Consider the following 128,167-nt stretch of genomic DNA (forward strand, 5'->3'; position numbering starts at 1 on the left):
GTCTGTAGCTGGTTTTGACTTTCTGCTGATTGAGAACATTTAACAATGGAGCAAAGAGGATTTTTCTTTCCAGCAGCAAAAACAGTTGTTTCATACTCCACAGGACACAGCGGAGTATTACGCAGGGAGGTGTTCATGTCTGTGTATGCCACGTATTATATATTTTCATCACCACCTCAACCAGCTGTTCCTAAAAAATCTGTTTAACCTTGTTGAATCTTTCACCCAAGCAGAAAAGTGGAAACAACTTTCTGCTTTCTGCTTTTTTGCATTGACCACACCCACTTTAAAATTCCAACCAATAACAAAATTGTTCTTGGATGCCACACAACAAAATAGTTTTGCACCAGGTGATGTGTCAAGTACAAGCAGCAAGACCTACCAAACCAAGCAAAACTGTCATTTTCTCCTTGCAGCCTTGCAAAGTATGTAACAGCCTGTTGAGGAGTACAAGTACTTGGGAACTATCTTCAACAACATGCTCATGTTTTCCTCCAACACAGAGGAGATTCTAAAGAAGTGCTATCAGAGACAGTGGCTGTGTCCGAATGTGCACCCTACTTCCTACATAGTGCCCCATATAGGGGTCACGCCACTTTGTCTGAGTGTCCGAATGTCCAGAGAGAAAAAAGTAGGGCACTCAAAATTACCCACAATGCATCTTGAAAAGTAGTGAGCATCGATGGTCACTAGACAGGTCAATACAGACCACAATGCATTGCGATCAGTAGCTCAACATGGTCCAAGGAGGTGAAAAAACTGAGCTGCGCGAAATTACCTATAAGCAAAGAAAGAATAAAATACAACATAATGAATAAAAATAAAAATATGTACACACAACTTTGGATTGGATTTGGAATGACATCTTGACGTGATTGTGGTTGCCGTGGTGACAACGGTAGTCACGTGGTTTGCGGCGAGGAAAAAATAGGCAGCTTCGTGTCCGAATCGCCAAGAGAATGAGTCACTATGTAGTGCAGCCCTATGTACACATTGGTGGACATTCGGACACAGCCAGAATTTACTCAGGAAGCTGAAATCCTTTGGAGTCAGCAAGAACATTTTCTGATCTTTTTATTATGATTTTATTGAAAATGTGATAACCTTCTCCTTTACATGCTGGTTGCATTCCATTCCACTGCAGTATAAAAACCGTCTGCTGAGCACGGCGAAAGTCTGCTCTAAAATCATCAGGCAGCCTCCTCGGTCACTCACTGCCCTGTGTGATCTACAAACAACAAAGACAGCATGCAGTATTTTACAGGGCTCTTCCCACATTCTGTATGCTGAGTTGGAGTGGCTCCCCTCAGGACGTAGACGCCATTGTCCCGGCTGCAGGATGCAGAGGAGGAGGACAACCTTTATCCCCAGGGCTGTCCAGCTCCTCAATTCAGGTTCTTAATTCTAAACACAGAAAGCTGAATGCACTTTAAAGTTTTGTGTGTGTTTTAATGACTTTATGTGTGTTTTCAATTACCTTTATGTGTGTTTAGAATGTGAAATTGTGTGGCTTGTCTTGTAGGTCCGTTAAGCTGTTGTCATACCCTTTTGAATTGCCCCGCAGGGACAAATAAAGTAAACTGAGTTTAATTGAAATTAATTGAATTAAATACACATTACATAACTTTAACCAGAAAAGTCAACGATCCTGACTTGTTTGATGGCACAACGACATTTATTATGCACATTTCTGGAGCCGTCACTGCCCAGCATGTGAAACCACACTTCACAGCTACCGTACACCAAAACTCAACTTCACATGCATCACATGCTAGCAAGCGAATATAAACACACCAGCTGTTTTGAACACACACCGTGGCTGATTCAGCAAAGAAACGCAATGAGACATTCTAAAACGTGAGAAAAAGACCGAGAGGAAGGGACAGAGCAAGAGATAAGAGTCAAGATAAGACTTTCTTTTCCTGGGTGGAGCTTACAGTACAGGTAAGACACAAGATGGATGCTGTAGTGCATCTTTAAGGCAGAGCTTGCTCCAGTATCCTCATCTTCTTCATGGAAGTCTGCTGCAAAAAAAAAAAAAACAAAACGAAAAAAAAAAAAAACTGTGGCATATGTTTCAGATAAAATTTAAATTCATATCAAAGTTTAACTTTTGCAATAGTTTTTTTACACACTCACACACATACACACACACACACACACACTATATGGACCATCAGTGACAGAAAGTTGCCTTATGGGCATTCTTAATGGCATTTTAAACTTTATTATATCCTGAAAAGTATTTTCTAAAATGTCTCATGCATTCAGCTGCATGTTTTAATGTTCCAATAACTGATATCTTTTGTAAAAAAAATGCTGAATTTGGCAAGGCTGATGCTGAACTTCAGGAAGGGCCTGAAGCGGTGGACTACTAAGCAAGTTTATAACAAGTGTTTTTTTTTTATTTTGTGTTGGGTAGCTCAGCAAAACAGATACATCTGTCTGAGACTGATCTCTGTAAATTAGGTTTCTTCTTCAGGCTCTGTATGTGTGTTATGTATCATTCAATTCTTTCTCCAAAAAACCCTCATTCATGAGAGGAAATTGTAAAAAATATAAAGGATATAAAATTCATTAAAACACAAAGCAACGATGCTTGGACAAGAGACAAGAGGACTGCAATTAGAAAACAGTTTGTGCAGAGTGGTAAATTATTTTCAGCTTGCTGCACATAAGGTTTGTAAACTTTCAACAACATAGCTACTCAAGAAGTGCATTTAGTTCTGACACTGTCCCACATCAGCATTGAAATAATGAAATTTTTCTATTAAATCAAAGTGAAATTAATGTTATTGATTAGCCGTACAGTAAGCCGTACAGAACCAAATGATCTACACAAATGGGACAAATGGCATTGACTCAACAGAGTTCTGGCCAGAAAGGTAGATTTTAATATGAAAGTTTCTACTATATAAAATATTAATTGCAGAATTTGTGTCAGTGTATTGTAATTGTAATGAATTTGGCGATTAAAGAAAAAAAATACCCAGATAAGCTTTACAGATGCACTACAAGACTTTTTCTCAGTGATGCCCCTATTGACAGCTAATTCAGCATCCATCTTGCTTCTTACCTGAGCTCTCTCCAGCCAGTTAAAGACAGTCTTATCTTGATTCTTGTATCATCTCTTTGCTCTGTTCCTTTCTCTCTCTTCTTTCCTCTCTTCTTCCAATAATATCTTCTTGCGTTTCTTTGCAGAATCAGCCACGGTGCATGTTCAAAATGGCCGGTGTTGATATCCACTTGCTAGCGTGTGACGTTGTACGTGAAGCAAAATTCAGCTTAAACATAAGGCAAAGTTGTATAGTGGTTTCTCAGCCTCGGGACACTGCTGGGCAACAGTGTCTCCAGAAATGCACATAACAGATGCCACTGTGCCATCAAACGAGTCCAGAATGCAAAGTTTTAAGGTTGAAAAGTTGCATAATGCTTCTTTAAGGAAGATGCCTAAATGATTTAAGTTACTGATAATCTGATGTTTCTTCAACAAGAATCAAATGCTTTCAGTTTAATATTTAAATCTTGTTTCAGTCTGATTTTGCTCTCTAGAGTGTCCTTAAAAAAATCTCAGAAATAATGGCATATTTAATGGTCAGTTTTAATCCAAAACCTTGGCGAAACTGCTCCAGAACAGGTTACGTTTTCTGGTGACCTAGTAGCTTAAAAGTCGTCTTCTTGACACTGAAAACTCTGAGTTTAGATTCAACGAACTTCACTCAGTCATGAATTTTCCTCTGTAGTAAACCCTTTTGATCAGGCCACTGCTCTAACTAATCAGAATATAGAGAGTGTGTCATTTTTCGGAGGCAACAGAGACAAATAGCATTCAGCTAGCTGTTTTATGGGAATTTTAAGGCTTAATTCCTCAACACAGATTGACCTAGGAGTCTTCATAATCTTCTCTTCCTTGTTGTTTAAACAAACTATAGAAATACAGCATGATTAGAAATTACTCATAATGGTTAAACTAAAACTGCCGTCTGTAAAATACCAAAACCCTGAAGCTCCTTTCATTCGATCGTACAAGAATAAGTTGAGTTGTTTTGCACTGACAGATGTCGATGCTCTTTTTTTTCTTTTTTTTTTATTGTAACAGTCAAGAACAGACATGGTACCAGAAGATTTTAACTTCTTTTCCCCAGAAATCAACCATTAATTAGCAATAAACAATTTCTCCACACTATCTAATTGGCATCACATTTGTCAAGATACAGTTAAAGAGACTGCTTAATTAATTAAACATGAAATAGCACCTTCCTGAGTGTTTGAGAATACAGATGTAACCAGGATTTTTTTTTCCCCCTTCCACACACGAACACCTCCACACCGCCCTCAAACAAAAATCCAGCACCAGATTTGATAAGATTTGTTCTCTTTATCACTTTAATTAGCACCTCCCTCCTGTCCCCTTTGCAAATGAGGGTTAGGTGAGGGGGTTCGGGATTTGATGACTTAAAATGCACACAGCTAACGAGTTATTCATACCCCGCACAGCTGTTGAGGCAATTTAAAGGCTTCTTCTCAGTTCTCTTGATGCCTCCTTGTCAAGGAGTGAAAGGTAAAAAGAGGCCATACAACTGCTCTATTGTCTTGGTAGAGATATTCTCGGATTCAAAAATGGTCACAGTTTCTATCGGTCACCTGTAGCAGGAAAGATTTACAGCTATATTTTAATCAAACTTGCATCTTTCCAGAACTTATGGCCATTTCTGTTTTAACTTTGTCCTGGTGGTAAAAAAAGCTGTGGTAAAAAAAGAAACACACACACACCTGACTGCTTTAAAGCTGTGTCTGTTCAGAAATATGAGCACATTTCCATGCACGCTGTATATGCGCTCCACCATTGCCCATCTGTCACTGCGGTTATGATCTGAGGAAAGAAACGTCAGAGTCAAATCTGCACCTCAGATTCCAGCTTTCCAACCAGGACATCTTGACTTCTCTTGGATCAGCATCCTCATGACAAGAAGGTCGACACGTATATCTGAACACACTTCTCAGGTAAATCCTCTAAATATATAGAAACCAAACGTTTTCTACCTAATTTGAGAGGAAGAGTTAGTGGAATATTTCTTTTTGTTTTGGAATTTTATCAGGCTAATCTGAAAATTATAATTACATCATCATGGATTGCAGCCCCAGACATCTTCTGTTCCAATCATTAATTAAAGTTTAGGAATATGAGTGATGCTATGAATATAGTTGCTCAAAAATGCCAGGTAGAAGGATTAGCAACCGCACTGGGCTGTAAATGTTTATTTCGATGAGATAAAGTAAGCTGTGGCTATAGCCACCCAATCCACAGCAGTTTGTTGTGTTCTAATGATGTGTCGTTCATAAACAAACCTGTAGTGAGCATCTTGGTAGTGAATGAGTAGCCCAACTTTGGTCAAGCAGAGCCAAATCTTTAAAAGAAGCAAGACTTTCTTTGGATTGGCACATCATGCACCCAAACACATGTGAGAAAAGATTAGGATCGTACCATCATGTGACAGAAGGAAGGGGGCAGACACTCAGAAAACAGGGAGTGAAGTGGTTCCGGTCAGGTACACAAATATATGGTGATCCAGTGGTTCCTAATCCATCTTCCTTGGGGACTCCCTTCAGGCAAACACTAAAAAGCCATGGACCCCCTGCCCCACACCTTGTTGAAACCGTGCTTGGTTTTATTCTTTCAAAAGTGAGATTCTCACCATAAACATGGTAATCTGGCTAAGGTCATCCATGAAGCCAAAGTTAAATTTAAAACATATACCCTTACGTTTTTTTTCTTAAAATAGGGACAATGTGTGGACATTAATCACAAAGTGAACTGAAAGTTCAAGGCCTTTGGGGCCCTTGTACTCTCCGGGGGCACCCCTTGGGGGGTCCCGGACCCCAGGTTGGGAACCAGTGGGGTGACAGATTAAAATTACAAATGTGTTTAGAAAAATGGAGAAATTAATAAATATAACATGTCCTAATATTTAAACTTGGACGTTATTTATTTATAAATTTAAGAATAGGGACCTGGCATATCAAATGTACATTTTCTCATAAAGATGCAGGATGATAGTCAATGGTTAATTTACGTCTTCGGTCCTTTTGTTTGATACATTTATTATTTTGTGGGTCTCAGATATTCATTTAAAGGTTTGATGAAAATATAAAATAGTAACTTTTTTATGAAAAATGAATAAAATAAGGCTTCCACGAAAATAAATAAATAAAAAAATAAATAAATAATTGTTTACCGTCATTCATAACATTCATAATAACTAAATTAGGTACAAATAGAAGCTGTCAGTGAAATTGGTCAAAAAGAGCCAGCTCTTTTAAGGGAGTCCAGCCAAAATAGCCTTTTAATAGAGCTGGACTTCCCATCACTACAGTGTTAACATCAACGCCTATTGGAACCAAAGTCAATAAATTCCTGTGTAAATACTGTACATTCCCAATGCACTCAAAATCAAGATCTTAGGAGGTGTCGGTGGGTTATTTTGACCAGTGTGAAAATGGGTTAGATTAGATAACAGAAATAGGTTGACACGAAATCACAAAGACAAATCATAGCAGGAGTTGAACTGTCAGAGGAAGAAGCATCATAAATGTAACTTTGTTTTAGTCTCAGCACATAAAATAAATCAGTCAGTGTCTTTAGGATGTAGCCCAGGGGTGTCCAAAGTCGTTTCCTTAAGAACAGGTTTTGGATGTTTCCTGCCACAGCATCTGAATCAGTCTGCGGGGCAAAACTTTACAACAAGCTGTTGAAGAGAGCCAATTAATTTGATTCAGGTGTGTTGGATCAGGGACACATCCAGCCTGCAGGGTTACGACTTCCAAGGCCTGCAGCTGGGCAGCCCTGATGTACCCTTATGGTGAGATCTAAAATAAGTAAGATTTCACTTGAATTTTGGTTGCTTTACATTTGTTGTTTTATCCTCTGGATTAGCGAGAGGAGCAGAGGAGGTGAAGAGTGCAAAAGGCAGATGGGACACCATAAGACCTTGACAGGTGAAGAACAGGATGCTACTATATAGAGTTTAAACAGTTTGTCACAGCTTAAAAGCTGCTCTTTTCACACAACACAAGCAGAAACTCAGGCATGAATTGGTAAAATAAAGAGAAATTAAGCATTAGCAACATATGTTATAGCAAATGAATGTCATCCATGTCAAGACAAATTCCTACTTAATGTTTAACTCATTTTGCTTTGATTTGATTTCATAAGAGCAGAACTATGTACATGACTGGATGCATTTTTCTCTCAAACAACTGTTGTATGAAAATCCTAAACTTTCTGGACTGGGCTAAGCCCCTGAGCTTTTAAGGTCCCATCAACAATCCTGCTCGAAGGACTGTTTATCTACTGCAATGCTGTCAGCTCTGTTTACTTTTAAAAACACAGCCTTAAACTGAATATATTACAGATAATTCAGACGAGTAAGTGGTGAGGCACTTTGACATGCCAACAGCCTGAAAAATCTGTGACGCAACTTTCACTGTTGAGTCTGTTTTGGTCAATGCATGAGTGGAACCATTGTGACAAGTGCTGTCTGGTGAGTGGTGTTGTTCATCGAGGAGATATTGTTTTAAAATGAAAATGGTAAGACAGGTTTAGAAAAGGAAAAATGGGTTCAATAAGTGCTTCAAATAACAAGAGCCACTTCAGCTGTATTCATAGAAAATGAACAACAGGCTGTAATAAATAAAGATGAGTTGATTTTTAGTGAAATTACACACAAAAAAGTAAATCTTTCGTTTCACATAGCAGAGATAATTTCATAGTATCAAACAAAAAGAAAACAAAACCAGCTTTTATTAATATTTTAGCATATTTTCTTCTTTTTTCCCCCCTTTTACTAAACTATATTTGAAAAAGCACTTATAAAACTGCAACACTCTCCTCAAGTATGCTCACAGTAATATGTTAAATATTAATATTGATAAAAATCCATAGCTGTGACTCAGCTGAGTGAATAGACCGGAAGCTTTGACAAGAACACTGAAGACACAGAAGTGCTAAGCACATCCATCTGTCCGTTTCACAACATTATGCTTGGGATGGTAAACAGAGGTGGAAGGTCTGAGCGCCGTGGAGCCACAGCTGAGCTGTTGTGTCTGCCTCGAAGCTTCAAACAAAGGCTGTTATGTCTAAAACAGTAAAGCAGAATATAAAGGGGGACCCTAGGTGTCGGCCTTTAGACATAAATAAAAACCCTGGAATGTTGTTCTTAGCAGCTTAAACTGCTTCATACCAGCCAAGGGGCGATATGTTCTAACCTTGTTGTACGATGAGGCCTGTTAGCATCCCTGAGTCTTGTAATAGATTTCCGAAAACCACATAATTCAATACTACACCGTGTTAATAAAATCAAACAAGATAAGGAATGGGCAGAAGCCTGTTTTTTCCATAAATCATAATAGATATTCATATGAGACCATTTCAGTCCCAGGCGCTAATCGTGTCTCCTCAAAACCAGAAGGCAAAAACCGCGAGATGAGCGTGGGAAGCAACTCTGATTAACGTTATTCATTTTCACACCTCTAAACTTCTGTTTCTGCTCCTCCACATTTAGAAGTCGGGGAAAAAGAGAAAAAAAGAGAGACTGAGAACGAAATAGTTCCAGATTCACATTGAGGCGATCCCGGGGTGATTGCTATCATTAAAATAACTTTATTAGGCTTTCTGCTGCATTTCCTGTTTGATTTACTGTGCAGTCCCAAGGGTTCATGGGTAGGCACAGAGGACTTCCCCGGCACGAGCCAGACCTGAAGTTGTGCTGCAGCAACCTGAGCGTAACGTCCCTATTAATCTGGAGCTAAACGCAGCAGAAATCCAGCAAAGATAATGTCCAATACATCAGCTGCAGACCTTATTAATGCAGCTTGTTCACATGTTGGTGTGGCAGTGTTTCTGTTGACTGACATAACGGCTAGATGTGGCTGTGGAGCTGCTGTGTTTAGTGCCTCTAATCTTGTATGTTTGATATACTATCAGGTGGTATGTGCTACATCAAAAGAAATTAAATCAATTAACCCATTGAGCCCTGTACTTATTTTTAGGCCTCTTCTTGAAAACGGTATACCTACAATGAAATGAGAATATCTCTGCAGCCACAAGGTCTGTTTGAACACTTTTGGAGTCATAATTAAGGGAGATTTGTCAAGATGTGTAAATATCAGTATGTCTTATTAGTGAAGAATGAAAAAAGATGTACACAATACAAATGAAAAAGTTTCAGGCATCCCTGAAAAAAAAAAGAAAAAAACACTAATGATGAATGTAAATATCTCTGGAATGATGCAGCTGCAGCTCCAAACTTCTACCAAATCATAGAACAATATGTGAACATTATATCACAAAGGCCAAATCTGATAAAGTGAAGCAGAACAAAATTCAAGATCTACTATAAAATGCATTCAATTACACATACTGTGTTACACCGTGTGCAACAGCAGTCAATAGTTAATTTTTTACACTTGGCCAATAATATATATATATATATATATATATATATATATATATATATATATATATATATATATATATATTAGTACTGGGCAACGATTAAAATTTTTAATCGCGATTAATCGCATGACATGCTGCGATTAATCGCATCGTTACGCGCAAAATTTCTCTTTCCTTTAAAAAATCAATACATCAGGGGTCTCCAACCTGCAACTCTGGAGCTGCAAGTGTCTCTCTGGACCTTCCACAATGCCTCTAAATACGTGGCTAAAATATTTTTTTTAAATCTATCTTTCTTGTCATTAGGTTGGAAACCATGGACTTTTTTTCCTTTCTTTTACATCATTTTCCACAAATATCTACATTCCTTAGCAGAAATTCTGTCTATCCTGTTTTTTTTTTTATAAAGGTTTTATGTTTTTCTTTATTTTAAAACCTTAAAAATGGAAATAAAAAGGTGGTTCTTCAAAAATAACAAACATCCTATGGTGGCTCTTCATTAAAAATATATATTAACTTGCCTTTTTGAAAAGTCTCGTAACATTTGCGTCTCTAAAGTAGTTTTATTTAGCTGGCTGAGGGAAAAATGGCTCTTTGGACAAACAGGTTTAGCAGCAATTTTCAGATAAAATATTTCTTCGTATATATTTATAAAATCAAATATTTATGAGAAAGAAGGATGAAATGTTTAGGATTTACTAACTAAAAGGCAGAAAGTCAGCAGGATGAATTTGAAGCTGCTTCCTTCTAAACACAGAAGGAACAATATGTGATGAATATCAGCATCAGGTGAACAGACAGAAAGCAGGATTAGAATTTCACAGCTTCTAGATGGTGAGGAGAGAGAAATATTCAATATATGCACAATAACTTCCATCCATGCACCTTCACTGCTTCATTATCCAGATTTCTGGCCTATAATGTCTGTAAACTTTCATTTTCAGCCTCCGCTACCGGGAGTTAAGGGGTTAACATCTCGTTCTGGGTGTAGCGTCAGGTCTGTAGATGTAACTATAAACATGTGTGGTATCCACAGAAAGTCCAGAATCTCAGCTACCAGCTCAGTAAAACCATTTATATCACCAACAAACACAGTTAAAACAACAAATAATTTAAAGAGCAGCTGCACAAAGTCCAAAAAATATGTAAACACAAATGATGTCTCCCCGTGTCCACCCCACGGCATGAACACGAACCAACAACTCCTCTACTGAAAGCTCACATCTCACAGATTCCACAGCTGGAAGTTTCATCTCGCTACGACCAAGATTCACCGAACCAAAGGTAGAAGAAGACCCGATTTATGCTGCACGTTTATAAAAGTCAGAAAGCATGTCTTACCTTTGCTGTCTTGCATAAATTAAAACCGCATTTATTAAAAAAAAATAATAATAATGAAAAAGTTTCCCATCCAAAAATTACGATGTTCTGTCCATCTGCATGTATTTTGACAAAGAGAAACGTTGGTTCTTTTTTTCTTCTTCCTGTTCCAGACAGAAAACATCTCTTCATTTTAATAAACCCGCTCTCTCCCGATCACGTCAGACGCACCGCTGCAGCAGGGAAGAGAGACATGGACGCCATGTTTCTGTCATCAAAGCCAGCGGCCAGGAAAAAAAAATAAAAAATTAAAGAGCGATTAAAAAAATTAACGCCGTTAATAAAAGAGTTGCATTAACGCGCGATTAAAGCGTTAACGCATTAACGTGCCCAGCACTAATATATACATATATATGTCTGCTGAAACTCGGCTGCTTTAAATCAAGATTTTTTAGATTATTTTTTATTTTATTTTTTTTTTTACTGCCTTTTATCAAAACAACTGTTCTTTTCTTAAACAGTAACTTTTGTTTCTTGCATTTGATCTTATTGCTTCAGCTTTTTGTTTTTTGCTAATTTCTTTTATTCTTTTAATGCTTCATCTGCGCCCTGCTGTAATGTCTTATCTTGAATTGTCTTGTACATGAATTGTACTGTACAAGTAAACTTACTCTGCCTTGTTTAGCAGCTTTTAGGAAGAATTGTTATATGTTTGCCTCGACCAGTGAGTTTATTAAGTAACACTGGTGCTGTAGCACATTAGAACCCACCCGAGCTGCTATAATTTTGCACAATCATCATCTGGCAATTTGTACTAGGCTGGAACACAGACATGGAATCAGGCAACATTTCAACCCCAAATCAGCTGTTTTTTTTTTTTTTTGGTTTTTTTTTGGTTACAACTCAGAGCCCACGTCACATTAACTTTATCATTAAAATTGAGCACAAACCTCAGACAATTAATTAAAGGTTTAACTCAAAGTATAAGAGTCACAGCGGAGTATTAATCCCTGGTTCAGAAACTCATACTCAGCTACTTCAAGCCACTGAAGTGCATGTGCCTAATAATGCTTGCTTGTCTTTGGAAGGCCGATGCCGCTGGGCGTTAACACCCTGCAATGGTTAGGGCTAAACCAAGGATCACCAACTCCAGTCCTGAAGAGCCGGTGTCTGCAGGACCGGAGTTGGTGATCTTTGTGCTAAACCTTTATGCCACAAAGTTTCAATATATGTCGAAGCACGCTAAATTACAAAAATATTCAGCAGCTGAAACCAGCTTGTGGTTTAAGCTAATCACATTTCCCTAAAAACGCTTCTTGTTCTAGGATTCTTCAGATGCTCCTCATCTCATTTTGGGGGGAAATGTTTCTCAAGAGAACAGGTTTAACCTCATGTTATATGGCAGATTAGCTAAATTCCTCCCTGCAGTCAGAAATAAGTTACACCACCTCATGATGCTGTGAATATTTGTGTAGTTACTGAATGTTGTGGCTGATGAGGTCTGCGAAGGACAGAGCAACAGTCCTGGTTTACACAGCGAGACACTTTCAGACCTTCATCTTCAAACTTGAAACACCATCATTTTCATGGCAGATACACTTAAAATCTGCATCCATGAAGTCAAATTCCCTTTAAATTCTATAATGTGGAGATGTTTACGTTTTGATTGACATCTTCATGAGTACTCTGGGGGATTGCGGTTAGTGGAGCGTGTACGTTGTGCGTTCTTTAAACATGTCCATATCACAGATGTGCATCCTGGCTATGTGAGATTCAAATTTTTGGATTAACTGATGTTCATCTGAGCTGCTTTGTCTTTAAAAACGCAGCACTTAAAACATTTTTAAGAAGGAAGCTGCTCAGTGAAACCAAACTCTGATCTGCAGGTGGGGGTGATGGCCTCACTCAGTGGAGCAACCTGGCTCCACCTGCTGAGACTTATTAAATAATAATATTAATAATTTTTATTAATGCTTATTGGGAAACTAAGCTATGCATGTTACCCATCTGTAGTAAATTTTACTAGAGTGCAGTGGGCTGATATTTGTCAGCATCCAGAGAGCATTTGGGGGCTTGAACACAGATCCTCCAGACCCAGGTCTACCTCTGTAACCACTAGGCCAGTAGTAGAAAGACTGGAAACTGAGTTACCTGCATAGAGCGCTTTTAATTCAAACTGGGAATTCTTGAGGCCAATACCACAACATGCACTTGCTTTTTATAATTTGCTTGTAAGTATATCTTTTGTCTTTTTACTTGTCTTTTGTGAGTTTTAACTGGGTAACTTATGTAACTGTTTTTTTTAATGCTGCCTTTTAAATAAAGGTTAAAATAAATAAAAAATAAAATAAATAGCACCTGGGATAACTTTGCTTCTGGACACCTGATGGTAAGAATACTAAATGTAAGGCTTGAAAAATATCAGGAACTTAATAAATAAGGAGGATAAAGTGTTTTTTTGGTAGGTTTGGGTCTAAGTTTTAAAACAAAACACCTATATGCACAAAATCAGCTTCTCTCGCTGATAAAATGCCAAATTTGGATTTTTAATATGGAATGAGTAACAACTTTGCTGTTTATGCATTAATGAATGCATTCATTTCACAGATTAATTTCTCTGCATTAATGCCTTCATTTTGACAGCCCTAATAAAAAACCCCAATTTATTTCTTTTACAATGATCTGACAACTCCCCGAAATTATCTTGGGACTCGTTTAGTTTGGGAAAAGCTGCACTAGGTTACCACACACCCAATATAAATGTCTTCATGTATTTATTTTTTATATATGTTTAACACACATATCTTACTGTTTTAATAAGATGGAAATGTAATGAATGTGTTGAGTGTTGTTTCTCATGTGTGGTATAAATGCTTTCATACAGTTTTGTATGGATATTTCCAGCAAAAAGAAGCTTTTTTTGGTCAGATTATCACCTGCAGGATTGCTTCAGCTCATGTGTAACATCCTCTGTGTCTGTCCTTGCAGCCGAGTACCTCCTGACGACCAAAACAAACATACCTTTGAATCTCAGTGCCTAAAAATGAAACTTTATTTTGACCTCAGTCTCTCCACGCCTGCCCTCACCACCCGTGTGCGTCAACTGAAACCTTCATGTGGGGAGCTGTTTATTTGCTTAGACACTGAGGATTTCTACAAATATCACAAGCAGATACTTTATCTTCGAGTTTCTTTTTTCTTGTTGGTGCGCTGCAGCATGATATACACTGCTTTGTACAGCTTGGTAATTTTATTTTAAAAAATGTAACAGCTCGGGGTATCAGTGATTCATCAGTCTCTTTTTAATCATTTCTATTTTCATGTGTGGGAAAATCTTTCAAAGTTGTGCTGAGAAAGCTGGTACGTCTCCTTATGAGGACTCACTTTCTGCTGTTGAACTGCAGTCGTAACCTTTAGAGCAGGGATCCCCAAGTCCGGTCCTCAAGGCCCACTGTCCTGCAGACATTCAAGGTTTCCCTGCTTCAACACACCTGACTAAAATTAATGGCTCATTAGCAGACTTGTGCAGAGCTTGCCGGAGAACCATTTAACTTGAATAATGTGTGTTGCAGCAGAGACATCTGAGATCTGCATGATAGTGGGCCTTGAGGACCAGGGTTGGGGATTGCTGGTTTAGAGGCCATGTCTGCTGAAAACGCTCTACAGCTGTTTGTAACAGGTTTTGTAATCCCGTTATCCCATTTTAGAATTTTTTTTCCTTCACCCTCTGTACTGGGAACTACTGTTCCAGAGAAGTATTAGCCATCTGGGTGGAAAAACCTTTGGTAAGGCTGAGGCAAACATGGCTGATCCTTCTGAAAACAGTGATAATGATAAAATGCTGGAGTTGCTATTGTTTGTTGGCACCTCTGATTGTCAGTAAGCCATTTGTAACGCCGAAGAAACAGAAAAAAAATCAAGAAATAATGAAGCTTAATGTTGCCTCTTTATTTCAAGACATGTGGTAATCAGTTTTTCACCTCCTAACGCACATCTTTTCCCCTCTGATCATCACCTCTGACAAACAGCATGAATCATCCCGAGCGTCTCACACGTCAACGATATTTGTGTTTTCCTCTGAACACACACACGTTACACTCTGGCTTTTTATTCGTGGAAAGAAAAGAAGAAAAGGAAAAAGTAGAATGTCAAGGGAATGCTGGCCCAGGCAGGTAGGCTGGCACGTTTCTCAGGGTGTTAACAGGTGAGGGTAATTTCCTAAAGGTGCAGACACCTGTCCTCACCTGGGGTTCACAGCGAGGTCAGGACACCTGCGCTGTTTCAGATCTTAACTCCTCGTAGTGGGCTTTGCCGTTCCAGGTGTTCACACCTCACATTTTTATTTATTTCAGATTTCACAGGTGTTTCAGATACACTCAGTAGTAGAAGTGAAGATGCAGTAGATGCGCCCAGGTACAGTCGGTCTGAGAGGAAGAGGCACAACAGAACGTTGAATTCAGTTTTGTACGGTGAGCTCTTACACAAACTTCAAATATATTTACAATAATAAACAATCAATGATTCATAAGATGTGATATTTACAGTTATTACAAACAACATGTGTTCAGTGACCTCAGCTAAAACGAGTCAGCTGGTTTTCTCTCAGCAGTAGCTTTTAAAAACAATTCACATTGTCTCATCCTTTGTTTCCAGAGGCGACAAAAACCCCTCTGAGGCCAAAAGAGTCTGGTCAAGTTAATGCCAAGAAATCTGTGGTACAATACAAACAGTTTAATTGTGTAATTTAAACAATCGATAACCACTTCTAGTTAGAACATTTCTGCAGAGACGAACCGAGAAACACTTATAAAACAGTCAGTCGTAACAAAATAACTGGTGTTCTTATTGAAATTAACTCATAAAAAAGAAACACTTTTGTACAGGAGATTTATACATAAGAAGCCTTTTGAATTGGATCATTAACCAAAGGAAGACGCATCGCAGACATCCACTTTTTCTTTTACACAGATTGCATATTTTTTCTTTCTAAGGTGTTCTATAGGTTAGTCATTTTACCTAAGCTTATTTGCATGATAGTAAAAATTGCATACAACATTAATCGTGAAGCTTGTAGCATGAGTTGCTCGACATACAGCACTTTATAGGCAACCTTTAAAGCACATTTCTCCATTTAAAACGTTTAAGACACTTTTTGTTTTTACTGCCCATTGAAATTACATTTATAAATAGAAAAAAAAGGAGTAAGGAAATAAGCGCCACGTGACAAAACGTTTAAAATAAAAAAAGTAATTACATCAAAAACACTGCATGAACTGCAAATAAATAACGGACAACATAAACATTGTGTCATTCACATTTCTAACTGTGTGGCAATTCAGAGTTACAGTGACAAAGGTTTTGCAAAATAATCTAACATCGGCAGTGCCGTATAGTACAAGGCATTTGTTGGCATAGTTTCTTTAAGACTATTTTTTTCTTTTTTGTCTTTTTTTACAGTTACAATATAATGTCTATATATATATATTTATATATTTATATTTCTTCCCTAACAAATAAGTAAAGACTGAGCTATTCTCAGAGATGCACCTGGGCTGGGTGATTGCGTTCCAAAGTTTGGAGTGATCCATAATTACATTATGCTCTTTTTAAAAGAATAACTTATCTGCCAGCAGGCTTCCAGACTTGATACCTCATAATTAAGGCCTTGACAACTGCTTGGTCCTTGATTTCATTTGCTATTTTTAAAAAAAATCCAGTTAAACATCACATACGTAAACACCTATCAAAGTCCTAGCAAACTCCAGGGGAACTTTTTTTTTTCTTTAGAATATAATCAGTAGTTCAAAAAAAGATAGTCAGTGTAAAACAACATACATAGAGTGCAGTCAGCAAATATCCACGGCAACATACTCAGAATATTTTTTTTTGTGCAGATTATTTAAATGATGCATAAGTCTTTACAGTAAATAATACAAGTTTTACAAAATCCAAAAAGTAGTCCTTGTTTTACTGAGTCTGAAATGGGCTTTCCAGTGTGTGTCTTACATAGCCTGTAAGTTTCATATGTTATAAACACTCCTCGTTCAGTCTGGGTGCCGTTCTGACTGAGAACACTACTTTTCCGTGTTTGCAGTGTGGTGTTTTTGTGTCTGCCGCAGCATTATATGCAGCACAGTCATCAGTCTGTGTGTGCATGAGAAAACTCGGAGTACATGACGAGACGATGGTGGAGGGTTAAGTCCTACTCTTTGACCTCATGCTCCAACGCCGACTGGGCCTCGGCGCCTCGAGCCAGCTGCTCTTCGATCTTTATGGAGAAGATGGTGCTGTTGGTCTGCGTGCTCTCATCCAGCTCCTTCAGCAGCTCTCCGCTCTCCCTGAAGTCTGTCAGCTCCTCCTCGAAGGCGGGGCTGCTGCCGCTGCTGCTGCTGCTGCTGGTGTTGGTGTTGGCTGCCATGCTGTTGTTGTTACTGGGCTCCTTAAGGGCCTTGACCGGATGATTGACGTAGAAGCGCTGGTTCTGGAAGAACTTGATGATAGTGAGTTTGGGCAAGTCCAGCTGAGCCGAGAGGGTGTGAATGGCCTCCTCGTCGGGGTAGAGGCCCACGTCCTGGATGAAGCTCTGCAGGATGCCCAGGGCCTCCAGCGAGATCTTCCCTCCGCTGGTGCGGGATTTGATGCTCCCTATGCGGCTGCCCTCGTCCTCTGTTTCGGCCGGAGAGGCGGTAGAGGGCTGACGTGGTGGCAATCGGGGTCCGGTGGTGGGTTGCTGTTGCTGTAAGGGCTGCTGGGATAAAAGGGGTTGGGAGGGGTGGAGGGACAAGGAGGGCTGGTGCTGCTGTGTCTGAGGCAGCTGAGCCTGTAGTGGGAAAACGAAGGGAAGAGAAAGGAGATGGGGATGTTATCAGCGAACACTTATCGCAACCTTAATAAGGCCTTTCATTAAAATCAATTGAGCTGTGAGGAAAAATGGGCCCTGCTGTGTGAAGAACAGGCACTCGGTTGAAGGAATTTTCCATGTAATATCTCACTGAATGTAATCAGTTCTGCAGATATGACTTTTTCCCTTTTTTGGTAGTGGGAGATTGTGTTTGTCTTTGTGGTGGCAGAGGGAACAGAAACACTCAAAGAGACGCTCATGAGCTCAACAGACACAAGCAGCTGCACACACAGTGGGAACTCGGAGGGAAACTGGTCGCTCCATTATATCCTGTCCTGCTTATCAGTCTCTATTGCCAGGCAGCAATAAACAAGCTCCCTGCATACAATTCACGTAGCGATGGTCTGGCTGATTTGCTGCAGTGTGAGAATGCTATCGATGCCTTTCACTTTGCCGTCAGAGTCCCGTTAGTATAAACACATGACACATTACTCGTAAAATGTCTCATTGTGTGGCTGGAGAGGGAGAAAGAGTGGGCAACTCGTGGTCCCTATTGACCCCACAAAATGGGTGCTCTTTTATTTTCATTTCTGAGTCAGACACTGTAGATAGGTGTTTCATAATCAAGTTTGGAAAACAGCACTTTACAGGGACTCTGCCTGCCAGCTGCATAAATGCACCCAAAGATGTGATTTTACTGTACCAATATACGGAGCTATGATAGTTCTCGTTGAGCAAATGCGAGATAATTTGGCTAATGTATCACGTTAGTGAAAGAGAGGCACAAAATATTTAAACACTGGTCTTTTATGGACAGTGCAGAACTGCAGCATTAAATCAGAAATAATCCTATTTTATCCATCTACAAGCATTTCTGTTTGCATGCAAAGTATGCACAAAACTCCCTCATTCCATATCTGCTGCTGAAACTGATTTGTAAGAGAAATCCTATTACCTTATTTATATCCAGTAAATGAGAGCCTTTGTGAAAGTGGCCATGTATCCAAGTAACCAAATAACTAATCAACCAGTCAGCTGTGGCACGGACTTTTAATAGAAGTATTATTGTACTTCATTAAGATGTTTCTACCGTTAGCTGAGGCTGTGTGTTATTTTCTATTCATACGCCAGATGTCTCGTATAAAGCAGCTCTGTTAAATAAGTTCAGCCTAATCATATCTTTGAAATGGCTTTCGCTGAAAAGTGGGAACTTTGAAGTGTTGCTGTGGTTCTAATTTACAAGTGTTCATTATAACTCCTAAGTGTTGTTTATCCATTTTCCAAGAATATTAGTTAAGAATACATGAAAGGAGGAAAATTATGTTTTTTACTTATTTGCTTTTTACAGACTTGTAGGATAGGGTAAGCCGAGGATTATCAAGACTGTTTTTGTGTCTCATGGATCCTGTATACATTCATTTAGGGTGTAATGAGTAATAATTTCCATTGTCAGTACCATGTCAGATTAATTATTTAGCCTTTTAATGTAAACTTTTATACAACAGTCCAATTCAAAGTGTGAATAATGAGTAGAAGCATTAAAATGCAGCCATATGCATGTACATATTCTATTTCTTTTGTCTTTTAGAAAACAAATCAGCATTTTTACACTATGAAAATGTTTTTGCCTGGTTTTGTGGCTCATAATGACCGTTTCCAGAGCAACGGACTGTTCCTACCATGCATGCAGGGCACCAAAATATAAAATATTGTCATTTTAGCTGAATTGATTTTGTAATACTCTGAACAAGACAGCTACATGTAACATGTCACCCATGAACAATGTTAACAGATATAAACATACAAACTGATATATTGATTAGAATAAATGATCAGAGCCTATGCCAACCCCACCCAGAATATCCCAGTGGTCTGTTCTGCTCAATTATGCCTCAAACTCAAGTATAACAGACAGCTGTGTTTAGACCAGACACTGCACAGATTTAGTTTATTTAATTATTTTTGTATGGTAGGTCTATTTTTTATTTACTGTATTTAATGTTTGGTTGAAATGTTAATGCAATGCATTTTTGTCCGTTTGGGAAAATTCTTCCTCTTGCCATTATTTTAGATGTGTGAAAATGCCATTATTTTTCTATAAGAAAGTTTTTCTCTTCACAAGTTATTACAATTCAACTCTAAATTTCACTAACAACATTTTATGCATAGACCTATAATGTTTAATATCAGTATAATTACATTTTTAATGAGGTTTAAATATGTCAGTAAAAATTACATTTTACTACTTATCTCAAAAATGAAACCTTATCACCACAAAATGCAAGATTATATTTTGTAATAGCTACATGGTTAGAAAGTGGGGGTTTAATGTCACTTTAAAGGATATTTTTGTCTTAAAAAATAACAATAGTGACAAAGTAATCAGTTGGCATTGAAAGGGTTAAAATTATTTAAAGGGGGTAGGGGGTGACCATCATGCTTACCTGAAGCTGGTCGCTGGAAACGTGTATCAGGTGTGGCGGCCGCTCGTTGTGGTGCTGCTGGCCGGCGCTGCTCTCCTGCTCGTAGATGGCGTCGCGTTCGGCCTGGGAGAGGCTCAGGAAGCGTCGGATCATGGAGAGGTTCTCCCACAGTGTCCGGTTTTCCGGAGATGGGTCCTCCTTCCAACGCAGCAGCTCACAGAGCCAGCCCTGGAAAAAACAAAGTTTGGAGAATGGGACAGAAAGAAAAAGAAGGAGAGAAATTCTTTATTTTACATCAGAGTATTTAAATAGTCAACTTCACTGCTTCTAAAGATGTTTAAATATTCTGCTTCTTCATGAAGAATAAAAGTACTTAAACAGGAATAAAAATCCAATGCAACACCGTTTGTGTTTAATTAATCAAAACAAATGAGGAATATGTTGTACATAGATAAAAGAGGAAAAAGAAAACTACACACTTAAAAAAAAAGACACCGCTGGGTGACAACAGTGCACCTGCAGTCAGTGTGTCTTTGTTCCACAGCTGAAGATGAAGATGTGAATTAGCCAAGGTCAAGCAGCACAGCAGGGTGGAACAATTTAATGTGACAAGAAGCACACACTGGCATACTGAGTGCATATTGAGCAGCACCCTTGGGAGGGAGCAAGTGACTCCCATGTTTGAAAATATCCAGCAGAGGGCCATGAAACACAGAGCTGAGACAAGATGGGACTTTCACAACTATATATAAAAAAAAGCTTTATTTGATAAATAAAACACACAAGTCTGACTGTTGTGATTAAAGGGTTCAGTGATGAGCTGATGTCACGTCTTAATTCACTTGTGTCATGTCAGTAAATGTCAGCCACAGTACAAATACTTCAACATGCGCAACATGACATACAACTAAATAAACAAATATTAGTTCAGAGAAACTGTGTGATAATAACAGGATTATATCGGGTGGAATTTTGTGGAGTTTTTGTTTATCCCTGATTAAATCTATCAAGATAAGATGTTTACATCAAAATCTCGTGTAGAAAACAATGAGTTTTGCATTAGATTTCCTTAAAGTAAAAATCTTGTGTAAAAACATGTATTCAGATAAATGAAGCTATAATGTGCTTTGATTAAAGTGCATAATCAGTCTTTCAAAGACAGTTCACATCATATACTCAGTCTCATTTTAATGAATTACTCATTTATTTAACTGATGTTTTATTTGGGTGGGATATCTTTTATTAGGGTTTGGATTATTTGTATGAAGGACTTGAGAGCAGTTAGTGTGCAGAGACTCTTTCTTCGAAGAATCAGGGGATGTTTGGACACTGAAGCCAAGCTGATTGCTTCTTAGAATAGGGACATGTTTTGGTCTAAAAAAATTTCATGTGGAGTCGGTTTGTACCTCTGTGAAGTAAAACTATAAAAACAAAGTTGGTTCAAAATTAAATAGATATAAGATTTTGGTTGTTTTACATGGAAAAATGAGCTTTTTCTCATGGCTTTGCTCTGAGTAGCTGTCACTTGTTTGTAACCACACACATAATCTGCTCTGATATCTAAAAATTTCCCTGAGGGCTCTCCGAAGGGATTAATAAAGTATTTCTATTCTATTCTACTCTAAAAGAAGCCAAAGCTTGGAGCAGCAACAGGAGCTTTTAGCTTAGCTTCATGCTCCAAGGTCCTCCCTACCTCTCCAAGCTGAGAGTGCTCTGATTGCTTACACAACCTTACAACAAAATAAACTAAATATCTGCTATCTATGCCAAAAGTACACTAGTTGAAATTAAATTACTAAAATATAGAATAAAAAATAAAGAATAACTAACTTTAAAAGCCGGCTTTAAAGCCAGTTTGAAAGGCAGATACAGTCATAAAAGTGTGTTTGTTCACTGAACTGAGTAACAAACTGGGGACTCTTTAGAAGCCGAGTGCCATGGACAGACAGGATGACCAAACCCTACACAGGCCAGTGTGTGAGTGTGTGAATTAAAGGAAATAACACACTGAGGAGTTGTGTGGGAGAGCAAAGGGGAGTTAGTGGTGAGGTGGGCATGAAACTCTGCTGAAGCTGCAAGAGAAGTGAAAAGAAACAAGAATGGATGAAAAAAGAAGGGATGGCCAAGGAGGAAAAGCGTCAAAGAGAAGCAGCGAAGTGTGTGAGTGTGTGTGCTGCTGTCTCAGTCGGGTAGTGTGTCCTGGCAGTGTGACAGAGCGACGCTGTAATCTCCCGGCCAGTGCGCGGCAGCACCTTTCATTTCCACAGGATTACACCGTGCTGCTGGTCTGCACACAGACACACAGCCACACACACACACACCTCAACACACACACAGAGGGCAGAGCCACGCCGCCACACTGCATGCAGGAGATAACTCAGCAGTTTGGTTGTCCCCTGTTCCAACTCCTCCCATAAGCCACATCAAACCCAGGAGGGCTTTTAGAGGAAGCCGAGTGGGGGAAGAGACATTAAGAGTAAACGAGAACGAAGGAGAGAGAAAGGGAGAGGTGGGGAGGAGGGAGGGTGAGTAGAGGGGGCCATAAAGCCTGCGTGCCCACCTTGTTCCTTTGCCACGTTTATTGTTGCGTTTTTAATTTGCATGCAGAGGGATTTGGACGGCGCTCCAGTTGGGCTGTCTGTGGTTTCAGCTGATTCGGTATTGAAGAACACACACACACACACACACTCACAAACCACCATACACCATCTTGTCAAAGCCAGAGAAACAGTACCCCAGCCCAACGATGGAGTAATCCAACTCAAACACTCCCCAAACCAGCAGGATTAAACCCAAAGTAGCAGAGCCAATCAAACAAAGGCGCGACGTGAACTCCATTTCAATGCCAGGAAGTCCATTTGATGAAATAAAGTACAGAGAGTTTATTAGTTCACAAGTGTGAATGTTTTTTTTTTTCTGCCTGTGTTTGACCGTTTCAAATGTTCTTGAGTCGGTGTTTAGCTTTTTATAAAGAGGGCTGAAGGAAAAATCACATGCCACAAAAAAGGCATTGGCTGAACTTTTTTTTTTTATGATGTGCGCCAAGCAGCAGTTAGCGCTGCTCCCAGCCAGCACTGTGGACAGTGGACAGTCAGCATTTTCCACTGCAGTTTCAAGAGCTTTGTTTGTGTTTGTCTAATTGCATTGCTTCCACAGGCCAGGCAAAGGCAGCGAGACAAGAGACAGGACAGAGAGGCTGAAAGAAGTTACACATCTCTTGTTTGTAGATAAACTTTCAAAGATGAAGTTAATTTATTAGGTGTATATCTAAAATATAAAGTAGTTATTTATTTACAGGATACTAACATATTAGCATCTTCTAGTATGATTAAATACATCAACAAGATTTTATGTTCAACATTCCCGCACTCGGCTGATATTACCATACTGTTGCAAATCTGCTTTCCCCTTTATTGTTTAATGTAATTTGTCGAGCCTCTCCACCGCAGCTGACAAGCACCAACTGCTCTTGATTGGATCATGGAACTTGCTGCCCCTGCCGCTAAAGTGTTCCAATACGTTCCAGAAAACAAAAATCTAGGGCTCTTCAATCCAGTGTACTCTGTGTTTTGTTGAAGATCATTAAGGGCTCTCTATAAATAAACAGAACGAGTAGTTCAGAGCAGGCCTAGTTGCAGACCATCAGAGAATACACCATACATAAAGTGGAGAGGTTTTCTCATGACAGTTTAGCCACCACGGCTGCAAAAATGCAGGAGAGACAGAAACCAAAAGTTGAGAGACCTTTTGAGACTGATGAGATTGATCATAATCACCAACATTTAACCTGTGTTTGTGGAACTGATTAATTAATTTAACTTTAAATCAACCTTAAATCAAAGCAAGACAGGCCAAGTTTGCACCCTGTTATTTCTCATGGTCACTTATTGACTTCCAGTCTTTCACAGTTTCAGCTTGCCTTTTTAAGAGACTTGATGGCAGTTTCTTTCCATTTTGAGACATTTTAATGACATAAAAATGTTTGTTTTAGGTCAGTTGTTGGTTACTGTTTGTAAACTTAACATTTAAACTTAGTCTCTGAGTGGTGCTCAGGTGAGCTGGAGATTGTAGGCTAATCTCAAAAAGAGGCATCTTTAACATTTGCAGTAGAAAAAATCTGATAATTTCATGTATTATAATCTGAAGCAGAAACTAGCACACATGCAGATCACACAGCTCTGCAGGAAGATGCTGCACTGCTGCATTCAATGTGACGTACTAGCTGTCAATCAATAATGCAAACATAAGAGCAGACAGAGGCTTTGTGTGATGATGTTTGTGATGGAAACACACTCGCTGCCCAAAGCTTGCAGACTGAATTCATCCCAAAAATGAAAAGAAAATAAATAAATAAATAACTAAAAAAATAACAATAAGAACATGAGAAAATACAGACAGGAGGGCAGCACGGATTAATACACTAGAGGATACTTGGGTCATAATTAATGTCTATACTTTATTTTAGGAAAAACTAAGAACTGGATCCAGATATTTGACTATTAAAAAAAAAACATCATGTATATTCTTTTTTCATTTGAATACTCTTTGCAGTGGACGTCATGCGTCACTTCCTATCACACTGGTCAACTTGATGACAGGGAAACATGCAGCCACTTGTTAAACTCCTTTAATAACTTTTCTTTTGCCTTTCTTTCTGAAGGTGTTAATCTTTTCGCTTCGGTTTTGTTCGATCAGTGGCAAAGAGGAGTAGGCAGTAGCACTGATAAATGAGCTGAGCTTCTGGTTTGTAATGGAAGACTGGATTCACTCTACACACCACTTTATATTCCCTCCAAATAGAGTGACCACCTTTCATTGCCATGCTGAATTCTGCTTTGCTAGCATAGCTTGATGTAGAAACCTGAGATCAGTTCAGCTTTTCCAAGAAGTAACTGACACATGACCCGATCAAATCCCAGACAAACTGTGTCTGACGTCCTGACTGACTGCTGCTACAAATCAAAGCAACAAGCACTGCATCCTTAAACACTGCACCAAATTACCAATTTATGTAAATATTTTCAGTCAGCTATGATATTACTGAAGATCTGAAGCCAAAAAACTGTTTTCAGAATGGCACTTAAAATCTGGTATGTCCTGTTTTTAAATTAAGTAGTGATAAATTACATTTACAACTATCACAATTAGTTTTTCAGTTTATCCATTAGCCTGTCCCACATTATCGTTAAAATCACGGACTGAGCAGTAACTGTAAAAAGCTCTTTCTTCAGATGTGAACTCACAGGTGCTGCAAACAGGTTCATGAAAAGAAAACATACTGACGTGTAGGATTATCTTGTTGTATTGACACACACCTGCAACAACACTGCACCATAATCCACTCCCTTTAATAACTTGCTCCCTGATCAAACAACTGGACTTGCAGTAAAGAAGCTTTTCTTGGTCTACAGCCAAAATAGATCTGACCAGAGCTTGTAGGGCTCTGGTGTGATGAGTTACCAAATTATGACAGCAGAGGTCAGATTAGACCAGAACCCCATGAGCCTCAGCAGACCATCGTATAGTTTTGTTATAAATAGCAACCGGGTGTTCAGATAAAAAAAGAAAAAGATTTCCTTGCTACACAATAGTTGAATTCATGCACAAGATTCATCCAGCTATGCAACGCAGTACATCGTGTATGTGAGTGCTGTAGTCACAAGCTGCCAATGAGAGCATAGGCCTGCCCTGTCAGAGCACAGCATGGTATTCACCGCCCAACACACCCACCCATTCACCCCTTCACCACCGAACCACTGCTGCAAACACCCCCAGCATGGACGCTTGGAGAAACATTTACAAAAAAAAAAACAAAAAAAAAAACAAAAAAAAAAAAAAAAACACACAAAAAACAAGCTTTGCTGTGAGACAGGGACAGCAGATAAAAAGACAGACAGAGTGGTCTGTCACACGGCCTGAACCAACACCTTCCCCCTAATCTCATTTGCTCGTTATCAGTCCCATCAAGTTGACCTCGGCCACCGCAAAAATAAATAAAATAAGCAAACAGATGTCCATCAATTTGCCATTTTAGCCCCCCCCCCCCTCAGATTACTGTGTGACCAGAAATAAAGCCTCAGTGAAAAGACTGAGTACACTAAGCAACATTTGGACAAAACCGGCCATGACACATCAAAAAACTAAAAAAAAAAAATAATTGAAAAAAAAAAAAACAAAGAAAAAGAAAAAAAAAATCCTAGATGGAGAAATGATTGTGGCTATTGTTGTGACTGGCTGGTTTAGGAGAGGACGGTTTCCGAGGCAGCCAGATAAACCTCTCCTCTTTCTGAAAAATGGAGAGCTAAAAGTAGGGGGAAGACAATGCATTACTGTCTTTCCTCCTCCTTGAACCTGGCAGAGGCCCAGCCCTGGCAGGCAACACTATGCAGATAAATGCTGCCGATAACATGGTATGTTCAAACCTGTTTCTCCTCCATGAGCGCGCCAAACCAGCGGCTGCACGTGCACGTTCGACCCACAAGGTAGGCTGCAATGCTTTGTAAATACATTACTCCATGGTGGACGCCCATCTGCTGACGACAGCAGAGTTTTCAGATGTTCTCGGTGCTCAGGCATATGTGAATCTCCTGCAACAATAAGCAGTAATTGACTGCACATTTCAGGAAAGTGGTAAGTCTTTATATGCAAACAGAAAAGCTCTGTGTGAACATAGAAACTGGCTTTGGTGTGAAGAAGAAAAAGGAAACGAAATGGGGTCGGTGGCCTGAACTGAACTCCACTGGAAATTGAAAGGATGGCGCCAAAAATACAGTAAGAACACTCCGTATCCCTCCAACATATAACCACAGAGTTCAATTTGTCTATAAATAAAGTTTTCATTCAATTGTGCATTTCATCTCAGCAGAGGCCCAAACTACCCATAAAAGCCTACACTTCCCTGCAGTGAAAAGCCAAGGGCTGACCCAAATATGTGATCTTCTGTTTTTTGTTCTCCTTCATTTACAATGACAGGGACCACATTTTGCACTAAAATGATATTTGTAGGAACATTTATCACAAAATTTGACTCAATATAGAAAAAGAGGTGGCAAAAGAAGTGTCTTTAAGCATAATGTAAAGCAACAATGCATTGTTTCCTTCAGGTAAAGAAAAGGTGTGCAGTGTTGTGTAAAGGGTTAACTGCTGTGCTCCACGGGAACCAAGGAAAAAGCTTGTTATTCATATGTGCTGAGAGTTGTGGCTGTCCAAATACGGAAGTGAAGAACAGTTAAACGGTCCGCTCTGTCTGGTTATTGCATTAATCACATAACATGCAGAACCAGTATATGTAACCTCATAAGACATGAGTCATTTTATTTATTATTTTGCTTTTTGCTCATCTCCATATGACTACCAACAGCTGTCAAGCAAATTTGAGCCATTCTTTTTAAACCTGACTAAATAAAAATAAATAAAGAAATAACTTCAAGTATTTTTCTATTAACTGCTTTTGAAGCAACCAAACTACTCTCCATTATGTCCTCAGAGGTAACGCGATCAAAACAGAAGTGTTCTTCAGAGACAAAGAAAACCAGTCACTTTGGCCATAAAAAATAGAAAATGGAGATATATTCAGGAATATTTTTCAAATAATCATTCTTTCATGTCAGTGAATATTGGCCATGTTAATTTTTCAAAAAATGCAAGCAGCTGATGGTTCATATGATTGAAGGCTTAATAAAAGTAAAACATGTTGAAAGGAGTCTAATGCCCAATTTCTTCATCTGAAAACAATCAAATATATGTTTTAAGCAAGTGTAAAAGGTGGCACACAGAGCTATGTTTGCTTGAAGGACCAAGTCAGGATTATGGAGCCTCTTCAAAAGGTCAGTGCATTCATATAAATCCACCTTTACTCAATCCTACCTAATCACATGATCACCTGTCTCACCACTATTCAAATACAAGATAAATATACAAGAACATAACAATGGCACTGAACTTAAATAAGCTACATGTCCATAGAAAAATAAGAGTTATTTACAGAAAGGAAATTAGATTTCTAGAAATACTATAAAATTCTACTTTCTTTATAATGTATTGAAGTTTTTTCACCATATTGTGATCAAAGAGTTTATTCTTAAAGCACATTTTTATTTAACTCTGCATAATTTCTCATAACCTCACCATCTGATTCCAGTTTGCATGCTGGTCCTGAGTCTTTTGTATGGAGACAGACGAGAAAAAAAATGAATCAAATGGACATGTTTCTTTGTGTGCAATGCTTGTTTATATTATTTTATTTAACTTATCTTATTATTATTTATTGCATTCTATTTATACTTTTCTTGCACCTTAATTTCCTCTATTTTACTTTGTACCTGTATATATTGTGTCTTGTGCTTATCCTGCTTTACTGTTGGTGTTGTATTGCTGCTGGTACCCAAATTTCCCTAAGGACTCTCCAAAGGGATTAATAAAGTATTTCTATTCTATTCTCTTCTATTCTATTCTATTCTAAGGTGACAGATAGACTCTCAGGAGTGGTTGGATTTCCGAGAACAGATGATGAAGATGATGATGGATGATGAAATTTTTGAGTGCAGATCAGAATATGTTTCTCCTCTCAAGGATTGCTTCTAAAGACTAAAAACTGAATCATCTAAACCATTTGAAACTTCTGCTTTCAAATATATTTCTTCTTATTAAATCAAGTCGGAGTGAGTCTGATGTGTCAGAGCGGGTGCCTTCCAGATTGTTGTTGCCAGATTGTGTCACTATCCTCTTTGTGAAGATGTCAGTGGCCGAGCTTTAGGAGAGAAATTTCCCAGTCTGAATCGTACATGCCAAACACCTCCTCTCCATTTGAGCCGCTACATGGAGAAGTCTTAGCCAAACAGTGTGCGTTTTCTGAAAAGGGGTCGCAGCCTCTGCAGATACAATAAACAAGTTGTCAATGTTGACAGACTGACAGCTAACACGACACATTGTGAGTGCAAGGCATGACTGTGCAGGAAATGGCCCTCTCTGTGTCAGCACTTGCACTCAGAGACAATACCAGCTACTTCTGTGCGGCAGCTTACATCATGGCTGCCGGACCAATAAAGTGCTGGGGGGAATTTTTAGAGCAAGCAAATAGAGGCAGATGGAGCATAGAGAATAACCAAAGGCAAATGACCAGTCCATCAAAAATGGAGCACATTAAACATCTGTGTGGTTAAATCTGTTTTTTTTTTTTTAAACCACACATTTTATTCTTTTTCAGCAAAGTTCATCACAGCTGCACAAAACAGTATAAAAAGTTCAACCTGGGACTTCCCCAAGCTGTGCTTTTGTTGCAGGACTAATGCGTTGCTCAACATCAGTCGTGAACACACGTAATTTCATATGCACAAATTAAACTGCATGACTGTTTTAAGCTCTCCTAAAAAAAAAAAAAAATAAATAAATGTAGTTGTTTACACTATCAACAAAACACATACTGGCAAATTACACCTTAAAAATCAATCAAAATCAACTTCTTTTGCCCAGTAAAGCACCAAAGATTGATCATGTGTACCAAATGGCTGAAAAATGAGTCACAGATGAAGCTTTTGTACATGTGCCTCTTTGAATCAAATATTAGTATTGCTGAATTACACCATAATCTAGTTTATCCTGCTGGTGGGCTGATATCTGGGTACTAGAACTGCACTGAGTGTTCAAACACTGTTCTCCCACCACAAATTTACCTCTTGTTTATAATCTTTTCTATTTAATACTGATGAGGCAGATGGAGGATGAACTACAGATAAACAAAAACTGCAGCTTCATTACAAACACACACAGAGCACCTACATGGAGCCTGATTCCATCAATTATAAGAGCTTGATTGAGATTTAATTCAAAGCTTGGGTTTAATTGCTAATATCAAAGGATAATTAAGCTGATAAATCATGACTGATCTTATTGAATTAGAGATTGAAATAGCGGAGAACCTGCAAATTGTCTATGTCAGTTAAATAAGTGATTTAATTGGACTACAAGTTTGCTTCAGATACTAATGAAACTAAATATTCAACCCAAAAAAGTGTTGACAGAACTTTAGATGTGCAGTTGTCTGTTTAGCAAAATACCCGAGTGTATTTCAGGAAATGCATCAACTTAGAATATTTAATCCAGTAATAATTGCAAAGCCTCAAACGCCTCTGAACATAGCAGAAAAAGCAATGTATTTTCCTTAAGTTCAAGCAAAGCAGAGTAGTTTAGGTGAATAGTCTTCCTCAGAGAAAAGGACAGAGAAAAGATCATGAAACTCAGAGGGAGAACAAATAAATGCGAACAAGATTAAGCGCACATAAGCAGGATGAGGACTTGGATAGGTGCTAATATCTCCCCATGCAACCCCCCCCCCTCTCACTCATACATCTCATGCACACACACTTGTACACACTCCCTCTCTCAGACTGCATCTGCTGGAGCTAGTGGCTGTAGTTAAATTGAAATATTTCCCGGCGTGTGTCAGAAGCATGCAGAATGGTAATTATGACAGATCTGATTAGGCGGGCCGAGTCGGGCGGCTCCGGGCTGCAGGTGCGACCTTGTGCATTCCTGCGTGTGTAAATAAAATTAATTACAAGCGTAGGGGGCGCGCAGCGCGTGACATCAGCGCGCACAGGGGGGACTCCCACGGGGGGCACCCTAATGGAATATTTTCCCCGAGTCTAATAATACAGTTGGTATTGACTTGAGGTAATTAGGGGGATCATTAAAGCGCTTTTCCCGGCGTATTTGCCTGCCTGATCAGATTAGTGAGAATGGGCCTCAGAACAAGCCCTGTGTGGTCTGTCAGGAGAAGTAGAGACAGTGGGAGTGGGTTAGCTTGCTAACCTTTTTGTAGGAAAGACAAAGCGAGGAAAAATATGAGAGGAACTTTGTCAGCACGATAGGCGATGGAAAGAACGAGGCAGCTTGTGGCTGGTGCAGTAAGTAGTACTACTTAAGCTGATTGAACAAGAGAGGACTAGTAAAATTAGTTCAGATATCAACCAAAGTGGCTAACAGCTGCTGCACAGTAGAAAACATTTATCATCTAATAATGCATTAAAAGTGATGACGAAGAGTCCCGACAGCCGAGGCAGATTCCTAGTTTAGACTGCCGGGTAGGAGGTAGGCGAAGAAGAGTAAGTGAGTTTTACAGTTGAAGACAGATGGGGTGAAGAGGTGGCATGTAAGGCGTAAGTGAGAGAGATGACGAGAGACTGAAAGTGCTCTGAGCATGCTCAGTAAGATGGTTAAACAAAACGGGCAGTGGGGAGAAAAACATGCTGGTGGGAATTCCACTGTCCATTTAACAATAAGAGAAAGGCTTATTTCGGGAGGGGGGGAGCTCACTGTTTGCGAGATAACTCATTCCCTAAATTAATTATTCAGACAGCTGGGTCTCCAGTACAAGAAATAGTGCCTTTAATAATAGAGGGGATCTGGCCTAGTCTGTTTCCCATGGCAACCTAATAACCAAGCAGGGACAGAAGATAAATAAATAAATCAATTAATAAACAGTCACGGCCCTTGTAGATCCTCAGGGGCTTTGATACGCTTGCTGATCTGCCTAATTTGAGAGACAGAGAGGTGTGGAGAAGCCCACCGACAGAAAAGAAGTCTTGATGCTGCCCTGCTGTAGCACATGAAGTCAAACTTTGTAACAGAATGCAACCTTTCTTCACCCTCCCACTATTCTAAGCATCTGTTAACATTTTCTATGTCAGTTTTCTGAGCTATTTAACTGAATTTGTACAGAAATCTTGATGCAAAGCTTGACTTTTAACACACTGACCCATAGAGGCTCCTCAGTAACAAACACACATCTGAGTTTTGACAATCTAGAAACAGACATGGAAAAGGTCAGCCATCTGCCCCTCTTGTTAAGCAGCCGCTGGATGCAGCAGAGTGACACAGACAGTGTGCACATGTACGTGTTTACTGGTTTGGTGTGGTTGGGTGTGTCATGTGCTAAATTAAGAAAAGCGCTGGAGTGCCAGAACAACGTGAAACAACAGAGCAGATTTTCGGTGTGACAGGAAATCAGTAAGTTCTGAAACGTGAAGAAAAACATTCGCTGTATTTCTGATGCCCTCCTTTCCTTCTTTTATTAGCGTCACCACCCGCCCCCACCCACCCCCACCCAACAGCCCACATCTCTAGACCAACGTGGCACTCACTCTCCACCATCCTCGACTCAAGGGACTGCCATGCCAGGCGGGTGCAGGGTGACAGATGGCATGCACCAACCTCCCCCCTCCACTACTCGCTCTCTCCTCTCCCCCCCTACTGCACCAGCCCCCCTGCACGGCTCCCCCTCTGGTGGCACAGCGGCGGACCAGATCAGTGCCATTCTGTCTCATTAGAGCCTGGCTAATTAGCGTAGCCTCTTCCAGGGGAGAATGAGCGAATGTGAGAGAGACAGAGAGAGAAAGATGGGGAGGGAGAGGTGGCGTTGACAGTGATCTCTACTCTACTGGTCATTGAGGAGTCGCAGGGTTTTGAGCCCCTGCAGTGCGCAGGGCTCCCAGGGTGCTTGTTTTACAACAGCAGGGGCTCTGATTCCACCCATTGCACATTTTCTCTCAGGAAGTGTCAGGGATGTTTAGACATAAAAGTCATGTCAAAGGAATACCCCCCCGCAACTAACCTCCCATCGCTCAGCTGAACATTAGCTGCCGTCTCTGCCAGGCTAGCCAGTCCCCTGTTAACATGAGCGAAAGCAAAGTATTGCAGCATGCTACGTAGTGCTATTGAGCCAGTTAATAATGTTGACATCAACTCCAGGCTACCCACATCATAGCTTGTACCTCTGCAGGCTGCGATGAAATGGACTGTTTGGATAAATATGCTACTTCTGGAAGTGTCATCGCTGGATTTAAACCAGCAGCACACATTTGCGTTCTCCAAGTCTGAAATCTCCTAAAGCTAAATGGAGATGGAGCATTCTTGGAGTATTTGATCAGTTTGAATCAGCACAGAATAGATCATGAATAATGATTCCGATTTTTATCAAAGAGTAAACACAATGTCTCTCATAATAAATCAGAATAGCTGCATGGATTACTGGGGCAAAAAACCTGAATCCTGAGGCTGGAAGTGAGTAGCAACCATTAATCTGATCAAGTAATATGACTTGGGTTGGATTCACTGCTCTATAGTTACTACTTTGAATATGTGGCAGTAAAAGAGTGATTGAAATGCAACATTGAATATGTGAGAGGGGGGGCAGTAAAGGTCTGGCAGAGGCCTGCTGTGGTTACGAGCCCTAAGAGAGGACAGAGTGGCTACGTTCCAGAAACCTCCAAACACACTTACACACCAGTAGACACACTGGAGTACACAAACACTGCTCCGCACATTAAATCTGCCTGCACATAAACCTGTATTTAATGCAAAAGAAGCACACATACATTTCTATAAACAGTATAAGCACACACCTAAGCATACACTCAGTGAAGCATGCACCAATCAGTAAACTCCTGTTTGCTGCTTTTCCACCCAGGGGACCAGCACTGCCGGTAGCTTCTTTCAGGTTCCTGTCTTCCTTTTACTCTCATGGATTTCCAGATCTCATCCCCTTTTCACAGCTGTAATGTCTGTCTCTGTGTGAATAAATGTGCTACTGTATGTACCGTAGCACACATGCAGCATGCAGGACTAACATATCCTGGTCACTTGATCCGGTGCTAGCAAAAGCATGCTGGGAAACCCTGGAGAGGCAGAGTCTGAACTGCACACTGAGCTGACAGGACAGTGCCAGCTTCAGTGATGAGGCCTCTTTGTCACCCTCCCCCAATGATTATTTCCCTGGACCCCATATGGGCATCCTGCCAGTCTTGCCCATCCTCCATCCTCATTGCCAACCACATCCGCGCTGCTCTCCCAGGCTCAGTACCAGCAGTCTGCTGGCAGGGTTCTCTACCTAGGGCTTGGATGGTTACTATTTTATTTTATTTATTTTTTCTGCTGCAAGGCTGCAAACGTCTCATGACCTAAGCTTAAGTGATGATGTTGTGCATTGTAAATAAATACAATTAACCTTTCCTGTCAGATTTACATGAGCATTTGTAAAAAAGATTAAAAAATAATAATAAATAATAAATGCACCAATAACCACCAAATAATCAGGCAAAAAAGCTTGTTCTAAACAAAAATCCTCCAATCACATGAAGTTATTTCTGCACTTTAAATGTACAAGCAGACATGGGGAGGTAACCGAAGTAGCTTGATTAAACAGACAGACCCTGAGCTAATAACTTGCTCGCTTTGCCTGCTCACATATGGATTCCAGAAGAAATCACGTTTCTGTGTATAAATAGAAGATGAATTCAGCCTTTTTAAATATACTTTTTCTGTCTCTTTCTGTAAAAAAATAACATTTTGTTTCAAGAACCTTAAAGTCAGCAGCACCTAAATTAAATGTATAGTAGTCAATCTGAACAGAGGAAATCATAGATGTCTCAGGGTATTATACCCTTAATTCATGAGATTATCATTATCATCAGTGTTTTCTTGGTTCATAAAATGTAAAAAAAAAAAAAAAAATGGCAAAAAAAAAAAAAAAACTTATAAAAACTTTCCGAGTCCAAAACTGGTTTAAATTAAATTTACAATTATATATTTAGTACTTTACATTGAGAAATCTGAAGCCATAAAATTTTATTTGTAGCAAATAACTGTCTGTTTGGCAACAACATTCAATCAGTTAATTAAAAATTTGAATCATTATTGTGTCTCAACTATTGTTTCGTATTTTTTTGTATATACAGGAAGAAAAAGGCGTTTCATCTCTTCATATTTATGGGAGTCATGAATTTGGGAATATTAAAACTGAACAAATCAGTCAAACAGAAATGTAGGAAAACTCGGGTGCTTGACTTTTGGGGCTCAGCGATGTTGTGTTGGAGCAGGTACTGGTCTGAAGGCACTGGTAGCTGTGGCGATGCTGGCTGGGGAGGAGGGAGGGCGGGGGGTAGGGGGGGACCAGCTGCCCGGGAAGCGCCCATTACGAGATAGAGCCAGAGATAAGTGCTCTCACAGGCCCCTTTTCAGAGGCATAATTAGCACACTTCTTATCTGCTGCTCAATTCACATTCACACCCGTCTGCCATGAATGGAACGTGAAAGAGTGGCAGAAATTGGGGGAACGGTAGAGGTAGAGGGGCAAGACGGAGCGACTGGGAGGGAGGTGGAGAAGGCACAGTGGAAACCAGTTTCCCAGACAAACCGTCATTTGAGAAGAGAGAAATGAGCGGGTTAATACTGCGACTGCCTTGCACTCCCCCTTTCCCTTTCTCCATCCTACCAAGGAGTCTTTGAACTCCTTAACAAAAACAGTGGTTTGTGCATCAAACTGCAATTTGGTAAAACAAAGCTATCTGGGGGTATAATCATCCTAATCAGCAAGAAAAAAATAAAGCCTTTGCAGATATTTCAAGATTATTCCGCCCTTGGTGATCTATTTCTCCCCCCATTTTCTTCATCAAGCACAATTGTGGAAATCTTTCCAACTCTGCTTGCGACAGACTCATAAAAACCTTTAATGGTAAGTCCTTGGTGGTGCATTTTTAATTGCTTTTAATAAAGAGTTAAAGTGCTGGTATGTATCCTCTTATTTTTCTGTTTCCAACACACAAGCTTATAATGTGTGAGTTGTGTACTCTCAGTGAGAAGATGACAGGGGCCCCTCATCATCTTAGCGTGTGCAGCTAATATAAACAGGTTTGTTTGGTGTTAAAACAGCGACCACTAAACTCCAAACCCACAATAAAGAAGACAGAAGCCATTATGTCGATAACTTGCTGCACTGATGCGTCAACGCAAGTTTTCTTACATTTTCAACAAAGTTCTTCAACATGTTTTACATATTTTTATATAACGCAGATGTAGGTTTTCATTATGTGTGTGTGTGACTGTGTGTTATGACCGTCCATAAGGAGTTAATCAAATGCTCCTTCGGCTAAGGATTAGCTTATTTGGACACAAACAAACCTGTTTGAAAACTTCTGCTCTAAATAAAAGGATTTCATGCTTGTATGCGTCTGTCTGTGTAAAATTTTGTACGCAGGTTTGGAGATATACTTCATAATGCAATATCTAATGAAATGATGAACGTGATGAGCATATTGTGCTACTAGAGGAAAAAAATAGTTTCTATGCCATAAACAAAGAAAAAATTATCTGTATGTGTTTTTTTTAAGTGTCTGAAGGAGAACAACTGCAGAGGAACTAACATAAAAGGCTTTTTTGCAACTTTTCTTGCCTCATTTTTTAGTTTAGTGAATATGTGATTTGGTACCTGACTCTTGGATGCAGCGACCTTTGCAAACAGGGCCTGGGACACTTTGGCCCTCTTCATTTCCTGCTGGATCTCATCATAAATGGTGGAGTTGATGTTAAGGATGCAGCTTTCCGTCTTGCCGTTCCACTCGCTTGGCAGAGGCGAGGGTTTTACCTGTTAAACAAGTGAAAAATTCACTGTTAAAGTTTAAACACAAACCTTTTTAATCTTTTTTATCAGATATGAAATCCCAAATGTATTAAATTTTAATTATGTTCATTAACACTGGGCCTCTACTTTACCATAAGATTTCTTTCTTAATCATATTATCTGTAAGTCCTGATGTACCATTACTGTCATTGCCAAAAGATGCATAAAAATTTAATAATGAGGTCAAATTTATAAATAGATTTCTTAAAAATATTCCATTAAAATGAAAATATTAACTCTACCACTGCAAAATAAACTTTCAACACAAAGGACTGCATGTCAAGAGCTTCTAGAGTGTGTATTGTCCATGAGTGCAATTATGTGTTTGGACTGGGAGTGCTGGAGCTTGAGAGGTGAGTGGGTGAAGTTGTTTGCTTACAGGTGAAATGCCCACGGGGATTCTGGGATTCCAGTCCTCGGGCCTTACGCTGTTACAGTCTTCCCTGCGGGGCTGCAGTATCAGGAACACAACATAGCCATGTTTGTTCAAGCTAACACGAACAGAAATAAAAGGCAAATCTGTCTACCCCAGCATGTACTCACACTCACACACACTACTGCCTCACACACACTGGAGTGTAGATTACATCCTCATGCAGAAAGAAGAGTGTTACTTTGCTCAAAAACACTTAGATGTGTTGTATGAAATGTTATTATTCTTACGTCAAGCTGGTGATTAAAAAGCAAATGCAAGTCAAGTGAAATCAAATCATTTTTAATCAGCGGCTTGTTGCATCTCAACAAAAATCCTTTGACAAGGTAACAAGCATCCTAATAAAAGCATTACCCAAGAACCATTAGCATATGAATCATTCCATACGAGGCTTTTTGAAAGAAGACATCCACAGGGTTGGGAGTGAGTGCAAGTGAATGGCATTCAAATAAACCATAATAAGACCAACAGCAACCAACTCCTACCAGATAAAAGGTTGTGATAAAAAAAAAATATATGAATTCAAGTATTTGTCTAGACACCTCATACAAACTTCATGTGTTAAAAACAATCATATAATCCTAAAATTTGAGGTGAAATTGGAATGTCTGGCAAATCTTGGGTCTTTTATCTCCCTTTATGACAGCCTGACATGGGCTTGTCAGTCTGAGCAGAACGACACTGTGTCAAGCAAATTGTTAAGGCCGGGACGTGCACTAACTGGCTTTGGAGGGAGCTGTGCCGACCCATCAGCACACATGAGAGAAACATACCTCTGCATCTGTTTTTATGAGGCCAATAAAAAGCCTCCTCTGTCTCTGGCTCAATTGCCACCCTAGCTGATTTATGTGCACAAATTCACACCGCATTGCTCCATAGGAGAGGCTGGCAGATGGCCAAGTGTATGGAGTGTGCAGACGTGTGTGTTTGTGGTGGTGTGTGAGAATTACCTTGTGTAGGAGCAGGTCGAGATGATAAATGCTAGTGAGTTTAAGTCATACGGGTGAAGTATATTAGGCCCCGAGCTATTGTACTGATGTGTCTACAGCATTGAGCGACGGGGAATAAAAATCACAAATCAGGGGCTTTGAACTTTGAATGCTGTTTTAGTTGCTTAGATTCTTAACTGTAAACAAATTTCCTGCATCCAAGGCCATCAACCTTAGCTTCAGCTGCAACAATGATAGCATTAACGGCAGGTTAATAAACCAATTGTTTCTTCTTTTCTTCCTCTTTTACTCTCTATAAAAGATGGTGCAAAGGTCCACTCTTTGGCTTAGTCTGTCTCCGATTATAAAGATGAGCCGTGATCTCCTCAAGTGGTGCTGCTAATGTTCAAGCATCGCTGCTTTAGAATACAACTCTCTTTTTAGCTTTGTATGGATGGTAACAGCCATCCCGCTGAGCGCTTTCAGGAGGGAGGCTTGCTTTTGAAGATGGGTGGGCCTGAACCTCTTTTACTTTTCTCCCTACCTGAATAAAAGCCAAACCTAAACTGAGGACAGGACAGAGGACGCCTTTGTCGGCCCCTCTCACCTCCCAGATGCAGCTGACTGCACTTCAAATGGGCTTAAGTGGTAGAAAGTTGCCACATACCTCTCAAATGAGGGACACTGATTTGCACAGAGGGTACAAAGTTGTGCTGTGGTATGCAGGGATTTTGAAAGAGGCACTGACTAAACAATGTTTGATCTTTCGCTGGGCTCGTCATCACTGAGTGAGCTTTATTTTTTAAATGGGAGGGCTGTTAGTTCTGCCTAATGTGTGGTAAAAGGTCAAAATTAGCACAAAAAATGATCCATCATTTGCGCCATTCTCACCTGTGTGGTGAGGCAGAGCTCATTTACATGCTGGAAGAATGTAGAGTATGTCCTCTAGTGTGCATGTTGGCAAAGTGAATCAGCTTTTAGTTACTCCATGTGTTTTTAGACCTGTTGCAGCCTGATACAACAGGGGGAATGGAAGGTGCCTAACAAAACAATGTGTTGGGGCGGCGCTTGCATGCATACTCGCTGTTGTCTTATGTAAAACAAGGCATTTTAATGAGCATGTGAGGTATCTGTTCAGTTTAAATATTCTGAATGGAAATACAACAGAGGAGCATTTTGTTGTTGTGTTTGTCATGTTTGTCATACATGTCTGGATTCAATAACTGTTTATCTTTTCCTGTTAGCTACATAAAATAAAAACTAACTAGTAAGTTTAATCTTTGAACAAAAAGTTTTAAGACGAGAGTGAAGTGGGCTATAGAGTAAATACTGGTTATGTCTTCATGTTTGAGATTTTCCTTCAGATTTCAAGTCCTTGTGCTTCTGAGGCACCGTCAAACAAAAGTTTTATTTCCTGATTTGTTGGTCTGAAAAATGACAAATTAGTGTCAGAATGTGTGGACGACCAGTCACTTGTTTAGAATCTGCACGCACACACACATAAATTCACTTCCCCTGTTAGATTAAATGGACCCATTAACTGCTGCTACTTTCCAAGAAATGGCAGCAACCATGTGACAGGGATACAGGAAATAACCCCTCAGAAGACCCTCTTGTTTCTGAACAGCTAACACTACAGAGAGAAGCAACTTTACTAAATAATAAAGCTAATAATAAGCAAAATGCTTCAATACTTGTTAATTAAAGTTCAAAAATAGCATCATGCACTACAGAATTTCTTTCTTGAGCTATGCGGTATCAACAGAGATCATGTTTGATTGGTAATCTAACCTGATGTTTACAAGATCTGGGCTTTTTTCCCCTCTCATTTTGAACAATTTTCTTCTAAAACAAAACTACAATTTATTTAATTTTTCTTTTAACAGATTGAGCATTTCCAGTTCCAGTTCTTCTTGCCATGCTGGTTGATTTCTTTTGGGAAGCATCCAAAAGAATTAACTTAAGGTGCATTACACGTGTTACAGCCATGTAGTGCTGCAGAGGTGCTACAACAGCTGAAATTCAGTTCATCTCTTGAGAAAAACTTGGCAGAGAAGCACCAAACTGGTTCAGCTCATTCAATTTTTAAGGTTTCTTCTTACAAAAATTATAAGTGGAGCAGCAGAATAGCAGCAGTGAAGAAGTTTTTGTTTATCTGTATTTTTAACCACCTGTGTATTTTATTGTGTCTTATTTTATATTTTTATTGGCTACTATGGCACTTGGTTCTCTTATTTATTTGACTCATTTTGTGTACAGAGCTTTGTGACTGTCTGTGAAAAGTGTTTAATAATAAACCTTTCCTGCAGCTGTATTGTAGGAACTACTCTGCCACAGAGAAAACAAGACCAGAGAAGAAGAGGGGTACCTGAACAGGCCGGCTGGGTGGTGTGCTGATGAGTGGGGCGGAGCCCATCGCGGAGGCCGCCGTGAGGCTGCGCTCCCTCTCCTCCTGGTAGATGCGGTCGCGCTCGACCTCAGGCAGCTGAAGGAAGTTCTGCATGGCGCGCAGGTTGACCAGCAGCGATTGGGACGCTGTCTTGGGGTCTTCCTCCTTACGTAGAATTTCAGACAGCAGGCCCTGCATGGTGAAGCAAAGGTATTAGAAAAGATGGTGAGAAGGCAACAAAGGAGCAGAGGAAGAACAATAACAAGAAATAAATGGAGAAAAATCACACTAGAGGATTCTTAAAATAAGATCAGAGAGTAGAAAGAGACAATTTGGGATGAAGATTTTACATGAAACCTCGTATTAATTCAGAATTTGATTTTAACATGCAGTGTTTCTGTAGCAGCAGGTGAAGTCCACCTGAAAGAAACAGCATCTTAGATTCTCCTCATTCAATGGCTTTCTATTAGCATTTACCCCATCAAAGAAAACAGATTGTTCTCCTTCTCTCCGTCCTTTTTCATCTTCAAGTGAAAGCACATTGCTCTGTCACTTCATTTATGGATGACAAAACTGCTCCACTGAAACTTCTGTTTCATCTCTAAACTTGTAATTTTGCACATCTGACATGTTTTTAGGCTGCCTTCGATAAGTGTACAGCTATTTGCATGAAATGTCTTTTTCAGTGGGCAATCAGTGGATCCTCTGTTTACTTTTCAATAGCGCTCAATTCCATCATTATGAGACAGCGATGACTCCATTATCAGAGATGTGTGATTGGGCCTTTTCATCAGCTCTTGGCCACACACTGTGCAAAGCGTCGCTCTGCTTCTCTCACCATCAATACGTGTGATTTGGTAATAAAACAAGGTGATGTGGAAAACATGCTTGTGCTTTTTTCTGTTTACTTTTTTCATGCATGTAAGTCCTCTTGGATTAATGATCAGTTTCTGTCAGCGAAAACATATGTAATGGCAAGTGTGAACTAAAAATCCCATGTTTAGAATGGAGGACCAGTTTTTCAGAGACATGAATAAGCTGTCAGTCTACATTCTTCAGCATGCAAGTGCTTATCATTCTCTAGCATCAATCCTGACTGTCTATCTCTTTGGTCAATTTCTTCGTAGAAAGAAAAAAAAGATGACCACGGCTCTTTGTTTGTGCCTCTTCTGATCTACCTCCTGCATCGACAGTAACTCCCTTCGTTTCACTATCTGACACACCTCCCCCTCCTTTTATTAACACAGGCTGCTGGAAAAAAAACAAATCTAATAAATAATCCTCTAAAGGCACACTCTCCAACTGCACATCGGGCTAATTCCTCATCAGCCACAGATAAGACTGTGTGGGAGACTCCCAATCTGCACAAAAACACCACTGTCTGACTTTACCATGTGATACACAAACATCTTTTTTGGTTTAGTAGCTTTTTTTTCATTCATACAAACTTAAATGCAAACAGACTGAAAATGAAGTTGGTGATTTGTTGATGCGGTAATACAATTAAACTAATTTACGTGGCACAATGTCACTTTTAGACTGAGATAGTTTGATTGTATGAGCCACTAAATCAGAGTTGGAGTATTACCTGTAGCAGAATGCTGCTGACACCAGAAGCAAAGGAGAACTTATGGAATGTACAAATGTCTACAAATGCCCCTAAAGGAGTCAAGATCCTTGTGAGTCTACATAATATCAGGAATACTTTTATTGAATTTAACAGGACATGGAAGATACTGGTCCATCTCTGCCTCAGTTTCATTAGCCATGTTTACATGGACACTAGTACCTGGATTAAAAGCCTGTTCGAATAAAAATGCTTCATGTAAACATACCAACTGGAAGATTCTGATCCAATCACACCTTCAGTTTCATTCCGATCTGAGATGGGTGGGTTATGGCGATTGTTGTTCTGGTCGATCCCAAAATTCAGGTAGAAATGATCCTAACTGTGCGTGTTTGTAACGCAATCCTGCACTTTGTTATGGTTTATATCCCACAGTTCATTTTACTCAATTTAGTTTATTTAAAAAAACAAAAATGTGGCGACCAAAACAGAACTGACTGGAATGCAATACAAAAGCATTGCTTGACATTTTACAAACCTAAAATTATTAAGAGAGAGAAGCTGAAATCGGTAAGACAGGTATAAATATATGCAGCGGTGTTTGTTTACACAGGAAATCACCGTTTCTTCTTCTGCTGTCTCCAGAAAGTCTGACAGTTCTGTGCATGTCAAAATGATTTATTCTGCTCAAACATCTGATGCATGTAAACTCACGTCCTGATCAGAATAACAGAACATGTCTGATCAGAATTATAACCCGATCGAAGAATTTTTTTGCATGTAAACATGGCTCTATTGTTTTAAAGGCTTTGTTTGGATCAAACAAAAAAATAAATAAATGAGTCCAAAGACATAATGGCTTCAGTTACTTAATGGAAAAAAGTCACGTAACATTTAAAATACTGTAAACATATTATGAATTAAATATATAAAAGAAATTCCCTCTGCCATCTCTGTGTGTGCATGTGTGTTAGGCTTCTGAGTATGAAGGGAATCTACACATTTTAGCAGAAAGAATAGATGCTAGGACCAAACCTGGGATCCTTTACATGGCAGACTGCCAGCTCTACTCATGTACAGTAGAGATGTTATCTGTGGTGAATGATAATTATGAATGAGATATAGGCTGCAGCTTCAAACAGTAAGCCTTTCTTACAATTCTTAGCAAACGAGCTGCCATGAAATTGTTAAGCTTTTCCCTTAAATTGATATATTTCTTTTTGAAGCAGGCTACTGGCGCTTCTTTCACAGCAAGGGGCAAATTTTCTTGAGGTTTGATGTCATAAGTGGGACTGTTATAGATTTTGAGATGATATTTATGTGTGAACCTCATGATGTCATGAACAAAGATGAACGGCTTTCCAGGAAGCAGCTGTTTGCAGAATTTTTTTTAAAAACTACCATTTATGCTTCTTTTACATTAAATGACATGAAACTGTGAATGACAGAGTAATGTTTTACTTGGAATAAAACCCTGAATACTTTCATTCATTCTCTGTACCGCTTGGTCCATTACGGGTCGCGGACTGGACAGGTCACCAGTCCATCGCAGGGCCAACACATAGGGGACAAACAACCATTCACACACACACACCTAGGGAAAATTTAGAGTAATCAGCTAACCTGCATTTCTTTGTACGATGGGAGGTAGCCGGAGTACCCGGAGAGAACTCACGCATACACGGGGAGAACATACAAAGTCTTGCTGTGAGGCTGAAGTGCTAACCACCACACCACCCTGCAGCCCCCTGAATACTTTAAATATACAAAACTAAATCATTTTGACTTATAAATGTGAATGATAATGGAGTCCACAACAAAGGTCAATTCAATTGATCCGCATTATTATCTAATTTGCTTCAGTCTGAGATGTCTCGATCTCAGTCTGCAGCCAAGAGGGAAATTTCCCAAGAGATAACAACTTTCTTTTCTTTTATTTATTGTTGCTTTAATCAAAGACCCAATCCCAATTTTCCCCTTTTGCCTTACTCCCTTATTTTGCTGGGTTAATGTACCCTATTTTTTTTTTTGTCATTTAGCCATTAAAACGGACACCAACACCCAACTGCAGGGGCTAGATGGCCACTACTTTTTATAGCCAAAAGAAAATGTATACCTTATCAATGCCAGGTACAGGGTTAGGGACATGGAGTAAAACTGGGGTAAAGTCTGGTTGTTTGTCCTCACCTGGGTTCTGTTGAAGGCCACTCTGGCAAAGACGGCCTGTGAGATGCCCGCCCGCTTCAGCTCGTCCCTCACCCACTGGTAAATTTCTGAGGAAACCTCTGTGTTGGATGCCACCTGCGACTCCAGTGGCTTGGTGTGGGAGCTGCGGTTGACAGGCGGGTGGTTGAGGTACTGCTGTGACAAGGACTGCTGCGCCAGCAGCCGGTTCACTGCATACTGCTGGTTGAGGATCTGTGCCATCACCAGCTGCTGGTTGACCAGCTGGGGGCTGATTGGCGTGGACACCAAGCCCGGGTGGTGCAAACCGGGAAGCTGGGGTTGCCGGCCACCGGTCTGGCCGCCGTGCGGTGGTGGAGCATGAGGAAGAGGTGGCACCGGCGAGGAAGGAGTCTGCTCTGCCGTGCTGCCGGGTATAGGCTGCTGCTGGGAGAAACCCAGATGGTTGTGGTTGTGGTTAGAGCCAGGAGGGGACAGATCAGACAGGCCGTCCATCTCTGCTGCAGAGAGAGGGAGGCGAATAAGTTAAATAAATCAGTTACTTTAAACACCACAAAGACAGAGAAATGCAGTAGTTTTTATGAAGAAAAATCAGCCGAGTGTTGGGAAAATTCAGATTTCATTCAATCGTGAACATCAGTTTTATAGGACCATAACCACAGTCTCTAATCAGAAGAAATGAAACAGACCTGGCCTGTTTTGGATCACATTTTTGCCTCGGGTGGATCTTTGCCTGTCAGTTAACATTCCTGTTTACTTTCTATAGGAAGGGAATACATTTTTGCAACCAGTAAGGCTTCCAAACCAAATCAAGGAAACCAAATTATTATCAAAAAGTTACTGGATTCTGGGGCCTTTCCCATAACCAGTGGCCTTCAAAGCCCTCTTCCTCCCTGACTGGATATGACAGGGCTAATAAACCAGCAAGTGGTCAAAAAAAAAAAAGAAAAAAAAGAAAAACGAAAAAGATGGAAACACAGATAACAGAGCTTCATTGTGTTTGACCTGTGTCTTCCACAACCCATGCCTTCAAAATTAAGTTCAGAATGTCTGTGGCCTCATGTGGGGAAAAAAAAAACACATCCTGCATAGGCGGTGGTGTGTGTGTTTGTGTGTGTGTAGGTGCAGGATTAATGTGTGTGTGTGTATCCACAAAGGCAGAAGCAATACTGCTAAATCTGATTCTCTCTTTGCATCCTTAATTCTAAAATAAGGAACACACGCTGGCCAATATGACATTTTTAAGGGAGGATGGTTTAACTATAAATGTGAAGAAGTGGAGTAGACAGAAGGAGTACACATCAGATGATATAAAAACTACCTTGTTTAAATCTGTTACTGATTTGGCTTGAACACCCTGAAAACTAAAAAGAAAAAAGAAACAAGAACAGAAAAGAAAAGAAAAAAAATCCATGTGCAATCATTTAATGACATTTTTTGGAGACGTTTGTGGTATCTTTTGCTTTGGGAACCCTTAAGTCCTATAATGGCTGCTGGGGAATATTTTAAGACAGGTTTAAATTATGAGCTTAGAGGATGAAAACAACTATTTAACATTCAAAGTACTACTCACAATGAAGTGAATAAGCAGTTGGAACAGCTAAATGTTCTCGGGTTGCTGCTTCTCTTAAAGGAAATCACTCATGCTGTGGTTTGTTTTTTGCATGTACTGTGCCGAATGAGTGAGGAGCAGAATTTAAGAATTCTTTTAAAATTTTAACATTAACACCTCAGAAGTGGGCTGAGGCCTCCACATCCTGCATGAGATTGGTGTTTATAGGAGAAAAAAATGCAGGGCCAGGGGGAGGAATGGGGTCTTCAACAAGATTAATTTTACAGTTAGATGAAAGATTAAGAGGATGGATGTTTTCCAAAAATATCCACAATAATTATGCATATGAGCTGTCTGTTTTGGGTTGTTTTTTTTTTTACTGTCAGCAAACAACATACCCGGCCAAGATGAGTGTATTGAGTGTTTGTCAAAAACAAATGATGTGGACTGGAGGGGTGGGGACGACAAAACAAAAAAGCAAAAAATAAATTTTGGTAATAATCACATCTCTGCTCATAATCCCTGGCATTCCTAGGCTCTGATGGTATGGCGTTTGTATTCACTCATATGTGAATGTGTGTGTGCATATGCTTGCTCACACAGACTGCTGGGGGGCATACGCACAACACACAAACACAGAGGCACATGGAGGCATTTCCATGCAAATTGAAAAGAGAAGGGGTGACAGAAGAGCATGGCAGGCCCTGGGAGAAAAAGGCTGCCACAGAAGCAGGAGTCCTCGTGTGGAATCCTGCCACAAAAGAGCCCCGGATTAAACACACAATGGGAATGGGATGTGGGCTGCAGGAGGGAGGGACCGAGTGTGTTTCTGAATGTGAGAGAGAGCGTGAATGACAAAGAGACACTGACCCAACTTTCGCTCCTATGTTCACCTCCCTGCACAAGTCAAAAGAAGCCTTACCACACCCGCTGGCTGCCGATAACACCACTTCAGCTGAGTAGGTTGGCAGTACCTGTGATCAGGTACTTACTCCTGTGACTTCAGGCTCCAACTGCTTGTTAAATTCAGTGTGGTGACGTAATCGTAGAGAATCATAAGATGCTATTGCCAAAGCACAAAGGGATGGCCATGCTACTTCTTCTTACAGCCTTCATTTTTGGCATATCTCCTGTGTTTTCCTTTCCACTTGTGGTCACGCAGAGCAGACAGCAATTCGCAAATACAGAGGTTGGGGGAGCTTCCCTGAGCCTGTGGTGGGCACCTGAGGCTTGTGTGCCAAGCTCTTGTATCTGAGATTTGGCCAACATGTCATGTGGGTACTAAAGTTTGTGGTTAGGTGCTTATCAGGACTTGACATACCAGAGACAATGATACAGAAACATTGAGGTGAAAAGTTAAGCATTTTGTGCAGCTTTAAAGTCAAGATCACACAGAATTTAGCTAATTATTTGACTTGAATAATGGCTTTATGTCCACATCAAAGCAGAGAAGTGAACTTCTTACTGAAGTCAACAAAACACTGTTTTTTCCCCCTCACTTGTCTACATCACCATGTAACACATAATGCCTCTCCTGTGGATAGTTTACCTCAAGACAAATAATAAGATGTCCACGAAAGCACAAGCTGATAAAAATAATTGTTGTTTTTTAGTTTTTTCAGCAGTGAAGTTATAGGCTTAGAGGAGGAAGCTAATTCCAAACAGACTGAGCTACGCTTTTAATTTCAGATGGCTTCAAAATGTATTTAAAGGGTTTTTATATCAAGATAAAGATTATAGCAGAGATTTAGTTTAAGTCAAAGGCTAACTATCAGGCATTCTGCTTATGTATGAAAGATTAAATGTGGCCTCTATTACGGTGAAGGTTACTTTAAGTCTGGAGAAAATCTATTAATAAAATCAACGCAAAGTCCTCTGTATATGTGTGTTTGTGTGCGCGCTCATGTTGTAACATACCTAGTGCATTGGCACGCGGGCTCTCGCGGAGGACACACGTCCCCAGGTAGCCCTCCAGCTGGGAGGATTGGCGCATGCCTGCACAGTCAGATGGCAGAGCATGCACATGCGCACACGCACAAACACATTCGCACACAGACACACAGCACACAGTGTAGAGTCGTGAGGAAAGAAACATAGGAGAAAAGGCTTTCTACAGATTGACTCTCCCACTCTAGCTACGCAGGAAAAAAAAAATCAGCATCACTGAAACGCCAGACTGGCAGCTGCAAGCATTTCCACTTTTGAAGAACATATAACCAGACAGAAAAAACAACTGTGACAGAAAATGTGTAGGAGTATGCAAGAGAATACACAAGTACAGCAGGTCTGAAGTAACTAATGTTGTCACTTTTACAGAAGAAAAAAAAAAGGATCAGATAAGATAGGATCACAACGCACTATTTGCATGGAGGCTGTGAAAACATTTTGATATAGTATCTCCTCTGTCATCACTGTGAGCGTTAGCACACTGGAACAGAAAAAAGATTAGGTTCAACAGATTGCTAAAACTAATATCTCAACACTGCGTAGCCTTGTGAGTCTCTAAACACGGAGCAATTCTGCTTAATCAAAAGACGGAAAAAAATATCGGAATACTATCTCCAGCCTCGGTGCTACTGGCATTATACAGAGTAACCCCATTTCCTGACAGGTCAAAATAGATATTTTTGAGATGATATAAAGCAATGCATCGGTGGAGGGTAGATAAGGAAATTTAATAGAATTTCAGACGAGGCAATGGCCAGTTAAAGTCACCACTACCTTTGGTTGAGGGAAAAACTGAAGAGTTAAACCCACACACATGCAAGCAAAAATAAAAAAAATAAAGTCAGAGGCCTCAGTTTGGCTCTGGCAGTACTGTTAGTTAAAGCAATAATGGAGGATTCAAAGATAACACTGGGTTCAACTGCACATAGTAATCTGGAATTATTAGATAACGAGATAAAAATGGATTTGTGCTGCATGCAACAGCAGGAAGACAAAGAGTCGGCTGGTTTGGGCACATATTGTAATGATGACTGGTGTGAATGTGTAAATGTGTGTGTGCAAAGAGACAAAAAGTGTGAGCGCCATACTTTGCGCCCCTCCGTTTTGCTTACCCATCATATCTTTTGTCTTCTTGAAATGTTTATACCAGCGCCCAAATTCCTGACACTTCGCCGCCGACACATTTGCATAGTAAGTGCTGTTCACAATGGAGGAAATCATACTCTGAAAGAGAGAGATTGATTGAGGAGAGAGAGGGAAAGACTTTAGATTCTCATTGAGGGACATGCAAACATAATATAAACGCTTGTGAAACATGCAGTTTGTCAAAACAAATAAAATATAGGGATATGGTAAAGCCCAGTATCCAAAAAAAAAAAAAAAAAAAGGCATGCAGAATTTTAGAATGACATCAAAGAAGATTTTATCTCTTCTTTTTATCAAATGCCATTGAGTTTGTGTGTTTAACCTTCAGAGTGGGTAATTTACAGTGTAACTTTTTTTTTTTATATAGATAATCTTTTTTTTATTTTCCAGCTTTTTATTCATACAATCTGTTAGAGACAACTTCAAACAGATCGGGGCCTCACAAGCATGTCGTTCCAAGGCACGTGTGCTCCCAAGTCTCCCTATACAGTCGGCTTTTTGCCCTCTCAACATTCACTTCAACTGTTTTCCTTCACCTGTGAAAAGAAAAGCATTGTTTTGCCCCCCCCCCCCCCTCCAGTTTCATTAAAATGAATGTTTTAACACCTTGCCAGCCTCCGGGTGAATACCAAGGCTGGTGCGGGAGAAAATTGTTTTTGATTGTTATAAATATTCAAAGAACCAAACCATCTGTTTTCAAATTATAGGTATGCCATCTTTATCATTTTCTATAATATATGCGTTTGGAGGATGGGGTGTGGGGGGGGGGGGCCTTCTGGCAAAGTAGCATGGTAGTGAGAGCACAAATAAAAGTGCTCTGGGATGATTCTGGTTCTCCGGCTCCAGCTTCTCTGCACAAAAGGAGGGTAAAGGGTGACAGCTGTGCCATCAGAAAGGTCGGTCAAACTCTGAACTCCTGACCTCTCTATTAAAGCTGTACGTGCATCCAGCAGGGCCCCTGCTGACAAGTCTGACAGAACAGGATAAAAAGTTTAAAAGATGCACCTATACAGGCAGAAAGAAGATAAACACAAATTCTCTTCATTAAAAGTTTTAAACTTACAGGCCACATCTTGCAGGGATAACAACAAGATGTGACCAAGATAAAAAAAAAACATTTATCACTAAGGAAGAACTCATCTAAACCCACCAGTCTCCCCATACCTGCTAACGCCATGTGGAGTCAGAAGAGCTTGTCTTTTGTCACACACATTCAGCTGCTTCTGTTTTTTTCTTGAAAGTAAAGAAAAAAATGGACAGCTGAGGAGAGTCACATTGGTGACTGCAGCTGGGTGTGAATCTGTGCCAACCAAGCTGCGGTGCATCATCCCATCATGATGTAGAAAACAGGGGGGGGGGGGGGGGGGGGTGAAGAGGTCTGCAGTTGGACTTGCACAGTATAACAAAGCAGCCTTTTATAGATATATTGAAAAGCCTTCATTCAATAAAAACCCTGATGGAGTTCAGGTTAGGGTTAGGAAGTCAGAATTAGCCTTTTAATGGGAGAATGCATGAAGCAGTTCCTTCTCTTGGATTTACGCAATATTGTTCTTATGGAGTATTAACTCCTAGTTCACCCTTGTAGGCTTTTAAAATGACCGTTCCTCTCTGTAACTTATGATTTGTAAAAGCCAGAGCAAAACCAGAATGACTGGAATTCTTCTTGATCCATTACTTTAGAAAAAGGGAATATTTGGGAGGAATAATATGTAGATTTGGCAAGCAAAATGCCACATTCCACTTTAACCTGGATCTAGTAGCCAATTCCCAATCCCAAAGATCCACCTGAAATCATATATTTAAAGTGAGAAGACTTCTCTTTTAAGTTTGCGGGTGGGTGGGATAATGAACTCCTATCCTCCCAGCCTGCCATGTTTTATTTACAGTATATCTGGGCTAAGGCGGCTCCAGGCAACAAACCAAGAGGCCTGCAGATCTCTCCCAACTCCCTCTTCCTCCGCCAATCTTTGACACAGATGTTCTAATAAACGCTCACTCATTAATCAGCCCTCCTCCCTCAATACATCACTCTACCTCTCACAGGGGGCCCTGCCTGTATGTGTGAGGGAAACAATACACACACACCTATTCTCCCCTCTCCCCACTGCTCTGTCACACACACGTGCATACGCACTAAGTGAAATCAAGCAGATAACCAGAGTCTCTGCTTCCACTGTGGTGCCAGCAGGAGGGCTGTGCTTGGGTTTGTCAACAGGTAGTAAGATGAGTGTGTGAGTGTGTGTGTGCGCCAGTCCCAGTTTGTGAGGGTGTGTGCATGGACCCTTTAAGTGATAGCCATCTGCAGCACAGAGAGCTTATCAGCAAGACCAGGAAGTGGCACTGAGCTACTATCGGTCCCCAACATCTACTCCACTCCCCAACATGGGAAGACAGGAAGAGAAGAGTGTGTGTGTTTCTGTGTGTGAGTGCAAGCAGTGCAGCGAATAGGTACTGTAGGCACCCAGCTGCCAGCATTAGACTGGTACACGCACACAAAGTCCAACCCCTGCAGACAAACATGCACACATTCCAACTTAGCCTGATGTCTTGAATCAGCTGGGGGAAAAGCGGATCCTATTTGTGAAACTGTGCTTTGTCTCTCGCCAACATCTAGCAGAGCTCAATTATGGCACATATCCACCTCAACTGGGATGACCCCCCCCCATCCCAAACTTATCCATCCTAACACACACTCGTGTACACACACAAATGCACTGGCAACCAGGTTGTGCCTGTGGCAGCCGAGGTGGTGAAGGTCTGCAAAGATGGCATTTTGATGACTATTTGCTGCTACACGATGCAGCAGCTGGTGCATCGGGGGGCCGCTGAGTGAGAGGGAGCAGGGGGTGGGTAAGAAGAGGTGGTGGCAATGGGTAAAGGTGAGGGGGGGTCTCGTTTGTTGCCATAGTTTCTGGGAACACTGGTGAGGAGGGCTGCAACGCTTGATAGCAACCTCTGTGGCACCAAAAAAATTTCTAAAAAAAAAGCCTGATTGGTGGATAGAGGCAGAGACAGGAGAAGTTTCATTTTACGGATGCTTTTGTGTGTTATTAACTGTGAATCCTTAAGAGTGTTTCTTTGTGTGTGTGCGGGTCAGATTTAGCTCCTCCTGCAGACTGACAATGGCCATGAGTGCATGCATTCTATCCTTGTGCTATTTGTAGGGCAAACACACAAAGCATGACTCCCTACTGCAAAAGAATGAAACTAAATGTTTGACATGGCACCGGACAAAAGACACATTTCACAAACTAGCCCCCCCCCACCGTATTCCTTTCTCTGTTCTCCTCCTTAGAGCCCTAATCAGATGTTGGCGAATTCTCTTTCACTTCTTCATTCGCTGCAAATCATCTGTTAACCTCGCTTTTCGGTCTGGGATTACACAGCAGAATATCAAGGAAACACTAATCCTAAAAAAAAAAAAGGTGCCAATCTTTTTCTCCCTCCTGCTACGCCCCTTTCCCCTCCCACTGTCTTCATTTTTGGAGGGGAAATCAGAGGGAGGGCCAAAGGCTGGGGTCAGTTTATCTTAGCAACGTGTTGACAACCAGGCTGAGCTGCGTTTATTTGGAGCAAACCGCTGTTCTGTGAGTGTAGCAAGCCACAGAGCAGCAGATGTCCAACAGCATCATGGCAGCCATCTTTCAATACGGCAGATACGGATATGTGTAGATCACCAGATTATGAAACACAAAAAGCTGCCATGTTATGTTTAAATAAAAAAACTGGAGTGATGCGTTTAAAATTTAAGTTTACACAGACCAACAATAGCTGATGAAGTTATTGTTAATATATGGACACGAAAGAGACACAAAGTCAGCTCAGGTTTTTTTCAGAACCAACTTTCATCCTCAGAGGAGAAAAAAAAAACATCAACAATCTCTCAATTAAATTTGAGACAAGTCTGTATGTCAGTATCGCAAATATGTGCCTGAGACAGGCTGAGTCTGCTTTGTGTGTTAAATCCTCTGAGCTAGTGTGTGCTCTCCGCTGAGCCGTCTTCACATATGGACCGTAAACAGGGTGATTACCAGACCGGGCTGGGCTCCGCCTGAACGCCACCCAGGGACTCTTTACATCATCAGTGCACTGCTCATGCCCAGCTAAACTCCCACACACACACACTTAGGGCAACCGCTTGCTTGTCCAAGTACACACACAGCACAAATGAGGGTCTCCAGGTGACCATACGGTGGCCTGGGAGGAGAGCTGGCTTCAAACTGAAGGCACTTATGGACATGCTTGGATGTATGCACACATAAAACACAACTAGCATTTACACACATACATTCTGTACATTGACATTTCACCAGCATACTCAAGCACACACGTATCTTGTTGAATTGTAACTCTCTCACTCACACTCACACACACACACACACACACACTATTGGGCACTGTGAGAGATATACTGCCTTTTCATTCCATTCACTCCAGAGCTGCCTCTATGATATACAGACTACACTGCCTGTTAATACAATATCTGTGCTAGTGCTTTCTATTGAGCCTCCCAGCCCACAAAACACAGAATATAACACCTAACATGTGAATGTGCAATTCTCTAGCCCGATGCAGTGAAATGTTGAGAATTTACCAAAAGAGAGAAAAAACAATTTGGATTGCTCTGGGTTCGGTCCAATGTTTATCTAACAATAACCATATGTTCAAGAACACCTCTGCTTTTTGGCTGTTATTGCACACACGTCTATGTGTGTATGTTGTGGGTGACGAAACAAAACAAAAAGAGAAAAAAGTCTTGCGGCAAACAAATGACAACGGCCATTGATTTGAATTTTCCATGTCAATTCTCTTTCCCACTTGATCAAACTCAGGGCATTTGATAAGTGAAGGATAAAAGACGGAGGTGATGGAGATAGGGGTGTTTGTATTGGTGTGTGGTTATGATAGCAGGGGGAAAGGGTTGAGTTTTGATCTGTTTTCTTAATTTTTTCCCCTCTTTTGAATAGACAGTTTGGGCTTCAGCACCTGTGATAAAGGACATTCTTTAGCCAGAGAGCTCTGATTCATGTCTTTGAGTAACTCCTTGAGGGCGTTTCTTACTGTAGAGTGGCTCCATTGCTCTGGCGGCAGGTCCTCCAGCTTAGGACAACTGTGAAGAGAGAGGAGACACACAGGGATGGAGAGGGAAAGATGGAAACAGGATAGGTCATGAAAAACAAAAAAATAATGATTTTTTAATGCACACTTTGCAGTAGAAAGTACAAAAGTAGAAATAACCTTTTATAATCGGAAGTTTCAGGCTCACTTGGAGAGGTGTCACTTTAGAAAGTGTGCATGTGCAAGACGAGAATGGTGGACATAATGTTTCTGAATAAGCTCTGATGCACACATCTGATGTGTGATTATGTTTGATTGGCTACTTCCATTTCTAAAGACCAAACAAATGAAAAATATAGGTACAACATGACCAAACAAAAAGAAGCATTCTGTATGTTTTCTTCCATTTTTCTATTGTAAATATCACAGCAGCTAGCTTCTTTGTCTCTATAACATCTACTGTGCTTGTTATGGTCAAGCGTAAGCTAGCACATTTCATCAACTTATAACTATACAGCCTGCCTCTTACACTGGCTGGAAACTAGCTGAGGGAAATAAACCCAAGTTTAATCTCACCACACCAGTTATAGTTGCAACAAATTAACCCCAACCAACGGTTTTGATCAAGCATTGAATGACAAAACACACAAGTCCCAAACTCACCAGAACAATGTTATAGATTAATCTTGAGTGGATGTTTTGCACTCTTTTCTTTCATTATGCAGCGTACAGACTAAGAACCAATCGGTGCAATCCCAGCAAACATCTGGGCCAAGAGTTCCTTGTTTTAATGTAGGTAAATTTCAAAATGTTGACAAAGCTAAATGATTTAAAGCTTTGCATGCCATTTAATTGCCTTCCTGTATGCAAATACTGCTCATTAAAAAAGGACTTTTCAATACTTCTGTAACTAAAATGTTGTCCCTTGCTAAGAGATTCTTTTTTAATAATATGTAGATCTGTTTATGTACAGTATCAGTTTACTTAAAGTTGGCCTAAACAGCCACAGAGTCATTCTATACATCTAACTGTAAAGTTGCATGCTACTGGCTAAATGTAACAGCCAATTCTTATGAGTAACTCAATTATACCACATAATAAACCAATGTTAAAACATAAGTCTTTTACCATTAATTAGTTTGTCAACTGATTTTTCATCTGCTTCTTATCAAAACACAACTCTCAAAACCCCAAAGATGCTTATAAAAAGTGAAGGAGAACCTAGATAAAATTCTCCATCATTAACATTTGATAATCAGCATTATTGTTGTTTAATTTTCTGTTGATGGGCTGATCGTTCCTCCACTAACTGAGCGTGGAACTACAAAACTGCTGATTTGGGAGCAAATTATCTTCCTAAAAAACAAAGATGCAAAACATGTTTGCAGTATTAGTGAAACCCTGTTTGAACTACATTTATTGATGAATTGAACTAACATGAGACAGGCAGAGCAGCACAGACAGCGGGGAGAAACCAGAGAAAGAGAGCTGCATGCACACAGGCCCTTGCTCGCTTTTTCCTGCTGCAAGCGTCCCTCCAAGACAGACAGATTTCATTTGGCGCATCAAGCAGATGCATCTGGAGATTACTCCGTCTCTCCCTTTCTCTGCCTCCCTCTCCTCTCTTTCATATTCTCCCTCTCTCCCTCTTTCTCTCTCTCCTGATTGTTCTGATTAGTTAATTACTTTATACAACACATCTGCTGGATTGATGCATGAATTATACATCAGCTGCATGTGGCGACTATTATTTCGTGTTACTTCTACCTTTCTGGCTCGTTGTGCTCGGCGAAACAATTTAAGGTCCTACTCGGTGGATTTCTGTAGCAATCGGGGTTGGAACGGTGGGGGCAAATTCAATACAGTACAATACTGACCATATGCAGCAAAGATCACTATATATTTCAAATATACTGGCTTTGCCTTTAGCTGGTGTAAGAACAATGTGCTGCAGGCATCCAGTTCCACCTGAAAACCACCGGCTTCTAGGTTTTGAAAATAAGAAACATATTTAGATGGTTGGTGAAAGTGGAGATAAGTGAACCTGGTTCCAGTGATTGCACTGATTCTGATTTAACACTCCACATGTGCAAGACACATGTTTGCCGTTTTATATGATGCTTATCACCAAATAATTTTTGGTTAAACCTGGCTTTACATTAGTCAAAGGAGAGGGGTGATGAGTGTGTGAGACGATGTTTAAGCCTCTGACCATAAACCCATCCTTTGATGTGTAGGAAATATTACGAGCAGGGAGAAAAGAGAGGAATGGAAGAGAAAGGGATGCGTGCAATGGTCCAGGCCAACATCTGCTAGTAAGAAAACACACAGACTCTTACATGCACACTTTTTATCATGCCAACAACGGATTTTCCAGAACACCTTAAACTGCTCCAGCAGCTAGAAAGCCTCTGAGGAGAAAGGAGAGTAAATGAGGGGAGTGAGAGACAGGCAGAGGAAGAGACAGAGAGAGAGAGAGGAGTAGTAGAGAAAGACAGCTATCCATGCATTCAGAGGCTGGCAAGCTGGAAATAAACACAACCTTCTGTGTTCTGGCTGGTGGACGTGTTCACATCAGTCGGTGCATGTGTGAGTGCTTGACTGGTGATGGTGGGAGGTGGTGGGGGGAGACAGAAGGAGAGGCAAAGTGAGGTAGAGGGAGTGTAGGAACAGCTCTCCAGAGGGTTGCAGAACCCTGGGTTAGCATGCAGCTGGCACAAGCCTCCACAGCAGTGCCAGTCGGCTGTTTGTTGTGTGTGTCTTTGTGTCCATGAGCATATATGAGCCTGTTTGTGTCCAGGTCTATAAATGTGTGTGTGTTCTTGTTACGCATATAACTACAACAAAGCCTCACATCTACAGAGAAGAATTTAGCATAGAATATGATGAGTGATGGCAGAGGACGGCTAGCAGCAGTAGTCAGGAGATGGATATCAGAATCAGGAAAAATAGATTAGACCTAAAACATCCAGGTGCAGCCAGGTTTGTTTGTGGAGTTATTTCAGGTGAACAGCCTTGTTGGAAGTCATTTTTAACAATGCAGTTGCCAACCCCCCCAGCCCTTTTTTTTTTTTTTTTTATTAAAACCGCTTGGTTCAATAACTACTGCTTTACTACCATTTTTCATTTTACCAATCTCCAATGCAAAATGTCAGTCTTATCTGCAAATAAGTTAATATCACTTAGCAGTTAAATTTGGAACAGAACAGGAGGTAAATCCACTCGACCATGACCGTGAAAACTAAATTGTTAGCAATGATTGAAAGATGTAAGGGTGGTTTCACTATCTGAGCTCCCATCTCTTAATGGGTAAATTGACAAATAAAACAGTTTCTGTGTTTCATTGGCATCGCCGGGTGAAGGAAGTTTTCATTATTCAAATGGGGTTTTCCCCCTTCCGTTTCCTGGGAGCGGTCAGTCTGTTGTGGGTGTGAGTGATAATGCTATTCTCAGTATCAAACACACAGATTGGCACCTTCCTCTGGGCAAACAATACGTGATGTGTGTGTTAGTACTCTAATCAGGGATTAATTCGACTCTTCAGTTTATGCATTAAAAGGAACTTGTGTGTTTTTGTTCAGAAAACACTGTAGCATGTTGTATACGCTGCCTGGTCAAAAAGAAAGTCACCACCAAATAAATAAATAAAAAAAAAAAAGTCACTAATACTTCGTTGGACCTTCTTTAGCTTTGACCGTGGAAGCATTCACTGTAGCTTGAATGAAGACCAGACCAACTCAGCAACCCCAGATCATAGACTGCCCCCACAGGCTTGAACAGTAGACACCAAATATGATGGCTGCATCACCTCATCCTCCTCTCGCCTTACCCTAATGCTCCCATCACTCTGAACAGGGTATATCTGGACTCGTCAGACCTTCTATTGCTCCAGGCTCCAATCTTTATTCCCCCTAGCAAATTGCAGCCTTTTTATCAGGTTAGCTTCACTGATTAGTGGTTTTCTTATGACTACACAGCTGTTCTGTCCAAATCCCACATTGTTCATGTTGAAACTTTCTTATTTTAACTATTAAACTGAATTCTACTGGTGTTGTTTGATGATCTGATTTCACCAAATGTTTAAGTATCACCAATCACCATCACTCAGGATTTTTCTGACTGAAAGATGGTTTCCCACTAACCTTCCAGTTTTTAATAATGTGTTGGACAGTTCTTAACCCAGTTTCTGCATCTCCTGAGATGTTTTCACAGCTTGATGCCAATGATTTGACCCTTTTTGAACAGAATATCCATGACCAGTGGAGATGTGTTTTTCCACATGGTTGTTTAAGAAATAAGAAGCTACTTCCATCAGTTGGGGTTAAATTACTTGTTACCAGCTGAAAGATAATCACCCATGCAGTAATCATCCAATAGGAGGCTCCTACCTATTTGCTTAGTTAAATCCAGGTGGCGACTTGGTTTTTGGCCAAGAAGTGTATCTACGTCTAAGCATTTCTAAATTAAATAATAAACGTTATGTGTCTTAACGTGTGTGTTTCCTACCTGTGCAGCTGGATCTTAAGCGTAACCACGTGGTAGACGTCCTGCAGCATGTCGGCCACCGTGGCGTCCGGTGCATCTGTCACATACGATAGGGGGACGGGATTCCACTTCCCCACCTGAATCATACCTGTATAAATAACAGGCACATATAGATTTAAATGTGGCCACACGTAGGATTAAGATGTGGATGCAAGAACAAGTACATCTAAACATCTGAGCTCACTGTCACTGCTTAATTTAAAACGGTAACACATGTGCGGTGTGAATAACACCATGTGTAGGCACCCGGGAAGCATCTTGGTGCCATAAACACTCTTCATTTCTCTTTATTTGTTGCTGAAATCACAACAACCGTGCGAGAATATCTCCTGACACTGTCTCAAAACCAGCGTCAGCCCACACAACAGGATGTGAGAAGGAGGACTGCTTATGGGAGAGGTAGACTTAGATATGCATGTGTGTGTGTGTGTGTGATGGACAGGCTATAATAAAAGAGCATGCAATGAGGGTACCTTGAAACAACCAGCTTTGGCCTTTGTGTGCTCAAGTGCAATTAGCAGACCCTTTCCTCCACCTGCCTCACACACCTACACTATGTATATGTATATAAATATATAAAGTATCCATGTGTGCAAAGTATATAAAAGTGCATGTAAACATTTTAGCGGGTAAACCTTCACATCTGCTGACATTGAGCATACATCTGTGTGGGAATGTGTAGTGTGAGTGTGGTGTAACTCTCAGGAGACTTGAGCATCTCTTGTCTGGGATCAGTGTCAGGATGTGTTACTCTGGCTTTAGATCTGCTGGTGGGAGGCTATTATGGCCTCAGAGTGTAAGAAAACGCTGCAGACGAGACATTAAGCAGCATGAAGAGAGAAAAAAAAAAAAAATCAAAGAAAAGTGGGATAATGTGAGTGAGAGTTACCTTTGGCCTGGGCTGCTGAGCTGTGGGAGTAGCCCAGTGACAGGAGGGCCATCTCAATGAGCTGGTTGAAGAGCATGTCCTTACGCACCAGGACAAATTCGGCGTGCTCCTCCTTGCTGTCGAAATCCATGGGGTTCTCGTAGTGCTCGACCACACAGAACACAGGCAGCATGTTGCCTGACAACACATAGACATAAGTAAAGACAGAGTGTTCACATTTCTCCACATGCAAACTCTGACCTTCAGTTTTCTGTTGGCAGAAAGATGAGATTAATATTTAGAGCTGATGATTAAGTTAAACTGAGTGTTGAGGGATTATAGGGGCATGACTCAACTGTTGCTGGATGGAGGAAAAGAGCTTCAATAGGAGTCAGGACCACAAAGGTATACTTCATTCTTTAAACCTTCACCTTTATGTCCCAATACCAAATTCTCACATTAATTTGAAGGATTTCACTTCACACAGGTGTCAACTTTAAGCTAACGTGTTGCTTGCAATGTTTAGTGTGACCTGTACACACACAACAGAATTATAGCACTCAGTTCAAAATGAAACAGCCAAAAAAAATCCTACTTGTTCCTCCTTCTTTTGGCACAATATCGGCTTTATTCAAAGTCAAGGTGCTGCAATCAGATTTGCCTTTTACAACGATTGCCAAGCCAAAATTACCTTCCCGTGATGAGAAACTTTTTCACTCTGAGGTTTCCTAGTCTGTGTCAACAGAGGCTCTGCTGTTGGGTGCAGTGAACAATCCTTGTCCAAAGACTAAATGTTCAACTGTGCAAACAACACCAATATAGCATTTTTGTTCAAACAATATCCTCTGCAATTTAAGAAAGTTTAAGGAAAAAGAGAAACATGGCCTTCTGAAGTTTCTCTTTGAATTAAAAAAGAAAAAGGAGAGAGTGAAATTCACATTTAATGTTAATGAGGTGGTTATGAGATGTCCTGCTGCTCTACGTCTCCACTCTGCCGTCACCCGGACAAATATCACTATGTTTATTGTCACTGCGGACGAAAATGATCCACATTCTAATATTTTCAGATCCCAGGCATTCCAGAAGATGCACACAGCTCTGGTAAAACAATCAATAAGCCGACAAATGCAATGGAATGTGCTGAAAGAGCTGCTTTTCTCCTCCCCTGATTTTAATAGATAAAGATCTAACAATAAAGACTGCTGTGTAGGTTCATTTGGGGGGATCAATACTGGCTTTGTTTCCAGGGAGCCCAGAGAGGGCTGCGGTAAATATTGTTTCGGACTCGGACACAATGCCCACTGTGGGGACTCTGCGAAGCCTCGGCGGCAGACCGCCCGCCTCCCTTGGCTGCTTCGCCCTTTACTAACCTAAAACAACTGATTGATGAGTGGGAGAGGCAGGGGAGGCATGAAGAACCGAAACATGGTAGGAGGCCAAGAGAAGCAGAGATGATGAAGGTGAGAAATTAGGCCCTCTCTCATCTGGAGCGCAACACGTAGGTAAAATGTGGCAAATAAGAGAAACGGCCCATCTGAGGACACTTACAGCCACATTCCAAGAGTTTCTGCATTCCTGTTGGCCAAAGAAAATCAAACAGTTGAGCCTTAGCAGCCAAGTGATATTACGACTCCAAATCTGCAAGTTTTGGGACCGACAAAACATAATCATAAAAAAGTTGGATAGCTTTGCCCACCATGTTTTTCATAAGACGACACCAGTTATATCAAAAAGCTATGTCAATATGAAAGTAAAGGCTCTCTTTAAACATAAACAGCTCTTAAAGGACCCAAAGTTTCCCTGTATAAACAAACGTCAGAGCAGGAGGGCTGCAGTTGGAGCGGTGACACAGCGCCGTGCTGCACGACACAGGAATAATTCTCACACTGCTTCTCTATTAGCTTTTGTCTGGGCAAATAAGAGGGAGTGTGTGCAGTGTGTGTGTGTGTGTGTGTGTGTGTGTGTGTGTGTGTGTGTGTGTGTGTGTGTGTGTGTGTGTGTGTGTGTGTGTGTGAGCTGAGATGACTAAAGAAGCATTGTGAAAAGGTTTAAGAGTTTTGGAGAGCGTGCAGGGTTGGTGGTGGGTGGAAGATGGTTTGGATGTGTGTGCATGAGGGGGAGCAATTTAAACTGCATTTAAATTGCCTTCCTCTGTTTACATGGATTACTTCTCTCTTGTGTGTGCACAAACACACATAAAACTTTGACTGCATTTGTTTCATTTACTTGATGCAAGTTAGTGCTGTAACTAATCATTTCTTTTCTTATGGTTCATTTATGAAACATGTAAGACATGAGAAATTACACTTTTAATGATTAATTAATCTGCAAAACATTTTTCATGAATCGTTTTGTTGAAAAAATTTGATAAAAAGTGACAAATAGCAACATAATTTAACATTTGTTTGTCCCATCAACTGTTTAAATCCCCAAATAGTTTATTTTTTCACACATAAGATAAAGAACTCAACTTTCTTGACAAGTTATTATTATTTTATCAACTGATTAGTTTAAGTGCCTTTGATTTACCTCTCAAAGCTGAGGCAAAAACGCACTAAATTTACGATGATATAAAAACCACTTTCACATTTGATTTGCTGGATATAATTCAGATTATTAGCATTAAATCAAAGTAAATGTTTAATAAAATCTATTTTATTTGAATGGACTAAAAGATTAATTTACTAATTGTTTCCCTCAAACACAGCCCTCCCGCCTACCTCTCCTGTGGCAGGTCTTCAGCAGGTGGCCGCTGGGTTTGTACGGGACCCCGGCTAGTTTGGCCCCGGTGCTGCCCAGCCTGGCCCGGCCCAGGGGGCTGCCGTTCTGCTCCAGCCGGGGCAGCTTGGCCGGCGGGGCCTTGGCCTCTGCCATGCTGCTGACCATCTCAGAGTTCTCCTTGCCCAAACACGTCTCGCTGAGATGTTCCATCATTCTCAGCACCTCAGCTCACTATCACCTGGAAAGGCACAAACAGAATGATTCAGCTGTCAACGTGTGTGGAATAAAAATAAATGTACAGCTGAAAAATTATAGGAGTAGAGATATGAACACTAAATCTTTTGTGTTTATATTACCGACATGTGAAGACGTGAAGGGATGTTATTAGGGCAAAAATGTGCTTCACGTACTGGAGACATCATGACGGTCACTGTCAATTCGCCTCAGTTATAACAAGTCAGGCCACAGCAGTGTTACTGTAATACTGTAATGTTCCCATTTTTCAACACATGTATTATGTATGGATGTCCCACTAGAGATTCCCATGTGAGAAGGGGCAAACAAGCCCTGGTTTTTAGTGCAAACACATTTATTTACTGGGAGATTCCACTTGAATGAATACAGTGCAGTTTAAGACAAGGTGCCTTCACAGCAGGGGAAACTAACGTAATTCGGTCTGTGAGTCACTTCGTGTGGCTTCACATTCATGACGCAGCTCGGAGGGAAAGGAGGCGACAGGCCGCATTGTTGTTTTGTTGTGACTGACACACACATCAGTTACATGACTTTACAGGTGTGAACTTTATTTTTAGCTTTTGCAAGTACTGCACAATTTTCATAGCAAGCAATAAGTTTACAACTTCAGGAAGGAGGGGAAAAGCAGCTTGAGGAAACTCCAAAACAGGCAGCTGCTGACTCATGAGGGTAGTCATCAAAAGTTAAAGTGGGAAAGAAGAAGAGACATGGGAGGAATAAGCAGAAAAGATGGAGGAGGGGTGCTTCATCACCTACAGGTGCTTCAGTGCAAAGATACATAAAAAAATCATACAAAATCACAGCAATAAATGTACGAATTTAATGTTTGATCAAATACAACATATGGTAAAAATCTAATGGTGGTTAATGGGTGCTGATGGACGTGAACTGGAATGCTGTTGTCAAAGATTGAAAAGGGCAAAATCATCCACCCCCACTAAAGATCATGAACTCCCCCATTCATAGCAAGCAATGAGGCAACTAATTCCCCACAAATAGGGGCCAAAAGAATCCAGACCCGGATAGTCTAGATCCAGGTCAGGATTTTTAAATTACCTTAAAATACAAAAACCAGAGCAATAGTTCAAATGGACAGACTGTCCCTAAAGAGGTGAGTCAAGAGAGGATAAGTTGAGTTTAAAAACAAGAAAGAAGCCTCCAAACCAACCTGAAACGCAGCACTTCAGCACTGGAGAGCATATAACACCGCCTGGGAAACGCGTCTTCTTCAAGTTTGGCCAGGGTAGAAAAGATTTAAAAAATAAAAAAAAGAAGAAAGAAAAAAGAAAAGAAACACTCGAAAACTCCCGGTTCCTCTCTCGGTGTCGCTCTACGCATGCATGGCAGCAATAATAGAAAAAAATGTTTAAAAAAAAAAAAAGGTTATCAAAATCAGTGTTGAACAAGATGCGTTCTCCTGCTCTTCTCGGCAGCGGACTGACAGGCGGTGCGAATAAACAACAACCTGGGTCTGAGCGAGGGACGACGAGGTCGAGACGGACCGTGGTACGCGAACATTGGTAAGCGGTTGTGTATATGTCTGTGTGCGCGTGCAGCCCTAACGTTAGCTAATTCCGTCCAATCAAAGAAAAAGAAACGGCACCGGAGAGCGTTAAAACCTGCGACATTTAGCATAAAGTCAGCGGTTAGCCGGGTCCATCGGTTACAAGTGAAAGGCGACTTCGGCTTTAGTTCGCACCACAACATCCAAATCAGCGAGCAAGGCAGCCGTACAAGAACAGTTAGCAGCCGCCTCGGACACAGTTGTAATGATAACAACCCCCGCCGCGACCCAATAAACCCTCGTTGTGTATGTTCACGGAAAGACTAACGAACACAAAAATAGCTGAACGTCGGCTTAGCTAAGATGTGACTGCCGGCAGACTGGGGCAGAAAAATAATAATAACCGACTGTGTGCTCCTGCCATGGAGGCGATGTGGAGACGATATGCGGACAGTCGAAACAGGTTCGCAAAATGAAACAAGGAGAAGGGGGTCAAAAAGTGCGGTTTACTTTCCGATGTCGAGGTGGAATAAGGCTTCCTGTGGGTGCATAAGAAAGCTGCCAGCGATAGTAATAGTAGGAGGCGTCCTGTTGGATGGGGATTGGCGTCCGGACGGAGCTCCTCTTTCTTTCTATCTCCCTCTCTGTCTCTCCCCCTCGCACTCCGTCTCTCCCTCTCTGTCCCCATTAAATTATTAGTTGTATTGACTCATCACTCCCCCTCTCCTCTCCTAGCTGCTGGTGCTGCCGCTGCCTGCCTGCGCTTCCCTGTCTCCTCCTCAGTTCAAATGGCGTGGTAGTGGGGGTAAAAAAAAAAAAAACGGGGGGGAGACTAATAGGAGACAGGAGGTGAGGAGGTGTACTTAAGTGTGCGACAAGGACGGAAATAACCCCTCTGTGTGAGAATAAAACTGATTCTTCCGCATCTCAGGGCGAAAAGTCCTGCCGGAGACCAATAAAGTAGAGAAAAAGTAATGGGGTAAAGAAACCGCACGCTCGCGCTCATACATAAACGCATACAGGCGCGCGCGCACAACGGTGGCGCGATTTCCGGCTGTGCGCGCAGGAATTTTTAATCAGCTTGATTAGAGTGAGGCGGTCCTGTATTTATTAGTGGGCAACACACAGATGCTCGAACACACACGCACAACGGAACTGTTAATTTACGATGTGTGTGGTTTATTTATTTATTTTTTCTGTGTTCTCATTTTGCCCCAGTCGTTTTTATTTAATATAACTTATTTTTCTTGCTTTAAAGTAGCAAAAAGTTAGATGAACTATCTGACCTTCACTCAGCAGGGTCCCAATAGCAGACAAACAAATAGAGAAGCTAAAGGTGAGCAAACAACCTGCATGCTAAAGTTGAATAACTACTTCTATGTCCCATTTAAAACTCAATAACTTTACATAGCTTAAATAATAATAAAAAAAAGAAAAAATACAGCAAAATATAAGCCTTTTCCTCTCTGAACTATGACATAATATATCCTAACAGAAATGAAAGAGGGCTATGAGCAAAACATAATTTAAAACATAATTTACACACTGTATTCTTAAAAGAATACATAATGACAATAGTATTTTATTTCTAACTGTATTGATAATGTGTGGAACATTACAGTATTCAGCTGTAATGCTTTATTGCTCATATTTATGTTACATCATAAGTAAGGTGTTAGAATAATCCTGTTTTTAAGTGTGTGTCTGGCCATATTTTTCTCCCCCCCCTTAACTTTCTTGTCCTTTTCTGTACTTACTGATTATACTAATCCTCATATTGAAAAAATATTAAGTTAAACCTCTATATCACAAATAGAAAACACATGTCTTGACTCAAAGATGACATTTCCCATCTTAACACTTTGCTCCTGCCCTTCTGTGACTGTGTTGTTCTCTCAAAAACTTTACCAAAGTAGATTATTTAAAAAATATTAGACAGGCTAATCTCTGTTGATGTTGTCAACAAAACCCTGAACTGTCAAGAGGTTAGAGGGGAGAGGAACAGAATGTTCAGAGAGCAGCTGGTTGATGTTAAGCTATTGTTATTATTTTGTAATTATTTCATGAGCTGCTCCCTGCTGGTATTCTGCAAGAAAAAAAAGCAAAAAAAAAGAACTCCCAGACAAGATAATCTGTTGAAATTATCAACAAAGAAGCCGAGATGCTGTTTGTGTGCAACTGTAAGGTAGGCTAATAATAACAGCAAAGGCCATCTTATTGGTGGATACAAATAAAGGTAACAGCTGCCTTCTTGCTGTTTCTGGCTCTTCATCTTTAGGTCCTGTGAGGAGCCAGAGGGGGGAGTGTTTGAGGCAAAGTTCAGCGTGAAGAGCACATGTGAGCTGATATGTTACACGTTTAATACTGTTACAAATACCTTGGAGAAAGAAAGCACTGAAAGGTAACGAAAGACAAGAAATATTAATATATCCCAACTGTTCAACAGATTATATACCAAGCTTTTTTTTTCTTTCTTTTTTTTTATTCTTTCTAAATGGCAGCATTTTAAAAAGAAACAAAGTGAGGCTCCATCATTGGCCCGATATGTACATAAAACCAAATTGAAAAAAACCTAAATATTTCTGTCCAGGTTGTGTAAGAACAAAAACAGGAAACCAACAGAAAACAGGAAGTGTGTACACCTATCGCAGCGACGGAGCCAGAGGTTGTGAGCAGAGTGCAGAGGTCAGGCATGTGTGAAATGCTACGTAACACCCCATGCTTGCTAATAAATCTTTGCAGGGCACATAAACCTCATCTCTGCAGACAAGACCGAAAATAAATCGACTCAAACAAAGCCATCCTTTCACAAACAATGCGGCTCCGCTCAGCTCGGCTCAACAGTAACCACTGACAACGCCGCACGCAGAGATGCTACAAAACAGTTGTGAAGAAGAAGGTGATCAGTTTAAGCAAGGTGATACTACAGGTCTGTGAAACGGGGCTTGAACTGCAGCAAATTAAATACCAAAAACACATGAAGTGATACAGTGTGCTGGAGAAACGGTGCAGCTACATCCCTCATTCGACCCCTAGTTGTGAAACCAAATCATTGTTCCACCCACCCATGTGAGGTCAAAAGTTTTCTTCCTCTCAAAATACATTTTAGTCCAAAAAGACTGCATTAGGAAGCCAAAGCTGAAGGCCAGCGACGAAGCTTTTAACGGAAAAATACAATGTGAAACTCACCTTTCACACCAGAAATGGAACAATGTCTTGCCAATTTGAGACCTTGTTAGTGTGAAGTTTTGAGGGGGTGGTTGTGTTCAGGGGGCTCCCTCATATGTGGGTTTTTTTAGTCAAGAAAAGGAAAAGATTTTGAAACTGATAATGCAAGACCCTAGTAAATATTTGAATTTATAAACCAAGGCTGCCGCACAGATTCTGTTATCAATTCTTATCTCAACCATTCTCTGGGTTTCAGTGATCTGCCAACACTGTATACTAAACACAGCTGCGGTGTGCAATGTGGTTAAATGGCTCTGCTATGTGTCTGAATAAAGGACCCAAACTGTGGAGTAATTACTGTATTTTTATAGAGAGTCATTTTAACATTAGAAATTCAGTATCTGAGAAATGCAACAGATTTCCAACATGAAGACATAAAAACAGATTTAAAAAATGAATCACTTTGAAGTCCATCCAGAACTGCTGGGTGCAAGATGCATGGTACCTTTAACAGGGATTTTCAAATAACTATACATTCAGCTTTAATCTTTTTTTTAAATATATAATTTATGTTTTTTAGGCTGCCTAATTTCTGCCATATGTGCTCACGTTCACCCTGATACGTAGCAATATGATGTACTGCAGCCTCCAAAACCCAAACCCTCCCTTCTGCAGATTGCTTTACATCACCTTGACTTGTACAGCAGTGCTGCACAACACAACACTGTGCATGCTGACATTTTTTCAACCTTTGACATGTTTTACATGATGTTTGCTGCAGCTCCTGTTTCTGTTTTTTAGGGTTGGGGGGGAGGTTGTTGTTTTTTTTTTCCCCCTGGCCACCGTTAGCAGCATTCTGAAAACAGGAGCGATGGTGAAAGCAAGCCATTGTCGGCAAATGCTCTTTTCTATCTGGCATGACGCAAGCAGCCGCAGTCATTTCCACTGTGATTGTCGGGCACCATCAGAGAGCATCGATAACCCCTGCCAGGCCTTGGCACCGCCAACAGGTGCCGGCACTGCCAGCAAGGTTGGCACCGACGAGGCTGTGAAAACCCTCTGACATCCAGAAGGGCACAGATTTGCTCTGAATGCACCACTGAATCAACACTGCTGATTATCAATTAACATATACCGTTTTGTATCGCACAGAAAAGAGGGAAAAATGGGTTTTGAAACCCAGAAAGCCTGTTTAAAAATACTAGCTGTGTGCTGCTATAATCGTGTGCTGAATGCAGATTTAGCTCTGTTCAAGGTGGGTTTTTACAAGCCTGTGTGCCTTTGTGTTGGGAAGATACAGTGTGCACTATGCATGTACACTAGTGTAATTGTTCAGGCAGGATTTGCTGCCTGATGGCTACATTTGTAAAGAAATCATGAAAAATGACATGACAGAGTGGATGCTGAATTGCAACAAGAGGCATCTCATATTTAAATGATACTTAAACACATTCCACCTGCAGTGTGTGTGTGCATCATTACAGGTACTGTGTGTTTTTTAACCAAATCAGAAGTAGCATATCTGACCTGCTGCTTTTTAACCACATGCTTATGTCTCAGTGGGATGAAGCATTATGTCTGCTTCTTTAATAATCAACTCACAAAAAGAGGGGAGAAAAAAGGCTGGGAATGAAAAGGAAGATGTATCATTGTTGGCTTAGCTTCGAAAAGCGTCTTTATTCAGTGTGTCAAGCAAAGCGGCGCCATCACTTACTATACGTAGGTGTTGTCATGTCTTCATGCTCTCCACTTGTGATGCTTCTAATAGGCATTAATACGATTATTTGGTTACTAATACAAATTAGTCTGCGCATCCAGTCTGAGCAAAAACACAAACAGCATGGGGTGTAAGCCCTGTCAGCGGTTCGACTTGGAGCTCTTTGCTGGAAGTGTCTGCCACAATGAAAACACTACACATAAACATAATGGTATTATTAGAGGCAGCAGAGGATTTAATAATCTGTCGAGGAACGTGTCAAAACATGCCTGCATTAGTGTGGGTGCACAGACGAACCTCAGCCACACAGAAAAATGTCATGTACAGTGAAAATAAAGAAGAAAAAACAAAAAGAAAACAAAGGTGTCATACTGTAGGTGCAGAGAGAAAAACTAACAAGCAGTTAAATAAGTAATAAAAGTGACAAAAATAAGATGAAGCTTTTGTCTAAGCAAAAGAAGTGTATTGATGCAGGTCATTAAGTATTTTATGTGGTTTCTTTTTTTATTCAGAATTAAATTTTTGCAGTAAGAAAGAAGGTTCGTTGTTTTTTGTTTTTGTTTTTTTTTTTTTAGCTTTTTTTCTCTTGAATTTCTGAGGGAATGCAGTCAGATTCAACATATGGGATACAGAATAGGTTAAGCTGTCTGCAGCTCAGAGATCACTACAAACACTGTGCGTCATCTTGTTTTTTCTAGATCTCCTCTCACTTCGCAGGATGTCTTCTCAGAAATGTTTTTTTAAACTGATTTCCCAGCACAACTGTTGCACATAAACACTACCTACTTACATTTTCTATTGAGTTGCCCATGTTTTTTCATACGAAGTGTGAAAACCTCCTTTAAGGGTTATGAGGAAAACACAGACGCAATAAATATTCCATGATGGAGAAATCCATCAAATGAAATGCGGTTGTACGAGAAGTTCTCCGTTAGCTTCTCGTACAACCACCACGACTTTCTATTACAAGAAGAAAAAGTTGATTTTTTTTTGTTGTTTTCAATTCTCATATGTCCACACTTTGCTGTGGGAGGAGGCAGAAAAAAAAGAGAGAGAACAAGGGGGGTGTAATGAACTGAGAGTCGGCTCCTAAGTACTTAATTGTTTTATAATCACATGAAGTCGACAGAAATAGAAGCAGAGCAAGTGGTCTCCACCTCAGGTCTGCTGACAGGAAGGCCTAACACCAGGTCGCCTCGGTGGGTCTCTGCAGAGTCGTGGAACTCAAACTGAGGACCCCTTTTTTTTTTTTGGTTACTTTCAACATTACGGTGCAGTCGTGACAATTTGCTCCATCTCGTTCACACACCGCAGCTCTCCACCCTCGACAGCACTGTACATGATGCAACTCCCACACAAACTGACACATGAACATCCGCTCAGTGACGGCGAGCAGCTTTCATGTTGCATCTGACAAGACCTCCGCCCTCAGGGGCCAAGGCTGTGCCCAAATCTCGACAAAACCGTCAGCTTCGGGGCCATCGGGGTTGAAATCAGCCCTAATTACCACCAGGCCATGCCCGGTCAGTTCAGGCCTGTGCCAGTTCTCCTCTCAGGAATCCGAATTAATGATTTAAAACATCATCCGCACCTCACTCACTGAGAGAACTCTTCACCACCTTGTTTATGACCCCTCCCTCCCCTTCCCATTCTCATTTTCTTCTCCTTTATTGAATTATAAAAGCAATTAGTCATTGAACAATCAGACATCAGCGCAGAGCCATTTTTAAAGAAATGACTTTTCTGTCACTGCACCCTGGACCCCGGTCATCACATGACTGAATAATTAAACTCTAATTTCTGCCTCGTGGATCCCAACAAATAAACAATTAATAGAGTCAGACAAACTGGAGTGTTTGTGTGCGAGTGTGTGAGCCACAGAACGACGTACTGAAGGTTGCTTTGTGAGCGAGGACAGGCCAACCAGGTGAGATCGACCGTCCTGTCCCGCTGGGTTGTCCTGAAGTGGCCGAGAGGCAGTGAAGGGCACAACACCCTGGCCTCCTAGGGAGCGTTAGGGAAACGAGGGCAGGTGATGGGACTGAGTTGCTCGCCTCAGCGTGCAAGAAGTGACGCTAAGGGAAGGGGAATATAAACGTGGGGAAACAGCTCTTAATATTGTGGCTTAAGCAGAAGTGTTGAATAAGTGGCGCAGACTTAAAGATGTGCTGCTTTATCTACATATTTTTCTTTGCATATTTAATCCCTTGTCAAAGGATGCATCATCCATCCACTGACAAACAAAACAGTTGATAAGGCAAGTGTGTTTCTGTGTGTGTGTGTGCATGTTAGAGAGAATACAGTATCTGTTGAAATTGTTTCATTGGGGTACGTGGGTGGGTATTAACAACCTGATCTTAGCGGGATGCGCTTTCCTCTAAATCGCTCTTTTTCTTTCTCTCCCTGAACAAAGGATTCAGAAAAACCTACACAGATCGGATAAAGACAAGCACTGGAATAAAAGACAATGAGTTTTTTTTTCCTCACAAGAAAAAAAATGTATGATGAGAGCTGTAATAATGTGATTTAAATCATGAAAACTTGAATCCTTAAATTGTATTTGTTACACTCTCACGAAGCATGTTAAATAAAATGAAAAAAAAAAAGATCCTAACAGAATGGATGTCTTTTTGGAAGAGCGTGACAAAAACCAACATGAAGGACGTTGGCTTTTTTTTAATATAGATATATATAAATTTCCTGGGGAGGACACAGCATCATTCAGCAGACGGGGCTGATTCTGAATCTGAGGACCCAAAAACACAATGTGACACTTTCATCACTAAGCCAAGGAATCTGGATCAACAGTATGCAAAGCATATGCCAGAACAAATGCAATCAAACATGTTGCAACAACATAACCCTACTCTGCTCGCTCTTTTTCTTTTTTTCAATAAAGAACTTTTCAGATAAAGACAAAATGAGCCGGCATGAGTAAGTCCAGAGTCACACACTAAGCATTCACCCAGGGTGGCATGTCTGTAACCAACAGTGGGGGTTGAGCGGGTGGGGGCTTCTTATATTTTGAGCCTTGGAATGCAGCAATCTTTATTAACTCACCAACCTTTTCTTTTCCAAACTAGCCACGACATGCCATCCCCAAAAGAAAAAAAAGACAAGAAAGGAAAAAAAAGTGGGGAATCATTGTTATCTTTCTCTTCTATTAGCAGTCATAACAGAGCTATTTCATACAGAGGCAGCAGTGGGGAGTGTGCAGGGAAGGAATCCCCAAAGAGCCACACATTAAAAAACGAGACAGGCCTCTTATTTACTGGCGACAGTCTAATAAATACATTTGCTGGCAGCTAAACAGGTATTTACTCCGCTCCCTACCACAGGTATAATTTCACTGTTTGCTGAGCTGTTATTTTGCTACAGCGATAATTATCGAGGTGGTAAAGAAAGACGATTAATGGTTTTAGCCGAGATATCAGTCTCAGCAAAGTGAGCCACAGCCCAGCTCGAAAATCCCTGCAAATGCTCAGCAGTCGGGAGTTTTAATGATGTGCATTTTTTGCAACTATAATAAAAAAAAAAGGCTCCAGAACAAAGATATGACAGTGAAGTTGTAGCAGACAGGTGCAGCAAGTTTTCCTGGACAAATTTTAATACAACTTTCTGCAAGCTGATGATTTATTGAATAATTTGATTTTCTTTCAAAAGCAATGAGGCCGTCTTAATATCATTTAAGTCAGAGCAAAAACAACAAGAATGACAACCTGTGCTTTCCAATGTGCAGACTAATTGGTCTCTCGGGGTCACAGGACAAAGTTTGCTGTCTCTTCTCGCTCTCATCTGACAACCTGCACTTCAGAGCTCTGCAACATGCAGCCGCTGAATTTATCTCAGCTATATGCCAGAGACATGGGAGGTTTAATCAGTGATTTACTCAACCTAAATTTCAAATCAAGTGGCAGTTGAGATGTGCCACAGAATTCCAGCTGAGATTTAAAGGACTGTGAGGAATTCTGCACTGCAAGTGAACAATACGAGGCGATTTCCTGCTATTACACTACTACAGTACAGTAAATGCAGCATACACTAGTTTCGATTAGTTGTAATGAAAACAAAACTAAACTGAGCAATGAAAAAAAAATGAGTATGACAACCTGTAAGTTAAAAAAAAAGGTAGAAAGGTGGGAGCATGTATTGTTTTCCCAGCTCACCTCTTAACTGTAAATCACAGCGGGGGTTATTGTAAGACCTGTGAACCCAACAGAACACAGTCATAGGATTTAATTACAAACTAATAAGCTGTGACAGATGTTTAAGGCTTTGCTGCTGGGTCTGTGTGAGGTGACAGCTATACCCAACAACGACACCGTCTTCATGCTCAGATTCTTATCATTCCTGCTGAGCAAGTTTTCGTGGAAAGATTTTTGCCAAACATATTAAAGACGTGGCCGTGGATGTTTTTTGTGCCACTTTCACGACCACAAACTGATAAAAAAGTGGTTGTAAAGGAAGGCTCAAAGCCGAGGAGTAATATCGAAAAGTTCTGCAAACTGACATTGAGGTTTTTCTTCTTGTCTGAGGATTTTTACAAGAAGTGACACATGGCAGACTGAGACAGGAAAAGGACTGTGTGCCGCTGCTCTCACAGACACTGACCAGACAACCCACAGAATCTTGAACTGCCACCGATCTGCAAAGATAAAAGGAGAAAAAAATCCTACGGTGCTCTGCCATAACCTGTTTTCTCACATGCAAAAATGCCATGCTTTATCTCGTGAGTTTGCAAAGCACACAGCCTGATAACAGAAAAAACAAACTGTCAGTGAGATTATTTCAGGATTTCTTTAAAGAGAAAAATGCTAAACTTGTTCATTTTCCTTACCCTGGCGCATGACTTTCTACATCTTCGTGTCATCAGACACACAACACACACTATACTGTGGTGCATGAGTCTATTTGTGCAGAAATCTATTTATGAATATTCACAATTATCAGAGTGAACACCGCTGGCCGAGCTGCTGTGTGAAATGTCAGCTATTTTCTAAAGGAGCAGAGAGTGAAACCTTCAAAAACCTGTAAACCACACAGCATCTGTGCCCACGCACTTTTTTTAACATGGCAATACATCTTCTCATAACTGCTTTCTACCTCTCTCACACACAAACACATGCACGTCTGGTTTTACCTGAAATTACTTTATCAGCACTGTGACAAAAGCCATAGGACAGACCAAACAGCACCTCTGCATCATCACATCTATCTGACTGCCTCACACCAAGTCAGGCAGAAAGGAGCTCATTAACTGTTTCCCTGCCTCACTGCTGTGTTTTCTGACCTACACAACCTCTATCAATAAACCTGTTTAATCAAGATGACACGTGATTAAATAAGAAAGGGTGGGAGAGAAGAAATGAAGCAGCTCTAATGTCCTAATAAAACGTAGTAAAAGTAGATGGGCAGTTGAGCTGCAATTGATTCAGCATTTCTAACAGGCATGTCAGCTGATCACACTCACTCTAACTTCAATTTCATGAATAAAAAGGACAGTAAAGGCCCGTAAGACTTGTTTTAAAGGTGTATATTTAAGGAAAAGTGCGTTAATCGGAAGCATCCCTGGGTTCCTGAAGTCATCAGGGCAGCAGCGGTGGTCGCATCACTTTCTCTGCTGCGTGCTGAGTAAGTTGTTAAATGAATTAGAGGAGATGGATGTACTTAACCCCGCGAATATCACGAGTGCTTTGCTTATTTGTGCAGAAATGACACGGGCCTATTTCAAACGAGATGGCAAGAAAAATATTCTATGTGCACATAAGTTATTTAGTTTAGTATTATTTGTAAATATTTAACCATATAGCAGGAACTTTCGCTCAGTGTGGATTTCAGAGGGAAAAAAGTCAATAAAATTGCGACGCAAAAAATCTTCTGATTTCATCTCCTTTTCTTTTTTATGTCATGTGAAATCAAACATCTGCAGATACGTTTAAAAGAATCATGTGACAAGAATGGCAGCAGATAATTGAGGAGAAACTAGGGGACCGTACCTTCAAAGTCAGCAGTCGCCCGACCTCTTGTTTTCCATCAAAAGTTGAACAAACCTCTTGTCAGCGCTCCACGACGAGAGATCCAAAAATAGGCAACTGTTCTGTGGGAGGAAAAACTGTTCTAAAAAGTCAAAAGTCCGACGGATGAGTAGGAGGAGGAGGAAGATGAAGAGAAGGAGGGGGGGGTGGTCTTGCAGAAACCGCACCACCGGAGGTTGAAGTTGAAGTTGAGGAAAGCACACGGAGATGGAGCGCAGAGACGCGAGCAACCGTGCGCTGCGGGCTGCGGGGGTGAAGTAGAGGAGAGGAGAAGTAGCGGCATGTGAGGAAGGAGGGCTGCTTTGAGGAGGGTGGCAGGTAAATGAACCGCCCCTCCCCGTTTCTGATGCTCAAATCGATGATTTGCCAGCTGTGGCGCAGCTTGTCTCATTGCCCCACTTTGGTTTTTACAGCCGCTCCTCTCCGACGCGCCGCTCTCCGGGGACACGCGGAGGGGGGAGAGAGAGAAGTCACTGCCAGGAGAGCTCTCATACTCATTCATTTTCATATTTACACGCCACATGTTTGCATGTCAAGAAGAGGAAGAAGGGGGAAAAAGTCTGGTAAATAGTCGATTGCGCGCAGCGGCGTGCGTTTTTGCAGCGAATTACAGTCAAAGCCCGTTGTTTTAACAGCGAAGGGCACCGTGCCAGCTTCCAGCTTCCCTGCAGCACACCTGAGCGGAATAAGGAACCATGTAGCCAACAGTCTGATGTTCTAAATAATAATAAAAAAGAAAATGTTCATTAAAGCAGCCAGAAAAAGTGTTAAAACTGTGGAAATAACCTTAAGAATAATGAAGTCTAAATGTGTATTGACAGACGCATTAATAGACCATGTTGTTATTTTGCTCTTATGCCGAAAGCTATTTATTTTTCCAATTAATTTCGCCAATTTGAACAAGGCTTTTAGTGGGTAAATATCCTAATTATTATTCTGGCTATTCTGTTATCAACATTTATAATGCATCACGTTCAAACCAGGCTCAATTTTATTTCTTTTCTTATTTTTTTCTAGTTTTATCAGCTGTTGCTTTTTTGTTTTATTATTTTATTTTTTTTCACATGCTACTTAGTTTAACTCCGGTCATCACAAATAAACGCACACATATACACAAAGAAATGGCCCACGCATCCTTTATATTTAAGAACACAACAGGCCTGCTCAAAAATAAAACTAAAATAGAAATTAAAGGAATGTAAAATTATAAAGTTACGGGGAGAGCACATTAATTTGCTGTTTCTTTTCTTGGATATTTTTTAAGAACACAGCCTGAAGCTGAATACGCCGATAGACAGAGGACAGAGACAGATAAAAAAAGGGACTACGCTTTTCATTTTATTATCATTTTATTATCATTTTATTTATTTATTTTGCCTTCGTAGTGTTTAAATGTCATTTTTAGCTGTAACTGTGCAGTATGTATGTGTAAAAGTCGCTTTTGTTGCTTTCAGAAATTCTCAAGTTTCAGTCACATAGAAATGTAATTGAATTGTCTTAATGAAGTAGAGATTAAACTGAGAGCAGGGAGAGAAGGAAGCGTTCGTGCGCTGATTCCTGCTTTCACCATTTTCTACAAGAATGTTTCTGACAAAAAAATAAAAAAATAAATAAATATCCTCGAGCGTGAATGAATTTATTTTACTCGTGGGGTTACACACTGTAGATATGAGCCAAAGGTTTGTTTACAGTGTGTGCGCGTGCCACATGTGGTTTGCGTTTTCACTTGTGACTTTTTGCATCTTTGCGCACTTAGAAGCGTGTTGTGTTCGTGCGTTCCCGCGAGATGATTGCAAGTTTGCATCTGCGCGCACTCTAACTGCTGTACACGAGCAGGTGTGCAGGAGCCCAGCTGTTTACTTCCAACGTGAACGTGCTTCTTTTGGCGCATTTAGGACACACACACACACACACACACTGGTCCATTTCGCTATTTACATTTAAATGACATTTCATGTTGAAATTACAATTATTGAATAAAGTAGCACAAAATAAAACGTAAAGATTGATGCAGGGAAGAAATCCTGAAGTCTGTTCCGCTTGCCCACAGTACACACACACACACACATACACACACACACACACACTGGAGTCCTTATTGTAACTGATATGTACAAATACTTCTCAGAAAAGTTTATTTGTTGTGGTTTTGGGACTCCACAAAAGTTTCACTATGAAGTAACTGAAATCTGAATTTAAAAAGAAAAAAGAGAAGGAGGAAAAAATATCACACAATCTGTGCATATGATTCACACCATCTCTCTCTCTCTCTCTCTCTCTCTCTCTCTCTCTCTCTCTCTCCTTTTCCTTCCCTCCCAGGAGACTAAATGGGAATTGAGAAGTTCCAGTAAAGAGATTCAAATTTGCTTTCTGCGTAATTATAAATTCATGCTAAGTTGGGGATGTTTTCATCATTACGGACAACAGCTGGTGACTTGAATGCAGCCTCCGTTTATAATGCAACAATTCATGATGCTGCCTCTCAGAGCTCACACGTGCTGCAGTACTCATGGTGACCACAAGGGGGACCAGTGAGCCTCATCTCAGCAGAAACAGGATAGCTAATGATGACCCCTTTCTGTTAGACCCGTCTCAGACTTCAGGCTTTACATGTTGTTTTTCCAGATTTATAGACCATAGGTTAATTTAAAAAAAGAGCAAACCCTGACCCTGAACACAGAGAGCAGCAGCGACATGTGAGAGCTGTGGATGTTTTCCAAATGTAAATAGTTAATGTGCATGTATGTTGCTGAGGCAAAACAGAGGGCACATATAAAGCACAAAGAAACAGTACTGAATACGTACAGTGTATGAGCTGAGATGTTTTAATCATCTAGACTTTTTTTTCCCCTCTGAAAACAATAAACAGCTCTTGGAAAATTACAAGGGTTATACACCCCAGAATTAATCTTTCCAACCCATAACTAAATAGAGACACTGTTGCCTCTTCATCAAGCGGGTATATTTTAATTACAGGCTATTGACTACTGAAAGTAATTTGTCTCAGAAAGATGCCCAAGAGCTAAAAGACAGACGTCTCGTCTAAATCTGGAATGCTCCAACACCATTTTTTTTTTTTTTTTTTTTTGCTCTGGTTTTGTGGTTAGCCTTTGCAACTTTCCCCAGCAGTTCTTTTATAACTGCCAACCCCTTAAAGATTAACAAGGATTCTCGAAAAGACTAACACTTATCTGCTGGCTTTACTGGATTTCCACTTCTTTTTCTCCCCTTTTCTGATCACCCGAAGCTCACACAGAAATCAAAGTTTCTTCGCCCTTTCTTTCTCGCTCCTTCTTTCATTTCATGTTTGAATTTTGAAACAGAAGAGCTTCACAGACGATAACCTCTCCATTGAAATGCCATTAATCCACATCTGTGTGGAGCACGGCAGAGATGAGAGCCGATCAGAGCAGAAAAAGATGACCCACAGTGCACACTCCTCCAGCTGTTAATGGGATGTCAGTCAGCTGGGCAAAGGAAAACAGCCCAGAAGTGTAATTAGTGTTTGATATGAACTCTCCCATCAGCTGGAGCAGCTTTGTGCTACCTTGTACATGTGCAGAGAATCAGCTGAATGCAGGTGGCAGCTGCCCAGATGTTAGATGAATCTTTGTGAGTTATCAGAAAGTTTCTTCTGGTGGCTTTCTGGGACAAACTCAGGATCCCTGTACTGGGATTTCCTTACTTCTCCAGGATTATCTTTAGATTCTCAAACCACAAAGTAATCCCATCTCTCTGGACCAATGAGGATGATATTTTTCATATTTAATACATGAATTCCTGGTAAATTCATGTCATAAAGTGTTTTAAAAAGTCCACATATCCAAAAGTAGGCAGGGTCAGGAGGGTCCGTCTGATCAGGTTTGATTCATTTTTACCTATGTTGCTATAATATGTTATAAAATAACATATTTACATGATATATCTATTCTATTAAAACACAGCTGTATCATTTTCTTTTTCAGTGTATTACTGAGGCAAACCTTGTAATTACTATATATATGTGTGTGTTTGTGTGTGTGTGTGTGTGTGTGTAGTATAATATGGGGTTTTACACTAACGTATGTATAATGTATAATGTATGTATAATGTATCTATTCATTCTTCACTGAATGGCAGTGTGTTGGATGACTCACTAATGTCCACTGAAGTGGTGCATTTGCAAATATACCATCTACACTCATGCATATACTAATAAACACCCTTTAAATAGGTCCAGACTGAAGTGGACACTATGTATGAAAGTGGTAAAAATCCCTCAGCCTTGCAAAAAATACATAAATGGTAATCCTTGGAAGAGTTGACATACTGGGTACATCAGAAAGCGGCACTACTGAACTTTTCTCAGTCCCCCATCAATGGCTAATTCAGCATCCATCTTGCATCCTACCTGTACTCTGAGCTCTCTCCAGCAAGTAAAAGTCAGTCTGATGTTGACTCTTGTCTTATCTCTTGCTCTGTCTTTTTCCTTTGTTTCCTCTCTTTCTTTGACAAAGATAATAATGATTGATAATGTCTTCTTGTGCTTCTTTGCTGAATCAGCCCCTGTGCTTGGTAAAAAAAATAGCCTGTGTGTTGACATCGCTTGCTAGTGTTGTAGCAGTGTGTAAAGCGAAACTCAGCAGAAACGTCATGCGGCATCCTGGAAGCAAAAGTTGTGAAGTGCAGTTTCTCAGGAAGCTGCTGGTAAATGACGGCTGCAGAAATGTGTCAGGAATGTGAAGTTTTAAGGTCAGAAAATTACAAAGTGCAACTTTATTACAACTAATTCAGATTCAGAAAATAACTGATTAAGTACAGAAAAAACCTGGGTGGTTTACATACACCATACACATTTAAATACAGGCATATGATTAGATTTTTTTCACTAAAGTGAGGGAAGCTGTTGTTCTCCTTGGGAATGTTCAGTTAAGTTGTCCAGTGTTATCCGAGATAATGTTCATCTGCAACAAAGAGCAAGATAAAGCAGATACAGAGGATGGATTAATTTCACTTGAGATGATTTTGTGCAACAAAAGTCAGCTGATTAAAGTGAACTGGTAATTATTCAATATTTTTACAATCAACATACTGTTATTAATGGCAAAAAATAAATAAAAAAGTAAAAGTAGGTGCGTCTTTACCAGTATAGCAGAACAATTTCATGTGAAGTATTTTATCAAGATAATTTGTTAATGCATCTAACTGCTTTTTGCACATACCATCATAAGATCATTGTCATTTTTTGTTACATTTTTTTCTAATCTAAGTTTTCTTTTAGATAAGAAGTTGAGCTTTGAACAAAACAGTTTTTTGCAGGGCTTTTTAAACGAATAATAGACAACTGTGATGTGACCCCTGCAACTTTTTATGAGACGTCATACGTTAAAATGTTGAAATCAATGGTTTAATTTTTAACAATTAGCAGTAGCTGTCAAACAAATATAGCACAACAGAAAATATAATTAATTTTGTGTCTAAACTTTAATTTCGTAGAGTCTTGAGGTTTACAATTTATTTTACAAAGTTGTCACAGAAAAAACAGGCAGCAGCTCAGAGAAGTAAATTAAAAACAATACACATGCAATGTACACTGTACAGCAAAATACACAAAACCTACATGTCACGTCACATGATGTCAACGAAAGCCATAAAAAAAAAAAAAAACTATATCTCATATCAAATCAGTGCAACAGCCATCATACAATTTCTTTTAAAAGTACAGGAAAGTATGTTAAACTTAAGCTTAGTACTTTAGTAAGCGTTCTTAGTTACTTTCCATTACTATTCTACTGAATGGTTTTTAAAGTGGTCCTGGAGCTTTACTTAAACAAATTAATATTCTTTTGGTGCTTTTGAGCTGCTGACATATTTTCTTTGGTGTGACGTCCAAGAATATACTTTCTTTTAAACCTCTTGTTTACGTAGGGAGTCGTCGCCATTCTGAGCCTAACATACAAGCTTGTTTGCGACATTTGTTACCAGAAGATTCCACTAGGGGGCGCATTTGAGAACTCAGATTGAAAGGACTTAAATTTGGAGGGTGCAAATAAAACAGTAAACATGGTGACAATAGAGGAGATTAGTGTTAGTTTTTTTTTTTTTATGATCACAGCAGAGAAAACTACAGCAGCGTAGATGGTAGATGGTATAGTAAGACCCCTAAACCAAGCACATATGTCTTTAAAGTTTTCCATCCTTTTAATTGCTGTCCAGTGAAATTACACAGCCCCTACCGGTTACTCGCATATTACAGCTTGTAAACACATATTTTTAATTTCTGAGGACATGCACAAAGGATGCTTCAGTTGTAAGAAAACAGGGAATTATCAGCTAATACTTCAGGTTATTTACCTTAAAGATGATACCAATTGCACTTAACTGTCAGGTATCCTGTCATGGTTTCAGGAGGAAAAACATCTGAATAACCAAAAGGGAAAAACTGCTACAAGAGAAAGTTAAAGCGTTCCACTGGCATCCATCCATCCAGCCATCCATCCTGCATTTAACCCGTGGCTTGTTTGTGTCAGGCTTGCAAACACGGCTGGATGTCGTGCACGTCATGCAGCACAGAGCCGTGGGAGCTGCAGACTCTGTGTTTGACATGCATCTCAATGCAGCGCTGCCGTCACAGTGAGACACCCCATCTCCTGGAGAGTCTATTAGCTGTGCTTAATTAAACAAATGTGATTAGACTGATCCAAACTCACACAACTGAATCCTCAGTAAGGAGTAAACCATGAGAGGAGGCTGCAGAGAGAAAGTCGAGTCACGCATGGCTTGGCTTTATTAATAGCGCCTATTACACTAACACATGCCACTGCAAGCTGCAGAGTTAACGCCTGAGTAGTGTGCACGTGCGGCGATGTTTCAAGTCCGCTTCTGAAGTTTGTCAATCACAGTTTAGTCCTAAATGTCAAGAGAAAATGAAACTGGGAGAGTCTGGATAAGCTGATAACTAATAAGAGATTGATTACTGGTAATTGAGTGTGAAAACGTGGGTGGGATTTAGCCACGGCTGTCTGCTGCAACCAGGTGGAAGGCAACAGGGAAATTTTCACATACTTGTAAAAGATGAATCACTGACAGAGAGATGAGACAGAAACTAAAGTGCTAATATTTCAGGGGGATTTTAACTCTGAGTCATTTCAGTTCAAATCAAGCATAAGCTGTTTCTGTCAAAAAATATTATTTGCTACTCAGCAGTACACTTGTTGAGAAAGGAAAAAGTAGCAGAAGGAAGCAGACTTCCAGAAACTGAGTTAAAGTTTGAACTCTCTCTGCCCTCAGCATCTCCTGAATTTGATTGTGCACTCATTACTCAATCACAGACAACCTAGACATCCAGGGCAGTGCTGTTTAAAACAACAGTCTGTCTATGTCTGAGTGAGCTGATGGGTCCTGATGAGCGACTGCAGGTAAAATGGCTCTGATATATTACTGGGTCAAGGCCAATTCGGACTAACGAGGTCTTCAACTGTACCTTAAAAAGTTCAGGAAGTTCAGTTTAGTTTAAATGCCCATCAGAAGAGGAACATAGACTCTTATTGTCTACTCTATTAACAGAGTTTTTGTAGATCTATGGGTGTTCAATGGTTTGTTGATAATGACTTTAAAACCTGGTAGATGCAGTTTATCTTATTGCTGTATGAATTTAAGTTTTTCTTGTGGTTTATTGTACAATACTGTTCACAAAGTACTTTCAAGTGCCATATTGCTCAACTTCTTCCCCAAAATGCCCAATAGTATTTGCATTGGGTTGGATTTTTGCCATGGTTCTCAGCATTTTACTCATTGTAGAATCAGCCAACATAATGCATATCTTTTCAGTTGGAAACGGAGGTTAACACAATGCTGAGCCATCAGTGCCTGATTTATCAAAATTTGTAACTAAAGAAACACTTTCAAATTTCAATATGACTGGAGACATTGGAGTTCTCAAAGCTGCAACACAATTATTATTAATGCAAAGTCAACCAGTCCCTTTGAATTCTGTACGTTCTTGCGATTTTGTCCAATCACGGCAACTTAAATGCAATTTTGACTAATTTCAGCACTCCATTGTCTGAAATAAGCCAGATGATTACCACCAAGGACCAGGCATGACCATTTTCTAGAGTTATGCATGAAAATGGAGGTAAACTGTTTTACACCACGTCTAACATTGTGTTGGAAGACAAACTAAAGTTGTCAAAGCTGACACTTCAAGACACCACCAAGAATGTCTGAAATGTGTGAACAAACAAGACAAATCACCACGGTGGAGTCTACAACATCTAGATCTGTTTAAATTGCTGAAAGAATCAGAAGAGATATTTTTTTTACTTTTTTTTGCGCTTGCTGTTGGAATAATTATTTTTTTGTTGCAACTTTTCACAAAAGCTGCCACGAAATCAGGTGCAGTAGTTCACAACAATCATTAAAAAATGCTTTCAAATCCTGCAGAAACTGAACAGAAAATACAGCTTGGTCTGTATTACTTCTCCTTCAAAATATACTGAATTTTCCAGTAAATTAGATGTAAATGAGCACAGTTTGATCCATTGCTTACTGTAGTGTTTTAGGACTTGTTGGCATCTGACATTTAGAGTAAGGTTTATAAGTAGTCTATATACATCAACTTTTTGAACATGTATTTTAAACAATAAAAACATTTCCATAAACCTAAGCAAACTGTGAGGTTAAACTGTTGCATTGATTCATGATTCCTATAACTGTACCACATCTTTCCACCTCCTCTTTCACCTTCAGTCATGGAGCATGTGCTGCTGTCAAATATTGTCACACTGATGCATTAAAGGACACCTTGTGAATATTTCAAGGACATTTGCAGTAATTTAACCATGTGTATTTATGTGGCTTTTACATGATTTGCATGATTCTTGTTTAAAAACAGAGCATATACCTCATTTTTTATGTTCAAACTTGAAATCAGCCTCAACAGTTGAACTTGAATTCATGTTAAGCATTAAAGCAACACTACACAAGTTCCTGACCTTACAACTCTGGTTTTGATGGCATACTGACATTCATTATGTACATTCCTAAAGCCATTGTAACCCTGCAGCAGCCCGGGGTGGAGAAACTGCACTTCACAACATTTTTTCCGTCTTGGTGACACATAACAACTGTGTTTTTGTTGCATGTTTCGATTTAAACACGCATCATTGCTGATTCAACAAAGAAAATGCAAGAAGGCATTATAGGAGGAAGTGAGGTAAAGACAGAAAGGATGTGGCAGAGCATGAGATGAGACAAAAGTCAACATGGTACTGACTTTAACTGGCTGGAGAGAGCTCAGAGAAGAGAGAGGATGCAAGACAAATTAGCCTTCATTAGGGGGCACCACAATATAAAAAATCTACCAGGGGTAGATTAGGGTGCTGCACATTGGTCAGAGAACAAGTCTAATCTGTAATTCAGTGCAGAGAAGCCATGGTTAAAAGCAAGTGTGGTCAATCAATGTGTCACCCTAAATGGGTACTAAAGTATCTGTATTTCTATTTCTACTTTAAATTGTAACTTTATTATTTATCCTGATCAAAAAGACAAATTTCCAATCCCTGTGAAAGTTTCTGCTACCTAAATGGAACCTCGGACACAGACAAGTTGTTAATAAAAGATAGGATGTCGTGTTTTTGATTGAACTGAGACCCTGAAATGCCAACCCAGAAAGAACAATATAACAAAACCTGGAAGGGCATCAATAAAAGATTATTATTATTATTATTATTATTATTATTAAATATGTTGCTAAGACCAATGGGAACAATAAGTCATCAGGGGAATCCAAATGAAAGCTAAAGCAGGCAGAAGTCCTGGTGAGTCAAAGCTCCAAGTCAACATGAAAAGTTGACAACCATCTGGTGTTGAATGATTGCGACACTGGTCCTTTACTACTTATGGGATGATGATGATGATGATGATGATGATAGAGTTCAAATCCCTCAAGGACGCTGCTCTGCCTCGAGGAAGGGCAGAATGAAAAAAAAACATTACATCAGCACTACACGACAGCACCTGGATCCAACTGGACTCACAGCAGTCTGACTACCACTTTTTTATGACATCCATCCTGTTTGAATTCTTGCTTGTGTTGTTCTTACTCTCAGATATCGCTGTGGAGGAAAGCATCTGCCAAATGACTGTAGAATAGAATAGAATATATATATATAGAATATAATGAGAGCGTATGAACTTGCTGAATGACTGCTAAGACTGTAAATGAGTATTTCCGTTAGGTATTCAAGCAATTGACAAATCATTTATTGGTGTGTTGTGTTTTTAAAAAGGGGCAGGTATTATAAGTTTTCTTGCTCCTTTTCAAGCATGGTTTTAAGATGTACTTTTGATTTGTTTTGTGTAGTTATGTGTTGCTTGTGCATAGACATGTGAGAAATAAACTGTTACACTACAAATACATGAACTAAACTAAAAAAAAAAAACAAAACCTGGCACAGGACACAAATAAAGCAGATAGCAGGCACCCTTAACCACAACAATAGCTCTGCAGATAAGATGGTTTGAATCATCTTGTCTGCTTGGAAATAACAGACACCAGATCCAAACTAAACAGAATTTTTTTTTGAGATTTCTGAGATAACTATGCTACTATCATAGATATTGTGTGTTCATGTACTCTAAGTTGTACTTTCCATGTGTTTCAAATGAAATTTGATCAATTAGCAAACACCTTCAAGCTGACACATTGTTAGTTTCACTCTTTCAAGCTAACATGTTAATGTTAGTTAGCTAACATGTCATCTTTATAGTGATAAAATGGAGAATGACAGTATTTAGGCTGTTCTTAAGATTAAATTAGCTTAGTCATTTTAAAACGCTATTTTTAAAAGGTTGTTATAAAAGTTATTTCTTTAGAATAGCTGGCGAAACTGAATATAGAAGACACATAGAAACACTTTTGGGAATAGTTACAGAAATTAATAATTTTACCCATGCAAATAATATTCTTGGAAATGTTAGTGGAAAACTCCATATTATAAGACAATGTGGCTGTTAAGAGGTGCATGGTGGTGTGGTGGTTAGGACCCCACCGCAAAACAGCTTGGCTGGAGCTTTATAGAGTTTTGCATATTCCCTCTAGATACTCCAGCTTCCTTCCACAGTCCATAATAATGCATTTTCTATTTAGCCTTGCTGCGCCCCCTGTCATAACTCTGGGACCCCCAGTTAGACGTTTTAATGTCGAGTGGATCAGGATGACATTTGATGTCTTTAACAATAAATATGCAAGAGGGACAGATGGAAAATGCAGTACTATGATTTATTGAAAAACCACATCATGCTATTCTACATTATTATACAGGGCAGGTAAGCATGACGTTACTATGGCAACAAATGTTATGTGTAAGGAGATGTGTGTTAACAAGAGTGTGCGACCTAATCTAGTTTACAAACACAGTTAAAGTTTGAGCTTTACAGGCGACATCTGAAGACTGTAATATTAAAAGTCTATTAACTTTCTGTCTGAGTGAGGCAGAGCTGTGTTAGTGTATCATGTAAGGGTCTTTTTTTGTTGCAGTATATGTTATGGAAATGTCTGAACTATGTAAACAAATTTATTCTAATGTGTATTGACTATTTTTGAATGCATGACTGAAACCATTTAGTGTTTGTGTTAAAACACATTTGTACTTATAGTAAATTACCATCAATGCATCTATTCAATGTATTTTGCTACCATTTGAAGACTTGAACAAACCCATGTAAGAATAGTAAACACACAATAACCACTGAGATTATCCATATTAAAACTTTTTTCCCAGCAGTTTAGATTAGAAACAGAGAGGCTCTCTGGGTTTGACTTTTAAGGAGGCTGTATCTGTACTCAACCATTTATCCAGGCCTGCAGTGTCATTTTGCACTACATCCATCACATCACCATTAAGCATTGAAATGCCTTTAAGCTTCTTATGCACATTTCATTTTAGCCACCATTGCTTTTTTTATACCACTGCAACCAAGGGAATCTCCAGTTCTGCATAATTTCTACTAAAGCTTGGGTAACCTAATTGTGCTTTTTATGCCTGTGGCTATTTGTGTTTCAGTTGTTTCCTTGTGGTTAAACATTTAGGATAACTTATTGTTTGGTGATTAAGTTATAATGGCACCTGTGCAAAAATTGAATTTTTTTTGGCACAAACTTTTGCAACTGTTTATGGGCGTATGTGCATTATATTCAGTTTTGTGCTACAAGTGAAATTATATCTCCTAGGATGATGATAGAATGATCCATCCTTTATTACCTCTGACTGGTTAATAGACAATACCTTCCCTCTATGGGCTCGTTATGTTTAGGATCTGGAATGACAACTGGAGAAATCCAAGGTCCATAAACTTACATGCCTCAGTTTCCAAATGTGAACAGCATAAGGAATGCTTCATTAAAAATGCACAATTGTGCGTTTATTTATTTATTTTTTATTTATTTATTTATTTTCATCTTATGGGTGCAAAGTTTACAGAAAAATCTTCTCAGTGCAATCAAGCTGCAGAAGCTGAGAGACGTGGCCCAATTTTGGGTGACCTAAATATGGTGGAGTTGTCTTACATGCAAATGTTTATTACACAGGGCATTTATCATTTGCAGAACAGACTGCAAAAAAAAGAAAAAAAAGAAAAAAAAAAAAGCATCTTATGTCTACTGCATCTCCATTGTCTGAATGGTGTTACGTACGCAACACCATTCTATTGTGGGGTGTAAATCAATGTAAATGTCTAAACCTCAAAAATCGTGAGTGTTAAATTTAGGGGTCAATCCATCTATATTTTAAAATAAAAAACTGACAACAGAGCGCCATAAGCATTTATATCTGCGCTTCAAGTTTTGGATTTTCTTCCTAAACAGTTGGCAAAATCTATATTATATATGGTTGACATTTATTTAGATTATATATGGTTGTATCTTTAAGGGTTTCGTGTGTCATAAAACACTTTTTAAGTTATATATATATATATATATATATATATATATAGCTGTCATAAAGCCATGGACATGGAAGTGCAAGCAGAAACGCCAGGAGGCAGACTGGTGCAGGTGAAAGGGTTTAACAAAGAAAAACTCAACTTACAGAAAAAAAAAGACTGGTGGCAAAACTCTGGCATGACATAAACCCAATGCTAGAGAAACTGACATCGCAAACAGAAAGCAGAGTGAAATTACCTGGCAAGGGACAACCTGAAACCAATGGCTTAAATACACTGAAGGGTTAACGAGAGACAGGTGAGGTGAATGAACAAATCAGACCAGGTGAACTAATGAACAGGAAACAGACAGCGACACAAAAGGGCTGCAAAAACAAAACAATTACAATAATGTGGTTTACTACTGGGTAAAACAACACCAAAACAAGTCCTGAGAGTCCCAGCTGATTTTTCTGTCGTTCACAAAAGGTGGTCAGAAGTAAGTGTTTACTGAATCTAAAGTTAGGATTGTAGCCTAAAATGGTATACATCATTATAATCTCAGGAATCTTAGCTTTCTAATGTGTATAACACATATATGTACTTAGTATTTATTTGTCATGTCCTGCCCACGGGATATCTGGTATAAACAGGTTAAACGAAAAAGGCTTTTTGTTGTTTTTGTTTCTGATTTTTATCATTTAAATAATTCTTTTCTTCTAAACAAAAGTCCAAAGAAAATGCAACATGGCCTGGTTTAACCACCACAGCCGACCTGAGTATTGTTGCTGACCATGTCCATCCCTTAATGACCACAGTGTAACATCTTCTAATGGTCGCATTCAGCAGGATAATGCTCCATGTCACAAAGCTCAAATCATCTCCAACTGCTTTCTTGAACATGATGAGTTCACTGTACTCCATTGACCTCCACAGTCACCAAGTTTCAGTCCAATGGAGCAAGGTGGAGCTGGTAAGGTGGACAATTTGAACCCAACTCCACAATCCCCTGATCCTGTTTAGCATAATGTAACTGCACACTAACATTCATTAATTCTTTTATTTTTACCTTTTTTGTGATTAAAAAAAGTGAATAACTCTGACAAAGCCATCATCAGAGTTATTTTGAACATATTTTGTGCTTCTTGAAATTTAGACAAAAATAATTTAAAGATATTTTTCATAAACCTGCTACGACGGGGGTGATTTTTTTTCACTGCACATGGAAGCACTGCTCCATTTTTAAGTGAATGTGGAAGCGTCACCAGATCATTCATCACGCCAGAGACATCTCCATACGCTGCGATGCATCACTTCCCTTCTAACAATCACTCATACAGTAAACCTCTAATCCAGCTCGCACTCTCCAGTTGCCTTTGACAGCAGCTTAGCCACCCTGCCATCCAACGTAACGCAGCGGGTGCGGAGAAGCCCTCAGGGGTGAGATATCCTTCGCCACCCCCTCCACCTCCTCCATGGTTGCCCCCGGTGACAGTGACAGAAGTCTGTAATTGCCACCTCGTCAGACGGCTTCATTAAGATGAGCATTGTCTGCGGAGCTGAATGGTGGCGGATGGGGAAGAGAGGAGCGTGAGCTGAGAGGAGACGGCCCACAATGCAATTACAGCAAGGCTGTGACAGGTGGGGCCTCCAATCTTCTGCGTCCATGGGGCCCTGATGCATGTAAGGGAGCTGCAGTGGCGGACTTGCATCATTTTTCAACCCCCCCTGTCATTAGTTGGTAATGATTGGATTATTTTGCAGATGAATCGCTGTATATGTCTTGCTCACAAACATTTCCTGGCCATATTAATCAAAACCATCAAGGCAGTGTAGTCAGAGTGAATTAAAAAAAACGTGTCTAGATTAAAAATGGCTGCAATCCTTCATCAATCTGCTTTTACCCCTTTGATTAGAGGTGTGCGGTGGGGTGTGCCATCTTTAATGAATTTCTCTGACATTGTGACATGTTTTAAAATTTGTAAAACTCAAATTACTGATAATGCAAAAGGTTCACAATGCACTGGGAGTAGAAGAATTAATACAATTCTTCTGTTGTGTGTTGCATCTCCATGACGTTCATAAGCAATTAAACATTTGACCATGCATATTTACATTGTGTTCCAGTTCCACTGATGCACAATTAGCTCTATGTGACCTACTGGCTGCGCAAGCTAGCACAGCCACTGGCAGACTAATGATGTCATTGTCACCTCCTTAGTTATGCATAAGACAAAGTTTAAATAAGTTAATTTTATTCATTTTTAGGAGCAGATGTCGCGTGCTCCACAATAATAATAACACATAAACATACAATGGGTATATCACAGGGCTGCCAACTCTCACGTACTGGCCACGAGACTCATGCATTTGAGTGGGTTCTCATGCTCTCGTGCTAAACATTTGATTTCTCATTCTGAAATACACATCAAGAGCAATGCTGGAGTGGCTAATCGGGAGGTTCGGAGGATTCCCGGTGGCCCACATTACTCATGGGCCGGTGTCCCGGTGAAACAAGAAAATAAATAAGTGTGTAAGTAAAAACAGGTCTAAGTTTTGATATAAGTATCTGAGACTGAAATATCCATTCTTCATATACGAATGTATATATAACCCAACTAAACTTTTAGGATAGGTAGGAACTACGTCTTCGTCTGCCTGTCATAGGCATATGTGAAAAAGACGCAGTGTCATATCACAACACTGTACGGTTCATTCACTGTTTGGTTCCAGCAAATCTCACTCTAAGGATTATTGATAAGTTGCCAGCCCTGATATCATATAAACAAGATGAAGAACCAAACATGCCAAAAAGATTTAAATCAAAGTTAAAAATAGAAGTGGTGGTCAACATAGCTCCAATGCTTCTTGATTGCTAGAAAATTGTTTACATTTGTATTGTTTTTGGTTACTCCACCCAGTTACTTCAGAGTTTCTCAGGAGGCCATCAAAAGAGAGAGTGAGTCAAGGATTTTATGAAAAGACACAAAGAAAAGTGTCTAGTGAACCTTTCAGTGGTATAAATATTAGCTGAATCAGAGCTTGTAGTGATCAGCTAGCTTCATTCAAAGTTTCTAGATGACTACTTAAATTGGTAAGTGCTCTCTGTTAGCTTCTGCTAAGTTGTGTGTAAATTAAAGCTCATAGGGTGGTAAAAGCTGTAGCTGCTTTCTTGTTTTGTTCACAAAGATTGCAGCTGATCAGCAAAAAACCCAAAGTACATGTGAGTTCAGCTAATTTGAACTTGAGCTGATGTCTTTTGCTTTATTCACCAGGATGTTCAACCAGTCTTTATGATGAAGACGACACAAACTGGCCAAAAAATTCCAGGCCATGGTACAGTGAAGCAGCCAGTCACAGTTTCTCACACACACACACACACACACACAAAAACAAATAATGTGCACTTACATGAGCAAAACAATGCTGGATTTGTCATGAAAGGTCTTAATCCCAGCTGCTTTAACCCATCCACACAGTCGTGACAAACATTATGGATTTTCCATGCTTTCATCTGCTTTGCAGCATAAAGTTTGTCTGAAACACCAGAACTAATTTCTCTCATTTAAAGCATAAATCTTTCTTGGATAAAAGATCAGGATCTATGTCGTCACATAGCAACATATTCTAAAGGGTATCTATTGTATTAACTTACACCTAAACTGTACCTTTACCTTCCTTGCACATCATCCATTTGTGGTGAGAGACCTCAGGTGACAACAATCAGGGTAGTTCCCGTTAATTGGGCCATGAGCTGCACCATATAAGGACAGTGACGACACTGGGTGACAGAAGACTGAGCACATGCAGCTGGGTGTAGAGACGTTGCGTCTTTCCTTTCATAAGATTGCTGCAGCAGGGATCATTGTCGGCCTGGTGCTGTTTGAGTGGATCAGTTTTGGTATGTGTTTAAACATTCCATGGTCATCTGTTGCATTTTGTGATGCTAAGTGGGCATTTCATATTAGGTGCACGCCGTTGAAGGGAAAGCGTCAAGCTCCCTTTGTGTAGGCGACCGATTGTCTGTCGATCGGTAAGTAGTTGTTGATTCTGCAGTAGATGTTAATGGATAAATTACTGACATCGTGCTCCATGCATCACAGGGATTAACTGAAGGCTCATAGGAGCCCCAAACTTGATTGATCGTGCTGCAGTGGATTAAAGGTGGGCCACGGAGCGTCGCCGCCACTGCTGCTTTGCCCGGAGAGGAAGTTCTTGGGTGTCCGCTGCTACGCTGTCAAGGGGGCGTGACTTCCCAACTGAGACGGACATACTGGTTGCAGGCGGACTTTTCCGCCATTACCCTGCACTCTTGTTTTGGAGGATTATTTGTTTTTTTATTTACAATTTAATTTCGTTTTAGCTTCTGTCTTGTTCCACTGGGGGAGGTGCTTAGCAACCATTGATCCCAGTGTGATTGTTTTATCCTTTTCTGTTTTATTTCTTTCTCTGTTTAATTTGTGTTTTTTTTGCTTTGCAGGCCAGAGCTCACGGTGGAGGTGGTGTGGATTTGGTGGTGTCTCGTTGTGGTTTGCCGTGCTGTGTCTGGCACCATCGGGTTGAGGTAGCACGTGTGTATGGATGTGTCTGTGTGGAGGGTGACTTCGCATGTGAGTGGGGCAAATTTGACGCCCCATCTTACCTGCCGCTTCTCACTGTGAGTCTGGCTGCTGCATTGTTAATTAACTGGATTTTATTCTTTTCTTTTCTTTCATTTTAGTCATTTATTGATTTTATAATAAAAACATTTTGACAAACTTGGAACAAGCTCCCCTTTTTCTGGTCACGCACCTAGGTGCCTTGTTTGACTAAATTATTCTATTCCCGGGGTGAAATTCCCCGGGTGGCGTTGTCGAAACTTTAAACTTGTATACGTGTGCTGCCACATTTTGGCGTTGTCGGCAGGATAGACTTTTAATAGGGGCTTGTTCCGGGTCTTTTCTTTTTTTTTTTTTCTCTTTTCCTCCATCTTGATTGATTCTTGTCTTTTTTTTTTTAGGGCAAAGCAGCAGCTTTGGTGTTAGCTCTGTGGTAAGTGCCAGCCATTAGTATGGAAGAGGAACTGCAGCAGTTGAGAGCTGGTTGCTCAACTGCAAGCTGATAATCGAAAATTAAGACAGGAGCATGTGTCTACCTCTCCAGCTCCTGTTGCTGGGGCGTCTGCTTCCCCTAGCACTTCCCATCTCCCTGTCACAGAGAGATTTGTAGTTGTTCCTCGTGATAGGAAGTGTCCCATGTTTAGGGGAAAGTCTGGCATAAGTTTAACAGACTGGTATGAAGAGGTACAAGCATGTATGAGAGCACGACACTTGTCAGTAGCCGATCAGGCATTTTTCATGTTTGATCATCTAGAGGGGGAAGCACGGGGAGAAATAAAATACCGCTCTGCTGAAGAGAGGGCAGACCCTGATAAAATATTTGCTGTGCTACAGGAGCTGTATGGGTGCACGGAGTCATACGTGGCCCTTCAAGAGGCTTTTTTTCTCCAGGAAACAGCAGGAGGGGGAAACTTTATTAGAATTTTCCCTTGCGTTATTGATGCTTATGGAGAATGTAAAACGGCGTGCTCCTGATAATATGCCAAATGCTAGTACTCTGCTCAGAGACCAATTTGTAGAGCAGGTGCTGGATGGGGCTCTTCGCCGTGAACTTAAACAGTTTGTGCGTGGACGACCTACCTCAACCCTGCTTGATGTCAGGGGAGAGGCTATTAGGTGGGAGCGTGAAGGTTTGTCGGGTGGCATCAGGGGGGCTGGGTCTTTGCCTTTAGTTATGGGCGCTCAATATGGTATGCAGGGTGCCTCGCAAGGTGTTCCATCCGTAATGGATGAAATGAGAGAATTATTGAGGCGCCAGCAGGAGCAGCTCAACCAGCTCACAGAGAGTCTCTCTTCCTTGCAGAGCTCTCACCAGCGTAGCCCACCCCAGCGCGTCCCCCCCCCGTAACACTACACGGCGTGGCCCTGTTATTTGTATGCGCTGTCAGAAGCCTGGCCATTTTGCAAGGGAATGTGATGGAGAGCGTGCCCTTCCTTCTCCCCGTACTTCATCCCATGCTTTACAGCGGCCCAGTATGCAGTCGGAAAACTAGTGCCCACTGAGTTGAGGAGCCAAAATTCAGGTGGGGCAGTGGCTGGCTCAGCAGTTGAGAGTTCCTTACAGGATGCTTCGAAGCTGATTTCATCTTGTCCACAGGCAGAGGTAGACATGGGGGGTATTATAGTCCCATGTTTGGTGGACACCGGTTCCATGGTGTCCACAGTTACTGAGAGTTTTTTTAATGAACATTTTAAGTCATGGGGCCAGGAGCACCTCCAGTCTTGTCACTGGCTACAGCTGAGAGCAGCCAATGGGCTAGTAATTCCCTATGTGGGATATTTGGAGCTCAGCATTAAACTGTGTGGTAAGGTAATGCCCCACTGTGGGGTAGTGGTGGTCAAAGATCCACCTGATGTGCCTATGAAGGTACCAGGTGTATTGGGAATGAATGTTATTCGTAGGTGTTACACCGAGCTTTTTGGTCAACATGGTGGTGCCCTGTTTGATGCTCCCCTTTTAGCAGAAGCCCCAAAATCTATAGTTCAGGCTTTACAGGACTGTCACCGTGCTGAAGTGAAAGCCCCCCAAGAGCTGTCGGGGAAGGCCAAGGTCAGAGGAAAGAAGGCCTGTCATATCCCCGCTGGTGTCATGAAAGTGGTGGTGGCTACATGCTCTGAATATTTTTCAGAAGGTACTGTGTTGTTTGAGCCTTTGGACTCTGTTTTGCCAGCTGGATTGTTGGCTTCCCCTGCTGTGGTTAAGGTGGTTAGGGGTACAGCCTATATACCAGTGGTGAACGTGGGCTCCAGTGCAGTGTGGCTTCATCCCCATACCATTGTAGGGACGTTAAATAAAGTCAATGTGGTTAGCCTTCCACCTGGGGTAACGGAGGTGTCGTCTTCGGGGATTGCTACCTCAGCATCCCAGACCTTTTCACCTACAATAGCTGGGCAGATTAGTATGATGGACCTGTCTCAGTTGCCTGTTGAGGAGCAGGGTCAGGTGAGATCTCTTCTGTCAAAATACACTTCTGTCTTTTCCACCCATGATGGTGATTTAGGTTGTACCAACCTTATTTCACATGACATCCCTTTGGAAGATGACACCCCAGTGAGGCAACGCTATAGGCGTATACCACCCTCCGATTATGACTTGGTTAAGGAGCACATCAATCAGCTCTTGCAGACACAAGTTATTAGGGAGAGCTGTAGCCCATACGCTTCACCCATAGTGCTTGTGAGGAAAAAGGATGGTACTCTGCGCATGTGCGTTGACTACCGGCAGCTTAACAGCAAAACCCGGAAGGATGCATTTCCCTTGCCCCGAATTGAGGAGTCTTTGGATGCGCTTACTGGTGCCCGTTGGTTTTCCACCATGGATTTGGCCAATGGGTACAATCAGGTCCCAGTTAGCGAGGGGGACCGTCCTAAAACGGCATTTTGTACACCTTTTGGTCTGTTCGAGTGGAACCGGATGCCTTTTGGGCTTTGCAATGCCCCCAGCACATTTCAGAGGTTAATGCAGAGGATATTTGGTGATCAGCAGGGTCAAACCCTGCTCCTCTACCTGGATGACATTGTGATTTTCTCTTCCACCATAGAGCAACATCTAAACAGGTTGGATGTGGTGCTGGGGCGGCTCAAGCAAGAGGGTCTGAAAGCCAAACTCGCAAAATGCTCCTTTTTCCAGCCAGAGGTACACTACTTGGGTCATGTGATCTCAGCTGAAGGAGTTTCTACAGACCCAGGTAAGGTAGAGGCAGTGGCTAACTGGAAACCCCCCACCAATGCATCTGAGCTGCGCTCCTTTCTGGGCTTCGCGAGCTATTACCGCCGTTTTGTCGACGGCTTTGCCAAACTGGCGGCCCCTCTGCATCGGCTGGTTGCTGAGTTGGGAGGTAAGAAGCCAAATGGGGTGGTAGCTCGGGCTTGGTCGGAGGCCTGGTCGGAGGAGTGTCGGCGGAGCTTTGAGGCACTGAAAATAAAGCTTACTACAGCCCCAGTACTGGCATATGCTGACTTCTCCTTGCCCTTCATTTTGGAGGTGGATGCCAGTTTTGGTGGTTTGGGTGCAGTGCTCTCACAGGAGCAAGAGGGTAAGGTGAGACCTATAGCGTATGCTAGCCGAGGTTTACGACCTCCTGAACGGAACATGCAAAATTACAGCTCAATGAAACTGGAGTTCTTGGCCCTTAAGTGGGCAATGACCGAGAAGTTCCGGGAGTATTTGTTGGGCCATAAGTGTGTTGTGTTTACAGATAATAACCCACTGAGTCACCTTTCCTCTGCTAAGCTTGGTGCTACAGAGCAACGTTGGGCCGCACAACTGGCTGATTTTGATTTTGAAATCAAATATCGGTCTGGGCGAAGCAATAAAAATGCGGACGCCCTATCACGTTTGCATCTACCACACCAGCAGATCGTGGGGGATTTGGGTCCTGGTACCACCCTCCCTAAAACACTTCAGCAGGCTCTGAATGTGGGCCAGCCCGATGCAACTCAGGCTGTTGTGACTGTACTTCCTCAGCACACTTTGACTGATATCTCTGCTCTCCAGCAGGCTGACCCTGTGATTGGAGACGTGTGCAGTTTCTGGAGGCGGAAACAGCGACCCAGTTTTGAGGAGCGGAAACGGTTTTCTCAGTCGGCCGTGGTGCTGCTCCGTCAATGGGACCGTCTAGTTGAGAAGGACGGTGTGCTGTATCGCCAGGTCTTTCGCCCAGATGGCGCTGAACCAGTGTTGCAAGTGTTGCTACCTGCTGTTTTGGTCAGAGAGGTGCTGACAGGGATGCATCAGGAGCATGGCCATCAGGGTGTGGAAAGGACACTAGCATTGTTGCGTTCAAGGTGTTATTGGCCAGGAATGTCCTCTGATGTAGCGAAGTGGTGCCAAGCCTGTGAGCGGTGTCAGTTTGCCAAAGACAGCCAGACGGCCACTCATAGCTTCATGGGTCATTTGATGGCTTCGCGGCCAAATGAGATTTTGGCCATCGATTTTACGGTGTTGGAACCAACCAGTAGTGGACTGGAGAGTGTCCTTGTAATGACAGACGTTTTTAGTAAATATACAGTGGCCGTCCCCACCCATGACCAACGAGCTTCCACTGTAGCCCAGGTTTTGGTTGCAGAGTGGTTTTACAAGTTTGGTGTCCCTGCTCGTATACATTCTGACCAGGGTCGAAATTTTGAGAGCTCATTGATCCAGCAGCTTTGTGGCTTATATGGTGTGGAGAAGTCACGTACAACTCCATATCATCCGGCTGGTAATGGGCAGTGTGAGCGTTTTAATAGGACACTGCACAACCTACTGCGTACTTTGCCTGTCACTCGCAAACGTAACTGGGATTCCTGTTTGCCTCAGGTATTGTATTGTTATAATACCACCCCTCACCGCTCAACTGGTGAGTCTCCATTCTTCCTCCTGTTTGGACAGGAGCCACGGCTACCGGTTGATTTTTTATTGGGCAGAGTTCAGGATCCTGTCGGTGGAAGTGTCCACGACTGGATACATGAGCATCAAGTACGTCTGCAACTGGCATTCGAAGGTGCTCGGGAGCAGCTACAAGTGGCTGCCGACCGCAGGAAGAGATTTCATGATCAGCATGTCCGGGATGAACCGTTAGTGGAAGGACAGTTGGTCCTTGTCCGTGATTTTACAACTAGAGGGCGTAATAAGATGCAAGATAAGTGGAGCTCCGTGGTGCAGAGAGTCCTCAAGGCTCCTCAGCAAACTGGTACTGTGTATACAGTTGCACCGGTTGGTGATCCGGAAAGAGCTAAACAGGTCCATCGCTCATTGCTGAAGCCCGCTATTGATATGAGCCCACCTAACCTGGTTCCTGACAGCCCTTTACATGATGGCGTTTGTTCAGACTCTGAGCTGTCTGATGGGGATGACTTATTTTTGAGACAGGAGGTGCCTCAGGGGACTGTTCCTGCATCACCTCTGCTAATGACAGGGACCCAAACATCTCCCCGACAGCCTCAATCTGACGTTTCTGGTGAGTCGATCCCTGCTGGGCCAAGCCAGTCCTTAACTCCTCCTTTGGCAAGCCATCCTGAGTCCTTGGGGGCTGTATCGGCTGGTGGTCAGGGCGCATCTGGCGGGGCAGTGCGCAGAACCTCCCGCCATACTGCGGGGCAGCATCCAAATATCCACCATCTCCCAAGGCCGGTGGAAAGGGTGGCGCAGCGGGCTGCAGTCCCCCCTGATTTTATATAGGTTAGTCTTTGCATTTTTTTTAGGCTTAGTTCATCGTCGGGTCTACGATGCAAAAAGGGGGGGTAGATTGTGGTGAGAGACCTCAGGTGACAACAATCAGGGTAGTTCCCGTTAATTGGGCCATGAGCTGCACCATATAAGGACAGTGACGACACTGGGTGACAGAAGACTGAGCACATGCAGCTGGGTGTAGAGACGTTGCGTCTTTCCTTTCATAAGATTGCTGCAGCAGGGATCATTGTCGGCCTGGTGCTGTTTGAGTGGATCAGTTTTGGTATGTGTTTAAACATTCCATGGTCATCTGTTGCATTTTGTGATGCTAAGTGGGCATTTCATATTAGGTGCACGCCGTTGAAGGAAAAGCGTCAAGCTCCCTTTGTGTAGGCGACCGATTGTCTGTCGATCGGTAAGTAGTTGTTGATTCTGCAGTAGATGTTAATGGATAAATTACTGACATCGTGCTCCATGCATCACAGGGATTAACTGAAGGCTCATAGGAGCCCCAAACTTGATTGATCGTGCTGCAGTGGATTAAAGGTGGGCCACGGAGCGTCGCCGCCACTGCTGCTTTGCCCGGAGAGGAAGTTCTTGGGTGTCCGCTGCTACGCTGTCAAGGGGGCGTGACTTCCCAACTGAGACGGACATACTGGTTGCAGGCGGACTTTTCCGCCATTACCCTGCACTCTTGTTTTGGAGGATTATTTGTTTTTTTTATTTACAATTTAATTTCGTTTTAGCTTCTGTCTTGTTCCACTGGGGGAGGTGCTTAGCAACCATTGATCCCAGTGTGATTGTTTTATCCTTTTCTGTTTTATTTCTTTCTCTGTTTAATTTGTGTTTTTTTTGCTTTGCAGGCCAGAGCTCACGGTGGAGGTGGTGTGGATTTGGTGGTGTCTCGTTGTGGTTTGCCGTGCTGTGTCTGGCACCATCGGGTTGAGGTAGCACGTGTGTATGGATGTGTCTGTGTGGAGGGTGACTTCGCATGTGAGTGGGGCAAATTTGACGCCCCATCTTACCTGCCGCTTCTCACTGTGAGTCTGGCTGCTGCATTGTTAATTAACTGGATTTTATTCTTTTCTTTTCTTTCATTTTAGTCATTTATTGATTTTATAATAAAAACATTTTGACAAACTTGGAACAAGCTCCCCTTTTTCTGGTCACGCACCTAGGTGCCTTGTTTGACTAAATTATTCTATTCCCGGGGTGAAATTCCCCGGGTGGCGTTGTCGAAACTTTAAACTTGTATACGTGTGCTGCCACACATTGTTGCTTGTTTGATCACCACTTTGTTTGCAAGTATATGTCTACAAAATCTTACATGGTTTTTATAATAAACTCATTTAGTCAAGACTGATGTGCTGTGACCTCTTACATCTGATCATTTAAGTTATCCAAGCACAAAAACTGAGAAGTAACTGTTCAAAATCTAAATTAAATATGCTAATGAAGGTTTTAAGCTCACTATTTAGCGGTGAGCTCTGTTAGTCTTTATTCCTCCAACAGGGCCAAGGCCTGGACAGACTAAAGTTTTTGTTGGCATTTATTATTTCACTTGTTAGCAAGATAGTCCAAAAACTGCCACACCAAACTTAATTAAACTCATTGAAAGGCAGAAAAAATGAAGGGTCTGTTAAATCTAGTGCAGAATTAAATATATTCATCTTCAAATGATGAAAAAGGTCAGTACCATTAGCAGTGGATGTGCTCTTTTCACTTTCTTTACTTGAAAGATTTTCTAGCAATTACATCCAAACAGTGATTCATGAGCTAGGATAGATTTATCCTAAATAGAGGACATATAGACGCACACTTTTGGAGGAAGGAGGGAGAGCAGCAGTGTCAAAAAAATGTAAAATGTGCACCCTGAAGGTTATAGTTTTACCTCTTCGGCTGAAATATTTCTACCTTTACATCGTGCTTGCTTTTTTTCAAATTGCTAGTTAGCTTTGAGCTTTAAAAACATTGCATGATGAAATTTAATCATAAATACTTGATAAGGGCTTGGAAATAACTGTAGTTTGCGTGGCCTGACGTTACCTGCAAAACGACTAGAACTCCAGTTCTGCTTCTTGAATGAATGAATATCCAAATTATTTACTCAAGAGATGGCATCACCCCTGCCCGGGATGGCGCTTGTCACCCTGGTAACAAAGTGTGGCTGGTCTGATAGACATGAGAGGGGCTTCTCTGCATCCTTCATTCAGTGAAGGCTGATTTTCATGGTCATGCAAAGGAGGCGTGTAATTTTTATCACATTACATGCTTCAACTGCATGATGCATTGTCCAAAATTTGTGCTCATGTCATACATTTCTGATACACCAAGCTGAATGCAGGAACAAAAACAGTTTTTTTTTTTTTTTTTTTGTTTTTTTTGTTTTGTTTATGGAGGAGAAAGTTTAACTAATTTTTCGGGAGCAGGAGAGTTATGGGCTTCCATTTACCTTTGTTAAATTCAAGCCTCCAAGGTAAACAAGAAGCCCAGTTAATGAGTTACTAACATAATGAAAATACAAAATAAGTATTTTATTTAAGTTGTATGAGAGTTGTTAACAGTGTGTTTTTAGTCGACTCACAGTTACAAAGACAATGTATGTGGAAACACAAAGATTATATTCATAAAACTTATATCAAAAATCACAAAGAAGCTAAAACTAACTTCACATTTAAAGAGCACAAAGGCAGAAAAGAGAGGTGGATGACCCTTGAATGTTTGAAATATCAGGAATATTTCTTTTATTTGTTTTTGTATTTTTTCTTCTTAGACTTGCTGTGTTTCAGATTAAGGTTACCTTTTTATTTCTGCTTTGAGATGTGGGAGAAGCATTCTGCCTCGTTCCCCTTCAGTCCACCTCCAGCGAAACGCATTCCTAACATCCATCGAAATTTCACATGATTGAAATTGCCCTTGGTGGAAACATATCATAGCCATCCACAGCTCTTGGATGGCTCCCACTGGGCGGTTCCACCCATGCCAAGTGCCTGGGTTGGCCGAGAGCCTCCAGGGAGGCCGGGGCTTATGCCTCCATGGGCCAGTAAGCCTAGAGGCCCCGTAGCCCTGGGAAATGTAGCAAATCATGGGTGCTTGCTGGCAATGGTGTCCCCCCCTCCCCTTAGCCTTAGGACTCTCACAGCAAAAAGAAGGCTAATGGTGGCCAACTGTGCAGCGAGTGGGTCTGGGGTGTTGGGGAAGCGTGTCTGTAGGTTCATCTGGATTGGCGTCGATAAGAATGTTCGCTCTTCGTCCTCTGCCTATCACTACCCTGCACAGGATGGGAGCAGAGTGTGACGCATTTATGTGTGTGTGTGTGTGTGTGTGTGTGTGTGTGTAACAGTGGCACAATGATGAGGGACTGGCAGACCATCTCCAGAATGCCAGCAGTGACTGATGCCACACCAGACATTCCTTTCAGATGAAGCGGCGGTGTGGTCAGCACCATGCCAACTTTCATGGGCCCTCAGGACACCAAACCCTCCCCTCCATCATTTTAGCAAAGACCATGGCAGTGATGGCACGAGCTTCCAATGAACGAAAAACAAACAGAGAAGAAGATGTGCCTCTTCACAACTTTTCTGTTTCTTTTCTGTCTGATATTGTGGTTCACAGCTGAACTTTTCAACTAACTTTGATCAGATAAATTACGCGCAGACCAAAATAAATTCAATTCTACATCAAAAGAATATGCTGATGGCTCTCAAAATGACGTGGTTGTAGAAACAGCATATATTCAACTTCATAAATATATATATATATATATATATATATATATCACCATCGGACTTTGGTTTAGGTAACAGTTAAAATATTAACATATTAACTGGACATTAAATGGAAAACATCTTAAATCTGGAACAAGCTTCTCCTCTCCTTTTTTTTTTTTTTTTTTTACCAGGATGAAAGTTAAATAAAACCACCTTCAAGTTTAGGGTAATTAACATAAATTCCAACAAAAAAGCTCTATTAATACTGGAAAATTCTTCTAAACCATTCTAAACAGTCAGCCAGTTATGCTATTTTTTGCTAAGATTATTAGCATTATTAGATATTTATCCATATACTGGAAATGGACTCATGAATCTGTCATGATTAATGATATATGCGGGTAATTTGTGAGGTATTATTTACTTTATTTGCTGGTCCTGGTCCATGTGAGATACCTGCTTGCCTTTGAATTCAGTGCAGACTTACACACTTATTTTCAGACAACAAAAGTTGTGATTACAGAGGCAGATCTTCCTCAAGCTGGATGAAAATCACACATCATCCTTCCAAATATTCAATAGAAGCTAATTAAACCCAGTTTTGGCTTATTGTTTTAATGGATGCAATTTAATCAAGGCATGTTTTCTTCTTATTACATATCTGCATTGGACTTGATAATTATGGTGCTGTGGTGTAAGTGCAGTATCCTAGCAGGTTAATGCGATGTATTGAACTGCTTTTAAGATTTTCATTCATATTGTTTTTCTCTTCCTTTAGGTGTGTAGGATTCATGGTATCACTATAAATCCTGTTTTGGTGCATTAATGCAGCACTATGTAAATTTCCAACCTTAAAAATGTGTATTTGTGAGTTGTTTTGATGGTAGAGTGATATTTATTATGTACATCCCTATGCCCTGCAGGGACTTGAGGCTGTGACATCACAACTTTTGTTTTTCCTGGGACGCAGCATCTATTTTCTGCAGCATTTTGCTTTATGGCACCATGTCACATGTCAGCAACCATTTTGAGCGTGCATCATAACTGATTTAGCAAAGAAATGCAAGAGGATATTATTGGAGGAAGTGAGGAAAAGAAAGAGAGAAAGGGACAGAGCAAGAGATGAGACAAAAGTGACATCAGACTGACTTTTACTGGCTGGCGAGAGCTGAGAGAAGAGACAGGATGCAAGACAGCTGCTGAATCGCCACTTCCTCCCTTCTCTCTGAACACTCACCCCTCCATCCCTATAGAAGGCTTCAGCAAGCGAGCAATGGCAGCTCATATATTCAAAGTGAAATGGCGGAGAGCGGAACGAAACATTCACCTGCTGTGACAACATCTAAATAAAACTATGGTCACTGGCGAAGACGTTGTTGGATAAATAAAGGGGTAATTTGGATGAATATTGATTACTGATTAATTAATACTGTATTTCCAAAATGGAGAGCACTGCGAAAGCTACAGAGGCTACAATTTGACTCGGAGCTAGCTCTTCTCCTGGACAATAAGTAAGAACGTAATGTTCGAAGTTACTTTCCACAAAATGGTGGTATTGTTTGCTCAGCGAGTTTGCAGTTTGCACATTTGTTTGCAGATGAGGTAAGTTGGGGGTGGGGGAAGAGGTAGAGGGAGATGTGGTGCATGACACACATTGTTTTGTTCTACAGGCAGTGCACAACAGCAAACCTTGCGGTGAAACAATTTCACTTTTTACCCCTTCAAATTAAATTAATACCATTTGTGACCATACAATTTGAAAATTATTGACTGAAGTGTGCATGGCATAAAAAAAAAACAAGACAAAGCGAAGATGGCTTTATTTATTCTGCATTTCCACCGATTTCTGATAAATATTTGCTTTACTGAAATGGATGCATGTGAGAAGGTGGACAATCGTATGTCCTCAGTGCTGCAGCAGTTCATCCTCTGTAGGTAAAAAGATGTGCATGGTTACATCCACTGTAATGTTTTTATGTTTATAAGAGCTCACGGGGATCAGATGATGAATAGTTTAAATTATCATTATCCTGCTCAGGTCTGGTTCTCAATGCTTACAGATGTATTTCCTTTGAAATATGAGATAAAATGCAATTAAACATCATGATGGGACCACGTGAGACTGAGTCCATGAAGGTCTTTGTCACATCACTGTCAGGAGATAAAATTCAGTGAACTGTGTGGTGTTTGTGATTAATTTTCCCTCTGGTTCAATTTACTTTAAATCAATTTTAAACTAAATAGTGTAGCACAAAGTATAAGAGAAGATAATATTTTTCTGAGTTTTCCACTGTAGAAACTTTGTTGTTAAAAATGTTCTCAGTTGTTTTGTTTTAAAATATTTTTGAGGAAATTTATTGTTTTTTGTGGAGTTTAAATAATTTCAAGCTCTGTTTTTATAACTCCTTTAAGGGAAAATCTGTCATATATAAAAATCTATTCTAGAAAATTAAAACCAGTGAAGCTAAACTAAAATGTACAGAGTGTGAGCCACCCTGCTCTCTTTCTGTCAGATGAGCCTCTCCATCCCATCTCACAGATTATTGCAGAGGTTAGAAAGGCATTCAATCGCCAGAGCCCCTCATGCTCCTCCAGGGCTTAAGTGATGACACAGAATGATTATAGCACAGTTAAATACCTGGTCTAATGAGCCAATTAGCCCTATTGACATCCATAGCTGTCTCGGAGGTGGAGCGAGTACCAGGTACATGCTCCTTAATCAGAACCGATAACACCATTTAGCCTTTAAATGCTAATCCTGACTCGCAGGCTCTCTCTGGAATCCACTGTGATTTGTCTGTACTCACGCTGAGAAACTTCACGCCTGATTCATTTCCAATTCCACTCCTCCTGCACAGTTGTAAGTTCGCTGTGGTTTTACAACTATTATGACTGATGAGTTATGAGATGATTTCATTTGTGTAAAGGATGTTTCCTTGCTGAATATCTTTAGAAACTATTTCTGCAGAGCTCTAATTGCACCTTTCACGCTAGTGCTGTTTATCAGATAAGTCAATCATAAAAATAATATATTAAAGATGTTTTGAAGATGTACAAGCAGGCAGTGGAAAACCTTGTGTGTGGATTTCCGTTTGATGGTCTACAAAAAACGAAACTGAAAAAGTGACACAAAGCACTTCAGGTAAATTTGGTGCGTTTCATTAAAACACGTGCCACAACAAAGACACTAAGAGTCAAAGTTTTAGCCACGGACACTGTTGACTCATAAAAGAGTAATTGTTTTGGTATTATTCAAGTTACTGTAAAAATTATGCAGTTACAGCCACACAGAACCGTGAGAATATCTCAACAAGTGGATATGAAACTGTTTTCTGAGTACATGGTTGCTCAAAAAAAGTGTGATAAGAAAATCTGTTTGGCCAGAGAAAAAAAAAAGAATAAAAAAATCCTGCCGTGCTTTCTAGGTGGTGTACCTATTCAGATTTAAATGTCATATTCGGGGAAACTGGTTTTATATTGAGCAAAGACAGGATGCAAAGCCTGAGTAGACTCAGTTTGATATGGAATAAACAGAACTGCTTCTTCTATGTTTTTGTAGTTGAACTGCAGCAAGAAAAGAAAAAGAACAAGAGCTAAAAACTGCTGTCTGCTCATCTAAATTTCTAAGTAACAAACATCAAGGTCAGTTACTCAAATGCACTTAATGCCCCATCACACACAAAAAATATATAACCCACATCTACTGCATTTGGTGCACACTTGCAGGCAGGAAAAAACCAAGTCCACAACCTAACCACAACACTGTCACATCTACATGCTACACATAAACGCCGTGCCCACAACACAAACAACCTTTAAATCATCCCACACTTTCCTCTGTATCGCTGTCTCAACTGTCTCTCTCTTTACACATACACATACAAACACACAGCAGTACCTCTTAATATTCTTTGCTCTATAAAATGTCTCACACTCCTCATTTTCTGAAAAATAACTAATGGTTCACACTCATCCCTCAAAAAGAGCTTCACGACTCAAACAACGTCTCCAGGCATCAAAAAGTCTTAAAGTTTAATTTTCAATGTCTTCAGGACCTAAAAGTTGTCCACCAGACCTTCTAAAAACACTTCGTGACATGGTGCTTTATCTTGCTGGAAGTGGCCAATAGATGTTACACTGTGGTCATAAAGGGATGGACATGGTCAGCAACAATACTCAGGTAGGCTGTGGTGGTTAAATCATGCCATATTGGTACTAAAGGGCCCAAAGTGGACCAAGAAAATATCCCCCATACCATAACACCACCAGCAGCCTGAGGCAGGGTGGAATAGTGCTTTCATGATGTTGCCACCAAATTCTGACCCTACCATCTGATTGTGGCGCTGAAATCAGACCAGGCAACATTGAATTGATGATACTATACCTTATGTGAGTTCCTGTTGCTTTTCTATTGACTCCAACCAGTCTGCCCATTCTCCTCTGACCTCTGACATCAACAACAACATTTTGGTCCAGACAACTGCTGCTCGCTGGGTATTTTCTCTTCTTCAGACCATTCTCTGGAAACCCTAGAGATGGTTGTGTGTGAAAATCCCAGCAGATCAGCAGTTTCTGAAATACTCAGGCCATGCCACATTCAAAGTCACTTAAATCTCCTTTCTTCCTCATTCTGATACTCAGTTTGAACTTCAGTAAGTTGTCTTGACCATGTCTAATCTTCAAAAACTGGTATACGTCCTTGCAGAATCAACTGACAACATCATCATTTAAGTAACTTTAAGACAACTATGCAATGAATTAAGCTTTACCTACATGTTCCTACATGATCTCCCACAGAGGAATTAAGACGTGACAGAATGTCTGGCATATTTTCTGTCATGGTTCAGAGCATTGTAGAGTTGTACATACACACAGTGTACATACATGTACACTAAAAAAAGATTCAATTATCAATATGAACCTTAATTGTAGCTCATTCATCCATGTATATAACCTTCTGGGGGATGTTAGATGAAAAAGACTTTGTTTTGGGGCCTTGCTTGTGGGTAAGAGCTGAGCTTTGGGAGCTTGTTTTCGGACGCAGTCATGTTCCCATGCTGAATTCAGGTCAGTGCAGTCAAATCCAGCAGGACCTGCTGCAATTCCCACCATCATCTTACTGTCTCTTTTTAGAGGGCGTATGAAGACAAATCCTCCCGTGTTGTTTCCAGGGGTCAGCGCAGGTTTAATTGATTCTCCTTCTCCCTCCGTCTACTATTAGGGCAGCAGTGCCTCTCCATGGGAACTGCTAATTGGCTCTCCCCTGTGGCCACTTGGGGAGGCAGGCAGATGTGGCAGAGTAGACACTCCTGTTGGTCCATAGGGACAATGGCAGATAAGAGATTCCTACTGAGTGGCTCTGTGGATCTCTCCTTTAGGGACATCAGTCTGATGTCTCTCTGCTTCACCATCTGGACACCAGAGAGACTCATGAAACATGATTTTAAGAAAATAACATCTCTGTTTTATTTGGGAAAAACTTGAGTATGAAATGCATTTGCATGTCAGAGACCTTTAAAAAACAATTACATTTTATTTAAAAATGTAGGAGGATAAGTGGGCATGCTTTTTGACAATTTACCTAATAACACTAAATTTATCATGTTTGCTCCATTAGTTTCTGCCTCCTGTGAAACTATGGCCTTGATTTAGCTCCATATGCAATGCTCACTATACAATTAAATGCATTTTTCCAGACATTAATGTTTGTGTCTATTATTCAATTGAATTGTCCACTAAAATTAATTTAAATGATAAAAAAATCTTTTTGGGGCTACTGTTGTTATGCGATTAAAATGTGATTAATAGAGATCACATAATTACAAAGACTAATTGAATCTCTTTTTTTATACATACATATACATATATACACACACACACATATATATATATATATATATATAGAGAGAGAGAGAGAGAGAGAGAGAGAGAGAGAGAGAGAGAGAGAGAGAGAAAAACACATGATGTAATGATGAATTAAGTCCTCATAATCCGGAAAATTTGTTTTCTCTCCCACAGCTATGAGAAAAGAATTATGTAATTTTTTTCTCGCAGCCCTGGTTTGGGAATTCTCACAGTTTGTTCTCTAGTGATGTGCCACTCACGAACGAGCCCATGTCCTGACAAATTTGGCAAGCTCATCGAAATGGCATACTCTTGGTTAATGTGCATGCATAGCACTGAAAACTGCAAATGACCCATCATTTCAGCACCTCACTGACTGCTCAGAAACTGCGTTGGCCCTTACAGTTAATTTTGTGTATTGTATTGCATATAAATAAGATAAGATGTACTTTATTAATCCCGAAGGAAATTTTGAACAGCAGTTGCTCATGCCCCCATACAAAAGCTTACATATATTATAAATAAATAAAGTTAAGAATTCCATTACTAAAAATCAATCAATAAAAACCAAGCAAAATAAAATAAGATCAATCATAATAAAATCACAAGTCCACGCTAATGTATTACAGCCAGGGAAGCTCCATCTCTACTATTCCTTACTTCTCCTCTGCCCCCTCCCTCACCTCGCCCCTTCAGAGAGAAATTGCACATCGCTCAAGTGCATCTCTTATATGACTACAGATTGAGGGAAAATTCACTTAAAAACCCAGATGAAATTTATGAAACTGTACTTATAATGCAGTTTTTTCTGATAATCTTTTTGCAAGTGAGGTTGTAATGTTGTTTGAACATGTATTGTAGCATTGGCTTATTAGCATCCAGCACCTTCTCCCAAAATGATTGAACATGTAATGTTTAACTTTTAATTTACTATAGCTAAATCAAAAATCAAATATCATTGTAACCTATCAATAACCTATAACCTAACCTATAACCTATCTGTAACCTAACTCTTCATAAACTGTATTCTTTCCATGTATTCCACCTATCAAAGCAGCTATGCCACTTTGATAAAGTAGTCTATACTGACAGAGAAGTTATGGTGTGCTATTCTGACAACGTATGTCACACAGACAGAACACCAGCTCTAAGACCTGATTCTTTGTCATGAACAAGAATCGACTTCTGTCTGGAAGTCAAATTTTTGGAAGCGATAGGACTTTAATTTACATCATGTGGCCAATATACAAGTGAAAAAAAAATCTAGGATCATACCATTATGTGAACGAAGGAGGGGTAGACTTTTAGAAGACTGGAGTGTAGTATTGCAGGACAGATACAGTGGCAGAAAAAGATAGAGAGCTGGATTTTAAATACAATAGGGTCAGGAAAAAGTAAATAAATTGGTGAGCCAAAAATTATGTTTAAAAAGTAATCCTACTGCAACGTTATTGCTAATTAAAACTGCTACGTAGAGTATTTTTTGTTTTAACATTTAAATTAACATTTATTTGATTTAAATAAGATAAAGTAAGGCTTTTATGACATGCAGACTGGTTGGAGAAGATAGAAAGGCAACAGTAATTCACATAACCACTATTTACAACCAAACTATGGAGAATACAATATTTGAAGACATAACAGTTAAGTAACATTGCAAGTTTGTTTTTCAATTTAGAACTACTTCTTCTATAGAAGAACCACATCATTAACCTCATGGTTGTGCATTTAAAAAGTAGATTAGCAGCTTCAGAAATATCCAGACCAGCCTGTCCAGCACCTGCAACCATGCCATGTTCAAAGTAATTTCAATCCCTGTTCTTCTCCATTCTGATGCTCAGTTTGAACTGTACCAAGCCATCTTAACCATGTCTACATCCCAAAATGTATTGAGTTGCTGCCATGTGATTGGTTGATTATCTGTTAGGTAATTGAACAGGTGGACTTAATAAAGTAGCTGGTTAGTTCTATAGCTTCTTTTTGTGTAACTTATGTGCATTTTAGATTTATTTTTTTTTAATGTTAATGTTTTCCCCCTAACACTTGTTGCAACATGTAAATTTTGCAGGTAGGATACAGTTAAATATCATCTTGCACCTGTGCAGGATAAAAATATCCAACTGATATTTTTTGACTGACAGCTTAGCTTTTATATCGCCCTAGTCATGTCAATCCAGACTGGTGTTGTGTCCAGTCTGTGTAAAGTGACATCGCTTTATTAGGTGATGAAACGTTCGAGTGTGAGTTGTAAAGTGATTGCCATACATGGCCACGCGTCTCACTTGTGCACCAGGTCATGCTGCCCCTGCCCAAAGGGAGCTTAACTGCAACCACTTGCAAGGTAGCCTATGTTGCCACCTTTTTCTTAATTATTTTGCAAAGCTTAGTGCTCAGATTCAGATGTCCTATTCGTCCCAGATGGACACAGACAGACATTTTAGGACCTGTCCACACTAAAGCCTATTATATATGTTACGTTATATGTGTTATATGTGTTGTATGGCCCTGGTTTGGCAGTTCTTTTGGGTTATTCTCGACACATCGGTGGATTAGAACGTGTTTTTCTTGTGTGCCGTCTGAGAACAATTGTATAATTGGTCGGGAATTTTAAGTGGTCGTGGTTAACATGGAAACATATGAAGCAGGAAGTTGTCACCTCTACTTTTCCATTGATGCGAATAATATATGTTAGTTAATTTCCATTTGACTTGTTTCACCATGAAACATGTTCTTTTTGGTGTCTGTGTGTGGGTGTGTGTGTGTGTTACAAAAGTTTTGGGTTGAAAATAGAGGTTAAATGGTTAATGAGGCCAAAAAACAGAAATAAAGGGAAAAAAAAGTCCCATTTGTTTTGGTTTTGATGTCTACACCAAACAAGAATCCCTGTCTGCTTAGAAAGTTCTGCTATTGTCAATATCTACTGGTCTGTGTTGCCATCTGGATGAAGATGTCTTGACAAAAAAAGCTCATTTGGACCTAAAAGACATGTAATCAAGAACAAAGACTGACATCACTGTTTGTTTAATAACTCCTGTTTTATCAGATGGTGAAATAAATAGTCATAAATACATTATGTCCAATCATATCCCCGGCAACAGTTATTAGAACCAGATGGGACACAAGCTGATCCCTTCATTTGTTCTATAATAAAAATCATTGGACAGGGTGAAGCTGACATAAGAGAAAGTTAGCAGATATGCAGTGCATTGTGGGTATCCTCCCCTCGCTTTTGTTTTGGGAATCGTGAAACAAAGATGTGAAGCAGTGGAGGGACCTCAGGAGGAAGGAGAGGATAATGAAAAGTTTGATTATCTGAGCTGCACTCTGTTTTCAACAGTAATTCATACCAGAAATTTAATTCTGCATACAGTCCTCTTAATTTGACTCTAATTAAACAATACGCTATAAATGGTACTTTCAATGACCAAACGTTCCCACGTAGCCAAGCGAAGCTCCCTAGCCATTGAGACTGATATAAAGATGGTCTCAGGGGAGCTGGACTAGACTCTGATTTGCATGAATGACAGCTGATGTCTTCAAAAAGTTAATTAACTTTTCAATTAGGACTGAATCTGACTTTGCAGTTGTGTCTGCTTTGGAGTGAGTAGACTGCTGTTTCGGGAGGAACAGACTGATGCATCTTTGAACACTTAAATAGGTTTAACGTGAACTCGAAGCAGATGTGTTTATTATTACTTTTAAAACATTGTTTTTATTTTGATTCCAGTGGTTAATGTTGCAATTTATAAATAAACAGATATAACATATATATTTAAAATGTATCATTTTAAATGGTCTACTACTAACATATAATGAAAATTATGTGATTGCGTGCATCTTTTGATCACAAGAGGAATAAATGCAAGCATGAATTAGCATAGCACGTAGTCGTAGTTATGATAGGTGTCAAAGGTTTTAGCTGTTTATCTTGTGTTTTTCCTTTTATTTTTCTACAAAATTTAAAACCATCTGAGAATTTGGATCTTCTAAAACCAAAAGTGATGTGTGTTACATCAAAGTTACTCCTACAAGTAACAGCTTAAAGAGAGTTTTAAGGCAAAACAGACCACTTCCAGATAGACTGCTGAATGGTAAAGCAAAGATCATCATTCTGGAGGATGACGAAGATTTTAACCTGATAAGTACCTTGCCTATCTTCCCAGATCATAATCATGCCTACACATGTTAGTGTTAATAATATTTTTTAAATATGTGTAAATAGGTCAAACTGAAGAATTTGTGAAATTTAGATTTTGAAGTTCCCCATCGGTTACATTTTTCAGGTGTAAAACCTGCATTTTTATTAATATAACCAACATGATTTATCTTTAGAATTAGGATTTAGGATTTAGGATTTAGGATTTAGGATTTAGGATTAGGATTAATCTTTGACTATATTATTGTTCCACCAAAGGGAAGAGCCAACATAGCGTGTCCTCGCCTCAGGCAGCTAATGTCTGTTAACTTTGTTAAGTCTTCTAAAATACAATAAAAACTTAACACTTACTTTGTGACTTTGAAGCTTTATTTTCCAGAAACAAGTTAGGTGAATTCATCATTTTGAGAATATATAAACAAATCTCAAATGATGTTGATGTTCCTTTTAAACCCCGTTTCTACTAAAGTCTGGCTCATGACAGGGTGGTTTAGCATGCTATCCCTGATCTGTGTTGCATTTCCACAGCCATCCGTACCCATACCTGAAAGGTGGGGCAGATAGCAACAAATGAGTCTACTACATAATAGTATGGCCACAATGCCTTCCTTGAATTATAATGAAGAAGAACGCAACACAAAAAAAGGTTACGAATGTTGGACATCCAGCAGTTTGTGTCAGTCTTTCTTCTTGACATGTGGCTTTAAACAACAAGTGATTAATAACATATTCAAACATGGAGCTGTTCCCACCTTGTTCTTTTTACTAAGTTGCACAGGCAGGGAACGATTCTTTTAACTGGTGATGCTCTCCCATATCATCACAGTTACTGACTTTTTCCGCTCAATTTGATAACCTGGGTGGTCTTTCTCCTTTTTTTTCCATTTAATAGCAAATGTAATTTTTTTTCCAAAAGCATCTGAAACATAGACTCATCTGACCACAGAACTGTTTTTGTCTATCTTAAGAGAACTTGGTGCTGTTTCTACATAGAAATGATATATAGCTTTGTCCTTGAGCTATCCAGTTTCAAGATACATTTCAGGATGCAGCAGTTGAATGAAAATGGTTTCCCAAGGTCCTTCTCATGTGGCTCTGTTGATCATGATGGTATGATGATTTTTTCCTACAGTGCTACCTTATGGCTCAAAGGTCACAACCATCAAAAACATGGTTTCCATTCTTAGCCACTAAGCACAGAGATTTCCTCAAGTTCCCTGAATCTTTTTACAATATTGTACACTACTAATGATAAATGAGCAAAGTTCTTTGTAATCCTATGATGAGAAATTCATTTTGAGGCACTTATTAAAAGAGTTTAGCTCCAAGTGTTGAAACACAAACCCCTGCATGGAAAGACTAACACTTCAGTGGCTGTTCCTTTTATACCTAATCCTGGCACCCTTGCCAGGTAATGCCTCCAGTTAATATCAGTTCATCTCCTCAGATCCACTGTTCATTTGTGCATCCTTCATGAGATCACATCAAACATCTCCATTTGCTTACAGTATTTTCAGTTTCTACGTGATCCCTCCATTTTTTACTGGTAATAACAGCGTGTGACAGGACCTAACCGAAGTGGCTGTGTGCACTGAAGTGGGGACAATGTGCTGTCGTGGAGCCACTCATTAGTCAGACAGCGCCTTACACCTGGGGTTCATTCAGAGCACAGGTCAAAGGGCTCTGCGATTTGTACGATAATTATTGACAAGCAGATGTTATAAAATCATTTATGGTAATGCAATCATAATAAATGGGCTTTGTGCAGCCAGGCAGATGAGTGGAGGAGGAGGAGGAAGTTTGCATCAGACGGAGAGAAAGAGGGGAAAAAATTTACATCAAGCTGCTGTTAGAGCAAGAAAAACATGTATGGAGTAAAGAGCACCTGCCTGCTGCACACACAAACACAGACACATACACATGTATCCAAGTCATTTTCCTTGAGTCCCACTCTATGAGAATTTTTAGGTATTTTCCTGCATGTCTTGCCGCTTTTAATCACAATGCTGCCATTTAATTATAAAAATAGCCTCCATTCCCTATGCAAGGAGGCTTCCTCACAAATAAAATATTAGGAACTAAAAAGGGGGGGAACTAGGTGTCTTTACATATATTGTCATTTGCTATAAGACACCCTATCTGTCTCTCGAAATGTGTCAGGAATTACCACCAATTCCAAAAACATGCATTAGCCCCCTCCTTAGGTGCAATAGTTCTTTTTACAGCGGGCAAATATCGCAGAGAAACACGGCTGTGCGAGGCAGCTAACCTGGCAGCTGGCGGAGAATAACCCTGCACAGGAAGAAAGCAACCATGTTATCATGCACACACATGTGGCCTGGGTAAAGATTAAGCCGTATTCATCCCTGGCTGCTTCGCTCTCTCCTGCCTCAGTCCATCACAAGATATGGCAGCCGTTCAGCCAGGAAGCCAGGAGAGGTGCCATAGATTTCACGGCGTTCCCAAATCAGGCCGTCTGGAGACTCGGGCGAGGTGCTCTGCAGCTTGCTTGGCTTTCCCACAGATCATAAGCTCTGTACTGATGCCGGGGGTTTGGAATTTTGCTGGGAGTGCTGGTGCAAACAGAGGCTCCCCTTCATCCAGTCTAACACACACACACATGCACACAGAACCACAATACAATCCCCTGTTGTGTGCGTGGAATTGGGAATCATCTGCTGATTCATCCTTTCTGAGGACTATTGTTTGACAGCGGGTTAATATTTTCTGGGAGTATTTTTTTTTTTTTTTTTTTTTAGGGGAGTGGATTTACTTGAATGAAAGAAAGCGCGTGAGAATGAAAATGATCATTTAGCATGGAGAAGTGAGGGATCATTGCATGTCCCTGCTGAAATGTACATTATCACTGAACGGGCCGGGGGGATCAGAGTGCTGTTGGCCTTTACTTCGGAGGGAGGCTTACACCCTGAGAGCTACTTAGGGGCCTCTCGGTGCTAAGCTGCTAATAATTCCTGCAGTTCCCTTTAAAAAGAGAGACAAAACACAAAGGAGAAACAAAGTGATGAATGCAGGCTACATGGTAATATCTCAGGCCATGCTTGCAATAAACTGAAGACTCTGACAGGGTAAAGACTGCCATGTCCTGCAGCAGGTTGTGGAGCTCTATGTAACAAAGGAAAATGAATGAATATTAATCCCTAAAAATCATGGCTGGAAAATCATAATAATTTCTGAAAATCCACAGAGTATTATGATGTCAAACGATCAAATCATTGCTGCTCAAAAAAGTGTTAAAAAATGTCCATAATTTCTGAGAGCTGAAGATCTTGCAGTATCGTAGCGTAACAAAAAAAAAGACCTGTAGGTAATTAAATTAAACAAAGGCAAAAAAAATCAAAGATTAAATGTTGTAAAAGACATTAAATAATTGAGCACCCATTACACACAATGTGGCTGTGGTGTAAAAGTTGCTGAAATTCTGCTTGTTTGCACCAGCTGTTAGGTGGGAAAATCAAATTTCTCTTTTTGCCATTCAAAGCACACTCCTCACTGAAGGTGTTTCTCACCAAAATTGCAGACTGGTGTGCACTCTGACAGTAAACATAGGTTGTTACAGCAGAAAAAAAAAAACATTAGTATAAATTTGAGTTGTGTGCTGCAGTGATAAAGTCTCATTGTGTGGTTAGAAACTTTTTAATAGAAGGAGATGAAGACAAAAGGCTCTCTGCGTCGCCTTGAGAGAGCTCAGAAGTGAGGCCAGGTAATAACAATGGTGTATCCAGGCATAAACCATTAGCTTACCCATCTGAATATTCAAGGTGATGCCCGAGCCATTTGTGCTGGGCTTCCTACATCCTCGCTTCAACACACACACACACACACACACACACACACACACACACACACATACCGATGCGCTGCTACAGTGAATCCAATGAGGTTTTCCTGTGTCAGTAATTTTTTTATTTTCCAAAAAGCCACTGGGGCAGTGTATTAGTCATAATTTATGTTTATCATTCCTTGTACCCTGACTGACTTCAACAAACCATTTAACACTCTGAGTATATGTGCATATGGCTGCTTTAATAGTTATTCTGCATGGAGGAGCACTTTAAAGACTCTAAATCACTTCTTTGTACAAACACTAATGAATTATGTCACTACAAGTGCAATTCAAAAGAGCAGGCGAACCAGTGGTAATCATTGGGAGTCTTGGAGATTTTAATTATCAGAAGTGGGCTCCTTCAAAGTGTAACTAACAGGATTCAGATAGATGGGATGGATCAGTCTGAAGCTTCACTGACGGAGAGAAAGACGACAGACCCGAGAAATGCTTTACATATGGATACAAACTTTGAAAGGAAAATATTCCTCACATTTGAGCTACACATAAACAATCACACAGTTTTTAGCTAAAGTCGCCCAACTAAAATAAAGATATAACTTCTAAGAAAAAAAATTAGTTCTGAGGCTTAAGGTCATATGTTAGTTAAATACTTTGTTTTTGCATGTATTGAAGCATGAATCCTTTTGTACGCTTTTTTAAATAAAATACTTACTTGTCCTCCAGTCTGAAGCTCATTTTTATTAAACATACACATCATTTTGGGCCTAAATACCACAGCATACATGTTATTTTGTTACCTTATCACATGTGGACATATTAATGCTGTTTCAAAATACCTGTCTAGAAAAGACAACCTGTGTGTCAGAAACAGCACCTGATTTATGCCTAACGTTCCCAATCCTGCAATATTTTCATCCCTAAATTTGATGTCAGATTTGCTCACATACTGTGGAGTTTGTTTATGAAGCCAGAGGCAGCTCAGATGGCTCTCCTCATCACACAGTGAGTATTTATGTCTGAATATGCAAACAGAACCATTGTGAGTGTCCTGAAATCAGATTTATCCCTAAAAAAAGAAATAAACCTCAATCCAAATCATTAAAAAAATGGCAACAAGCTACCCCCCCCCCCCCCCAGCTGAAAAAAAAAACTTAAATATGGCATATGAGAAATGTGCAAGGTGGCCGTCTTACAGAAGGTGTAGAGGTAGGATAAATTTAATTACAGCTTCAAATATTCATTTGGCAAATATATCAAGGTTGGAAACACAGGCCCAGAAATGGCAAGCCAGTCTGGCAGGCGCTCACTATAGTGGATGGCAAATGACAGTAATCCATGAAAAGAGACCAGACATTTATAGAATTTATGGGGAAGGACTCGCCATTCCACATCACTGATGTTTGTGGGATTTGTTCTCTGGCAAGATAAATGTAGGGAAATACATAAAATAATCCAAAGCTGTTTTCTTTCCATCACTTTGGTGGCTAAACGTCCAAATTCATTTAGGTTTGGAGACATGTGTGAACAAATTTTCACACAATTTACCTATTTTTTATTATTTAGTTACAACACAATTGTAGTTTTTCCATAAGTTGTTGATTGCAGAGAGAGTAATTGAGGATAAATATACAGTTGGCACTTTGAGTGTGTGTGGTCTAATAAACACAAACTTCAACAGGAGAAAAGATGTTTGTAAGATAAAACAGAAACAAGCCATGTTCTCTGCGTCTTTTCTTCCGACGCCTCAGACGGTCATTCAACACGCCGAAAGCAGCAGGAAACACAACATGTGTGTGTCTCTGCTGTCTGATCTAACCCGCTTTCTGTCTCGTCTCCAGCTGTGCAACACGTAGCTGCGACATCAGTGAAGCATAAAGCACAGGTGAGCGTACACTAGGGCACTTCCTTTTCCTGTGACAGCGCGTGAAGGCGGCCTACTTTGCCTCTGTTATCTCGCTTTTAGCCTGTGTAAGTTTGATTTAATCAGCAGGTTAGAGAGGCAAAAGGGGAGTTAAAACTGGGGGGTGAGAAAACCTGTCTAACCTTCCCAAAGCCTGGAACTGGAGGAGAACGCGGAGGCGGTAAGTGGTTTTCCTAAGACCAGACAGTCACAATGAGTTCCAGGGCTGGTGCCAAGCAACCACCCTCTCCTCATCTGCGCCTCCTACCCACAATCACATTAAGGAAGATCAAACTTCACCCTCCTCACCTCCACCTCCAGAGGGCTCCTTCTTTGGGTGCTGCTGAGGCTCTGAGCAGGAATCACTCCCTGGAAGCAAACCAGCTGTGTCAGCTGGTGCTCAGGTTTAGTGAAACTCTAATAGAAATGGGTGCAAAACAGTTCAATCAAACATGGAAACTGGCACTGACCTACATTGCCAAAGCCACAAACCATCTTCACATCTTAACTGCTTGCAACACAGTTGATTCATATAACAACCACACTGGCTTCAGTGGAAAGTTTAGAGCTGTGAAAGTCATTAAAACAAACAGATGAATAATGGTGCATTCAAAGACATCTTCTGTGAAGAAAAGTTTGCTTTGGCCTGCTTCTTGTTGGAGTTGATAAAAGAACTGAGTTATTGTGAATTATCTTCCTAAAAAAACATGTTGTCTTTGATTACTCAGCTCCACTATACTGAGGGGGCACCACCTACTATTCTGCACTGGCTTTGCTCAAATTATTAGCCTGGTTTTCATTTTCCATCTGAAACAATCTTTTAAAAGCCACAAAAAAGGAATGCAAATAAAATGTGTTTCAATTGACTATTTTAAAAAAAGATTAAAAACAATTTAAAAAAAAGATAGCAAGGCTGCACAGTCACCAATCCAATCCGCTTTATTTATACAGCACATTTTAAAACACAGGGTTACCACTGTGCTGTACATTTCACCGGAGAGTGATGCTACAGATCTATGTTGCTTGTAGTTGTAATTCAGTAGAGGAAGTAGCAGCAACTGCTGGGATAGGCTACCACTTCTATGTGACACTGAATTGAATTAACTGGTATTGAAAATAAATGGAGGGAATTAGATGTCCTAACAGGAAACAAATCTTGAGGAGGACAAATCCACAAACAGTGTTTTTGACTTCCAGAAGGAAAATGGAGACAGTTCTTCTGCATGAATTTCTTTGATTTCTCTTAATATTTGTGATAAAATAAATCACATCTGGGACAATATCAGTCAGTAATGTGAATTTCTTTGTCAGCTCAGACTGGAATTTAAATCTATGCCGGGTCAGACATGATTATTAAAGTTGTTTACATCCGATCCCTAGTTTTTGTGCTTCAGTGGAAGATTTATCATTTTTATAATTGCCATTCATCTTTTCCTATTTACATTTATGTTAAATGTGAATTAACAGAGACAAAAAAAAAAAAAAAAAAAAAAGTGTAGACTGTATGGAGTGTGGTACCACTTGGATAATGACGTCTCTGGTTCACTCTTGAGATATTAAGTCAGTAAATACTGCATTTCCTGTCATTTAAATGTTATTAGCTAGATTTGTCCCTATGATGGCGCTCACTGTGAAAATAATCACAAAACTGAGGGCTTAAAGAAATATATTTATCTAATGTCAGGCCTGGGGATTATTTATGCTCACTTTACATATGTAAATAGGTACATCAAACAAAATAGGTACTCCCACGTGTCCTTTTTACTGCCCTGTGTCATGATTTATGGGGGTTTACTTTGGTGTTTTCCATTCCTTTGTTTCTATTGTCTTTAAGTGTTCTGTTGGTTTCTTGTCCTAATTAGAGCCACACCCCTTGTATGTTCTGTGCTCGTTGCTTCCTGATTTAGCTCACCTGGTTTAATTATCTCATTCGCTTCACCTGTTTCCTGTTAGTCATCCTCAATATATAGTTACCCCTTGGTTTCTGTTACTCTTTGCCAGATCATCATTGTTTTCCTCCTGTTCTTGTCTGTTGGTTATCAGTTCTCTGCATTAAAACTTGGATTATTGTATTCACGTGCCTCTTGCCTCTTCAGTCCGCTTTTGGGTCCACTTCTTCTCCACCACAGTGACACCCTGGTTGTTTGGTAATACATCCACTAGAGAGCAATGCAGAGTTCAGAGTTCACTTTCGTGTTCCAACATAATTTTCAAAAACAGCATAGCAAACATAGTGACGGTGGAAGAGATCATGATCATGCACATTCTCGGACAGAGGCACAAAAACAGGCAGCACAGTAGACAGCGGTCATCTGTGTGGCTGTTAAATACATCACAGCTTTTTCCTCTTTGTTCCTTTTGCTGGTTGCATCTGAGCTTTTATGTGCAACCCTGCCCCCTGGAATTCTGGTGGTGCTCCTACATTTGCTCTGTTTGGGTACTCATCTTCTCTCTGAAAACCTACTGAAATATGAATGAAAAGAAGGCAGCAGATGGACAAAAAGGCTCTGTTTGTATGTGTATTTACCGTTGGGAATAAATTTGTCCCAAGTCACCTTCCAGCTCCACACTTCCAGCTCCAAGACAGATCACAATGACAATGGCCCAGTGCCTAAGTTACACTTAATAAGAGCATTTTACAAACAAAAACAAATTAAGTCACGACTACGCCTTTCTCTTGAATACAGTCAATGGCTGAAATCCAAGAATGCCTGTTCTTGGGTGTAAAATTAGTCCACGCCCCCAGGTGCAGGATGACTCATGAGCATTTATTGTTCTAACATACAATTATCTACCTGGCATTTGTTTACATAATTATCTGTTTATTAATAGATAGGTGTAAATTTGAGACATAGTTTATTTTACATTTAAACACTTAATCACATTTGGATTTTTGTTTTATTCATTGTATGATTGTGTTTTTGTTATGCTGAAGCACTTCGTCACATTTGCTCTCAAAGTGCTTTATAAATAAAATTGACTTACTTTCTTAAATAAGTTTTTTTTTTTTTAGTTTTTACAATAAAAACATCCTAAATTTATTTTTAAAAAAGTCCTTGATTACCTCATCCAAATGAACCAACATGCAATAAAACAGGATTACAGCAGTACAGGATCTTTGACTCCTTTATTGTTTTTTTTTTGTTTGTTTTTTTTTGTTTGTTTGTTTTTTTTGCCAGTCTTAGACCAATTAAATCTTCTGATTATGGTATTATTAAATAGAGCATGTACATTAAGCATTTCTCTCCTTCAGGTTTTTGGCATACTGGTCTCTGTCACACAGGAAGTGGTGCACTCTTGTTATAATGAGGATATAAAAGAGGAAACCTGTGGAGATTTGTCATCAACAAAGAAAATGAACAGTGGAAGTCAGAAAAAAAGCAAAAACAAAAGATGGTTTAGCATCCTGCAAAGTTACAACACTTACTTTAAGTTGTAGGATCAAGTCGTCAAAATGCTGCTGCTTTTTGTTTTTAAATAAAAATCTACTTGTTATTCAGCTCTACAAAGACTTGATAGAAATGGAAAACTGAAAATAGGAGCCATCAATGGGGCTGAAACCTTCCTGGAAATTAAGCATCTCTGTAGAGGTATGGGAGGCTCTGGCATCAGGAGTGGGACAGGCAGACTGGAGGTAGTGGCAGTCTAAACAGGGAGGGAAGGAGCGATGGATGGATGTAGGAGGAGGGGGAAGGAAGGGAGGGAGGGAGGGAGGGTTGATAAAGCCTGATCTGTGCCACAGGGCATTTATGGCTGTTTGGGAGGCAGGGGGACGGGGATAGGGGAAAAACGGGTGGGAGGAGGCATTGTCTGCTGTGTCCGTGCGTTTATAGGATTGAGCTCAAGTTTCCTTTGTGTTTCCATTTTGTTGAGGGATTATGTTCTTTGAGAGAGTTGTGCAAGCAGGCAGGCACACAGAGTGGAGGCGGAGAGGCAGAGAGGATGGGTGAGGTGGTGGTGAAGGGGGGACACGAGGAAGGAGGGAGGATGTCTTTGTTCAGAGCGCTGATCATGAACAAGACAGATAGCAGAGGGTGTGTGTGTCTGCTGGAGTGTGTGCGCACAAGTGAGTGCATTTGTGTGTTGCAATGCCAGAGATTGTGAGTGTGTCGGAGAGAGCAAAGCAAGATGTCAGGACACGTAACCAGCCATGTAACAATTTAAAATCAATTTGCCTCCCAAGAAGAAATTGCTCTGCGAGACATTTTTTTCCCCTGCGAGCGTTTTGCAGGACTTCATTCTATTTAAATAGATATCAATTACATAATCACTTCTCTTCTCTCTGCCCTGCGAAGTTATTCACACAGAGGCTGCAGAGCAATTATCTTGTAAGTTTCTTTTGTGCTTGCTGGTGACATTTGCGGTGTCACTGATCAAACACGGTGCAGTTGTAATGAAGACACAAAAAGCTCTGACTGAAGCAAAGACGGGGTGGAGGTAGAGGTGCTGGAGGTGAGGTGCCTCTTGCGAACTGAGTCAACTGATGCAACAGTTTAACTCTGAAAACCGTCTCCTTACCCTCAAACCTGAGTCTCGAGCTGCTTCCAAAAGCCAGTTTTTTTCTTCTTAATTGATTGGTGAAAGATGAAAGTCTGTGTACTGGTGATAATCCCAGTACTTAAAGTTTTCCAGCTCTCCTCATTTAAAATATACATCCTGGTGTCTTCGTGTTGTTCCAAGCCCCGCTGGGTAAAGACGCATCCATTGTGTTTTCCTCAACTTGTTAAAACACCACATGGTGCATTTGCATAGGATAACCAACATATAGCAAATCATTTGCATGCCTGAAAATGCACTTGAGTAACCGTAATTACACGTGACACCAATTACTCTGTTACTTTGTATTAAATTATAATGGAAAATTCCACTAGAGAATTGGAGCCTAATTGCATCTTAATTTGCATAATTTTGCATATTAATCACATCTCAGATGAATAATAAATTTCAGTTGACTTTTTTTTTTATTTTATGCAAAAAAAAAAAAAAAAAAAAACAAGTTAAAAATAATTTGTGAGGGATTAAAAATGTTAGGAATTATTGCTAGAAGTACATTTGTGTTAATTTCTCTCTATCAAATGTTCAAATCAAATTTATCTGTATTCTTTTTAATTAAATTTAATTTTAAAGCTTCAGTAAATTAAAAATCAAATAAAAAATAATAAAGGGAAAGAAACATGGGGAAAAGTAAATATTTAAACTATCAGTGCACCAGTTTCCACCCCAAACTTTGTGGCTAAAGTTCTCTCCACTGCTTTATGCCAAATTCACTCAACAGTGGTAATTTAAATCACTGTTGCCTCTTTTTCTTTCTCTCTAAGTCTTTTTTTTTTTTTTTTTTTCTTGGTCAACACCTGTGCCTGCTATTGTGTTGTGGCTCCCTGCCAGCGCACACAAAAACTAATACCTGTCTCCAAGATTAAATTCAAATGTAGAAAAACAACATATTTTCAGTTAGAACACACAATCATCTTCCGAACAAAGTTGAGCTCTCCAAACCGGATAATAAGGAGAAGAACAACTAAATCCAATAATTACTGTCCTCACTCACTAAATTACATATTAAACACTTGTGGAAAATAATTAACATTACTTTGATTTAGATTTATTTCATGACAAGTACAGAAACTTCTTGTGACCCACTGACATATATCACCAGTTATCTATTTTCTTTAAGAAAACCCTCAAGTAACTTAGATAAAAAAAATTTAAAATGACAGGAAAATATGTAAAAAAATAAATAAAATAAAATAAAATAAACATTTGATACATTTAATCAAATTATGTTACTACCCGCACTTTAATGTGAGATTTTGAACACTGATAATTGTCATTATGACAACCCTCTAGAAAATATAATTTTTTTAATTAGAGGATATGGTTTTCTTTTTTTATTATTCGTTGTGGGAATTTATGGGGAAACATAAGTGGATAATTTACAGTACTATTGATATGGAGCAGTAATATGAAGTTTTTTAAATAAAAGGCTGACATTTTATTAAGCTTAAAAATGTTGCTGGTTCTTTCCCTCTTTTTTTGTCTCCTTTTCTTTATTAACTCTCAGCTTTCAATCAAGACATTTTAATGAATCCAACAAGTTTAAATGGAGCGTAACAAACTGACACTTCTGATTGATATGAGACAGCTGTCATAGGACTTCCACATCTAGGGCTGGAAACACTACAACATTTACAGTCAGTGTATGACACTGAAATTCAACATTACAGCTGTAATATCATTCAGAAAATCAAATGTTAGAGCCCTATGTTCTTAACATTATAGATAAATCAGGATCTATACTCATCCATCGCTCTACCAATGACCTGCTTCATACACTCTGGAGGTTCTTGCTGCACAGCATCTTCAACGCTGCTACTGGGTTCTGCTCAGGAAAGCTCAACCATGGACAACAGTGCCTTTCTGTGGCACAGCTGAGGATATAAATCAATGAAGATGACAGCTGTTATCCAGGAGTAGTTTTAAAGGCTTCTAAAAGAGAGTTGAACATGACAACACCGGAGCTAAACATCAGTTTAAATAGACAGAGAATGTGAGAAAATTTTACTGGTATGAATTGTAGGATTTTAGAAATATTCAGGTCATTGATCTGTCAGAATTTTAAGGCCAAAACAGCAAAGTTTTGTCATTTTAGCTTTGCCTACTTAGCAAAATTGATAGAAAAATATCAGAAACCCCAAGAATAACTACAAAAATAAGGTAACAAGACTTTCTCTGCCTCTCATACACTGATGAAATACATGTCTGCATGTGGCAGCTTCTAATGAGGCAGCTCAATGGACAAAAAACACAAAAAGTTCTCTAATGAAAACTTTCTATGGGTTTGATCAGCTGCCACTTTGTATGTGCCAATATAAACTCATTTTGTGGCCCCGTCTTAGGGATCCAAAGTCAACATCCTTAATGTTTTCTTTTATATCGTGTCTTTGTATTAACAACTGCATAATAAACAGAAGTCTGGCCTCATAACACTCCTCCACGTGTGAGTTTATCTGGAGATTCTCCAGCAATTAATCGCATCCGGTGTGGAGTTCTCCCATGGGTTCACCACCTGCAGGAGGGGCCATAGGGGTCGGGTGCAGTGTGAGCTGGGCGGCTGCCAGAGGCGAGGATCCTGGCAGTCTGATCCTTGGCTGCAAAAGCTAGTTCTAGGGACGTGGAATGTCACCTCTCTAGCGGGGAAGGAGCCTGAGCTGGTGCGCGAGGTTGAGCGGTTCCGGCTAGATATAGTTGTACTCACCTCGACGCACGGCTTGGGCTCTGGAACCACTGTCCTTGAGAGGGGCTGGACCCTCTTCCATTCTGGAGTTGCTCCTGGTGAGAGGCGCCGAGCAGGTGTGGGCATGCTCATTGCCCCCCGACGAAAGGGTAGCCTCCCTCCGCCTTCGGGTGGGGGGACGGGTCCTGACTGTTGTTTGTACTTATGCACCAAATAGCAGTTCAGAGTACCCACCCTTTTTGGAGTCCTTGGAGGGGGTGTTGGAGAGCACTCCTTCCAGGGACTCCCTCGTTCTGCTGGGGGACTTCAATGCTCATGTGGGCAATGACAGCGAGACCTGGAGGGGCGTGATTGGGAGGAGCGGCCCCCCTGATCTGAATCTGAGTGGTGCTTTGTTGTTGGACTTCTGTGCACGTCATGGACTGTCCATAACGAACACCTTGTTCAGACATAAGAGTGCCCACATGTGCATTTGGCACCAGGACACTCTAGGCCGCAGTTCGATGATCAACTTTGTAGTCGTGTCGTCGGACTTGCGGCCGCATGTTCTGGACACTCGGGTGAAGAGAGGGGCAGAGCTGTCAGCTGATCACCACCTGGTGGTGAGTTGGCTCAGATGGTGGGGGAGGATGCCGGTCAGGCCTGGCAGACCCAAGCATGTTGTGAGGGTCTGTTGGGAAAGTCTGGCAGAGTCCCCTGTCAGAAAAAGTTTCAACTCCCATCTCCGGCAGAGCTTCAACCATGTCCCAGGTGAGGCGGGGGACATTGAGTCCGAATGGGCTGTGTTCCGTGCCTCTATTGTTGAGGCGGCCAGCCGCAGCTGCCGCAGCCGCCTCCTGGACGCCTCCCTGGTGAGGTGTTCCGGGCACGTCCCACCGGAAAGAGGCCCCGGGGAAGACCTAGGACACGCTGGACGGACTACATCTCTTGGCTGGCCTGGGAACACCTCGGGATCCATCCAGATGAGCTGGTGAATGTGGCCGGGGAGAGGGAAGTCTGGGTTTCCCTGCTTAGGCAGCTGCCCCCGCAACCCGAGTCCGGATAAGCGGCAGAAAATGGATGGATGGAAGGACGGTGTGGAGTTGTTAATATTCAGCTCCATCCCACTCACAGATGTAAAAAGCATTCTCAGCTGACACATGTAATTACTCTGATACATCCCGGGAAGACTTCTGTGTCTGAGTGCAATTTCAAATAAACCAAATGTGCGCAGCTCATTTTTGATAAATAAAATTAGTTGGGAGAACTTCAGGTGGGCGGGGCTGCACGCAGGTGTCTGCCGCGTGCGTTACAGCGAGCACGCGTGAACTGGAGCGGCTGGTCTGACCTGCAATCACCAGAGAAGCGAGGACTTGATGATGTTTTGGTCTGATGATCAAATTTCACATTTTTGCATAATAATTTGGGCACCTGCTTGGAAAACAAGGGCTGAGCTAAAACCACTGGCCCTTAACAGCAACTGTGTGTGTTTTCTTGTTTTAGGGTCATTATGGGGACCAAAACATGACTGCACAATAACTTATGGGGACTTCCTGTCAATATGGGGGACAGTAATTTTGTCCCTGTGAGTAAATTGTGATTTTTAAGGGCTTGCTGCATGGAAAAACCTGGTTCTATCTGTTTTGGGTCAAGGATAGAATCAGGTGATCGTGAGGTTAAGGTTAATGGTCAGGGTTCAGAATTCAGTTGTGATGGTTAAGTTCTGGACAAGAATCAGAATCAGAATCAGAATCAGAATCAGAAAGGTTTTTTATTGCCATATGAGTGAACAGGTTCACATCATTAGGAAAATGCTGCGGTACTTGGTGCAGACATAAAAACAATATAAGTTATAAGTTTAAGCATGCAATAAATATAAAATAAAAATTTTAAAACAAAATAAAGTCTCTACACTTTAACACAAAATTACAAAATATACAGGATGGGTATGGAATTAGAGCATAATCCAGAAAGTATGCTAAAGTGACAGTAAAGTAGCTTTGGTATGTTTGTCTCTTTTTGCATGATTTTTGGATGTATTGTACCTTCACAGCCAACATTAACCAGACATTTAAGTGTGTGTGTGTGTGTGTTCGTGTGTGCACATGCTGGTCATTGTTTTTATAAAACACATGCCTGCAGACTGATAAGAAAGTTTGTTCACCACTTTCCTTCTATTGTAAAATGCATGCACTGACACGTGCTAACCAAGACTCATAAATGGGCAGTTATCCCCCTCTGCTGGACGTTGTTAATAAAGCAACTCTGCTGCCTTCAAGCGCTCCATGTATATTCTGACTCAAACTGGCATTCACTCTGAAATTCACTCTTAGTCTAATCTTTTAAAACGGTCTTGAGCAAATAGTTTGCAGAGCTTTCTGGAAAATAGTACTTAAAAATAGTTTTTTTGGACTTTGGCTCATTTCCATTCCAACTATTTTACCTATTTACAGAAAAATTATTTTTATTATTTTTTATTATTGTTGTTGTCATTTAAAAAAAATCTAAGAACTCAAGAGATGAACCTGTGTTGTGTTGATACATAACAGACAATTTACCTAAAATAGTATCTTATGGCTTTTTGTTACCAGCAGCCTTTCTCAAAAATGTATCATTACTTTCTATTTTTTAAAATAACAAACAAAATAAAAGAACACATTAAATAAGAAATACTTGATTAATCCCAAGAAAAATCCTAATGTTGTAGTAAGTACTTTTTGTCTATTGATAGCTAAAGTCTTATGCCAGGGGGTGTGACTGGGATCAGGAATGACCTCCTGTACCTTTCTTCCTTGCAGTGTTGCAATCTTGTTGCTGCTGCTGCTATTTGTGTTGTTGCTATTCATGTTTTTCCTTAGTTTATCTTCTTATAGGTGCTCCCAATGATTGTCTGCATTTTTTTTCCTTACAGGGGCTGTTAAGTTTCTCTACAGTTGTAGCAGCGGGGTTATTGTTATGATTGTACACTTGTTGCGGATGCCTTTTGTATCTCCTTCTCCTTTTTCTTCCCTCCACTCATTCCTTCTCGCTTCTTCTTACACTCCGCCTTCCCTAGTTTCCCCGTTCTGAGGTCCAGCAGTAAAATCCAAAGAACAATAATTGAGTATAAAAAGGAGTCTTATATCCTCCATTAAGCTTCCCTTGGCAAAGAAAATTTATTGAGCACAGCAAAGCAGCTAGAGCATCTTTCTGCCATCACAATACCAGATGAGTTTAAAAAGAAAATAAATTCTCTGGCATAACAGTAAGGCTGTATTTCAGAAAAAGAACATCATACCAACAGTAAAACATGGTGATGGTAGTGTAATGGTCTGGGGCTGTTTAGCTGCTTCAGGACCTTGAAAACTTGCTGTGATAAATGGAACTATGAATTCTACTGTCTACCAAACAATCCCCAAGGAAAATCTCTGGCAATCTGTTCGTGACCTCAAGCCGAAAATAACTTGGGTCCTGCAGCAGGACAATGATCCAAAACACACCAGCAAGCCGACCTCTGAAAGGCTGAAGAAAAACAAAATGAAGACTTTGGAGTGGCCTAGTCAAAGTCCTGACCTAAATCCTATTGAAATGTCATGGCATGACCTTAAAATGGTGTTTCGTGCCAGAAAACTCTCCAATGTGGCAGAATTACAACAATTCTGCAAAGATAAGTGAGCCAAAATTCCTCCACAGTGATGTAAAAGACTTGTTGCAAGTTATCATCAACGACTGATTGCAGTTGTTGCTGCTAAGGATGGCCCAACCACCTATTAGGTTTAGGGATTAAACTTTTTCACACAGGGTCATGCAGGTTTGGATTTTTTTTTCTCCCTTAATAATAAAAACCTTAATTTAAAAACTGTATTTTGTGTTTACTTGTGTTTGATATTTAAA

The 128,167-nt window shown here is 40.5% G+C and overlaps 1 protein-coding gene across 7 annotated transcripts; it reads right to left on the reverse strand.

Moving 5' to 3' along the window:
• Positions 1-14,701: 14,701 nt before the first annotated feature.
• LOC121641335 (DNA-binding protein SATB1) lies at positions 14,702-74,809 on the reverse strand. 7 transcript variants are annotated; one of them, XM_041987419.1, is made up of 13 exons: positions 74,471-74,808; positions 61,830-62,068; positions 59,131-59,307; positions 58,203-58,329; positions 53,700-53,748; positions 48,605-48,716; positions 47,463-47,540; positions 43,997-44,493; positions 40,222-40,434; positions 36,871-36,942; positions 36,300-36,455; positions 20,060-20,266; positions 14,702-17,594 (listed from the first exon to the last, which is right to left on the reverse strand). In XM_041987419.1, exons 2-13 carry the CDS (start codon positions 62,041-62,043, stop codon positions 16,977-16,979), a joined length of 2,520 nt encoding a protein of 839 aa, XP_041843353.1. In that variant the 5' UTR covers positions 62,044-62,068; positions 74,471-74,808; the 3' UTR covers positions 14,702-16,976. The 7 variants fall into 7 exon arrangements, with proteins under 7 accessions (XP_041843353.1, XP_041843352.1, XP_041843349.1 ...); XM_041987418.1 differs by having other exon boundaries at positions 43,997-44,490; positions 53,625-53,748; XM_041987415.1 differs by having other exon boundaries at positions 53,625-53,748.
• Between the last annotated feature and the right edge of the window lie 53,358 nt (positions 74,810-128,167).

Source organism: Melanotaenia boesemani, chromosome 6 (assembly GCF_017639745.1).
Source record: "Melanotaenia boesemani isolate fMelBoe1 chromosome 6, fMelBoe1.pri, whole genome shotgun sequence".
NCBI classification, from domain to species: Eukaryota; Metazoa; Chordata; class Actinopteri; order Atheriniformes; family Melanotaeniidae; genus Melanotaenia; species Melanotaenia boesemani.

Excerpts from the sequence above, each read along its gene's own strand:
- LOC121641335 (XM_041987415.1), bottom strand. The coding sequence starts at position 62,043 with ATGATGGAACATCTCAGCGAGACGTGTTTGGGCAAGGAGAACTCTGAG. Across the intron at positions 40,435-43,996 it reads TGGCCTTCAACAGAACCCAG|GGCCTGCTGTCTGAAATTCT; the intron begins GTGAGGACAAAC and ends TTCACCATGCAG. Across the intron at positions 20,267-36,299 it reads TCGCTGCATCCAAGAGTCAG|GGCTGGCTCTGTGAGCTGCT; the intron begins GTACCAAATCAC and ends TGTTTTTTCCAG.